Source organism: Pieris rapae, chromosome 12 (assembly GCF_905147795.1).
Source record: "Pieris rapae chromosome 12, ilPieRapa1.1, whole genome shotgun sequence".
In the NCBI taxonomy this organism is placed as follows: domain Eukaryota; kingdom Metazoa; phylum Arthropoda; class Insecta; order Lepidoptera; family Pieridae; genus Pieris; species Pieris rapae.
This window is the reverse complement of record NC_059520.1, coordinates 2,876,074-3,020,252: the sequence shown is the minus strand read 5'-3', so window position 1 is coordinate 3,020,252 and position 144,179 is coordinate 2,876,074. Positions and strand designations below refer to the sequence as shown.

Sequence of the window (144,179 nt, the reverse complement as noted above, 5' to 3'; positions counted from 1 at the left end):
GCCGTTGGTTTTGGCTCAGACAATTGGGTGTCTCTAATAACTTGATAAGCTAGATTGAATCTTTTAATAAGATAAGATAGAGTTGCTTGGCAAACAAAATAAGTCTGATATACCAAATTGCAGTATATATTATATTTCTCTTGCCTTGTTCTATAAAAAAAAACTAAAGAATAGTGTCTCGTGTGATAATTGACACATGAGTCACTATTCTTTAGTTTTTTAATCGGAGTTTTAGCGCTAAGTTCGTACTTAGCGCTAAAACTCCAATTTTAACACTTTTCTTCTATTTATTAATTTAAGTAGTAATTATTATTACTTTATCACAATTCATTTAAAAGTATACAATATTTTTTATCAAAAAGAACTTTATTGAGATAAGTGTTTTATAAAGAGACCAACCTGGCGTGTCTCAAACTTTTACAAAAGATTTTTTGATTGAAATCTTTTCAAAGTTTCTTTTGCTAATTACGAATAAAAGAGATTAAAATGAGGTTATATTTAAATGAATTATATAGAAGCAGTTATAGTTAGTTTATGCTTGATTAAATTACTGACTATTGTAACAACTGCCAGATTCATCTAATATTATTTTTTCAAACAAGGACAACAACCTATATTCATTTATTTTAAATTTATTTGTACAGCTTTATATCTTACTTACGTATACTTTTTTTATTTACACTTACTTAGTATTCTTAAAACATATGAAGTCTTACAAGCCTTCAATAGGGTATAAATGTGTCCTACATACATCTTTTAAATCACAGGCTTTATGAACCGGATAGACCTATTTAATTTTTGAAACTAAGCCGTCCAGTTATCCAATGATATTTTCCATAAGTGTGTATTAAATATTATTAAACAGGCAACTTCAAACATTTGAAAAGAATGGAGCGGTTAAGATCATTACTGATAACATTTAAAAGACAAAAAATCTAGTTAGAATTGGATTGGAGCGCGTCCAATATATGCGTTTCTGGGAACTTGTATGTCCATGATAAAGATGGAAAAATTTAATAATATAAAATGAACCTGGTTGTTCAATAGCTCTCAAGCGTCGATCCAGCTGTCGCCATTTCAAATCTTCAGCACATGCTACAGTAGTCTCAGCCGATTTGCCTCTCTTCGTCAACATTTGGAGCACTTCGCAAGCTGTGAGAGAGCATTGTGCTTCTATCTGTAAAACTGATCATTTTTATTTAATTATGTATCTATAGCTGCACCATCAAACAAACAAAAAATAGGAAAAGGAAAGAATGCATTACCAATGTGTGGCCTCGATAATAATTGGAGCATGCAAAATCATAATGATTATATTTTTTACATTATTTATCGTTATTAGTAATTATCACTATCGAATATAATTCATTAGTTCACACAAAATATTACTAGAGGATTACAAAATAAATTATCTTTCAATTATCAAGCAAAAGAACAAGTGATAAAAAATTGCCTTCCTCTAAACTGATGAGGAAACGAAAAAAATGGGCAATTATAGGCAGTTCTGTTTCTTAACAGATAAATTTATTTTTATTAACATTATAAACTACATATACTAAAAAAATCCCAATTTCTTTAATTTTTTTAAATAAATCTCAATTTCATTTCTAAAATAAAATATTTGGATTATCGTCCTTAGTTCCTATCGCGATTGTGGTATTCCTTTGTTTTGACTTATACCGCCCAATCCCAACTACTTAACTTAGATTTATTTCCACCACACAAATGTACTATATTTAAAATAATATTATATATATATATATATATTTATTTATTTATTGATGCTGACGTAGTATATAAAACAATATAACCAAAATGGAAATGGGCTGGACATACTATAAGAGGAGCAGATAAATGGAGAAAAATTGTAACACTATGGCAACCAAGAGGCCATAAAAGAAACCGAGGTAGGCAATTTTAAACGTAGGCCGACGAAATTGTAGAAATGGCTGGAAAGAACTGGACGAGATTGTTATACAATAAGGAAAAATCGAGGAAAATGGGGGAGGCCTTTGTCCGTGGGCACACAGAATCAGTTATCCTAGATTAACAAAAACAATAGCTATAATGTATGTTTTGTATTCTGATATAAGACTATAAAAAATAAATATTTATTGTAATTGAACCGATACATATAAAATACGTTACATATAACTCCTTTTAAGATATACAACGTCGTAGAATATTTGTGGCGCCATACCAGTGTTTCTTAAAAGCCGCTTGCATTATTCACAGACATGGTTTAGTTCTTTTAAATTATCTCATTGTTCTCACGGCGTCGAGAACTTGATACCATTAACGTGACAATGACGCATGCTTAGATGAGCATCAAATATTTCTTTTTTAAAGAATTATTAATTAAACCTTATAATAATAATAATAAAGCCTTTATTGTTGTAAAAAGTTCTACACAGAGTAGTTTCGTGTGCCTAAAATTAATTTACTTATGACTACTATCTAAAAAACATTTTGACTATTAACTAGAGCTTAACTAATATACTAAGAGTTTTAATATCTATTGATTATTATCGGCAAACTGTAGTTCGGTTACAACTTGTCTTCCGATAATTAAACCTTATTTTTTTTTAATATACGCTGACCGACGCTCAGCACACTGATTTTATTTATATTTTACATTTAGGTACAAAAACAGAAAAAAGATTGATTACATACAAACAGTTATTACACACTACACTACATTTGAAAATCTGGTATCCAATTATATCTGTACACAGCATTTTACACTAAATATCAACCAATCAACATACACAGATTAAACTGAATTACAAAAAAATATATATAAATATATTAATAAATTTTTTTTATAGAACAGGGGGCAAACGGGCAGGAGGCTCACCTGATGCTAAGTGATACCGCCGCCCATGGACACTCGTAATGCCAGAGGGCTCGCGAGTGCGTTGCCGGCCTTTTAAGAATTGGTACGCTCTTTTCTTGAAGGACCCTAAGTCGAATTGGTTCAAATTAGTATTTAAGGTTGCAAGTATTCACATGACATACATTGGTAAAAGAACAAAAATACGTCATTTTTATTGTGACAAACACGTCATATAGACAAACAGGACATACACGAAGCTATATTACAAATTATAAACAAAACGATTACGAAAACGAAAACCTTCAGAATTAAAAAAAAACCCTGTTTTGTGATTAATTGTTCCTTTTAATAGGTGAGCCTCCTGTGCCTGACTCTCAGTAGACTAGTTTTGACTACGGCATGCCAATTTCCTCACTTTGCTTTTCTTCCCTGTAGGAGTAGCAAGTGATAAGCGCAAATAGACAGAAACTGCATTAGTGTGCGCTGAATGTCGAATCTACGACCTTACATATCAGAGTCGTATGCTTTTATGGTAGATTAAAATGATTTTCTTTAATATACTTTAAGTCTAGTTGTGAAGCTGTATCAGCTGCTTCCGATTTTCCAATTTTCATACATGCTGACCAACTTCATTATTTTAGCAGAATTGAAATTCAAAATTTCTACGTACGCCGTTGATAAGGCAAAAATTACTTTCGTCTAGTGAATTTAGTCGAATTACCTAGTTTCATTTAAATATCGAACAAGTGGAAATAAAATATTAAAGATCTTAGCATAAGCGGAAAGCGATATTGTGTTTAACTTGGTACATATTAAACCCGTATCTTAAAATTTAAATAAATATTAATAAAAAATTTAAGTTCAGTAACAAATTAGCTGAACAACTGTGTTTTATAATGTCAAGTTAATCTGACGACAAATGACGCTAAATTAAAAGAAACATTACAATTGAAGGTATAAAAATAGGTACAGAAATACATAATTTAATAAATAGTGTACATATACAAAACAAAATTGCAAATACTTTCATTCTAACAATGTGTAACGCTGCAAGTTTCGGTGATACTATAAAATTTTATCTTACTAAGAATACCAAAGTAATTTAGAATTTTTACTGCATATTACAAATTCAGTATAGAATTGTTTAACCCAGTGTTTCCCGACGTGGGGCCCACGCCCCACACGGGGCAATTTGATTGTTAGAAGCCCCGTCCTAACAATTATAATTTCAATTCAAACAAAATTTGGAAGTTTGAATATCAGGTTTTCATAGTGTTTTGAAAAATTACGTATTTCGTTCGTCCTAGAACCCATCGTTTAAGTTTCTTTTATCATTAACTCTTTAAACATTAAAAAATATATATTACAAAGGTGCCATAACAATTTGAAAACCTTTAACAGAATTTGGAAATTGACAGACATTTGTTATTTTATTACAAAACAAATACTTATAATGTATATATTAATTAATGCCAAATTTAAAATTAGACTAATTAAATTAGTGTACTCTTTGTACTTACGCTAAAAGCTATTTCACATTTAAACCTTTCTTAAAGAGTAAAGGTACTCAAGAGATAGTCTAGAGCCAAAACTAATTTAAATTAATAAGAAAATGATCCAGCTATTTGGTCTTAATTAAAAGACTCGTACCTGTCTTCTGAAGTGCTCTAAAAAAGTGATTTTGCTTTGCATATTCTAATTTCAGATTTGTTTTTATCAAGCATTTTATTTATTTTAATACATTTTCAGTTTATTATTAAAGTCGTTTAAAAGAAGTGGTAAATTGGTTTAAAAATTTGATAAACTTGATTTGTGACGGTAACTTGGTCTATACCCTAGTGTTAATCTAGTTATTAAATATATTTGATATAGACACCCAGGGTTATAACATCGTATACTAAAAATATTAAATTATTTCGATACTATTATTCTTTAACTCACTTCAACGTAGAAATGGAAGTTGGGAGTCAGTTAAGCAGTGGTTTTATCGAAGCTTTTTTTTTTAAATAGAACTGGGTGCAAACGGGCAGCAGGCTCACCTGATGTTTAGTGATAATCCCAGTGACAAGCCCATGGACACTCTCAATGCGAGTGCGTTGCTGGCCTTTTAAGAATTGGTACGTTCTTTTCTTGAATTCAATAAAAGAAATAGCCTTGAAGTTTTCTCACTACGCAAGGAAGCGACCTTATGTCAAAATCAATCATTGATTGAGTGAATGAGAGTGAATAATTTGATACGTCGATCATTCAGATTGGTCCAAGGATGGCGGAGCTATGTCTGAACAAAATTACGTAAAAAATGGTCGGTCAATCACTTGTCCAATCACCATTTTCTGTGAATATATATATTCCTATACATGCCCAATTAAATTAAAAACAAACAGGTTCTCTCATCTTTTGGCAAAACCGCAACTATGAAATTGTTTCTTCAGTAGAAAGACTGCAGCATGAAATTCATGAAATGAAATTCTCATTTGGCAGACTATTCTCAGAATATTATAAAAACTTTAAAGAGGATAAATTTGATGCAATAATTTATATGTTGCTTTTAAAATGGCGTATATGTAAGCAACAATCGATTTTAAATTATTGTGCTCATACTACAATAATAATTATGACCAATCTGGGATTTGATTGCTTGCCTCCAAAGTTTGAGGTAAATTTATATCTAATGTATAAAAAGGTATAAAAACAGTATTTTGAAGATATATTTCTTATAGCGCGTTAGGGAAAATGATGAGAGTAATATTTATGCCGTCACAAAAAACCGACACCCTAAAGTGAGCAATAGTCAACATTAAAATTTTTCTATTGTAACTTTTTTATAAACAGTAGAATGAGGCTGATGAATAAAAATTTTGAAAAAAAATTTATCTGGCTACACCAGCTAAGTATAAGTTCTAACGCGTGTACATAAATACACACACGTTTTTAATTTTCTCTGTTTGTTGTAATGTTTTCTATGGGTTTATAAGAAAATTGTTCTAGGGTGCAAGGTATCAAAGTTAGCCCCTTGGTGTTTTGAGTAGTATTCCTTTATTTATAATATTTAAGCTATAAAAAAAATGATATCAGCCTAAATGTAGTTGTGACAAAATGAAACCTCTACAAATCTTGTCTGAGTTAGCAAAATACCTTCGGCTGTCAATACCGATTTATTAGGATCCTTTTGATAAAATAGGGTTCAATGTTTGAACACTACACTGTCAAACATAAAATCAAGGAGTTGACGATCATAACTTTTCTATTTCCAAAACTTTATATACACGAACAAATTACCACAAATATTTATATGGATTGCTCTTGTAAATCATCTATGAAATTACATCTAATAGTAGATAACTTAATGGTACGATAGTTATTATTTAACGATTGATATAAGGACAGTGATCAATTGGAATTTAAAGTATTTTATCTTGACTAAATATTACGTTACCTTCCTAATAAGCGATTCTGTCTGCGTTCTAACTATTTCGTGAACTTCGTGTAATTTTCAAATCGACTTCGTAGTGAATTTGAAATTTTGTGTTTATTTAAACATAGTTCCTCCGTCCCGAGATCTTGATCGAGATGTCAATTGATTCGGGTTAATAAATATTATTTTACTATGTTTGGTGTATTTTGAGATTATTTCAAATGAATTAATTGATTGTAGTATCCTTGCATTACAGTCTGTTTGTGAATTATAAGGTTAAAATTATAATAATGATAATGAATTAGTTTATTAGAAAAGATTGGTTTAAAATGTCAACACGTTATCTGGAAAAAATCGTAATATTTTATTTTATCATTATGACATATTTAGTTCCTATCACAATCTGTTCTTTTCTGCATAATATTACTTTTACAAAATAATGTCGATGTTTCACATCTGCCAGGCGTCCCGTAACAGCTCATATTTTTTTCTTTCTTTATTTCATAATATATTGTACATATCCGAAAAGTGAGGTTTTATTAAATTAACCTTTAAATATAATATAAATATTTATAATACAAAAATTACATATTTAACCGTAAATAATTAATAAAAAATGTACCTTTTATTATTAATTGTATCACAATGGTGTAGTGGAGATTCATATCCGGTGGCCCTCAATGTCAACAGGCACCAGTTCTTCTGACCATTGGTTACTAAGGCCGGCTAAAGTTAGACGATTTGTTTAACCGAATGAGGCTGGCATTATGCTATACGGTGTCATTTGGAAACTTTTATTTTCATTTGCGAAATCTAAATTTCATACCTTCTCACAGGATGACAAATCTAATAGAAATTAAATGGAAACGAGAAATTTCTGAGGTAACGGAAATGGTGTACTTATTTGAACTTTCAGTTCTTTCTTTAAAATAATAGGTATTAATTGTAATTTGTTTAAAGTTTCATTTCAGTTTGTCTATTAAAGTACTTATATTTCCTGTTTCAAATAGTTAGTTTCCTTGATATAATATAATATCCTCTACAATATATTAATTAATCAAAGTTTTTTGTTTTTGCTTTGCTATTTTGGTACTGGATTTGTCTACGTGTTTTTATAATATGAATGTGTGTTAGATTTAAGATTACTAATAAATAAACTACTCGGAAGAACGAACATTATATCGAAAATGTGTAGTATCTAAAGAAAATTCTCTATCTCGCATCTAGTTTATTTGAATTGCTAAAAAACAAAACTGTGGTATGGATTAGCGATAATTAGAGATTTTGTAACAATACAAGAAATACTAAAAAAATGATCATGAAACAGAAATCTGAGGCCAAGACCTAAAGAGGTGGTAGCGCCACGGATTTATTTATTTTACAAGAAATACTATGTCTGGTGGTATACGTGTTAAATGAGTCACAGAAGTATATTCAGATGCATTACTTTCAATTGTTTACATTTCCTGGGCCATAGATTTCTGTATTTATTTCGTGATAATTTTGTTCTAATAGGCAAGAAGGTTAGCAAGTAGGTGCCTGATACCGTCGACTTTTTGGGTCTAAGACGTATTCAGTCTCCGTACGACTGAGTATTAAAAATATATTACATACATTCACAATTAATAAAATAATAAACTTACAAAATATTTGACTGCGTGACTAAAAAGATTTTATACATATATACGTAAGAATATAGGCCAGCGGTTTTAGAAAAATCGCCAACTATGAAGGAAAAATATTTGCTAAAAAGTCACAAAGACGACGCCAAATGGGATGGGAGGACACAATAAACAACCTTAAAATGTATATTTTTATATGGGTATAATTGAGGAAGTATGAAAAGAATCCGTTTTTAATAACGCCAGAATTCTCGACGCATTTCCTTTTGAAATTAATTTCTAAAGCAAAGATCAATGTTAATAGAAATATTCAATTTAATATATGGGTATCTCAACACTCTTTGTTGCAACAAAGCAAAGTTAGATCTTTCAATGTATAAGGGATTAATTTGTATAATTTAATACCGTATATAAATAAAATTATAAAGACTGCATTGAAATAATGCATTGAATTCATTATTACTTTTTTTTATATGTGCTGTGGTGATGGGTGGGGCACATTAGAAGAGTAACAGAAAATTGAAAAGGAAGATAATTTATAACGTGTAACAGGCCAAGTTTTTTTTTATAGAACAGGGGGCAAACAGGTAGGAGGCTCACCTTATGTTTAGTGATACCACCGCCCATGGACACTCTCAATGCCAGAGGGCTCATCAAATTGGTACGCTCTTTATAAGATAGAAATAAATATTAAATGTAAATTATAAAAATAATAATAAAAAGTCTTTATTATTTTTATGGAGCAAACAAATAGATTGCCTGTTTCTTTTTGAGTTTGTATGAAGCGTTCTACGATTTTATTACAATTGTATAATTATCCAGTTAACTGAATTACTTGTGTCCGCTCATCGAGGTTCCGACTTTAATTATACCTGGCTATTTCAAATTATTTGACACTCATCAATACATAGCCTTTAGAGTTGAAGGTCCATTAGTCCTTGTTCTAAAATTAAATGAATTACGTACGTTACGTAATTATGTACGTTTATTTTGTAATATAAGATCATCATGGTATCACTTATCCACGTCATTAAATTCAAGCCTGTTGGCATCCCTACTCATCGGCAAAGAAGACAGAGGGTGTTGGCCGAGAGAAGAAGCTCGGTACTCTTTCAAAAAAAGGCGTCATCAAACAATACTACAATTTTTAAAACAAATATAGCAAATTCATTAGAAGTAGCCTAACAAGTTCATATTCGCAGCATCATTGGTATTCAAGATCAAGAAGCAATTATGCAAATGAGATTTTACATTTTGAAAATTATTATTTCAGATACAAACTCAAATTAATGGGCTACATAATATATCGCTGCGTGTTTCACAAATTATACTAATTTTAAATTTAGTATAAATTTATTCTAATAACATAAACAAAATTCAATTCGATTAAAACAAACAGGTAGCCATCAAGGACCAAATCAAGAAAGTTTAAACTTCTAATTGAACCTATCGTAAAGTCATAGAATATTTAATGATATTCGTCATTAATCAACTCTTGAGTACAGAAACTGAACAGTCAAAGCCAGTAGAATGCCTTCAACAATTTCCAAGTAGCAATTAGATTCAGGCTTTTAATTATTTATTTAATTTAACAACAAAGTAGAAGGCAATTGTATAATTCTCTGAAATACTATATTATTAAAAGACTGTTTAAACTGAATCCATTTTGACTGTCAAAGGCTTTTAATAATTGGCTCCAGACAATTAAGTGAATCACATATTATGTTATCAATCTTCAAGATATACGGACCCTAATCAATACGAAGTGGCAATTTGGTAGATGGGAGGACGATTTCGAGTTGTTTAAGGATTTAGTAAGCACAGGAAAGATGGAAGTAGCGGGTGACACATCAAAGGGCTGAGAGCTGGAAACAGAGTTTGGTGCCAAAGTAAGTTTTGTTAACAGATTTTTCTTAGTTTTATACGATTATCTATCGTCCGAATGCCCCGAGAGTACAGCCAAACGTAGTTAACTGATGAGTACATTGCATTCATTTAACATTTTTTTCATAGCAATTAACATTTGATTATTTCGCATATATTCTATTGTTGTATGCGAATGGTGGATATAGAGTAAAAATAAAATCCTCTATTACTTACAGCACCCCGATGATCCAGGAACTATACAGTGTGGTTGTATTTTTATTAAAACAGGGATTTGTTTAATTTGTATGTCTCCTACATTCGAGTATGTTGTTTATTACGCCCTGTATTATTTAATCGGCTTAAATATGGCTGTTAAGTATATGATAGCTATGAATGATGTTACAATCTCCTCCACTAGGCTAGTTTGTAGATGTACAATTGTAGATATAGTAAAAGGTCACGCCTTTAAAAATTTCAGTCGGGACTTGAAATTGTGACAAATAAATGCGATTTCTCAAAATTACACAGTATAGTTTATATATTTTTGTAAAGATAAAAAAATCCTTCAATTTTGGTGAAATAAATATGTTTAATGACTTTTATCAATTTATGTTCGAAAAAATTTAGGGTAAATAGGCTTTACACATAATATATTTTTTTAAACTAAGCGATGCTGAAAACGTGTGCCAATAACCTATGGGTTTGCCAGCAATAAGCTGACTGGCTCCCGGTCTATTTATTCATTTTGATATGACCGATCGTAAAAATTGAAATTACTCATAAAATATTGACTAAAATTGCAGTTAATCTAAAATAAATCTAAAATAAATAAAAGTCTAATATTGATTTATTATCCACAACAAAACCACAAAGGCACTTGCTTTCTCACTGTCAATCTAACAACAGACCATTGACCGGGCACAAAGCCGAGCAATACATCAGTTTGATGACACTTGAAACAAATATACGGTTTTGGTAAATGTACGTGCGGTTTTCTCACGTTCAATATCCTTTAGCTATGGTATGGTTGTGACACAAGTGCGATGTTCTCGCTATATCATAATTCTAAGACACCATTGAGATGGACTGACAAGGACATCTTTATGTGTACTAGGTACGGTGAAGGTTCAAACATTAAAGTATTGAGGTCATTCACCCTCGCCTGATATTTGAATAGTGTCTGCTTGAGTTCGTAATCTACCCTTATCTATATCCTAAATATCAATAGGAATTGTGACTAGTTTTCATATCAATCTTGCAAACTCTAACAAACAAAATATCTTTATTCATATAGGTAAACAAGTACACTTATAAACGTCAAAAAATTAAATAAATTGTGAATGTACATTTACTGCCAGTTCTCAAATCAAGAGCGTAGAACGGAAGAGAAGAACTGGCGGAATTGTTGGTGAAGTGATATTTTCAATGCAAAGGGCTCAAATTCACCAGCGGTTAGTACTGAGAGAAAAGGGATAATAATAACTAGGTAAACATAGTATGCCACGCAATCCCTTACTGCTAAGTTACTAATTAGTTTAGTGCCAATATTAAAGTTAGACTGTTAAGATATTGCGCAGTTCCGGTTTGTTCGACATAATAGCACAGGTGAATTTTGTTGCAACTGTTTAGAACTAAAGAAAAATATATATTTCTAAGAGCTAGAACTAAATGTAGTTAATTTTTAGGTATTATATGTAAAACTGCACTCTCTCAGGGACCAAATTTGTTTTTATTTTCTATTTATTGATTTTTAAATAAATAAATACTTTGTTAAATTAAGATTTCATTATAGTTAAATTAAAATAAATTATTATATGTAAAAGATTCGTTATCTTTTATTTCCAAAAACTGACTAATTACCTATGGTGCATACATTTTTCTCGTATTGTTTCTATATAATATGGACTCAGCTAATACTGTATTTTAATCAAACGTAATTGATAGAATTTATTTAAAATAAGAATAATTTTCAAAGCTTCCTATAGTAACATGAGTGGGAGTTGAACAATTGCAAATTATTAGTCACTATTTACCAAAATTTTCGTGTTTTGAATTATGCCATTACTAAAGGTATATTCAGTAGGTACTTTTTCCATTTAATACCAGTGATACGTAGCTACTGCAATATGTATTATTCCGATTACAACCTTTTTGGAAATACAAAGTTTGGTAGAAGATAAGTTATATACTAATATGGCCTGCTGAAATATTTGCTTCATGTAAGTAACCAGCATCATTTTGTAAGAAATCTGAAGGATGCGCCGGTCCTTTGTAAATAATCGTATTGATAACGTCAATTCTCAATGGTACCTAGTGTCCTAAAACATAAGGAATTACCTGTATGTTATGTATAACACTAAAATGTCTAATTATAAATAACTAAAATAAAAATAGATACCTCTAATCATACAGCACTAGACAATAACTGAATCATCTATTTTTAATAATATCACTATTGTATTAATGATATCAATTATCGTAAGGTTAATTCTACGAACAGCCTTTATTAGGAATGGTCCATTACTCCATTCAATTTTAACACAAGGCTGAAGTATGAACAGCCATAGAATATTAATGATTGGTGGCAACTGTATCAGATATCAATATGAAAATTCAATTTTCCTACGTCATAATTGCTGCAAATAAGTTCATTATCAGTGGCAGTTAGCTCAAGTTAATCAAATATGCGTGCACCGGTTTTGTTGTCAAAGATTCAAGGGTAGATCGTGGAACGGCGCATTCATTTACCGCCCACCGGCGCAGATGTACGTGTATGCTACGCTGAAACTTTTCCAAGTTTTCCACTGAACGCGCGAAGCTTGAAGCCGTGTAACGATAATTCGATTTTTAAATTATTCCAGTGAGTGACATGTGTGATTTCAAAAATGGAATAACAAGTGTGGTGTTGTGAAAATTTCAGTATGCAAGGTTAAAAATAATGTGCTATGTCAACTTTGGGTGCGTGATAATCGTTTCGCAAATAAGCCATAAGACAGCCGTCGTGCTGTTTGCTTCTTGTATGCCGTTTGTGTTAGCACAGAAGGCCTGATAAAGAACAAAGATTAATCTTATCTGCCGCGTTCAGGAGTTAAACAAAAATGGACACAAGGTATGTTTTCTTTCTTATTTTTGTTAGCGTATTTAAGTTCTTGCACTTTAGTTTACAATTACGGAACCAACCGAAATCTAATTGGTAATCAAACAGTACATACATCTACCAATTTGCATACGTACATAATTTAACGTTAAATTGAATTTACTAAACTACATTATACGGCTGTAGTCACAATCATCTGCACCACAAAATTTTCTTTATTTGTAAAATAATATAAATCTAAAAAAATTGTTGAAAATTCATTTCATGAAGGACAGAAAAGTATACGTTTTCAAAATTTTAAGATTGAAAAGAAATCGATATTTTATTGCTGTTAATAACGATTTTTATTAACTATTATTATTATAAATGACTGTAAGTGGGACAGTTAATGTTAATATTTACACATTTATATTTGATATCGTCTCTTGTTAACGTGACTTTAGAAAAAATAACAATAAATGTTGACTTACTAAATATATTGTTTTAACGATAAAGTCTGGGTTACATGAAAACGATTCAAACAAAACTAGAACGAGTTCAGAAATGTAGTAAAAGTGTTAGATAATAAAAAATATATTTGCAATAATTGTTATTACGTGTATAATAAAAATTAAGTTTTAAAAGTCCGTGCCAGTATAAATGAACATAGGAATTAGTTTATACGAATAGGATGTTTGAGGCTTATTTTTGTATTATAATGAGCCAATTCACCCTCAGATTCATGGGTTATGTGTACATGTCCAATAGAATATTTGATGATATAAATGACGCGAAAAATAAGTAACATTATTTAAAATTCGAAAGGTTAACGGCAGCTTAATGAAACTCCTAGCCGGTAGTTGTCATTAAATAAATATTATTAATGGCAAACATGAAAGTATTTTGTCTCTAGTGAAATACAATACTCAAAAACACTTACTAGAGAAAATATTGAACGCGTTACGTTGTGTTACGTTCCCTTTTATTTAGCCGATGTTCGATATGTTTTCACCCATATGCTTTCTATTAAGCGATGACATGATGTGCTTCTTCTGATGTTATCGAATCCGGTTTGTCGTCTAATGCTTATTGAATAATTAACATTACTTAAATTACCAATATATAAGTACCAATTCTTAAAAGGCCGGCAACGCGAGCCCTCTGGCTTTGAGAGTGTCCATGGGCGGCGGTATCACTTCATCACACATCACACACATTTCACAACATCAGGTGAGCCTCCTGCCCATTTGCCCCCTGTTCTTTAAAAAAAATGAGTATGAAAACTTTACCGATTTCATAAAATAGATTACTAGCGAATTGCTTCATACGTTATAAGAGACAAAACCGCGTGATAAGCTTAATTAACGATTGTAGTAGGGAGAATATTTTGAGAGCATTGCCTTGCGTTTGTTTATATTAAAATACTATTCTGAATCAGTATATTTATATTGGTGTTTTATTGGTGTATTAAATTATTCATTCCAATAAACGCCTCTGTTTTTAAACATGTTATGATTCTTGGTATCAAACATAAAAACTACACAAGGTAGCTCCGCCTTTTTGAAATTTGTATGATAATTAGATTATCACGGAGATAAAAACGTTCGGGATAATTTATGATTTTTTTTATATACGTCTGTAGTGTATAACGAAAAACACTTTTTAACGGATTATAGTTATGTATTATTGTATTTAAACTTATAATTATTTGTACATAATTTTAAATTTAAACCGACGTTTCGCGTTCTTTACAGCGTGCGTGGTCACGGTGACTGAAGACAAAGGTGTTAAATGTCAAAAAGTATTACAGCTGCAGAAAATGTTATGTTATCTGTATTTATTTCCCCGGAGTTGGTATCGACTAAAAGATGTAGGTAAGATGTAGGTATTATGTACAAATAATTATAAGTTTAAATACAATAATACATAACTATAATCCGTTAAAAAGTGTTTTTCTTTAAATGTGTAAAAGTTATGTTAATTAAGACAATACTACGTCTGTAGTGTCCAAGAATTTGCTAAATACTACGAATGTCGTCCATGATGGTCTCAATATATTCCACAACTCAACTTCCGGTCCAAATTGAGGCTGTATTTTGTTGATTAGATTGTATATTCAATTTAGATTTTGTTAATACGCATTCTTGCCTTTTTATTATTAAAGCTATTTCAAGTAATTTAAGAATTTGTGTTTTATATTCTTGTACATTAAGGAACTCGCAGCTCCTGTGGGTTTTCTTGTTTGATTCTTCTTTGATTAAATAATTGTATCTTTACATCTTAATATATATATTTCTAGTGTGCGTGTGTATGTGACTGAACTCCTCCTAAACGACTGGACCGATTTAGACGAAATTTTTTGTGTGTGTTCAAGGGGATCTGAGAATGGTTTAGATTCACAATTTTGTCCGCTGGACAATGTTTTTTTAATTAATTTTCAATTTATTAGTTGTTGTTGATTTTGGAATGTTTTACATTGGATCCGACAGACGGCGCTACCTACCATCGCAGTGTCAAATTTTAAGTAATATTCGAATTTTAATTTTAGTCTGTCCCGAAATTTAAAAAAAGTTTTGTTATCATTGTGTTATATCGTGTGTGACCATGTGCTGGATCGTTAGATATTGTCATAACATTTGAATAATAATTTTCATCAAAATGGCTTATTAAAAATTGAAATTTTGAAATTAAAGACGTGTAGACAGGACAACGTCTGTCGGATCCGCTAGTAATCTCGTATAGTTCCGTGTTGTGTCCACGAGAATGTAAGTGCGTGTTTTTATTTCACCATGCCTTCTGCTGATAGACGACAAAGCTATTTTCTTAATTTTACTATCATTAATTAACTATTACTGACTTAAGATGTCATTTGGAGCATGGTGTAATCGTTGCAGCTCCTTACAAACAGTGTATAAATGAAAAAACTTGGCAGTTAAAAGAATGGCGGAAAGTTTATTACCAGTTCTTCTCTTCCGTTCTACGCCCTTGAACTTGTAGTAAATGTAAAAATAGAAGCGTTTAATATGTTTTCTTTTTTGACGTTCACAAGTGTATATAGTGTTAGCATATATAAATTAATAATTGTGATTTTACTTAATTTATAAGAAATTACAGTTAGCACAGCACTATTTTGTAGTTTACATAAGATTTCAAACTTTTAAAACACATATATATGAATATAAATCAAATGAAGTAATGTTTATATCCTTTCAACTCCAGGTTACTGGATCTAAATAAATAAGGATGATAGATAACAAAAAAATAAATGAGTAATTCTTATAAAAATCCGGTGCAAAAATACCAATTATAATAGACTGTAATCAGAACATCAAACGCTATCTGTTAATTTTACGTCTCATTTGCCGAGCAAGTTCGGCAAACATTTCTCGAAACGTATGTTAAATTATGTAATGTACCTTTCATTATTAAAGTTTATTAAAACATGTTTTTTTATAATATGGGTAAAATGTCAATTTCAAAAAGTTTGTATAACAAAGTAGTTTTTATTACTATTTCTTACTGGGAAGCGCTCAGTTTGTACCTATAGTATATACTCCATAGCTTGTACTGACTGCAAGCGATAGGCGCCATCATTCAATTTATTATGTTGCATTAATTATTAGCATCATTACTGATTTAAGATATTAGAAACATTTGTATTTGAAGCAGGACATAACTATTATCATTAGTAGTATGATCCCATTATTTCCATGTTGATGATAGCTCAGCTGTCCTCTCCATGGGTCAGCTAATCTGCAGTGTTCGTACTTTTATTTCTGTATCTGTGGCATAACTATTTTCTTTAATATTTATTACATTTACCACAAACGATAACAAATGTTTAAAATTTACTAAAAAATTTGAACACATCTCTTGAAATTGTTTTCTTATATAGCAATACAAACGCATAATCCTTTGCACATTTCCTATTGTTTAGATTTATGTCATGTGAACATCATTATGTATTTGATTTCTCTATTTGCAAACATCTGTATTCAATAGTAGGATTCGTAGTAAGTAGTAAAAAAGTAGTTTCTTCACTATTTGTATGTAAATTAATAAAGGAGCAAATATATTTCTGCTTGTATGTTATAATTGTAGTCTTTTTGCTTAAGATTGTGCTTTCCATCTGGAATCTTTCAATTTCACTTCGAATCGATTAATAACGAAGATTAGAATAATTCAATCTATTTACTATTTTTGTGCCCAACGGGAAATTCAAATAAAATATTATGTTCATTTGAAACCTTTTAATATTACGAATACAATATTTTGAACAAAAAGGAAATCAACGTCAACTTGAAACTTAGAATAAAATATAGAAAATTTGCTTTACAAGTACTTTTGTATAAGGTAGAAAAAATATGAGAACGTAGCTGTTCTTGTTCTCAAAATCTCACACTAAACATACATACAATACTATACTATCATCACAGGTGTTAGGAACGATTACTTTAACACAGCGCAAGCTGTAAGCTCCAAGATACGTGGGCACAAGTTAATTGGATTACGGTCTGTGAGATTATGTCATTGTCACCTTACAGGAGATATATCATTTGAAATCGGGGAACCATTTGAGGAGAAAATATGATGATTGTTCAAATTAATTGGATAAGTTTCATTTAATATTATATAATTCCCAGGAGGATTATAGGAGGATATTATAGGATTCTTCTTATACTAGGAGTATTAGAAGAAAAAGTATTCAAAATTGTTCCATACAAATACGAATTATCTGCGCAATTCACCAATGTTTCGGGTTTTAGCCAACTATAATACAAATAAATAAATATATTCTGAGAGGCGAGAAGACATTGAATTTATTTAGCAGTTGTAATAATTTATTGAGTATAAAATTGTCGGTTGTTAATGTTTAATGCTAGTTTTTTTATCTATTACTATCTATTATTAGTACTTATGTTTTCTGTTATATATATATATATATATATAATATTTTATTTAATCTATTTTGGCTTTGATTATTGTTTTCTTTTATAATATTGATATGTGTAGCTGTGAGAATACTTATAAATAAATAAACGTTGGCAAAAGATGGCACCACCTGTATTAAACAGTTTAGTAGTGAACTCCTTGTTCAATTTTAGGAATGTCCATTTGTTATTGTAAATATTGGTTTCGTAACAAATCTGATATAGTTTTATACAAATAAGGGATTACCTACACCCACTTACATCCAAAATATTTCGTACATCCAAGTCGAATGATAGACTGTTAAATGATAATCATTTAAAAAATATCCTTATATCATTGACCTCGTACTAGAATATGAATTATGCTACAATGTTTGAATACACAAATCCAGGGAGAATTACATAATCCAAACAAATCTAGATGTTTCATGCTTTGAGCATATTATAGCATATTCAGCAGGCTACACTGCAGAATATGGTATTCTTATTTTACTTAAAATCTTTAATTTACTTAATATATCATTAATACATACATAAAACCAATACATAGAAATCGTCGATTTTATCTTTATGTTCGTGATTATTTAGAAAAAGTCACCAAGATAGCAGGTAGCCAGCACTCGTAGCGGCCTTGAATTTTAAGTATATTTTGTGTAAAATTTTGCAAAATTAAAAATAGATTTAATAACGTGAAACGCCAACAAGGTCAAGTGAAAACTTAAAGTGATGTCCAGTGCTTCAAGTCAAATTCGCTCAATAATAGAGTTAGTCTGTTTCAAGCTAAACAGACTAAGGGCCTGTTTCACAATGTCCGGATAAGTTCCAAATAAGCTATTTATTACTTATTATATCCTACATAAATAGTATTTTTGCGTTTCACGACTGTCAGATAGCGCTATTTGTCATGAAATGCCAAGTATCTTATTTGGAACTTTTATCTTTCGAATAATTTATGTGTTGCATAGCTATTTGGCACTTTATCCATACATTATGAAACCGGCCCTTACTCTATTATTGAGCGAATTTGAACATTATAAAATGAAATAAAATAAAAATAAAATATGTTTATTATGGAAAATAATATCCTTTGGCGTTGCGTAGAGATCTGGGTTCACTCTGCATCTTCTACCGCATTTACCATGGAGAGTGTTCAGAGAAGTTGTTCGGATTAATACCTGCAGCTAAGCTTCATCATCGGACGTCGAGGCAGAATACGAAATTCACCTCGATGTCCGCCGTTCCACAACTGCGCGTTTTTCGTTTTTAACGCGTTTTCAAGGCAGTTTTTGCCGCGCACCACCACCTTGTGGAGTATTTCCGATCCAATTCGACTTAGGGTCCTTCAAGAAAAGGGCGTACACATTCTTAAAAGGCCGGCAACGCACTCGCGAGCCCTCTAGCATCGAGAGTGTCCATGGGCGGTGGTATCACTTAACATCAGGTGAAGGCTCACCTGCCCGTTTTCCCCCTGTTCTAAAAACCAAAACCAAAACAAAACTAAGCCTAGTGCTAGCCTAGCTTAGTCCTCCAGGCAAGAGAAAACAGCACCACAAGACAGCAAGTACATGAAACGAAATGAAATAAATTACTATGGCATATTTTTTTACTAATTTGTCTTAGACAGTCGAATGAAATTTTTAAATCACATTTTAAACCTATGCAATGAAATTCCTACACTTCAAGAAGTAATTTATTACATTGTCTGTGGCAATACTTAATCTTCGTCGTAACCAAGCTGAAAGAAGTTTTGTCTGTTTTTTAATTAAATAACTGGTTAATGTTATCAATTTTTTTACAAAAAGTTTTTTTCATAGAACAGGGGGCTTACCAATTCTTAAAAGGCCGGCAACGCACTCGCGAACTCTTTTTGGTATCATTTAACATCCATAAAGGAACACAGGGCATATGATGGTAATGATACTGACTCGCGAGAGGGTTGCCGGTCTATTAAGAATTGGCACGGTCTTATCGTCAGGGACCCTAAGTCGAATTGGTTCGGAAATACTTTAGTGGGTAGCAGTAACTTTGGTGGTGATACCCGGAAAAAAGATCTTTAAAATCGCTCAGCTGAATAAAATAAGTCTTAATTAGACATGCTGTGTTTGAGCGCGCATCAATTGGTTGAATATTACACTCAATGGACAACAGGCAATTCGCGTGGGGTGATATGGTAGAATGGTTATTAAAAGATAAATGTATGTGAAAAATAGGTGTGCTTTCTGACATTATTAATAGTTCCCCAAAAAAAATAATTGATACGTTTTAATACTTGAATAATAGTTTGCTTGAATCGGTGGTGTATTTTTGATATAATCGTTCCATCTAATTATGTTTCTATTCCGTATATTTTGTCGCTCTCAGTAATTAAATACAAAAGACGCAGTCAAATGTAAACGACTGCAAATCTCACTGTATTCAGCTCACAAAATTTCCAATTTTTGATTTTTGTTTTACGGTCACATAATAAGAACGTTTACCACTTCATTATATCCTTGTAAGTTCAGGTGCACCTACTTTGCATACCACCCTTTGTTTTGCCCTAGTTAACTACGTTCCCTTATTCACAAAGTTAGAAATACATACACGTGTCTAGAGTCTATCTATCTATCTAGATAGATATACTTGCCGTAGTCTGAATGTCCGTAGTTTGAAAGTAATTAGCTTTATATAAAAAAAATACATATATACATAAATTTTTCTTCGGTTTTTTGTAGTTGGTTTCGCTTATGTAATGTTTTGTAAGTATTTATATATATCTTATATCTTTAAACGAGCAATCCTTGTATATATATTTGGAATCTTGGAATCGGCGATACGATTATAATGAAAGTTAGTATACGGGGCGTTTCGAGGGCGATAAATCGATCTAGCTAGGAATAATTTCTAGAAAATGTCATTTTATTATGTATTTTTATATGAAACTAATTGCAATCATGATTTTTTTCTTTAAATAGTTACCAGTTCATATTTTTTTATTATTCTGTCGGTATGATCGAAAAATATTATTCATATTTTCATCATTTTATTAGCATGTAATTCGTACTTAAATATAATTTCCAAAAACACAGTTTATAAAAAAAAATTAACCGAGCATTGTTCCAGGTACTAGATATATTAAAATATTAGATGTGATTATTTTAATTTAAATCCCGCAAGCTACAACAATATACAATTTACAATAACTTTACTTAATTGGATAACGTCGATAAATGCCGTCACAAGGGAATGATTATTATTATCATTTTGGAGGAGGAATCGTAATTCCTCCAAACTAAAGAAAGGATTTTCGTGAAATCTAACCACTGCCAGGAAGGCGCGTAGGCCGGTGGAGTGGCAAGTTGTATGTCACCCACCGTAATAACTTTGTTAGCGTTTCAGCGTATATTGTAGTGATTGATAGGCATAGATTCGCGACATCATAATTATTAATAATTTTTCGACACTTTTCCAACGCCAATTCCAACCAATAATAATAATAATTAATAATATTCATTTAGGTAACTTAATGAATGTCAAAAAAAAAATACATTAAATGCTTCTAATTTTACATTTACTGCCAGTTCTTAGTAAATGTATTGGTTCAAGGAAATGACGGCTTAAATGAGAACTTCCATAATATTCAATGTCTACGCAATAAAATTCGTGATCTATAAAATTATACGCCTGTCACATGACTATGTTTAGTATATATTAGTATGACTTTTAAATTAAGGTTGAAGTTATGTTTATCATAGAATTTTCCGTATTTGTACTATAATTATCTCTATAAACAAGCTAGTAAATAGTGATGAAATTTGGTTTCATTAACATATTCTTAATAATTTTGAGGTTCTATATCATTTATGCGTGATTCGCAACCATGATATCGTGCATTTGAAACCCTTTTTATATTATATAAGTTTCCCATTAACCCGACTCTTGTGGTGCGGGACCTTATTTTACATATATATACATACATATATTAGGAATATATATATATACTAGCTGCCCCGCAAACGTCGTTTTGCCATGTATATCATTTATAATTAAAAAATATGGGTCAATCGTAGAGGGGTGAAAATTAGGGGTTATATTTATTTACTAATGCTGTATCATAAAAAAACCTAGGGGGATGAAAAATAGATGTCCTATAATATTATATAGTTTTGCCTATAACATAGCCTGTTATTTCAGATAAAATTAAACACATTTATATTTCTATCATCTCTTTCTCTTTTGCGTTTATTATAGTTCGGGTATCAGTTTAGTTACTTAATTTACTTAAGTTTGTTTATTTTTATGGCAACATCTTACCATAGTTGTTCATCTTTAATTTTTTATCTATTAATTAATTCCTATTAATAAAATCTACAACGTTAAACGCTTACAGTGTAATAATTTTACGGGTAAAATTAATTATAGTTTTTTACAAATTGAAAAAAGATAAAGTCAGTTCGTCGGATTCGTGTTCTTTTAAAGTCGTCATATGATCGTTCAGTCACAAAGGAATTGGTGTGATTTAAATTTAATTGTTATCAGTTACTTGCTTAATCATATGAATAATATAAAATATACGTTAGTTAAAATTTGTAAAAGGATTTATAGTATTATAATAAAAACTGTACTTTTATTAAAACTATTGAATAGCCTTTTCCGGCAGAATAGCTCACATACTTTGACGTGGGCGTGAAAGCTGTTTATTTTTATCCCTGGAAACGTTTTATCACAATACTAGCCATTGACAGCTTTGTTGGCGTATAAGTGATGGTCTTAAGAATTAATGATTTATTTACTGTACAAAACCTTTTAATACAGTCCTTACTTCAATGACTTTTCATAAAGGCTTCCCTTGTGGGGTGTGTATATTCAAAATACGATGATGCGTGCCTTGGTGATTTAATATTCAATTGTGTAAAACATGTTTTAGTCGGATGAAGTGGCTTATGATGTAGGTGATAAAAAAAGATATCTGATCAATATTTATAATACTTTAAAAACTTTTATTAGATTATAGATATTTAACATTCGAAAGTGTCACTACTATACAATACTTACAGGCTCTATTAAAGGGGAACAGTGTTGGCCTAGTGGCTTCATCGTGCGACTCTCATACCTGAGGTCGTAGGTTCGATCCCCGGCTGTGCATCAATGTAGTTTCTTTCTATCTGCGTATTTAACATTTGCTCGAACGGTGAAGGAAAACATCGTGAGGACACCGACATGTCTTCGACCCAAAAAGTCGACGACGAATGTCAGGCACTGGAAGCTGATCACCTACTCGCCTATTAGATTTAAAAATGATCATGAATCAGATTCAGAAATCTGAGGCCAAGACCTGAAGAGGTTGTAGCGCCACTGATTTATTTTTATTAAGGGGGAGACACTCTGTTCTTATCCATTATTTGACTTAAACTCTGCACTTAAGACTAACGAGCACTCACATTAATATCTTAATTCGAATAGTTTTGTCCTTATCTATCTCACTGGGCCCGTAATGTGAAGTTGAATAGCTTCGACATTCCCGTGTTGAAGGAGCCTTTGTTCGTGGGTTCCAGCAATCTTTTAGATTCTGGAGACCACGTCTACATTATAGTCCATATGCAGGTTGTCGTCGCGACTGGTATAAATCATCCATCTAATTTATTAAAATACTATAAAACTACGTTAAGAATATTAATTTCCACATATTTTTAATTTTTTACTCATTTGGAACTTGATTTTCATATTTAATTTTAAGAGAGAATTTTATTTATTTGAAAGGAAAATTAATAGGATTTTCTTGCACCTTACTTTTGAGTTTCATTTAATTAAACAACCAAAAGGGCGGGAGGCTCATCGGATAGCTATGATACCCCTTCAGTGATACCCAGCAACACACATGATTGAAGGCTTTCTAATGCGTTGCCGGCCATTTAATTACGCTCTTTTCTTGAAGGAACCTTAGTGTAATTGGTTCATAATTCTTTTTCAATGGTCAGCATGTTCTTACTCTCTTTTAGAATGCTATCACTCCGCAGTTTCACATACAATCGTCAACGATTAATTATCGTAACGTATAAGATAATCTTACGATTATATAAAATTAAAAAAGGCTCTGAGTGTATACTCAGTGTATTTAAACAGTTTAATATACTTAAAATCAAATATGCACCAATATTATAACACCTCTGAAAAAGACATTTTTACTTAAAATATTACATATAACTGATTGAACTGTATTGATAGTCCAGTAGGCAAGTCATTTTAAACTTCACAAAATAGATTTACCACAAAAACCATTGTTCATGTTGTTCCGTAGTTTTAATTTGATTGCACTACAAGTGATGGAAACTGGAATAGATAATGGCATGGATAGGTAATGGCAGGTTGGTACTTAAATAAAAGTACCTGATTGAACGGGTACTTATTTTTTTTTAAATTGAAAATTATATTTAGGTACGAATTAAATACTTATAAAATGATAAAATATGACAAATTTTTTTCGATGTTACCGACAGAATAAAATGATTTTTTTTAGAAAAGATTCCTAGCTAGATCTATTTATCGCCCCTGAAACCCCCCGTATACTAAATTTCATGAAAATCGTTAGAGTCTATTCCTAGATTCCAATTATATAATATATATTATACAAGAATTGCTCGTTTAAATATATTAGATATATATTAGTATCGCAACTCAAATTTAGATCACCGTATTCAAAACAACCCTAGGTTCGATTTTGGGCAAAGTTCGTTACTTACTTGCTCAAATCAGTTAATCATATATGTCTTTTCAATTCTTAATCAAAGATTTACTGTAATCCAATAATATAAAAGATCTGAATGAATGTGAAGTAGAAAATGGAAAGAGTACAAATATCTTTTGTTCTAAGAAAAGCTGAGAATGGCTTATTTTTTCGTAGCGACGAAGCTTAGTTCAAATGCGCTACGCATGACTTGTCTTACTAAAACTCAACCGGCTAGCGATGTTCTTGTTTCACGAATAGCGATATATTTCAGAAATATTTTTAAATTTTTCTCTGTTTTAATTATTATTGTAACATAACTTCAGTATAGTTAATATTGTAACACGCGATTTTCCCAGGCAGTTAACTTATAAAGAAAACCCTTTTTTATGAGTTAACTGCCTGAAAACTTTTGATAAATTTATAATTATGTTAAATAATTATAAGTTTGCAATAATACATAGCTTCAATCCGGTAAGAAGAGTTTTTTTAAATGTGTAAAAACAATGTTAATAAAAGGCAATACTGAGTTAACTTATATTTTCTAAGCTTTTTAAGTTGAACAATCGTGCAAGCGTAATTTTTTTACCACAGCCTTACCCTAACCTAAGGTCCTATCCAGAGGAATTGCTGTGGCAGTGTATCGGCTTAGACTGTGGGGCGCAGTGGAGAGTTTGAGCACTCAGGCGCGCCGGCGCCTAATAAAAATTAGTAACGTAAAATATTAAATTAATGTAATATGAAATGTATTGCTTGGCTTGCGATAAAATATATCGAGTAAATTTAAAAAAACATGTTCTATTTTCGTCATAAAATGAATTCAAAGTGTCAAAAATTGGCTATGTTTGGATTTTTTTCTATCGAGCGAAGTTATTTAAATTGTGTATCGATCAAAATGGATACATAAACTACTCAACACCACCATATATTTTTTCCGTTCGCCCTACATAAAAAACGATGACAAAAAATGGAAAGAAACAATCTAGTTTTCTGGAGTTTGACGATCAGATGGGTCCTTAAGCTAGGCTAGGTTTGATCACAAATTCAATTCTACAAAACACTCTATAAAAATATCTGGCAAAAGAAATAATTTAACATTTCTCTCAGTCTGAAAAGTATAAAAAAACGATATGTTAAGGGACCAAGACATCTGTCTGCACCATGTGTTGGTTTTGTCTTATTTTCGTCGGGAATATGAAACAATTTATAAACTTCTTACAGAAACTCGTTTCTTTTTGACGTTATCAAAGATATTTGTGTACTTGACCATCATTATTCACTATATTTTATTTTGTTTTATCTGATATCACGTCAGGTACTTATCAGACTTATCTTGGTTCTGTTAAAATATTTATATTTTCTATTATACAGATAAACTGGACAGCGGTTATAAAATGTAGGTTAGTAATCAGCAAACTTATTTTTATAGGAAAAGTGACTGAATAGCGTTGGCGAGTATTTAGATATTAGACCAAAAGTTTGACAAAAAAAATTAAATATAAAACTTATTATTATGATATTATATGACTTTATGAATATTAATATGACAATGCATGCCTATTTTTATCATTTATACTACAGTACTCCTCTTCTACCCGTTTTTTTTCATCAAGATGAATGACTGAATGTTTAATAAATCACTGGCGCTACCTTTTTAGGTCTAGAACTCAGATCTCTGTGTCTGTTTCATAATCATTTATCAACCTTAGAGTGAAGTAGGTGATCACCTCCTTCCTGACACATGCAGGCGATTTTTTTGGGTCGTAGGCAAGCCGGTTTTCTTAAGTTTTCTTTGACCGTTCGAAGGAAATTTAAATGCGCAACTGCAAAGAAAGTTGGTGCACAAATCGAACCTACGAATTCAAGGTTGCACGATAAAGCCACTAGGCCAACACTGCTCAATGATTTAAAGCAAATAAATTATTATGTATACAACAGGGGTTCCATGACACGAACTTGTGGAACCTCATGTGAGTTCGTAACAAACTATCAATGTTAAGTACAGACCAATAGTAAACTTTTCCAATGCAATATTATGGCAAAATTATTGATCTCGTAAATAGAAGTGTAGGTATGATTCCGCTCTATCCCAACGTTGTTTGCTCACGATACCAATGTGTACGAACAATGACGCAAGTTCAGGGGAATTATTTTCAACATTACATAACAATAATAGTACTATAAAAACGTTTGTTTTAGACAACAATTTGTAGCAAAAGCATTGGTATGAACAAAGAATATTTATGCCTGGATCTTTTTAGGAATTTAGTTCGTTGATGTTTGTTTATTAAGGTGTTAACAAATTGATCGAAGAAAATCTTAGAAGTATGTTATAGAATTTCCCGTGTCATAATTTGTTTAAACTTTTTGTATAAAATTGATAGTTAACCTAATTTACAGAGAAGTAGTCAGTAAAGATTTAACAAATATTATAAAAAAATGAATAGAAGTTTAATTAAAACAGTCAAAAGCGCATTTAAATATAAACGCGTTGAAAGCCTTCAAATTTTAATGAAAATCTATGCAAGGTTGTTTTATCTTTATTTGTTTCTGAAACTAAAACTTACCCTAGATTTAATCTAAGGTCAAAATGTGTTTTTATCTGAACTTAAAATTACACCAGTCATAAACAAAGTTAACTGCGTCAGGCTTTGTCGCAGTTATATTTGGAATTGGCAGTTGGTGCCTATTGTGTGATTTGTGACAGATTATCGTTGTAATATTATAATATGGTTACGTTTCATTACAAGATCAAATTTTTTATAAGTTTTTTTCCTACTTCTTTTCTCCAAAAGAAGAATTTATTTTCTCCTTGCTTATTGTTTAGGATTTTTAATAATACTCAAATATATTTTGCCATTCATTTTTATTTATATAGATATATATTACAGGTATCGCATCTGCAAAGCTATATAAACAGAATATTTTTATATACAAATTATGACATTTCTCGTGTGAATGGTTTATAGAATATTAATTAAGTAATAGATTGCTTCATTTATATAAACAAGGGAATTTACAATTAAGTTCAATAGAGTACATTGTTTTTTTTTTCATTGTTTTGAATTAATTAGTTCTCTTTATAGAGACAATATTAACGCCATAAATAATAAACGCATAACTTTCTTCTATATTTTGTAAAGTAGATTGATGGTTGGTGGAAATAATGATGGAAAATCATAACATTGAAAAGTCAAGGGAACTTCAACGTTCCTCATTAAAGCCGTCAACTGGAATCATTAAACCTTGCATGAAACGTGAAAGACGTTTTTGAAATAGTAAATAAGTATTTATATACCGACCAAAATTAAAAATTTAAGAATATTTTAAATTTTAATTATTTAAAGAAGTCTAAAATAAGATACTTAATCTTACATAATACGAGTTGTCAGACGATTATATCGAGAAGGGATTCATTGAGAGATTTATCTAAATTAATATTTTAATGAAATTATATTTCTTTTATTGATTATAGGCCATCTTTTAATCGACACAGTTCTCATTAAGATTACAACATTCACTTACACGGGATAATATACTAATACCATATTACTCATTTACCTAATTTTATATTACAATAGTAAAAAAACAAGGGACAACAAAAGACGTATTAGATAAAATACAGAAAATAAAATTGTTTTTAGAGTACCTAACACAACACGAAAGTAAGGAAAGGACAAAATAATAAATACCAGTAATTTAACAAATAACACATAAATCAATAATTTATTGTCACAGATAAAGAACGCCAAACGTCTCTTACTTACTCTTACTCATACTGTGTTGGTACTTGTGATCGCCGCAGCGGGACCATTCAATAGTTGAAACGTCAGCATACTCTTTCCATAATATTTTGTTATTTAGAGTCGGTAAGATTTTTGTAGAGAGACGACTTTTGACAACCTTTCTTTTTCGTAGAAAAACAACTACGGCTCGTTAATGAAACCAAGCGTTAACTGACATACCTAAAATCACAACTTTTACCAAATAAAATTTATTTTATATATCGCGCTACTGTGATGCCACTGTCATTAAATGCTTATAATATTTTATTTATGTGTTATTGTCTTAGACTGGATACATATTATATAAATTGATATTTTACGTATCACACAAAATTACTAAACTAAAACCACTTATAGGCAGATTTAGGTGAATATCAAAGTTACGCAATGTGTACGTCATTTAGTCGAGCCACATTCCTACTAAATGTAATAAAATAATGGGTACAGCAAGCAACAACAAAATTCCAAACATACGAACACTACAAAATAAATAAATAAAAGCACTATTTATACAAAAAAAAATTGACACAGAACTACTTAAATCTACATATAAATAATTTAAAAAAATTAAATAACTCTCCATGGTAGCTTATCACTTAAAAAATTAAGCCTCGTACAAATTATTTCAAAATGTCTATTAAGTATGAGGGTGTCAATATTTATCAATTACCATCTAAAATTCGTAATATTAGCGCGTTTAACAATTCAAAATACTATTAAATATAAAATAACATAGGGACGGCTGATGGCAAGGTTTATTTCGTTCATATATATGTATATATATAGTTTACATGTAAAAAAATATTTTTTTTTAATGAAAAAATGCAGTTCTTTAAACACTATACATCCCACAGCTTATAAATTAATAACGTCAAAGTCAAATCAGTTCAAAAGAGTTAATACTAGTTCAGTGGATTTGGCAATATTGCTGGATTTATAATTAACCGATTATTCAATGGTGACCCACTGGTTTGGTGATTCACTCCTCCACGGTTCGGTTTGCTTTATTTTAGTTCATCTGGTAGGATTTATCTGCCTTAAAATGATGACAAAAATGTTTTTTTTTATTGAAATATTAAGCTATTGCATAGATTTTATCGCAGGCATTGAATGTGGCGACCGAATCAAAAAATTCCGTAACGAAAATAACCTAACACACTATGACGCAATAAAGGAGCGCCCAATATGCATTAGAGCAGGATAGAACGCATACTGCGTCTCACATCTCTCTGACGAGATCGGTAACGTTAACGTAACGTAATCGCGGCCGGTACGCGCTAGACACAAGACAGACTATATAGGCTTGTTCGTCTGAGTCTGGTAGATTGAATTAATGTCAAAGAAAAAAAAATACTGCATAAATAAAAAATAAATGAACAATTACAATTGCATAGTTAGATAAAAAATGCTATGCAATAGCTTTATCGCGGCAGTCCCCGAGTGCCACACGTTTTTTTAGAGCTTTATGACACTATACGCGAGAAAAAATAAAGAAACACATGAAAAGGAAACAAAGGGATAAGCTAGTTAAAAACATAATATTTACATAAATAGACAAAAATGTTTCTGCCAAATTAGCTACTGACAGTTTAATACAACCTAACCAATTTAAATAGTAATAAAAAAAAACTATTCTGACTCAATATACGTCGGAAAGTAATTGCTTCTATAAAAATTAGATGTAACTGAAGCGGAAAAATGTTCGTGTTCATTTCTCGTTTACGAGATCTTCCTTAGATTGTGTGAAAATTGCTTTGATCAATAGAGGAAATATCAACCTCTGTTCAATTAAAGAGGCTTCTCTGATTTCAATATTTAATTTTCTTGGAATTTGATTGTCACTTTTTGATAGCTATATTCAGAAAGGATCATGATGTCTCCTAGATTCTGGGCGGGATCATGTTTCTTTGACCTTTTGAAATCATGTAAAACTTTATGATTTATTTTAGATTGTATTTAAACCTCTCTCCTTTTCTCTTTATTCACAAATCAGTTCTCAAACATCACACATCTTAAAATGAGGACAGGAAAAATGATGCGTTAAATTGCAATCATAATGATACGGTTCACAATCTATCGATAGTTTACAATCTTACGGTGACATATATATACATATATATATATATATATATATATATATTGTGTGAAAGTGACATGGGAAGTGATGAAGGAGCAGCGCTAACTATAAACTAATCATGCAACTTCCTCACAAGATTCAATATATATGTGTAGCCAGAAATCTCAAATCGTTTGGATCATTTGGTCAAAACTTATTTGGATTTATGCTTGATTATTTATTGATTGAAGATTAGGTCCAAACTAAAACGGTTATAGCGTCACTGGTAAATTTTATTTTTCTTATAAATACATACCTTTACCTATACCTTTCTTTTGAATCATTATTATATAATATTTGTTGCTCTATTGCGCACACTTTACACATAATAAATATTTGCCCTTAACAATTTCGCATTGGTGATTGGGATTTATAGTTATGAAGAATATGTGTGTGTATGTTTAAAACATGAAATTTGTTAAATTATAGCCTTGAGCTTTACCGTGTGACGGAATTCGGTTTAAAAGTGAAATATGATTCTGACTTTGAACATTAAATCAATGAAAATCCTCACGAATTTCACCTGAAAGTGTCCAGGGTACCTTAATAAATCTCCATAATGGCCGTATTTATAAAGCGCGATAAAGAAGAGTATTCTCGTGTGACAATTATATTAGACTTGGATTATTATCTGATATAGATTTTTTTTAATAGGACAGGGGGCTACGGACAGGAGGCTCACCTGATGTTAAGTGATACCGCCGCCCATGGACACTCTCAATGCCAGAGGGCTCGCGAGTGCGTTGCCGGCCTTTTAAGAATTAATAGTTTAAGCCATTTGATTAATAAACTATACCAGATAGAATAACAATAATTTTGTTAAAATAATTGTTTTGTGAGACATTAATTCTGTGGCATCCCAATAACATTACCGTGATTAGCAATTTGTATATTGTAATGTAAATTTTTGTGTCAAATGTCATCGATTCTTGTACTTGAAACATGCCGGTTTCCTCACGATACTTTCATTCGCGAGTGCGCAAAAACCGTAAGATTGACATATACTACAAAACGTCATTTGGTGCACAGTCAATGGATCGTTTGTTTGTTAGCATTGCAAAGGGCCCTAAAAAACTCGGCCTTTTAAAAAAATGAAATGTCTAAATTTAAGATTTTTCTAAAATTCGGTTAATAAGTAAGTAATAAGTAATTTACTACTGAATGTTTAAATTAAGAGCTTATGAAGAGAACTCAATTTAATCTGCAAGCATTTCATTTTTGTACAAGAAAACTTGACCCATGCTCAAATGCATGCTTATATTTGTTAGGTTACTTTACAAAATATTTAATAAACAAGTTGTTTAATGTTTATAACGTTTTAGTGAAACTGCTTCTAACGTTTTATTATATGCCAACTTTTAAATATATTTTTTTTTCCTTTTTTTCCTTTAAAATTTTAACTTTATTTTGTTAGTATTTTGTATTATGTTTTTATAATTTTCAGTGAAATTTATGTTTACTGTAATTGTCATAAACTTAAGATCAAATAGATTGTAACTTATACGACATAAGATGTTTTATATTATATGGTGTGGTGTACTTTAATCATATTTATATACAGATTTTGAAATTAATCAAGTCACGCATCTGTTTACACGTCTTATGATAATTCAGTGGAACATTAATATTCAAAGGATGGAACTGATTTGTTCTTTATTCAAAGTATATTTGTGTAAAATGTAGACATTTCTTAAGGATTCATTTCAAAAGAACGTATTTTACGCTACAGTCTAGCATTCAATCTAGTCTTTAAAATTACTGGTTATTTGAATATAGAAGCTGTCTTTGAGTACTCAACATAAAGAAATAAAGAACTTGTCTTTGATGATATTAGTTTGTAAATTTATCCATGTAAGGCGAAGTTTTACATACAAAACTTAAACCTTTAAAATGATCATAACATTCACAAATTATAACAAATTCTAAGCACAGTTCAAGTTTCTAATTAAATTTCGAGAATTTAGTGCACGGTTTTGGCTTTACTTGTTATATTTTGACGTTGTGGTATATAAATATTAGTGAAAGACTTAATTGGTCATCAGACTTAAGTTTTCCTGCAAAGCTATAGTTATATTCCTACTAGGGTTGGAGTTCTGCATTTACAGCAGCTACAACCTCTTTAGGTCCTGGCCTCAGATTTCTGAATCTGTTCCATGATCATTTTTAAATCTAATAGGCAATTTGGTGATCAGCCTCCAGTGCCTGACACTTCGTCGACTAATTGGGTCTAAGACATGTCGGTTTCCTCACGATGTTTTCCTTCACAGTTCGAGAAAATGTTAAATGCGCACATAGAAAGAGTCCATTGGTGCACAGCCCGTGATCGAACCTACGACCTCAGGTATGAGAGTCGCACGCTGAAGCCACTAGGCCAACACTGCTCTATGAAATAATAAAATTCTGTTAATTTTTTTGCGCCTTCATTTAAATATAAATGTAGCAATTGAGCAATTACATTCACAAAACGCTTGAAAAGTCAAAGTCAAAGCGTGTAAGTGGAATGCGATTCCCAAAAAAACGATGTTAAATTATTATATGTTATATTTATTTATTTTATAATTCTTTATTACTCAAAATGTCATATGGAACATTGTGTAATGGTTGCAGCTCCTTACAACCGTTGTGTAAAAGAAAAAACTATTATTATATATAGGCGAGTAAAAAGAGTGGTCGAGAGTTTATTGCCAGTTCTTCTCTTCCGTTCTACGCCCTTGATTTGATAACTGGCAGTAAATGTATATTTCTTTTTTTGACGTTCATAAGTGTAAATTATGTTACCTACTTGAATAAATGATTTTTGAATTTGAATGATTTCCCCGTATAAGCAATAAAATAGACGCAGAAACGTTAACTATACGCGGCACCTGTGCGGTTCAGTTCTATTTCCTCAACGTAAAAGAAAAGAATCTTAATTTAAAGACAACACGATTGTACGTTTCGTTTGATTCTGATTGGTCAACAGCATCTATAGTCCACGTTGACTCGAAAAGTATTCATTATTACGTCCGTTTGACCAGCTATAATTGAATGCAATGTCTCTGGGATCCGGACGACCTTTTTCCTGTCGATTCTTTGACATTTAGATAAAGCATTTTAAGGGTATAACTTTCAATTGCATTAATGGACAAAAATGTAACAATAAGTATACCAATTCGACTTAGGGTTAGAAAAGTATAAATATTCTTAATAGGCCGTCCACGAACTCGCAAACATGGGCTTTGAGAGTGCCCATGGGTGGCAGTATCACTTAACATCAGGTGAGCTTCCTGCTCGTTTGCCCCCTGTTCTATAAAAAAAACCATTTGGATTTCAATCATTTTTCGACAAAAATTTCAGTTATTCGATTGTTTTTTACTGGCTGACTACAGATTCATTTATCTTCACCGTAATTCTTATAAGTTTTAGAATAAATAGATTGTAACATAAACGACAGTTTTATATATAGTGTGCACAGGCACATGTACAGCACAGGCCAGTACTGGGAAATTGCAGCTGAGAATTGTACACTGCGAATGAGAGACTTTCTTGGGAAAAAATGGTGTTGAACTCCTTATAAATACAATCACTAAGATTTTTCTATTGTGTATCAACGGTAGTAACCTACCGGTAATTAAAGTAGTAAAGAATGGAGTTTGCCTCATAATCCTTTTATCTATTTAGAGGAGACGGATGCCGGCTAGCAGCACTGCCACTCATAAGCCCGCTAGAGACAAAGCGGCTTCTAAGTCTAAACAGAATTGATCTAAAGATAATGATTGATACATTTACGGGCCTCTGTCTCCTCAATACACTAGAATTGGTCCTTGGCGCGACAGACAGTATCTTGTGCAGAGGCTGTTTCAGCGCAGTCTAAGTCACGTAGTCCTTAAATGCATGGCTGTGGCTTGCCAATGAACATATATCCTTGGAGCAGTTGGGTCGCTCTGTGAAGCCTGCAAAGTGACCAGTAAACTTCTGTGCTTCTGAAAGGAGCTAGACTGGCGTAATTAGCCGGACGAAATGGGTGATTACGTGCGGAAACTAAGCCCATACTACTCACCAGTCCAGACCTTTTTGCAATTCAATGTTTATATGTTTGTTTCAGTACGCCTGGCTCAGCTCAAGATGATGATGCGGACTGGGCCCATAACGTTTCATTAGAAGAATATTTAAGTAATAATTCCTCACAAGATGTTTTTGGTAAGTGTAATATATTAATCTGACAATTCTATTTGGTGGGTATGTTTGTAAAAAAAAATATAAGTTCTTTTATCAATGCTTCTTCCTAAATCACATTATTTAGTAAGTAAATGTATGAATCGTATAGCTATATTAAAAGCATAACACTAACTTTAAGTTTTTTTTATACAAAACCAATCATGCTTAAATCAAATAACAATATGCCTGAAAATTAGAGCGAAGAATCAAATTCAATGAAATATAATGAGTTTTCGACGACTATTCTAAGTTATAATTGGAGATCTTTAAAACAAAGGCAAGCTGTGAATTCGTGTGCCTTATTTCAATAGGAAAATGGTTCGCCGTTTCGAATACTTTGCGAATCTGCGTTAGCAATTAAATGAATTAAAATGGTGCTTATTTTATAAAACTGGCTTCATACGGCCTTTAGTAGAATCAAAGACAATGAGGATATAATTAAAAGATATAAAGTTAATATTAGATATAAAATTGATCGAATCTTCAGTTTTGACAGTGTGTTCCAAGTTCAAATCAGTTTAGTGAAGTAAGTAATATTATATGCGAAGTGACTATACAGATATTTCCGACGACTTGTATATATTTTTGTCACGTTTTTTGCGTCCTGAAACTTTTAGCAAAGTGTGCAGTCTTCTAATAAATTCATTGAATTGCTCCCCGTTACTTAATTCCGTAGCCACTGTTATAGCTGGATATTTTCCACAGCTGGCTGCCGGTCTAGAAGACTTTATGATGTAGAGAAATGTGGAAGCAGCTAACCCCTTAATTGCCTCCTTAGACAATTTTCTTAGTAGTATATTAAAGTTTAAATATATTTTCCTCTGTTACTGTGTCTTTCAATTATTGGTACAATAATCATATTCTAATATAAGCATATTATATATTTAAGTGAGGGTAATGATAAACCTTTCTTAACCCATGTGAAAGTTAGAAAACAACCGCCGCGACTTAATGTAGCTGAAAATATTTCAGCTACATTAAGTCTAAGTTTGAATCAATTTACTAAAGCTTCAAGGAGAATTTTTCGAAGTTACTTACTTTTTCTTTTATACTTATCCAATAGAATTTGAATAAACCAGTTCCAAGTTCCACTGAATTTATCTAATAAAGGATTGATCACCGAATTATGGAAATTCTTAGATGACTGATTCAATGTGTTTTAATGAGAGTTGTGTAAAAAATAAAATTTTTAAGATTAATTGTTCTTTTTTTATGGAATCAATCTGTTAAAACCTACTAAATTGATTCAATCATTTAAAATCGCCATCAGATATCTATCTGACCTCTCTAGATAGGTCATACAAATACCATGTTGAGTTAAATTAATAGGTAATATATAATGAGACTGCAAATTCTCTGTCTACTATTAGGTACATATAACATTAGTGTATAGTCTGAATCTTCTGAATAGCTATACGATAAGCAAGTACATTAAAATAAAAGAAACATATGGCACTCGGGGACTGCCGCGATAAAGCTATTGCATGCATTTTTTATCAACCTATGCAATTATAATTGTTTATTAATTTTTTCTTTATGCAGTATTTTTTTTCTTTGATATTGATTCAATCTACCAGACTCAGACTAACAAGCCTATATAGGTCTGTCTCGTGTCTAAAAAGTATCACCACTGTGCCGGTCGGAGTGGGGGTGTTAGGTTTTTTTCGTGACGGAATTTCTAGATTCGGTCCCCACGCTCAAGGCCCGCGATAAAATCTATGCAATAGCTTAAAATACTTCAACGTTTAATTTATTTGTTTCAGACACCTTGTACGACGTTCCAACGGAAATGATAGTATTATTATCGTTTCTGTACGGCTCAATATCGGTATTGGCTGTGATAGGAAACTTTCTGGTGATGTGGGTGGTCGCAACATCGCGTCGAATGCAAAGTGTAACTAACTGTTACATTGCTAATTTGGCGCTGGCTGACATAGTAATAGGATTATTTGCAATACCATTCCAAGTGAGTGTATTATTAATAATTGTGTTATATATTAATAGTTGTGTATTATAATAAATATCTTTTATATTTTAACAAATTCCCCGACTATGTTGTTTTCGGAGTTATTAAATAACTAACGTTTATGTACAACTGAAGTAAATGGTAACGGTAACCTACTTCTCTTTATAAGATCGTCTGTGTTACTTTTATTCTCATAGCTTGTTTAGTTTAGTTTCTTGGACTATTGGACAGTCGGTTTCTCTAACTGTAGAGCTACAAAGACAGACAGCACTTTATCTAACCCTAAACCTTTAAAGATACGAAAAGAATCTACCGTGATCTGTCAGCATCTGGGTAATCACTCCCGTTGGGTTTATATTATTATTGAAAAGGCCGTAACAACATAATGAATTACATAAATAAATAGGAAGGAATAACTTTGTTATTGCAGATGTTTAGCCGTTGCCATATCTGTGTTTAAGTGAGTGTATTTAGATTTATTAGCCGCGTCCACACAGAGCGAGCAGCTTCGCGAGGCATTTACCGCGCGAAGCATCTCGGTTAGTGTGCGCTGTGACGAAAAGAGTACCTAGTTGAATAATATGGGTCATCATAGTAAGAAAAATGGGAGTACGTCTTTAAAAAAAAAATTTAAAAATTATGATTATTACTATTATTTTTACTTTTCGATAAAAGTCTATGAATTTAACAAAATGAAAAAGATTTCTGTTTATCATGAATGAAAAAGATTTATGTTGTTTCACATACAATTTTTATAAGAGCTTTTATTTAATAGGTTATCAACCTAATTTAAAAATCGAGTTTTATAAAACAAAATTTTTCAGTTATTACCTACATTTCACGGAATATGAAAGTCTATTAATCGGATTACAAAACCGTTTCTAAAGGCAATTCTTAGCAAATTAGATTTTACACCTTAATTATCCGTTTCTCATTGTCAATGTCGATCAAAAAATCTTAGAATTATAAAGCTCTAGGTTTTCTTGAAGCTAAAAATCACTTTAAAACTGCTTAAAAATTTAATGATATACTTGACTTGCTAATGTCCCATCAAAATTTGATGCACTGAATTACATTATCTACATGCTTTAGAGCGTTCAACCCTTCTCATGAGATTTCTGTTTCATTTGTGTTTTGGGAAGTAATCGACGGCCCGCATTTTTGTTTGCGAACTAGTGAACCGTGAAATCAACTCCTGGTGAAAGACTTACCTGAAGGATAATACCACCAATTGTTTAAAACAAGAGCACGCTCCCCAAGGGCCGGCAACGCACCCACTTAATTGGGCTTGGCCCGTTTGCCTCTTTCCTATATTTTTTTAATTTATAAATTTATATCATAGGTCGATTCGAGGCAGCGATATTGTAAGCACGTCTATACAAATCACTACAATGACGTCATAATCTGATTGACGTTATCAAAGTTATTCCGACCCCTAATGTTGAACTAGAGACTGGGCCTTCAGGCCAGTCAGGGTTTAAACTGATCGATGATGCTACCCCTAGGTCAGAGTAGGAACAGCACCAACTATTTCATCAGGCTTTCTGTCCTCAAAACAACTTCATATTTTCCCTAATACGACCTTGACCTGAAAAGACGAGAATACAATTGATTTTTTATGGATTTATTTAAAATAATAATAATTTCTTTCAGTTTCAAGCGGCACTCCTTCAGCGATGGCTGCTACCTCATTTCATGTGTGCATTTTGCCCGTTCGTGCAAGCTCTGAGTGTAAATGTTAGTGTGTTTACATTAACCGCGATTGCCGTAGACAGGCACCGTGCTATCATAACACCTCTCAGGTAAATCATTATAAGTCAATCTTAAGTATAAGTATATGCTACAGTCTTACTTAGCCGATCAATTAACAGCCCAGCCTTTTAACTAAAGGCCGCTGTTTAACTAGCGGCCTGAAAGATATTCCGTCGTACCGTTTGTAACAACATTTAATTAGCTGGCCGGCTAATGCTTAGGCCAGTCGATAGATTTATTATATTTGTCATAAAAAATACAGATGAAGCATATGGCATAAAAAATATTTATTTTAAAATAAATTGCTTGAGTAAAATTCAAGTTATTACTGTCACTACACTATACACATATAGCTTAAACTATATGACGTCGGCAAACCTTTGTAAATACTGTATATATGTGTATATATATTATACATCATAAGTCAGTATACGTAATAACAATCCGATTTCACCTTATCAGATGGCATTTAATAGATACAGTCATAAACAGTTTATGGAGATATTACCAATAATTTGATAGCCTCATGTTTATTAATGATGACAATTCAATCCACAGACCATGTCATTTTTTTCGAAGATTAATATAATACATGTTATAGTTACTTGTCACATGACAAATTGTGAGAGTCATTCCCATACAAATTCGTATAGTAGGTCACGCCTGTAATAAAGTGATATTTCTCAAGCCTTTTAAGAAAAATTATTAAAGTGCTCTGTGTCATCTTTCACCTGTCAATGACCCGAAATCAATTTTCAATTCTTAAGTGCATTATTAATTATGTTTATTATTAAATACAATACAGTAATAACTGCGCGGTTTCAGTAAAATTAATTCCGTAAGAAAACACTATTGAATTTTCTTGTTAATAGTGTTTCGTTGTTTTGTAGGTGACTCGATACATTAAAAAATAGCACAAAAATACTTTCAAAGCAACATAATATTATCGATCGGAAACGATCTTGTATCTGTCGTAGGTAAATCAGTTTATTTCTCACCTAGGCTCGCTCGTATTGAGCTCTACCGACGTAGGTTTCATAACTAAGGCGAAATTAAAAAAAAACCCCAACGAGATTAGAATGCAAACATCACTTATGAATCGTTAAATCACTAAAGCGCCATTTACACGAGTTTCTTGCCTGTAGGATACAATTATATCGACGCAATAAATAAGTTGCATGGTCTAAACTAAACGTAACATTCTTGATCAATGGGAAAAGTTTCTTTTCAAAAATATTCTTGATGTAAACAACACGTACAACAATTTCTTATGGAATTCTCGTACGCAATTATCTCTTCATCTCCAAACATTGTCTTTTATTTTGTTTGTTATTTTCTTCGATATGAAATACGTGCAATTCTTGAACGCGCTTTCGTTCAAGAATTAGTATACGCACGTACTAGCCCGTGTTTAGACAAGTCAAAACTTGTGCAATTATTTCCGTGTCAAAACTTGAATACAATAACTATCTTTCGCTGACATATGTCAAATTTGATTAATGTTTTCCCTCGCTTTGCGCTAGAGAAATAACAAAGAAAAAATTAAGAGAGACGAAACTAAAGTATCCTCTAGTTAAATAGACCCAAATCCTACTCGTAAGTCGTAGGTTCGATACCAGGCTTAAAAGCGCACGTAAATTATATACATTTATACATTTGACATTCGCTCAAACGGTGGAGGAAAACATCGTGAGGATACCGGTTTGCAGTAGACGCAGTGTGTCAGGCACAGAAGGCTAATCAGCAAAAAAGATACAGAAATCTGAGGCCCGGTCCCCAAAAAGGTGGTAGCGCCACATATTTTATTATTTATTTAAATAAAATAATTTATATATATTCATCTATTTACATTGCAAAACTGCACACATTTCCTTAAATTATAAAATATCTACATGGGTTAACATTCCAAAAAGATCTTCATTAATAAATTAAATCGATTTATTTATTTATACATTCGGTTAGAAAATATTTATCAGTATGAACTTACTTCAGGCACGTAGCCTAAGTAAGCTAAAATGTTAGGTCGTAGACGGTTAAAAGAAGTTCTATATAACTCCAAAGACTTAAGTGGTTTTTGGTATCAAAGGAATTTCATATACTTTTAAGTTTGTTACATCAATAAATATGACTAATTAGAGTATCTTACTATTAATTATTCTTGGTGAATTTAAAACTAAAAGCCATACCAATGAATTAGACGTAGAATTCTTCTGAAAAGAGCGTACCAATTCCTAAAAGGCCGGCAATGTATTGGCGAGACTTCTTGCTATTTACATTTGGTTTAACGAGTTTAAGCAAGGAATTTAAATAAGGAAGCAATCTCAATGATGATCCGCGTGAGGTATGTCATCTATCAGTGACTACTTATTTATTTATTTATTTAGTACTCCTACAGCTAACATAAATTATATAAAATTACAAACAAATATACTGAGAATATAGCCAAAGATGGAATATATAGATGATACATACATTTAACAGCAAAAATATTTAAAAAAATATTTAATACATTTGACTAAATGTGATTTAATTTATTCAACTAAGCCTAAATTAGTTGTGTTGTGTGCAGTGTGATGATGTAAAAGTGTGTGTACGTGATGGTGTGTATGTGGGGTGTGCTCGTGATGTGTGTGATTTTGCGCTATGGATATTCTTAATACATTTTTTAACAACATTCCGCGATAACCTAAACAAGTCATCTACTGAAAATAACATCACTGTTGTGCGACGCATCACAGAGACGCATCATCGCTTTATACGTGATGGATTTTAAAAAGAAACTGTGTATGGACTGATGTCGCCAAATGTTAGATAAGTTCAACGGCGGTAACTCAAGGAGCGCGGCCACACGATGCGGTAACGCAATTTATTCCAATGCGCAATTATTTCGAGCTATACTAGTCTATACGAGTCATGACTGCCACTTTCATTTATTTTAAAGAACAAAAGATAAAATTTGAGGTATTCAATTACGGTAGGTTGTAGTTAAAATGGACATTCATAGACACAGTTTCTTTGGCTTTAGGGCGTGATAAAACATTAAAAGGAATTCAAGGCAATATATCAGAGACTCTCGTAAATATCCGGGTTTTAAATTAAAAGACTGTCTGTCAGTGCTAACGACCGAAGTACCTACTCGGTAATAACGAGTTTATTGATTACTGTCTGGAAATAGTTTTTAAATTTTGGAAATCAATACCTACATTACTGAGAAAAAAATTGTATTGTGTGAGATACAATTTTTAAAATTGGTCGATTATTCGTTACAATTTTTTTGGGAGGCAAACAGGTGGGAATGACATCTGATGTCAAGTTATACCGCCGCCCATGGACACTCACATTGTCAGAGGGCTCGCAAGTGCGTTGCTTTTCAAGAAGTGGTGCGCTCTCTTCTTGAAGAACCCTAAGTCGAATTGGTTCGGAAATACTTCAGTGGACAGCTGGTTCCACATAGTGGTGGTGCGCAGCAAAAACTGCCTTAGAAAACGCTCAGTTGTGGAACGACGGACGTCGAGGTGATACGAATGGTATAAAAAAAATTAAGACTGGCTGAAATCAGCACTAGAGTCTCAATGTCTATAGATTCGAAGTGAACATTTGGCGCGAACTTTCACAACCGCATGTCAAATATAATATGTTCGTGACTTACGTAACCTTACGTCTCGATTCTAGTGAGTTCCAATTTCAAAAAAACATAACAATGGTAGCCAATTCCCATAGATAAGATTAAGTCGGAATTCCACTTCTATTATAATCCCAAACGAAGTAATTTTTATAAATTTTCTTGAGTCGACCATTAGTTTCCTCTATTTATGCGATACTCTTTACCTGCGTACATATATTGCGATGTCCTTCAAGTGTAAAGAGGTTTTACCTTTTTACGAATCCATAAACTGAAATATCCTTCATATAAATCCATCGTAGCAATATCGTGAGTGCCATAAATAACCGGAGCTAAAAATGTATGATTTTTCTTTTAAGATCCATATAAGGGATAATCAACGAAGCAGAAACAAAAATGTTTCCCATAGCAACTTGTTACTGTATAAATCGCGGATGTTTACAATGGACGTATTATTGTCTCTTTTGTTCATAATTTTAAGAGTTAGGTGACTTAAAACCAACAGTTAGTAAGTAATTTTAATTGTTAAAGACAGCATTGTTAAGTTGCCAACTTAATCCGAGGTTTTGCTGGTATTTTTTAACATAATGAAAAAATTTGTAGTATTTTTTTTCGGTATTTTAAACATTTATGTTTGCCAAAATTATTATATATTTTAGAAAAATAGCGTGTAACATATTATGTATGATGTAGTAAACTTTAGTAATAATAAAGTCATATTACTATTATAATTTATTTAATATATCTATTTGTAATATAAATATATTAAAACTATTAATATAGCCTGTATGGAAGTTTCCGCTTAAATACCACAAAACTTTTCACATGTTATTGTGAAATACTGCGACCGAATCGAATTAATGAATTTACAATTCAATAAAACACAAAAAAATCATTTACGAATTTTAAAAATGGAATATTTGTTGAAATTTTTATTGTTACGTCGTTTCCGCTAACATAATCTATAGTTTATTTATTAAATTGGCTAGTGCATATTTTTCAATTTCGAACTCATGATAAAACAAAAGAACAAAGCCGGTTTGTGCATAATTCAAATTTAGAACACGAAATCACGAAAAATATAAAAACAAAAGAAGTTTAAATTTTTTATTGCGCTATCATTTCGTTTTTCTTTGTTCCACGCATATTAATAACGTTTTAATTTTATTGACTAATTTTGACGACATATTTAGAACTTTAATAAAGATAAGACTAAAAAGCAAATTACTTAAGGAAACGTATTTATTACTCCTATTATTAAGATTGTTTTGTTTAGTGCTCATACATCGAAGCGAGTGGCCAAAGTGATAATAGTACTAATATGGATATTGGCCTTATCTCTCGCGACACCAATGGCCATGTCCTGGGAGGTCGTCATGGAACAAGAGCAGGATCCAGGTAAAATAATACTTTTATTATTATTATCTAACACTCGTATTTGATAATCAATATAAACCAAATTAAACCGTACAAATAATATTAAAATACACAGGTCTATGTTCAAAACATATCAAATAGCTTTTTAATTATTTGAAAAATCTTAAGATAGGATATTGGCATCGTTGAACTGTATTTTCATACAAAGGTGTGAGATTGTTACGTCCACTGATTCAATGAAGGCACATTAGGGCCAACTTTTTTCACATGTTTATTTTTTTATTTATTGATACTTCCTTACATTATAAGAAAACAACCAATATAAAAATTATAAGGGATGCAACGGGTGGCCTTATCGCTAACAAGCGATGTCTTCCAGGCAACCTTAGTAAGAAAAAGCTAAAAGATAAATAATAAGGGTTAAGTGCAATAATAACATATAGTATTTATTTCGTTACGTAACAGCTAATATAAACTATATAAAAAAACAACTATACTATAATAATATATGTTACAAATTAATATGGAATAAATATATACAAAAATGATAAAGGGAAAAAAATAAATAAAATATATGTAGGTAATACAAAATTCGTCTGTGTTACGTGAGAGTGTATGTGAGGTATGCTCATACTCATACTAATAAAAAAAACAAAAACAATTTAAATATTCCAACTAAATATTTCAAGTCATTAGTATGAAAGCTACATCTAAGTTTAATTTATGCTAATTATGAAGTGCAGTGTTAATGGCTGTGCTTACAAATATTCAATTCAAATATTAACGTGTTGAATCATATATAGACAAACAATGTTTATATTAAAAACCACTCCGACTCTTTCTCACTTGACGTACAATACAAACGTAAACAAACAAGGCATAACTATAAGCAGCTGCCCAACGAAAATTACTTCGTCGGGATCCTAAATTAGACCCTTCGAGTTATACATGAGCAACAAATTATCACATATGTTTATTAAAATGACCTCTTTAATTGCAGTATCAAAAATGGTTTATAACAAGCCCTTCTGCACGGCAAGTGAATTCGGATCAAATTCACTCGCGATTTATCGACTTTTGCTGTACATTTTTCAAGTAAGTCGATGCTTATACAAAAATTCATTTACGTCAACATAATTGAAATTAAATTTGTGGAACAACTTCATATTGTGATATAGAATAATACTAACAATTTATTTATACGTTCTACATGAGAACAGCATACGAAACATTACTAACTGCAATCATAATTTAAAAAACAGGTAACAAAAAATGTATCACTATAGATATTAGATGAAATCCTTCATGAAAAGAGCGTACCCATTCTTAAAAAGCCGGCAACGCACTCGCGATCCCACAGGCTTTGAGAGTGTCCATGGGTGTCGATCACTTAACATCAGATGAGCGGTTTGCCTCTTGTTCTATAAAAAAACAAAATAATAATGTTGGTCGATAAAAATCAATCGATTGCAGTTTTTTTTTCTTTTTATTTCTCCAGTAAAAAAATCAGTTTGTTTGAGAAAAAAATATTATTATTAACAAATGTTTTGTTAAATTTAACTACATTTATTGTTGATCTTGGATGTATTTCGCCTATTAAACTTCGTTTACAACATGACGATGTATCTGACTTTTAACAACTACTTCTTGCATTTTGCCAGTTAGTAATAGATATTTATTTTGCAGTATGTCATACCACTATGCGTCATAACTTTCGCATATGTCCACATGGCTATGAAACTGTGGGGTGCAAGAGCCCCCGGTAACGCTCAAGAAACGAGAGATGCTAATCATATGAAGAATAAGAAAAGGGTGCGTATTTTTATAAGCATCTGCTAAATATCACCGATAGTACTGATTATTTTATGAAATGGTTGATTTGTCTTATCAGTTTATGAAATTTATATAAATCTGACAGTAGAAATTAAATTTTTAATTACAATTATTTATTAATATTATAAAACAGTTCATTGTATATTTGAACAGTATCAAATAATGTACATCTCGTTTCAAACTGTAAGTACTTGCACTAAAAATAGAGTTTCAGAATTATTCAACAAGTGAGAATTACTATACCTTATAAAGTTAATCTGCGCAACGTATACATACTTAAGTTTACCCTTCCAATTAAAATAATTTATTAACTTTAAAGCTAAATAATAATATAATTCAATAGTAAATCCCGACGATTACCATTAATGAGTATAATTGGACACATTTTTTATCAATTTTTAAATTCACACAGTCCTAGGCTGTCAACAAAACAACCGATCGTTCTACATTGTTAGTTTACTAAACGAACTGAAACTCGCCTCTCCGTCAAACTAAAACTAATACATGAAAAATGCATTTAAATTTACTACGCATAAAAAGTCGAGTAATAATTAAAACTTATGTGTAGTGATTACAGCGTAAGTTAGGATTAAAATTACTTAAATAATTGCTATTATTATTTAATTTAACATTAAATAGTCTGACTCACTTTGATTATTACATATACAATATATATATCCAAATTGCGGCATATAATAAGTCTTTGGTTATTGACACGGCAATCTATTCAAGCGTTTACAAGCAAGTCATTATTCAAGGCGAACTGTGGATTTTGTTTATATGTACTTATAAAGCTAAAAATAATAATAACAAATTAAACTCAAAAATTTTATATGTAAATTAACGTGTGACAAATATACAACAAATTTGGTGGCACAACAATTCAAACTTTGTTACTAAACAAGAGGCTTGAAGTTATCGTATTTGTAATTTGTTTATTTGAAATATTGTAGGGCTTACACCAGTCATTTCAAATTTTAAATTAATATTATCGATACTTTCGGCTTTGTTAAACACCGTTATTAATTTTGATAAAATAACTTATCAAACCATTCTATTACAACAGATCGTTCACTTAATTGTCAATTCATGCAAATGTGAAGTGAATTCTCAGTTCTTTTTGGACTTTTCTGTTCGGTTAATCTCTCGAGAGCGTAAATGAAATTGGAAAACTTTTAAAGACGATTTCGCCACACCAATTATTAAATGGACTGGAAAAAGCAACTTCGCACAACAATAACTTATGATTTTTCATTTCATTCGTTAAGTAGTGCACAGATCTGTGTTTAATATTCACGCTAATGACATGCGAATGCCCGAATTGGTTTGAGATTTAATACAAGGAAGGATCAGAAACAAGAAAACATATTTTTTACTACACACAAATAACACGAATACAGAAAATATTCCAGAAAAATTGAAAGTTTTCTTTGTTACAGGTAATTAAAATGCTTGTATTGGTGGTAGCTTTGTTTGCAATCTGTTGGCTGCCTTTACAAAGCTATTTATTGCTGCAGACGTTATTTCCATCTATCAACGAGTACGTATCGAATTGTAAAACATTTTTCCTATAGTATATGAATATCTCGTATGAGCAGAAAAATGATTGAAATCCAAATGGTTTTTGTCTTATAGAATAGAAGGCAAACGGGCAGGAAGCTCACTTGATGTTAAGTGATACTGCTGCCCATGGACAATCTCAATGCTAGCGAGTGCGTTGCCAGCCTTTTAAGAATTGTTTCGGAAATACTTCGGTGGGCCGCTGAGAAGATAAAGCTAAAAGCCTAATAGTGTAAAATATATGAAGATCTCGTATTAGCAGAGAAATTATTGAAATATAAATGATCGCTAAAATCTACTATACAAACTGTTTAATTATTTGAATATAAAGAAGATTTTTTATTTCACCATTGGTACAAAAATGGTACAATTATAATTTCATGAAGTTAAGCATCAAGATTTTTTATCTATGATGTACCAGTGTTGTCACGCGACCTCAAATCCCACGCTTTCCGCTTACTCCAGCTTCATCAACATTTGTAATTGAAAAAAAAAATCCAATGAAATTGTAAACCTGAATAATTTGTTATTCGTGTCAAAGGTCACAGAATATTAATGAAACTAAGTAATTTTCTATTTCCCTCAACAAACACCGGAGGCGTTATTAACAAAGTAACACTGACTTCAAAGTTGTTTAAGCAGAATTGAGTCTTCCCAAAAGTTTTATGATTGAAAAAAGTTTCCTCTTGTCCCTAAAACCTCTTTACTGTATGTACAGAATTATAGTATTATTTCAGCTTTACTGTGATTTATCCCCCCTTCCTCTTGTCATCAAAAGCAAGCAAAGCTTTCAAAAATAATAGTACATAAACGTAAGAATTATTTGTAGGAATCCTCGAAAATGTCGTTTTATTGCATGGACAATATATGGTAATAAACATGTGTAAAAAAAGTAAATAATTACTGTTGACGTAATCATCTCAAAACAAAATCCAACCCCCACTCCCTCTATATATCCCTCTATATTACGCAATACTTGAATAATAAATATGAAAATTGAAATTAAATTTGGATATTTATTATATGGCTGATGATGAAGAGTGGTGATGAAGGTAGCAATACTAACTTGTTCACTAATATATAGAAGTGATCTCTGTAATATGATGGGGATGGAAATTACTTGCAATGAATGGTGTACCTTCAATAGTGTTCTTAAATAGTGTACCTTCTGGTCTACAGTCGCCTGGTAGAAGCATAAATTGAAACTTTATCAGGACCCCGCGCCTGCAGTATCAGCGATACTGATTCCAACGATTTTGTTAGATTTTTTTTAAATTCCAAATTTTACTAATTCCTTTTTTTTTCAGATATAAATACATTAACGTGCTCTTCTTCTGTTTCGATTGGTTGGCGATGAGTAACTCCTGTTACAATCCATTTATCTATGCTATTTATAATGTAAGTATTAATATTTGTTAACAAAACAACACATTACAAGTTAAAGTTCCGTATAAAAATGTGTGTTTACAGATGTTTTTGATAATATGAAGAATCAAACTATATATTTATTATTTATCGAAAGCTTAAATTAAAGTTAGTAAATTATAGATTATGGTACATAACCAAGGACGAAGTTCACGAACACCTAAAAAGGAGAACAATGAAAGAGGAAATCCGGAGACTGGCAGCTAAATACAAAGAGTGGTTAAGCTGACATCCGAACGAACTTGCTTGCCAATTCACCATTAGACAGTATGTGGGTCGACTAAAACGTCACCATATTCTAGAGCTAGAAGACCGGTAGTAGCTCTAGGCATAAGATGAGCAGATGCTTCCAATGGGAAGTCACTCTACATGACAGCAGCTAATAAATTCGCTCATACCCTTAGGGCTGATTGCAAATTACCGCAGAGGAAAAATTAAAGATTACATTTAGTATTCAAAATTTTGGTTATATTTTTTAATATACCGCAAAATTTATCCTGATTGAATTTACGAGGGCCCTTGATAATTTAAATCTGATCGACTTACCGTATCTGTACGTCCAGGCACTTTGGCCCGAAATGAAATTAATGACGGGTAAAGATAATCGCGACCCAGTAATGAGATGTTTTATGACACTTGGTAACAAGAGATAGGTATTTATTTGCTTCGTTCGCTTAAAATATATTTAGTATGAAAAAATTCCTAATGACTACTGTGGTGTGGTACTTGATTGAGAACACTTTACTGAGAATACTTTGTGCCTAACAAGGATCACTTGATAGTGTCTGATGCTGCTTACGCCATAGCGTCTGTACTCTTAGTCGCATTAGTCAAAGACAACATCGTGAAGAAGCCGTTCCCGATTCTTAGGTTATAAAACAACAATTATAAGCAACACATAAACTAAAGCTATCAAATATGTGTTCAGTCGTGGAACCATCGAATATATCAAAGATACACCTCTTCCGTATCCAGATATACATTGGGATGAGATTGAATATAATATTCTAAGCAAACAAAACAATTCGTTTGCAACAATATTTGTTGTATAAACATGCGAATAGGTAGCGAGTGTTCGATTTGAGCATTTCCCGTAGACCTGCTGAAATTGGCCGAGATATAAATTTATATTATCAAAATGCACGTGGCATTTTTATCCGATTCAATACTAAAATAATAAAATGGAAGACCTGGATAATTCCTACAGCAGTTCTCGTCTCTAGCCGTACTAGTTAGACAGCTTGTTCTGCTTAACGACTTTTGAAGCACTAGTTACATTAGTTTAAAACTATTACATACAGAATCCAGACTAATGCTAGCGGCCTAGTTAACCTCGTTCTCAGTGGAAGGCGAAATCAATTATTTTAAGACTTCTTTCTTAGTGGAAGGCAAAAACTATTATCATTTCAAACTCCATTTTGCCGGTCGACTATTTCTCGCTCAACACTTACGCAGTGGACGGAGGGTGATCGAATTACTTTTGTATGTCAAATTCAATTCGTTTTTTGATTAAAGCTCTTCTCATTAAGGCCTTGATGTTCAGATTTTTGTGTTTTCCCTTATCACCTGGCGTTAAAGGTTGATAAGCCCTTTTTACACAGGCTTTCTGCATATTTAGACAATATGTATTAAAGGTTCATATTAAAGTTTTGATACAGAAACCCTCATGACCATGTTTGACCCAATACTATAAATATATATAAAAATTTTATTTGCCAAGAAACTTATACGTAAGTTGAAAGACAGTGCCAGCTCTTTATAAAATAAAAACAGTTAAATAGGTTATAAATAAATTATAACGTCATAACGAATCTAAATGCGGTAGTTAAGTTTTACACCGAAATCGTGGTAATAGGTAAATTTGGCAACAATTCAATTACGTTATTATAATATTAAATAGGTATAATAACGATGTGGTAGTATCTCGCTGGCCGTGATGGCTGTAAAACTCCCTAAACATTGTAATATATATTATATATATCAAGGTTTAGGGAGTTAAATCAGAGTCAAATAAAAAACGAGAAAAACTATGTATTACATTTTGTACATCAAAATAAATAAGTTCCAATATCTATTGTGTAACTGATATTGTTGTGTAATCTATATAATCAATAATTCTGTCAGTCTATTTACATAAGTTCAAAAAGCTATTTCTTTTATCAATAATCTACATATTATATTCTATGGCCATGATTTTATTATCTTGTTTCAGGAAAAGTTCAAAAAGGAGTTCAAGCAGCGGTTTACGTTCGGTCAGAAGCGGAATCGATTTAATAATGATAGCTATGATGTAGGTTACACCCACACAACTTTACATAATTTATCTTTTGTCAGAGAACCGTTTTTCCTAGACTACCGTACCAAAATTAAACATAGTTCCTAAATTATATAACTAAAAGTGTCTCATAGGTAATCAAATATCTATAGTTCTCGAAAAGAAACAAAAAGTTGATGTCTGTTAGAAATTTTTATTTTGATAAAGACGGACTACAAAAAATTGTTTTTGTAGGACAGTCATAATAATAATAATAATATAAGCCTTTATTCAGACAGAAATTTTACAGAAATTTTAATCTTAAACTGTTGTCTCTAGTGAGTCGGAGACACCGACAACCCATCAATTTGTCCAACTTTGGCAAAGGCCTCCTCCATTTCATTCCACTCTGCTCTGTTCCGAGCTTCCCTAGTCCACATTTTCCCAGTTAGGGTTTTAATTTCGTCTTCCCACTTTCGAAACTGTCTACTCCGATTTCTTCTCTTATTTCTTGTGTACCAATATATGATCTTTTTGTTTTACTTTTCTATAACTCTTATTATATGATCACTTATTGTACAGTATTATGTACCTAAACAAAAAACAAAAATGGAAACAGAAGGCTCCATATATCAACTTTTCACAATCACTTTTTGTTTCAATTTTAAATATTTTATTTTTTAGGACGGCCAATCCTACAGAACACGCGTCTTATCAATTCGCTCAACCAACGAAAGAAGTGTTTATTTAACACGAAAGCCCGTCAACGCTCCTGATTCCATAAAAGTCCTTCGCAATTCTTGTCACTGTTCAAGAAATGGAAAAGAAAATATAGAAAACCATTATCGTTTAAAAGCCGACTTTGATACCTACAGAAATGGAAATCAGTTCGCACGAGAACCGAGAAAAAGTACAAAGCGTATTTCGAATGAGGACGACTTTCCTACAGGTGATGAAAGAGTGAGTGAATTGTACATATTCCCGAATAGCAATATCGTTGAATTTACTGACAATCTATGTGATAATAAAGTGTAAATATTAATAATAGATGTTAGAATTTAATATAAAATATTTTATCTGTGACTGGATTTTTATTTGATCCACTTGAATATGTATGAAGTTTTGAACTGGAAAATTAATACTGGGTGAAAAGTTTCCCAGCTTCGCACGTGTAAAAAATAAATAGTGTTTAGGTTCGTTCTTAATTTGGAGAAAAATACTAACAATTCTTTTGTATTATTTGTAGTATATTCTCTTGACTTTACATAACATTTCAATTATATTATTAACCCGTATAGCCATATATCCAAATCGCTGTTTTACATGTTGTTTAATAATCATTAAATCAATAGGTTGTCTACGCGCAAGTAAGTGAAAGGCAAATCTTTAAAAATATAATAATACAGTCCTCTCAACCCTAAATGAATTGGAATCCTTGGCCTGAAATTGCACCCGTCTCTTTGATAATTTATTCAAAGTAGTATATACTCATATGTTTGAGATTTGTCCTTGATTTTTGGATTTAAGATATGACGGTTTTCCTACGTTACATTTCATTCATCGAGTATAAGAGTGAAGATAGAAAAAGACACGAAGAAAAGTTGTACACAGCTGGGATCGTACCTACAACCTTAGAACTTAAAATTGCCTGCTAAAACCACTGAACCATACTGCCCTAACAAAATCTGCCAGAGACAAATACTTAAGCAAATAGTACTTATTTCGTTTATAAATAAGGGGCTTTGGTTCTACGTTGCAAACAAAGCTGATTAAGCTTTAAACACTAGTTTGAACTTCAATTTACTATAGTCCATAATCCTTTTAAAAATTAGCTCTAAATAGTGCTTCGTGTATTAAACCTTATTAGTATTGAGATTAGTACATGAAATTTTAGTTCAAAATCAGGGCTTATTACTACTACTACAAGTAGTCGACTACAAACTGGGTTCATTTTCCCTTGAAATAATAAATCTGACTGCACAAAAGTCTGGCTCAATCAATGCTTATTACTAACATGCCATACAGCTTTGTATGATTGAAGTAATTACTGATACCTACTTGCCTATAAGGCTTGCCTTAAATATTTTATTCACGCTTATTTGTTTTCAAAATTTAAATTCATACAGATACCGATAGTAAGGTTTGTGAATAAGGCGGCTCGGATTTTCATGATTCAATGATTTAATTGGGAACAATTTCAAAGCTCTACATTTATTAGGCAAATATGTATAACAATTTATATGTAGCATTCACATGAAAATGTTTCAAAATTTGGGTTTATATTGTGGTTCTAAATCTTCCGTTTAGTATCCATTTGTGCCGCAATAATCACAAATCCAACATTCTAAATAGGAAAGACGTAAAACTTTATTGTACGCCTTGTATATCAACAATTAATATGGAAGCTCAATGGTCGCGCTGGTCGTATCCACATGTTTTAGGGACGACACCGCTTTTTATATACATATATCTATTGATTGGTTAGCCAATCACCCACCACGGCACTCGCAGATATACTAAGGCCCGCACGGTATATTACGTTTAAATCGTGTTCGTTTGATATCACCCGTGCGGTAACCTAACTAACCTCGGTGCGGCTTTGTATACCGGTGGGGTTTGACTTCGTACTCGTTTGTCAAGACGGCTCGACGTAACGCTGGTACCGCCTCGACCCACGCACCCCTGCTAGTGCGTAATTGTAGATGTTGTCTTGAAATGAAACTGCGGCTTGTTCTTGTTTCTTGCTTCGCCGATTATTCGTGGATCACAGCTCGTTGTCACGGGATAAAGGAAAGAGCCCGAGTCTCTACGCGCGTCTGCACCGTGTCAAGTCTGAACCGAGACTGCCCGTGTGCACCGTGTCAAGTCTGAACCGCGACTGCGCGTGTGCACCATGTCATGTCTGAACCGCGACTGCGCGTGTGCACCGTGTCAAGTCTGAACCGCGACTGCCCCGAGACTCGCCCGCGCCGAGCTTAAGTACTACGCAAGTATACCGCGACGAGAGCTACGCTTACATACATTTGCGCCGGTATACCGCGTCGAGAGCTGTGACCCTTTTATTCGGCGAAGTATTCTATTTATTTATTTAATATATTTACATTCATAACTGAACCATATTTCTCACTTAAATCTGTATACATATTTTGTCTAACTTATAACTCTTAACACTCGCACTTAATTTCTATTTATAGAGTTACAATTTTCAAACCTAACTTATAATATATTTATATTTCTATTTATGAGTCGCCAACATTCTCCCCCTCGTGCGTAGCACCGTCGTTCCTGCACGGCGACTCCGCAGGCACCAAGATCAGGATCCTCGACGATGGTCTTCGTAACACTCCCCCTTTGGTTGCGACGTCCACGATTCTGGTTATTCCGTCGGGCCCGGGGTATGTAGTTTCGATGTTTCCCCTCGGCCAAGTGCATCGTGGTAGCGTGCGTTTTACGATAAAAACCACGTCGCCTGGTTGCAGCTGCTCGCCTTTCTGTAGTTTATTCGTTTTCCTGGGCAGTAGTTTGGGCAAGTACTCCCGTAGCGATCTCTTCCGAAAGTGATCAGAGAGTCGTTGGACGGACTTCAAATCTTTTCTGCCCACCAGCTTTGCATCAGGAAAATGTAGTATGCGCGCAGCTCCACTGGATCGTCCAATGAGAATGTAGTTTGGTTTTAGCGTCTCCTTTTTCGAATTGTCAGCTAGGTTCGTGATTGGTCTAGAATTGTCTATGTGTTCTGTCCCCAACAAGGTTGCCTGCAGTTCAAGTCTCGGCGTAGATATTGATTTCCGAGACTTTGCTCTCGACTTGGCACCAACGAGGTTTACTAAGTATTTTCCATTAACTCCAGTTGCGGCTGCATACATTGTCTCACTCGCGTCTGCGACAGTATGCAGCTCCCCCTCAGTGCAGAATAGTGACATACATCGCGGCAGCCGATTGTCTTTTATTCTACCGATATGCTCTAAATAGCTTTTCCGAGCTTCGGTGTCGTCTTCAACGATCACTCTTTTGTTCGACGTCCATCCTCGTAACTCAAAGTGCGCTTTCATGTGGATCAAGTTCACTGGCTGTATAGCTCGTTGGTAATCGTCGACACAGTAAAAACTTTGCAAATAGTTATCCATATAGCGATATTGCTCTATTGCTTGTGCTGCTTCTGGATATTTATGTACGAAGGCAATCGTGGCACAAGGTGACGCAGCTCCTAAAATCACTGATAACATTCTGTTATCCTTCACTAGCGCTTTCTTGTCTTTTTGCCAAAGGACTGTTTCTGTCTTCTTCACATATTTTCACTTGCAGAAACATTTCTTTTTTATCGGCCGCTATCGATACGAGTCCTTGACGTACTCGCAGTAACACTCCTAATATTGACTGTAGACCGGTCCTGAAGTCCGGTCCGGACGGCAGAATGTCGTTGAGGCTCACTCTGTTGTGATTGGCTGCACCGTCGAAGACAATTCTTAGCTTTTTCTTCACTGGGAAGTGAGGCAGGTACCACTTTTTGTTCGATGTGCAGTCGGCTGTTACTTCTTCAGCGTAGTTGCTTTTCAACAGATCTATTTGCGTGCTATATTCATTTTTAAACTTAGCGTCCTTACGCAGCTTTTTTTCTATTCCTTTAAATCTGTTGAGAGCTGCTGTGTAATTGTTTGGAAGTTGTACGTCTTTCCTTTTCCACAATAGTCCGACGTCGTATCTGTCATCTTCCAATTGTTGACTATTTCTTTTCAATATCTCTAGTGCTTGCTGTTCTATATTCATTGACGGCTTCTTCGGCTGAACTCCTAAAGACTCAATATTAAAGTGTTCTCTCACTGGCTGATTTATTTTGTCTTCGACGACTCTTGCATGTGCATATGTGTTTACATAATTGATCGGAGACACACCGTTGCTATCGTAGCCATGGATAACCCACCCTAACTTTGTTCTTGATGCCACCGGCTGCCCTGGCTTTCCACGTCGTATTTGTAATGAGACAATATGTTCCCAATTGTCTTGGCCAATGAGCAGCTTCGGCGCCTCAGCTTCGTAACACGCGTCCTGCAGTAAACCCCGCAAGTGATGACACTTCTTAAGTCGGGTTTTATCGATGAGTTGTGGGGTTGATTTCAGCTCTTTGATAGTCCTTGCCCGCTTAAGTATGCTCTTCTCGCATTGTCTTAAAAAAAAAAAAAAAAAAAAGGATTTTATTGAATCACAAACATTAACATACATGTAAAATTGAGGTAGCCCCAGTAAGTTAAATAATACTTGTGATGGAGCAACCTCGCAACTTCCCTTAAATTATAGATTACAATGTTTGGACCAAAACAACTGAAATATGACTTGACAAACTTAGTTACAAAATATATTATTTTTCTATTTATTTATTTTTGAATTAAAAACTAACTAAATTAAACAAATAATAACGCACGGTCTTTGCGTGCGTGCGTGTGAGTGCGTGCATGTGTGTTTGTGTGTGTGTGTGTGTGTGTGTGTGTTTGTGTGTTTGTGTGTGCGTGTGTGTGTGTGTGTGTGTGTGTGTGCGTGCGTGTGTGTGTGTTTGTGTGTGTGTGTGTGTGTGTGTGTGTTTATCTGATTCTCGTCAAAATTAATTCTGTTTCTTCATATGTGATAGTTTTCAACCACCCAGTTACGGTATTCTTACAATTATATAATAACATCGGATATATATTTAATTTCTGATTCAGTTTATTATAGATGTAGGCAGCCTGTGTAGTATATTGACGTTGAGCAAAAACTGTGTGCACGCGTGGGGCGTATGCTACAATATCTTTACGTCTCTTCTTTAGTTTACCTGGACTAAATGGTAGTGTTTTGTGCATACGTAGGGTGATATGCAAAATGTATAATTTTCTAACGCTCAATAAGCCACTATTTCTGTAAAGGTCATCGGTAGAGTATCTATATGGTTTGTAGTTCATTACTTTAATAAGGGCCCTTTGAGATCTCTCTAAATCTAAAAACTTAGTTTTAGTTGCTCCTCCCCATACGGGAATGCAGTATATTATAATAGATTGAGCCAGGGCTAGATAAACTTTATTAAGCAATGACGCGGGCATGACGTAGCGTAAGTTTTTAAATATCCAAATAAGTTTTCTAACCCGGGCCATAATTGTTTCGATGTGTAAGTGCCATGATAACCTTTGGTCCACTGTAACTCCAAGATATTTGGTAGAGTTGACACGTTCTATGGTCTGACAGCTACAATTCTGGGCAATCGGATCACCACACCTATGAATCCTAACTCCAAAGTCGTAACCCGGCTGAGATCTTTGATTCGCAGTAAAACATATAAAATTTGTTTTATTAACATTAAGTGAAAGTAAGTTGGTATTAAGCCAGCCAGCTACTTCAGCCAGACCTAGTTCAGCTGCGGATTTCACAGCCATCCAAGTCGCTCCCGTGTACACAATCGCGGTATCATCCGCGTATGAGTAGATCCGTCCGCCATTGCTCCGAATATTACAAAGGTCATTTATATATATCAGGAACAATGTCGGGCCAAGCACGCTTCCCTGCGGGACGCCATATTCCACGGTTTCTTCTTCACTTATCAAATTATTAATTTTAACTTGTTGTTTTCGACCTTGTAGATAACTTCTAAAAAGGGAGAGAGCTGTATCACGAATTCCTATGGCTTCCAGCCTGCGCAGAAGAATGGGAACGGAAACGGTATCAAATGCCTTTTTAAGGTCCAAGAATATTGTTACGCATTTAATACCTCTGTCTACATTATCAATTATGTCATTAGTAAGTGCAGTCACGGCATCTTGTGTAGACAGGCCCTTCCTAAATCCGTATTGTGTGTTGGATAAAATTTTGAATTTATTTAAGTAATTGACCAGTCTATTGTTCAGTAACTTTTCTAATATTTTAGAGATACATGGCAGTACGGATATAGGACGGTAGTTATTGACGTCGTTCAGGTCCCCACTCTTATGCACAGGCGTAATCAACGATCTCTTAAATACGGCTGGAAATATTCCTGTTTTGAAGCAGGAATTAGCCAGCTGGCTAATGAGCGGGACAATAAAGTCTCTGGACATTTTCAAAAACTTTGTGGGTATACCATCCCAACCAGGTGCGCTCCCAGAATCGAGACCCATGAGTATAGCATCCACCTCACGAGGACTAGTCTCAAGAAGAACAAACGAAGACACCCGAGAACAAATGTCTGTAGTTGTTGGGTTACCGAAGTTAAGTAAAATGTCCTCAGCTAAAGTTGACCCTATTTTAACAAAGAATTGGTTGATACGGTTTAGTGAGTCAAGCGGATTCGGAGTAATATTCAGTAGACATGTATTTGAGGATTTGGGGGTTTTAAATTGAGTTACTTCATTAATTTTTATCCAAAGCTGTTTAGGATTTTTAACTGAGTTAGCTATTTGAGTTTTATGAAATTGTCGTTTAAGTTTTTTAATTAAGTTTGAACAGAAGTTACGAAAGCGTCTAAATGTTATTTTTAAGATTACGTTAAAAGGATTTTTCTTTAGTTTAAGTTGCATTTTATTGCGAAGTTTAATACAGCGTAGGGCTCCTAGTGATATCCAAGGTTTAAGAATTCGCTTGCTATTAGAGATTGTCTTAGTTTTAGTGTTACAAAGTAATATGGTTTTTATTTATCCCTTTCACTTTGATATCCACAATCATTGAGTCGTGATTTTTCATTTGCCCGCCGCCGATAGTTTCTATATTTAAGGTTTCGCGAGGACCCTTAATGCCGATGCTAGCAGCCACATTTTCGTCGAGCAGTGTCACCGTTGAGCCTTCATCTAGCAGCGCCAGTACTTTTTTGCTCCCAGTCGGTCCGTAGATCTCCACCTTAAGCATCTTTAAAATAGCTTTCGGAGTACTAATTGTATGGACCGTCACTGTCTTGGTCGCTGCCTCTTCATGACATTGTTCGCTCTCCGATGTCACATGTAATAAGCTGTGATGCCATCTTCGACACAACTTGCACGGTGGTCTTCGGCATGTTTCTTTCCGATGCTTTCCAACGAGGCACTTGAAGCAAACCTTAAGCCTCTTAACCGTTTCCCATCTATCGTTGACTGCCGCATTTAGAAATCTTTGGCAGTCTTTGAGCTTATGGTTGCATTCACAAACTGGGCACTTGATTTCTTCTGGTCTACTCTTTTCAGCAATATTAAAAGTAGCCTGTTTCACCGGTCTTCTTATCGTTGTGGTCGGTTGTACACTTTTGCTGTCTTCGAGTACCGCGAATGCGCCGCATTTATCCGCTTCTAAATTGAGGAAGTCGCTTATTGTTTGAATATCTGAGAACGATTCCTCTTCCCTCGCAGCCGTGTAGTCGTACCATCTGAACCTCAGAATCGCAGGCATCTTCTCTATGATAATTTTCACAATTTCCGGTGAGTAGAGATATTGCGGTCTCTTCAATCCTTTTATGGCGGCTACACTGTTGTTTATTTGGCTTGCGAAAACGCATATGTCGTTGGGATTTTCCGTTGTTCTGTGAAGCGCTTTTAATTTCTCAAGTTCGGCTAACACCAATGCGTCGGGTCTACCAAATCTTCGGCGTAAAGCGTTAATAACTTCTTGTGGCTTCGCTTCTGAGTACAAGAGGCTCTTAATACTCTCTCTCGCCGTGCCTTTAATTGCTTTACGTAGTCGCGCCATGTTCTGAATGTCCGAGAACATGGGAGATGTATCTTCGTATACGACCCTGAACGCTGTCCATTCGGAGCTGTCCCCTTCAAATATTGGCAGCTCTTGAATGTATTTCGGTTGCGGCATTACATGTCTCGTCATGACTTCCTTTATTGCGTCGGCTATTGCTCGAATGTCGCTCTTTGTTTCTATTTCTTCTGGCTTTTGTTCCGATGAGCGCATCCAGTTTGCTACCTTTTCTTCATGGTCATCGTTGACGTCTTCTATGACGGAGTCTTCCTCTTCCGTTTCCGCTTCTAATCGTAATCTGGCCAGGTGTGCTGCAGCCTGCGCTTCCCGCAGCTCGCAGCGAGCCACCTCTTCTCTGGCCTCGGCTAGTCTTCTTGAGCTGGCTTTTGATACGGTTCTCGATGCGGCCCGCCGGGTATAACCCGCTGGTATCAGAGTCAATGCTTGCTCTGATTGGCTGGCTGCGCTCGTCGACGTAGACTGCTCGATCGTTTTCTCTTCGCCTGTGGTCCGGACTTCGGACGTAGTGGCGGAGGTAACAGTCAACGTCGATTCCCCTCGCTGCATCCCGTTCTGTGATCTTGTGACTGGCATTTCCTTCTCGCAATATTCACTTCTTGGTGACAACCGTTGCAGGATCCGGCTCGAAGGACCACTATTGGTTGGTTAGCCAATCACCCACCACGGCACTCGCAGATATACTAAGGCCCGCACGGTATATTACGTTTAAATCGTGTTCGTTTGATATCACCCGTGCGGTAACCTAACTAACCTCGGTGCGGCTTTGTATACCGGTGGCGTTTGACTTCGTACTCGTTTGTCAAGACGGCTCGACGTAACGCTGGTACCGCCTCGACCCACGCACCCCTGCTAGTGCGTAATTGTAGATGTTGTCTTGAAATGAAACTGCGGCTTGTTCTTGTTTCTTGCTTCGCCGATTATTCGTGGATCACAGCTCGTTGTCACGGGATAAAGGAAAGAGCCCGAGTCTCTACGCGCGTCTGCACCGTGTCAAGTCTGAACCGAGACTGCCCGTGTGCACCGTGTCAAGTCTGAACCGCGACTGCGCGTGTGCACCGTGTCATGTCTGAACCGCGACTGCGCGTGTGCACCGTGTCAAGTCTGAACCGCGACTGCCTCGAGACTCGCCCGCGCCGAGCTTAAGTACTACGCAAGTATACCGCGACGAGAGCTACGCTTACATACATTTGCGCCGGTATACCGCGTCGAGAGCTGTGACCCTTTTATTCGGCGAAGTATTCTATTTATTTATTTAATATATTTACATTCATAACTGAACCATATTTCTCACTTAAATCTGTATACATATTTTGTCTAACTTATAACTCTTAACACTCGCACTTAATTTCTATTTATAGAGTTACAATTTTCAAACCTAACTTATAATATATTTATATTTCTATTTATGAGTCGCCAACAATATCGTATATCGTTGTTTATCTATGCAATCTGTTTTGGCTTTCTGTATTGTCTTACTGTTTTCTCTTATAATAAGTATAAGCTGTTAGATTACTTATAATTAAATAAATAAATATATTTTGGTATGTCTGTTAATTTTGGCATGTGTTTGTCCTAATTTTGTGGTCCAAATAAAAAAACGGTGGCTTGGCGTCTCAAAAAATGTCTTGGCTTTCTAAACGAGAATCTTCCAGCATCCCTTTTCCTCCACCACCTCCCACCATATGTTGGCCTTCAGCTGAAGTAGGTCCTTTCGATCCAGGGAACCTGATAACGCCCGTGACATCTCACGGGTGTAGTAAGTTAGGCAGTCCTTTTTTTGACATTCATAAGTGCTTTAAATAAATATTATATATATGAAAATTGGACTTTTGGCATACTAGTTACAATATATAAATGGCCTTACATCTGAGAGCAGTTTCTTTATCGTAAGTATTGATACCTGCAATCTTGGGATTGCAGGACAGAAACTCAAAATTATACTACCCACAAACTTGGTTATATACACCAAGTATGTTCCACTTACTGCGTGTATGAGAATTACTTTCATATCTGATTTGTCAGCTCAATAGAAGGTACCTCAAGCAGTGTAGTAACCTACAGCCAGCTTTGCGTCTATAAAAGATTAAAAGATTCCGCTTTGGTGATTGCATATGTATGAAAATCATCATTACGAGTATAGCGAGTCCATAATGAGTACGTTCCGCTTGCAGTAGAAGGCTAGCATAAGACCAAGTCAGTATGTGTAAGGTTAAGGTAACGCAGTACCGTACGAAATAAGTTAAGAATAAAAAAAACTACAGCCAAAATTGTTAGGTAATATTAAAATAATATCTTTAGGCAAAATTGTCTGCCATTCGAGAAGAGGAAACAAAATTTCGGCTACTCGTAGCTACGATAAAAACATAAACTTTTGTTTTCGCAACTTTTCAATGGGACATCAAACTTGCAAATGCTCGTAAAACGAAACGTAGAAAATAAAAATGTGAATAAATACCCCATCATAACAAACAGAGTGATTCGAAAATATTTATACACCGCTCCCGTAAAAACATGGGATTGAAACTTTATTGTTTCTCGCGAAGTCTATCAATGTGGTTTAAAAATTACGAATAATTGGGAGAGATATTTTCACAATCTTGTTTGTTAGCAGCTTCTTATTGGGATTAGAAATTTGATATTTTATCAGTTATAAGAGCGCGGCCATGAGATGCGGTGCGGCCCCGAGTGTGGCGGCGCTCTAACCTATTATTAACTCAAAAAACTTATATGTATTAAGAAAATGTTAACACTACTGTTATTACTGTTAACGATACTTTCCATTGCTCGAGCTTTATTTTATTTAACATACCACACACATAGTCTTTTCATACCCATCTTCTGCCTATTATTATCTGATATACTTAATATCAATTTAAATTTAAATATTTTATTCACAATAAACAATACAACATCAATGCTATATAGAATTGAGTTTTGTAACAACTCCAATTCGCTCTCCTATTACTGAGGATTAAGCTTTTGTTTCTAAAGGTTCAATGGGTAATCTAAAAACAATTATAATTTATTATTAGTAATGGTATTGTGCTAAGTCTTTTGAAAACAAAATTCTCGGCGCCTCCTGCAGCGCCAAGAGGTTTAGGTAATGTTTCGGACGGTCTTTAATGAAGATTCGTTATTTTCTTTTTATGGTTGAACCAGTCAGATATTAATTTACACACTATTCAGTTGATCGTGTTGTCAGCGTTTAGCTCGTATATTCTGCCTTTGTTTTCCCAGAAGACTTAAAATAAAAGGATCACGTCATTTATATAACCTAGGGTGGGAACAAATAATTAAATGAGATTATATCAAGCCAAGCTTCTAAAACTCCGTCGGTAATAATCGTCCAATAAAATGAATTAAATAATACCTACAACAATTTGACATGTATATCAAAAGCTTCAATCGTTTTAGCATTATCTAGGTCGTTCTATACATATTCGTAAAATATCAATAGTTTGGTTATATCTTTGTTTTTAAATGTAACGGGAAAAAGCCTCACAAGATGTTAAATGATACCCATAGACACTCAGATTGTCAGAGGGCTCACGCCTTTAAAGAAGAGATAAGCTCATTTCTTGGCAATACATCGATAGTTTTTTTTGTATTTTTTTATATTTATTTTTGTATATTATTAGTTAATAGATATTAGTTTTTTTTTGTTTATTTTGTGGCCGTTTCTTTAGTTTTTCTGATATAGATTCTTGATATAGCTTAAGTTCTAATGTAATTGATGTGTATGTGTTATGTTTGTTAAATTTGTGATGTCATATTTCCTTGTATTTTTTTAGGCATACACATTGTTTTAGAATGTATAAATAAATAAATAAAAGTCAGCTGGTAACGATAGCTAGAGAAATCAAAGAAGATACATCACATTTGCTATTAGTTGCATTTTTGACGATCCGCGACATGAATTTTCATATGTACGCCGCAAGCTCGCACCGCTTTCTTTAAAATTGACTTTTTCTGTTTCTTATTAACAATTATAAATATGGTGTAGGTGAACCTTCAAATTTTTAGTTCTATTCTTCTTGCGTGAAGTGTTAAATTAAAAGTAGAAATCCAGCAAAAAGAGGAAGCCACGAGGTCGCAGGAACTGTGCCGATATCCATTCTTTCTTTGCTGACTATATCATTTTCCAAATATAAAGCAACCATAATATTAAATAAATACAATCCACAAATTAACAACTAGGTACTTCAATAAGTATAATATACTCAGCAACCCGGGCCACCATAAAATTTAGTGGTAGTTTCACGTTTAATTGAAATACAGTTTTTTTTAATAAAAGTACTAAATCAGTTTAGCAACAAAAAGCTTTATCTGTTCAATCAAAACGTACAAAACAATCACACAGTATTGTACTGAACGACAATTTTCCATTTCATTCATCGAAAATGCAGGTCCGTAGCAAGATTGAAATCACTCTATACGGGTCAGCATTTGCTGCGGGCCGTCGGTCCTCCAAATAGCCCCGTTTATCTTCCGATACTTGTCTCGGAATGCGAACTGAACAGCTTCGATTTGCAACGCCTGGAAAGTTATTTGAAAATTCATACAAGCCACTCGACAATTTCAATTTTATACGGGACTATAATTTGTGGTATTCAAACTATTGGGGCATACTTTCCAGAGACATGTTTTATAATGATGATGGAAATCAAAGCCGAAACAGTTTCACAAACGTATTTATATTGGTAAGCCAATTTTACATTGTTATCAATGATTATAATAATATAATATCCAATTTAGCAGCAAATAGTTTCCAATCGCTACAAAAGTTGCCCATGCCTGCGATATACGTCTGTCAACTTCAGCTTGACTTTCGCTGATACATGGCATTTGACATATTACAAGAGCATTTAGATGCCAACAACGCTCGTATGTTAAAAACGTATTAGAAACTTAGCGATTATCTCTAAGTTTAATGCTACCCTAAATCTCAATCAATCTTATTGATTGATGAATAGACCAGTACTTCAGATAAAATGGTGTAATGATAATGATAAAATGACGATGAAAATAGATAAAAAAAAATAAATGGGACAAAAGTAATAGATGCCGTACATTATGTTTTGAGATCTGAAGTGGCTATGGGTGGGGCATATAGTTAGATGCACAAATAAAAGGTGGTCTTAAAAGGGAACTTAATGCAAAGGACGTTGGTCCTCTTGAGTAATTAGAAGAAAGCTCTAAAAAAGTTAGAAGAAATAGAACCGGTAGCATGAAGAGCGAATGGAGAAAGAAAGCCATGGACAAAGACCGTTGTAGGAGACCTTTACCTGTGAAGGGGTTCCAATCAACGGTACTGAAGGTGGTGTGGAAGGATATAGGATACATAGGATGTAATGTACAAAAAAGAGGTTGGCTCCCAATGGATAAAGAGATGCCAATGCAGGGGGTAGTGAAATAACATTGAGGAGACCTACATATCGTTTCTTAACTAGAGGCATCAAAGGAAACTGACAAAGAAATGTTTCCTATTTAATGATTCCTTTTTCCTTTTACAACTTTTGGCTATCCTTAATAAAGAAGCCATTCACTTTGTAGCTTATTCTTAGAACTAAAGTCGTCTTTTACTTTCTCTATACAAATAATTTTTTCAGCATATTATATTTTTTTATAAATTTTATTTATACTTAGCTAACGACTAAAGTGTAACAAAATGCCACTTCTAGGTTTCCAATTGATCTATAGTTTACTTAAATATTAACTCAGTAGTTTTAACTATTAGTAAACTAATAATAAAATTTAAATATCTATAAGTTCTTTAAAAATATACTTAGGTACATAAAACTCTAACCAAATACCACGTGTATTATCCAATACGCTGACATATGGCTTTATATACATTTTTGAAAAGTGGCCGGTTCTGTATAACTAGTGCAGAGTAGAAAACAGATTATCTCAAACAAGTCATAATAATAACGAGTGGTTTTAAATACTATGATTTAGATCTCCTGTGATTTATCATTATTCTGTTCTTGTAAATTTATATTTTTATATGCTTTCATTGACTCGTTTTTACATAAATTTACAACCATGATAAAGGAATATCGATCCAAGTACCATAATTTACGTAAGCTATGAATTGCGTAATAGAAAAAATTACCAGCTGTAAAATCCCTCATGTTCGGCATTCCATTCTTCCCAGTAAGCCGTCTTGCGTTGTCAGCGCCATTGTTGGCATCATATTCGTTTATGTGAGCTCCGTGACGACGAGCCAACTTGTCAATCGCCCTTTCGATAACCCTGTAGGAACCCATTTTCCTTATTTTTTTCGTAATCCAGATTTTGAGCTGTAGCTCACATACATTAAAAAATATAGCCATATATGGAATACATAATATATACCAACAAAAGGTTCAACAATTTAACAATTTTTTGACTGTGTTGTGTGTTGTGTAAAAGTGAGGGTAAGAACGTGAAGGTGTTTGCTCATGATGCAGGTGATTTTACGCAATGGATGGCTTAATTTACGCACTGAAGGCTTCAATTTTGGTCGTTATATCTACTGGATATTTTAATAGCAGTAAATAATTAATACTGCAAGGAATTTAGGTTAAAAAAGTCCACCGAGAGATTTCTATCACAGTTTTATTGTAAATCCGAATATCTTTACCATTAAACGATAATAAACGAGCATAAAAATTGAATTAAATTAAATATAACTGTTAATTTTAGTACTGTTACATTATTAGTATATAGGTATACATTAAACAAACTACTACTGCATTTAATTCCTATGACCCACGGCAGTGTGCTAACTAGATGATACTAAGATTTCTTTTAGCTGAGATCAAGGGATTTACGCTTTAATCTGGTCGACTTTGAGCTTTGAGTCGACCCTTTTTTCATTTATTATTCGTATTTCTTACGACTGGTTTTCTAAACACAGAACACACAAACGGTTTTATCACTAAAGATTTCTTTGATTATAATACTGAAGAATTTCAACTTCGTTCGTTCGTAAATAAAAATGAGAGATATCAAAAACAATTTTAAAAAATCCCTTTTCCCATTCGGTTCGTTTCAAATGTGTAATGTGTGTGTGAGGTGGAGGTTATTGACCTTGGCTCAGCATTATGCTGAGATTCTACCAGAGATGCCAGTCGCAAAAAAAGGAATGTAATAAATGCTTAGTAGAATAAACGTTATATATGGGCGGCGGTATCACTTAACATCAGGTGAGCCTCCTGCCCGTTTGCCCCCTGTTCTATAAAAAAAAGTGAAAATAAAAAGTTAAAAATGAGAATTATTTTAGTTAGGTGGATATTTTTTTTCGTCATATTATTTCGCATCTAGATATCATTGGTATTGTTTAGACTTTGTAATGCCTGGCCTAGCCTACTTCGAGTAACGTCAAGTAATTTTCAATTTGCTACCGTGTGCTTCTTTTGTTGTTGTCTAAAATTGTTTATAACCTGAAAACGTTTTTAACTAACAAAATAGAGTAAATGTTTCAATATAATATATTCATAATTAATTAAGGTCTTTACTGAGACTTACTTTTCAACAAATTAAATCTGCTATAATTAAACGAGGTGTTCTCATTCTGAAAACGTTTCAAGTTCTCTGAATTGGAAAGCAATCTGAGCGTCTTCTATAGTATTTAAATATTTTTATATAGCACAGAAAACCGCGACACCAATTGAATCGCAACGGTTTGTGCTCTATAAAATTTTGAAGGAGTTGTGAGCATTAACAAAAATTATAGATATAAACAGTAACACATCTTTGCGAAATTGCCCAATATTTAATGTGTGATGAATTTCCTTTTCGAAAGAAATATATATGACGTAAGCTAGATACATAAGTTACTAAGAGAAAAGTTCAAGACAACGAGTTTTTGCATTAAATAGAACTAAAAAATAAAATATCAAACGATCTATGTATTGATTGGGTAAACTTGTATTAAAGGGTTCGATTCTTCGATGGGCAGAGGTTGGATTTTTCTTTCATTTATTATTTTTTGTGTGGTTATGTGTGTGTGTGTTGGTAATCAATATGTTAATAATGTACGATTACATTAACAATTCATCCTTTCGGAAGCACAAGGATCGTCTTGCGAAAGTAAGAAAACACTTGACTTTTGAATTCTAAATATCATACCTAGGTAATATAATCTCCACACCCTATTTATAAATGTCTTATCATTTAATACATAGAATTCTCATGGTAATACAAAGATCAGCAATTGATGAGATTGACTTTTTTTATTATTTGTGAAATAAAATCTTGTTGTGTTATTGATTAAACCATAAAGTTTTATGTTATCTATGAACTACATAATTATAATTACATAAAAGTCCTTACAATATTCCATCTTCTTCTCTCATATCCTTTGAAGAGAAGTAAACAAAAGTGCCGTTTCCAGGCCAGTCTTCTATTGGTTGTGGTTCAAATGTCGCAACGGTGCCGTATTCTTCAGCCAGCCTAGCGAGGATGTATCGTGCCATCCAGAGGTCGTCGGCTGCCCGTATTCCAGGACTCGGACCCACCTAGCATAGAAGATATATAGATATACAGATAACAATATTAATAATAAAAGTGTATATTAATATAAAATCTGCATTTATTTTATAATGTATACATATAAACCCTCCAAAATGAGGTCAGTTTCTACTATTGTTACTACTGCTAGAATAATACTGAAGAATAAACCATTTAAACAAACTTTGAATCGAGAGACATTTATGACTGACATTTCAGCTTAAATCTGTAACTAGCAGGTGACAAATGTTATACTCGAAAGATCGAACATCGTTATACACGTGTATAAAAAGTCTAATATTGTCTTTGATGTGATATTTCATAGAAATATTTTACGCAGACGTCGGAGATTAACAATTTGTTTCGAATGTTCATTAGTTCTACCTATATACTGATTTTTGATACCTATTGCTTAACACTTACTATAGATACTATTGGGGTCAATATAAAATTTATATCTCAATATATTATAATTACACTTCACGCCGTTTGTCCGCTATGGACTCCCTAAACTACTTAACCGATTTGAATCAAATTCCGTGTGCAGTTTGATATAACTTAAAAGATAGTACTGTACGTATGTTTGTCTGCAAAGTCCTCATAAACTTTTTGTATGCGTTTGGGTCCCTGGATGGTATAGATTCACAAATCAGCACGGCAGATGGTGATCCTAATGGTAAAATATCATGCAAGAAATATCTGTCGATCCGCTAGATATACATTACACGCCTATGTCGCTTAGGCACGTTCGAATCTCGGCTGTGCATCAATAGGCTATAGATGTGCGCAATTAAAAGTTGCTCTTAAAAGTAAGAGATACAAAGAAACTATTCAAACTAAGTCCATAGCTTAGCTTAGCCACTGCATATCAATAAAACTTCAAACTTCACAAATTTTACTTAAAAAAATATAAGACAGCACAGCTCAAAATGAACGCAAAAGCTTGCACTCTTTGAAATGTAAATAAAAAGCTAATTTTTTCACACTGAAAAAAATACCTAAACGGCTATCCAATATCGATAACGATTGTACACAGAGCAGTTTATTTAACGATGCTTAGCTTGTAGCTTTTATCGTTACAGTCGTATTTGTAAATCTACTAAGACTTTAGTATTTACAATTTTTTTTCAAATGGGTTAAATTAGGAGAAAGTATTGAGTAGCAACTTATAACTGAGTATGTATATGTTAATAAATATCCAGTGGCTCTTTGGCCTTTAACTACTGATGCATCTGTTTCTTTATAGGCAGTCTTATTAGTAATTGATTAAATTAAATTAAAATGGGTAAAAAATATCTTCTAGATAAGACATTCATGATATTTAAAAATCTTCCTTTAAGTAATTTAATAAACGACTCAGTACTGTAAAAAAAAAACATAAAAGGTGATTCATTAAAAGGAAAACATCAAAGCATCGGAGCAAAAACTGGACGAAGAATGTAGTTCCAAGAAGCAATCATAACAATGGGAGATTAGAATTATTGTAACTAATCCAAATGTTATTAATACTACATTAGACGTTATACAATATTTTGTTTGTCTGACGTATAATGTCGGAGCAATTTCAACTGTTAATGAAGCGAGATGTATAATTTTCGACAGAATACACACCAAAATAATTCGTCGTAATTCCTCATTTGTACCTGAGAAATTCCATTCACTCACGTACTCACCTGTACCGCTCAGAAATATTATTGTCTGTTATAGCAACAGCCTTCTAAATATTATTCACATTGGTTCCTTTCAGTTTAATTTTTACCATGGGCTTGTAGTCTAATACTAAATGTATATAAACAGTATTACAATTTTAAATTGTACACAAAGATACACGGAGTTCATCGAATCAAAATAATAAATCATGCTTCTAATCACCTGGAAGTTCCACTGCGATGGCGTAGTGCCAGGATTTATACCGTTCAGATGTATTCCAGCGTAAAGGCAACATCTGGTCAAATAAAAAACTTTATTAGTATTCATATACTTTACTCAGGTGCTCTTAAGATCTATTATTATCAGCCAAATTTAGGTTAACAAAAGCAATAAAATAAATCTAGACTTATATGTAAATCTTAACATACAAAAATTAACATACATAATAGTTCGTTGTATTAATATTGGTATACCTCGAATTCTATAAACTTTCAAATCGTGAAATTTTTGACATAAGGTATATAAGATAACTTCCAAAGGTTGAAGAATCTGGCTGAAATTAACACAGAGAATATTATGGCAAGAATATAATGTTTTTATGTTTAATATTTTTGACATGCATCCCGTTGCAAGCTGGGGTTGTATTATTCCATTTTGCAACCGATTAGCGGTTTAGTGAGAAACATAACAATATTTTTTTATGTTTAAAAGCTGCAATTCTTAATTCCTTCATGAGTATCTTAGTCGATATTCGATTATCGATAATTAATCGAGTATTACAATACGTATCGAGTATTTTTTCGCAATTCTTTCAGCCAAAACTTTTCCATTTACACAGTTGGAGATAAAAAAAATTAAGAAAACAAAGCCAAAAGAGGATAAACAGTAACATTTTCTTGTGGTCAAGTTACGAAAACTCTAAACAAGAAATAAGACGTGAAATGAAATATTGCTTTAAATTACCAACTTAACGTTCGTTTTTGCAATTTCCAACAGAAGTTGCTGCCTTGCTTGATAAATAGGCAATAAAAGAAAAACCACTTTTATTATCTCCAAACGAAATTACTTCCTTTAGAATTTTAACAAAGCTGTTTGAATGTTTTATCGTAATAAGCTTTGTTATAAGGCAATTTCTATTTGCTGATATTTATAGGCAAGTGGATCAGCTGGTTGTTATCAAGTTCTCATCAAATAGGAATTGAACGCATTCAGTCGATATAGCGAATCCAATTTGACAACTAGACTACAAAGACCAACTATATAAAAGGCGTAGGAGAAGCCAGCCCGCAACAGCTGTAGGTGTAGTGCGAACTCAGTTTCTTAGACGAACATTTGGTCCGTTGCGCGTTAAGCCCTGGCTAACTAATGGGCTTTACGGAACGACCTAACTGCTCCAAGGATTTATGCTCTTTGCAAGCCTTAGCCAGGCAATGCACTCCAGGGTTTCATAGCTATTTAATAAGCATTCGCCTGATCCAGGATCCATACCATATATAAAAAGGTATATGGTATGGTCCCGTATATTTTATAGGATTATTTTCTATATTAAAAATCTATTGCATCTATCAAAAGCACACCTGTAAAAAGCTTCCATTAGATCTCTAGCGACGATTTTATTAGCTCCAATCGCACAATAGTATGGCCCAGGAGGAGCTGGGAATCCACCAGGAGGCCAGCCCAGAGGTCTCGAGTCAGTGGTGGTCAAAAAGAACTCCTGGTTGAAGCCAAACCAGGGCTCTTCCACGTCAGCTTTTTCAGTCAGAATAACACAGCCTTTGCGGTAATTTGTTGCTGGAAGGTAACATACATATGAACATATAATAATCAGTAACACTGCAACCTTCCTTAGATCTGGGTGACACAGTTATATAAATAACTAGCTGAACTGGCAAACGTCGTTTTGCCATGGTCATCATTTATGGTTATTGTGCCTCACTCGACATAGATAGGTATAGTGTGTCGCAGACTTTTTTGTAGATATTTATAAGATCTACAATTGCTTAGAACGTTTTATGGTTCTATCTTTAATAGTTTTGGCAGGGTACGCAAAATAAGTAACTTTTTTGATTGATTTTTTTACACCTTGTGTCCGAAAAACCCTAATATCTTACGGGTTCCGTATTAGGGTTTTTCATTTTTTGTTCAAAATTAATTATATAGCCTATGTTACTCGTGGATAATGAAGCTTTCAAATGGTAAAGGAATTTTTAAAATCGGTCCAGTAGTTTATGAGCATTCATTACAATCAAACAAACAAAGTTTTCCTCTTTATAATATTAGTGTAGACATATAAGTACATGTTTCACGATAATTTTTCAATCAAATGCAAGGCAAGTAGGTGATCAGAGTCCTGTGTCTGACACTTGACACGCCGTCAACTTTATGGTTCTAGGGCATGTCCGGTATGTCGAGGACAACGATATGTATTCATTTACGTACACATATTCTACATAAACCTAGGGTTCCGTATACATCCCATAAATAAAAATGTCCTTACTATATTATGTAACAAACAATTATTTTATTTATATAATAAAAAAAATGTTCCAGACACTTTATTATTTTATTATTTATTTGCTACATATTTCATAAAATACTATGCTAGCGTTATTATTAGAAGACTTTCCTCCTTTCCTGAAAACCCTCAAAGCTCCATTTATCTTAATTAAACCCGAACCCGATCTAAACTAAATAAAAATCTCCGACCGCCGGAAAATAAATTAATAATGAACGAGTCCTAAGACGTATTTTAACTAATCCACTCTCGACTCTGATTTATTAACAACGTTAGACAAATAGAAAATAAATTTAACATTGATCAGGAAATCGACTTGCTTTTGTACACAGTTGATTGCTTTAATGAGTATTTTATACTTATTTGATTCCAAATTTGAATTTACCTAGGTAACACTAAAAATGTTTGGAAAATGAAAAACGGCTTAATATAGAAAGTTGCCAATACTTTTATTAATACGAAATAATCTCATTTTTATTCCCAAGAACTAAAGATAAAATTCAAGTTCACTTTACGAGCCCAAAAAATGCCAAAGAAGGAAGAATGGGCCCACTGCTCTCTCAGTGGTTCCATCGAATGCGTCGATATGTAGAGAGAAACGGAGATTTCTTCGATAAACAAAAGTATTGGCAACTTTCTATATTAAGCCGTTTTTCATTTTCTAAACATTGCAAACTGGTGATAAATGTAAATTAAGAATCATTTTAACATCTCTATTGACCTTCATAATTGTATTCGGCTACCTTAATGAATAAAGTTATTTTGAGTTTTGAGTAAATTCTTAATAATTATTATTCTTAATGAAATATAACACGCACAAATCAACTTGGCACCTTATTTGGCGATAATGGCAATGGCATCTAAGTGCCTAGTTAACTTCTAATTATTACATAACATCCCCTTATCTTATCACAGCGTATATATAAGTCAGACACATAGGCGAAAGTACTCTTAAGTAAATTAAGATTGATTTAATTTATATTAACAATATAACCGTCAATATCAGTCTCTGTCATTTAATAGCGATATAAGTACTTTAATAATCTTTGAATAAGATAAAGCAACGTCTGTTAAGTAATTTATTGGACAACTAGAAAATGTTAGCTGATACCAGCACCACTGCTCCGACATATATAAATTCTACTGTACGTGTGTAAATCACTGAACTCCTCTTAATCGGCTGAAACGGTTTGAATGTTTTTTGCATTTTGATGGCGCCCTTAATGGTTTAGATTCACAGAACACCCCAGCAGATGACGCTGCAGTCGGTAGTTTTATACTTTAATACAAGTATTCTAATCGCTTGAAATATCATGCAGGAGGAGAACGTCTGCCAGATCCGCTTGTTGTACTATAAATTTCATTGGCGATAGAAAACTAGATACTATATTATACTACTGTACTATATAGCCGTATACTATACCTTTCAGACTATCTTGGAAAATGGATCTTTAAAAAATCTCATTAAGTCTATTTTAAAACGTTACACATGTTCTTAACAGCTTAACTCTAAGTCAGATAGATAATGCTATTAATCCCCGGTAACCAATGACAATGAAAATTAATTATTCGCAGCAAACGCCGGAAGGACAAAAGACGTGATCAACATCCCACGTTGAGGGAGCCTAGTAATGGGAAATCAATGGGTTATTTCAGTGATTCACCCCTGTATACTCACTAGATAAATAAAAACACATTCTATAATTCATAAATCTAAATTAGTTTTTAATTTAATGTATTGGTTCAAATTAAGTTTAATAAGAAATAAACAAATCTAATAAAATATCTTATCAATACCAGGTTTTTTAAAGTGCCAGTGTTTGGCCTTTTTCTTTTCTTTTATTAAATTGATTGCCTCTAGCGTTGGACAAAAGAGATTTCAATTAATATATAAATATATGTATGTAATGTTTAAAGACATCTTTGAAATAAGGTTGTTCATACTAAAAATTAAAATATTTTTTGGCAATAAACATTCAAATAACAACTCATGCAAATACATTGTTTTGACAACTATAATTATAATAACATTAATCTTTTTATTTTTAATTAAATAATACTAGTGAAGAAATAAAGACTTCCTCCATTTTTATTTTTATTTTATACATCTTCGCTAATATTTTCCAATCTTCCCCTGGTTTCTTGAAGGTGTTCTCTACTTTTGCCAATGGACTTTCTGACCCATCTGTCATCATAAACGCAGGCAGTATGACCAACCCACTTTCATATATTTTTTTCTGTTATTTTATAATGCTTCGTATCAGACTGTTTTTCTCTTTGTATTTAGTTTTAAGCTGAAGAATAAATCGCTCCATAGCACTTTAGTAACTTTATAAGCGACATTTAAATATATTTTCATATATAACACGGTATATTAGACATATTTTTATCACTCTATTTAAATTTTATGACTTATTATTTTTCCGACATATGAATTGGCAAACGAACACTACAGGGTTTTTAAAAGGTTTCAAGTTTCTTAGATCAAGTTTTTCCTCGTCTTAAATGAAAACAAATTTATTTAGCTTATTTTTTTATAAAACACTTATTAATCCAACGAATTTCAAACAAATCGTTGTTAAAAATCTATACTAAATCTTATTAAGTGAAAAACTTTGATTGACCTTGCTAATGTAAGAAAATGTTGATTCCTGTATGTATCTATCACTGGTGAGACCTGCAGCTGCGTGTAGTCTTATCTAATATATAAAATTCTTGTGTCACGGGGTTAGTAACCGAACTCCTCCGAAACGGCTCGACCGATTCTCATGATATTTTGTATGCGTATTGATTGGGTAGGTCTGAGAATCGAACAACATCTATTTTTCATCCCCCTAAATGTTAAGTGTGGTCCACCCCTAAATTTTTTTATTTATTTTTTAGACAAAATTTTTCGTTTTTATTTTTTTACGATACACCATACAAAAATACATGCAACTCTCAATTTTCACCCTTCTACAATCATCCCTTATTTTTTTGTTAATTATAAACTTTAATTTTTTGGCACAACATGACAAAACAACGTTTGCCGGGTCAGCTAGTTTCTATATAAAATACTCACAAGTAGGTTGATAATTATGTTGATAAGTATCAGCTAAGACCAGTATATGACTTCCCCGTCGAAAGGGGTCGTGATAAATAACTTCTGGAAAGATAAACGTATCGGAATTGTCAGCGCTAGCCTGCGCAGTGTTGCTTCCATCAAAGTACCAAATGGGCAAATCTGAAATAAGTTTTATAATTGAAATCATACTAACAATATTTTAATGATATATATTTAGCACCAGCTCCTATCCAAGTGGCAAAGGACTGACAACTCTTCTCCATTCGCTTATTAAAAATAAAATTAAAACGGGAAAAATAAATGAATCAAGCTAGCTGTAAAAAATTGTTTTCCTAACCAAAGAGACATTTGAAGGCAAAGTGGCAATAACGATTGACGGTATCAGTTGTTTTTAGTCTATAAACGTATAACGGTTTCACAATGTATGGATAAAGTAGCAAATAGCTATGCAACACATAAATTATTCGAAAGATAAAAGTTCCAAATAAGATACTTCACATTTCATGACGTATAGCGCTATTTGACAGTCGTGAAACGCAAAAATACTGTTTATCCTACAAATAAGTAACAAATAGCTTATTTGGAACTTATCAGGACATTGTGAAACAGGCCCTAAAAATGTAATAAATGTATCTACGTTCCTGTGCGTACGTGCTGGATTTGGCAGAAAGAGTCGGCGCGTTATTTCGACCCTCAATCAAACACTAAATCCACAATACAATGAATCACTTATTAATTTATCTGTTAAATTGTGTGTAAACTGCAATAAGTATTTTAGTGATCACAGACTTGTAAAATCATATAATTTCTTTTACTTTTTAAATATATATTTAAGGTTAATTTTCAAACAATCGAAACTTTAATCCTCTATATACATAGAAAATTATCTCCAATAATCATCGTAGTACTCAGGGATATCGTACTTTACTATTGATATTGGTCTAAGAGCCCGTGGGAGGTCGTCCTTCACCGATCTGATAACCAGATGGGACGTATTTTTTATTAAATATTTTGTATAAACAAATAAGCCTATGATTGCTTGCCTATCGAAAAGTGGTACTGGCTATTTTTAATTTAATTAACTTTTATCGATTTTTTTTCATCACCTTCATCCTTTTGATAACCAAATGAAATTTATTTGACTGATAGTTTTTGATACACAGAATATGCCTAGATAAGTTAGCAGATCGATGGAGTCACCTATTTTGACTTACCTGTTTACACCTGTTTGCCAGGTAGTTCTACACTGAAATGAGTAGGCAAGCATACCTAGGCATATTCTGTGTATCAAAAACTATCAGTCAAATAAATTTCATTTGGTTATAAAAAAATACGTCTCATCTGGTTATCAGATCGGTGAAGGACGACCTCCCACGAGCTCTCCTACTATATTGTAATGTAACATCAAACGAAGATTATGTAAATGTAAATTTGTTTTGTGTAAGTCAGAAATGGATTTCTGTCTTATGTCAAGAGCGGTGCCAACAAATGAATGAGTTATTTCTCACAATTGAAAAAATTTAATTATTAATATAAACAAATATTCGTTTTAGTACGTATTTATTTATTTTTACTAACACTTCGTTACATTACAATATTGGGCGGCCTTATCGCTTTCGAGAGATCTCTTCCAGACAACCACTGTGAGTAAAGAAAACAAATGTATTAAATTACACAAGGTAGGCAAGAAGTGTAATACTAATTAAAATACATATTACATAAAGTTTTTAAGAAGAAACTAAACAGGAAAAAAACTACACAAAACACTAATACTGCATGGGTACCTGAAAATCGAAAAGTAAAAAGTGCAAATGTATCACGAAAATCTCATTCAAGATAATTATTTCATGTACATTATTATTATACTCGTATGTTGTATTTATATTTTAATTAATATATTAATATAAGCCCTCCTACAACTCTCAACGCTAAGATGCCAAGTAGGTGTACTGTATGTAACTGTCCAATGATTTAAAGTAACTTAGGGCCTGTTTCACAATGTTAACGGATAAGTTCCAAGTAAGCTATTTATTATTGACTGTCAGATAGCGCGATTCATCATGAAAGGTGAAGTTTCTTATTCGGAAGATAAAAATTTATGTGTTGCATAGCTATTTGGTACTTTATCCATACATTGTGAAACACACCCTTAATATTTTAAGAAAAGTTTTGATTGGTAACTAGTATTTCATACACGTGAGAGACAGCTTTTTTGTGTTCCATAAAAGAGCACTCAACTTCCCTACGTAAATCAAACGCGTGCAAAATGTTTGCAGTGTGTTTGTACAGTTAAGAGGCTTTGATCCTCACGTACTTCCTATATCGGAGTTTCCGATTAAATAAATCCGTGTGTAGGGCTTTTCCACTTTAATTAGCTGTTACAAAATAGCTAATGAAGCGTCAATTAACTTCATTCAGATACGTGAGGGAACAATTGACTTAATATGAGAAATTTCTTGCAACTAATTACATGTAACTACAAGAAAATGTTGCGTAAAATAAAGTCAAGAAATATTCCTATTTTATAACTGTAAAATATTCAGAAATTATTGAAAAAAACGAAACCGAATATAAAGTTGGTAAAATACGAAAAAGTAAGTACCTATAATATGTTCTATTTGTCGTGCCAAATTCAAAGAAAGAGGCCAAATCATTCAATCTTCCTCAATCTCCAAAAGGGTTTTACGTTCGTGAAGGCACAATTTACTTTCACGAACTCGTCGTCGCCATTACGAAATGAAGATTGTATTAATTTCACACAATATTATTAAGATAGAAATACATTTTATTTTGAATTTAACGAAAAATTAAAATTAAATATTAAAATAATATATTGACGGTTGCATTTTTCAATTGTATTAGAATAAAAAAATACAATTTTAAAATCTATTTAAAAAAATAGTGGCCCTACAACCTCTTTAGGTCTTGGCCTCTGAATCTGTTTCATAATCATTTTTTTTAAACCTAATAGGCAAGTAGGTGATCAGCCTCCAGTGCCTGACACACACTTCGTCGACTTTTTGGGCCTAAGGCATGTCGGTTTCCTTCACCGTTCGAGCAAATGTTAAATACGCACATAGAAAAAAAAATCCATTGGTGCACAGCCGGGATCGAACCTACGACCTCAGGTATGAGAGTCGCACGCTAGGTCAACGCTGCTCTTTAAAATCTATTAGCTACTATAAAACTTGTGAGTTTTATAGAACTTATTGTGTTATCTATTACTACGGTCAGTCCTTTTCCTTGTTCACAGGCCTATATGTTTTTCATATGACCTTTAGGCCTTTCTTGTCTTTACGGGCCCAGTCACGGGCATTTTTCTATCACGATCCCAATAATTAGTTTTATTAATATGTTACGCGATACCCAAAGTCTATCACACAACGCTGTTGTTGAGAGAACAACATCGAACTTGCAAAAACTTCGGGCTCGGTATCGCTGCTGCTAATGAAAGTTAGTTAATGGGCGCTGGTCTGATAAAAGAACATATTTAAAACAACATAACTACATTTCAACAGTGCATTAGTATGCGTTGCTTTTATTTCAAAGTGTCAGAATGACAAGAATAAATTCAACAGCTATTTCAAGTTTACGTTTAATAATAATTTAAGTTAAGATTGTATTGTTGTTTTAAGACACATCAAAACGTGCGAAGTACGCTCGTCCGTGATTTACACTTGAGAACAAAGAAAAACTAAAATAAACTTGCATGTCTTGAAAAGTGAAACTACGCCATAAATTATTATGCTTGCGAATTATAAGCTAGGATTACATTATAAGCTGGTTCCGCTCAAAAAAATGTCTAATTAATGCAGGATTTTCAATAAAGAAACAATGATTATCATGTATTTACAAGTAAACAAGAAATCTTAATTATAATACATGAAAAATGCTAATATATTTTATTTAGTTTATAATTATCTAAATTGGCGTTTATTTTAAAACTAATTGCCTTTGTTATTCATGAATATGGCATGTTGCTTAAGGACGATAAGAATTATTAATATTAAAAATAATCTTACTTAAAAGACGTAATCAGATTATATAAATGAAAATTAATACGATATAACGGTGAACTTAATGTAACTTATTAATAAAATTAAGTCCACCGTTGATTTGCAAACATAAAAGTTTCTTTAGTGCCCTTTCAGAGGATAAATAGATAAATAAGGGCGCTTCATAGGTTTTGCAGACAGGATCTGCCGGGGATCGCCGCGGCCCATTCTTTTTTTATAGAACGGGGGCAAATGGGCAGGAGGCTCATCTGATGCCAAGCTATACCGCCGCCCATGAATCAATGCCAGAGGGCTTGCGAGTGCGTTACCGGCTTTTTAAGAATTGGTACGCGCTTTTCTTGAAGGATCCTAATTTAATGTTAAAAATGTTACGTCTGTCAGTGTGTCTGTCTGAATTGGTTCTTTAAAGGTATTAACGTATACTTAAACACACCTTGTTAAACACACAAATTCTAATTAATGCTTACACCTGCTATTTAAATAGCACAGGGATATGAAATATAAATTACCCTTATTTGTCTTCGGCACGAAGTCAAACGTCCTGTCTTTAGACCTAAGATTTATTCCTGTGCCATCCACCCACACATAAGCCGCCAGAATGTCATCACAAGGTACTTCTAAGTCCTCATATTTGCGCATAGCAGCCTTGTTCAACGCAATCGGTACCGAATTCATCTTCAATAAAGTTTATCTGAAAAAGATACAATCTGTATACCTTATACCGTATAGTCATCTTTTTTATTTTCTTTTATTTTTTTTATTTCTTTAAGCAAGAAATAAAGAAACAAAGATAATTCAATAAAGATTAAATCAAAAAGCAGGAGATTTTAGTCAAAAACGGAATATGTAGTAATTGTAAGGAATTTCTTGAGTCATAACCGCGACGTGTAATCTAAGATATATAATATCTATATACATAAATATATGCATAGTTACTTTGCTATCGAATTTAGTATTAAGTACAAGCTGGAAGCTCTGACACAGGTTTATTACTTAAAAGATTTCTCAAATATTACACATTTTAAGGCACTTATCAGCAAATACATTTTAATATGTCTAGCGGAGGGCGTGTTCAATCTTGGAGTCATAACAGGGATGATTATTGTTAGTTTTCACTTTTGTTACTTATAATATAATTATGTGTGAAGGATTGCGTAGGGTAAATTTAATAACAGTTATTGTCTTAAAATAAAATAAATCGAAAGTCCAAAAAACAGATTAAAGAGAAAAATGCGTCGACTACCGAAAGCTCGTCTCAATTGCACTGGCGTGGACAAAAGAGTCAAATAGCATTCAGTGTTCTTTAAAACTACATACACTCTGCCTTTGAAGCATTCTTTTATCCCATAACTTTAAATCACTCAGAATTGTTCACGAAATTGTAAATAAATTCCCAGCTTTCTATAGAATACAAGGGTTTAGTCCTTACTTCACACAAATATGAATTAATGTTTAACTATATATTAAGATTAACTATAACTATATATATATATATATATTCTACATTTCATACATTTCTACATATATATCACTTTGAAATAGTTCTGGTCTTTGGGTGACACGATCAAAGACGATAAGAGAAAAGATGCCAGAGTGTAAAAATCGCCTACTATAGGGCTATATAAAGATTGGAGCACGTATTTTTATACACTTATTAGAACATATTTCAATACCAGCATAAAATATATGTAATATACATATTTTCATATCAAAACGGCTTTCTCATAATAATAGTAAAAGTCCAATATTGTCGAAATGTTGATTCCTTATATCCGTACATATTAAATAAAACTTGAACAGTAAATAGAAAGTCTTTATAATATCCAGTCGGCTGTAAATAAATCGAAAATCCGATAAAGCTTTTATTGCTTTTACGTGGGATTTCGTATTCTTGTTCAATTGAACTTTGATGTACATACTATTGGTTTCTCGTCTTTCTATATAAGAAACGTTATATATAATGTAGTGATAGGATAAGACAAAAGGAATGACAAAAATGGAAAAAGAAGGGAAGACAGAACGTGGAAGGGGAACGAGTACTAGGCACAATAACGAGAAAGCACGACTTGATTTTTTTGATATAAGGAAGGAAATTTTAGAGTTATTTTTCTTCTGCTTCTATCGATATGGTAACACAACAAATAAATCACTAGTATTGACTGGTTTGAACTAATTTGACTTTAATGTTATTAAAGTGACTATAGCAGATGGCAATGGCTTTGCCGATGAGTAGGGATGCCTACAGATTCAAATTTAATGACTTGGAATAAGTGATACCTGTACCCTTATATTCCATAATATTTTATTTTATTTTTTATTTAGATGATAACCGAAAAAGAATGAACACTGTTGCTCCTATGACCATTTCAATAATATAACTACAATGAGATAGTATTATATTACTATATTATCAAGTTGTAGTATAGTAATAGGTTTTACCTGCCTCAAAATAATACAGTTCGTACGCTATATTACTCTTATTTTAAAGGACTGGCAGTAACAATATATATTAAACTTTTTTAATTAATACTTTAATCTGCGCTCGTACTCTACAGAGTTACAATTCATAACAAACTAAAAAATAAGTTAACAATTAGAAACATTCAGTATTGCCAGCCAGCCTGTGGTTTGTAATATAATTGAAAACGACGCCGATATGTGTCGAGTCAGCCAATGCCAATTAGTTAGCCAATAGGCGGGTCCACACAGTGCGAGTAGCCTCGCGAGGTAACTGCCGCGCGAGGAAACTTATCGCGAGGCGGCCTCGCCAAAAAGCCGACACTCGCAGCGGCAGCTCGCGCGCTTGCCTCGGCCGAAGCACGTCCGCACTAACCGAGCCGATCTGCTTTGCCTCGCGCGGCAAATGCGAGGCTGCTCTCATATTATTCGCATAATAATTATTTAAAAAAACAATAAGGAATTAAAAAAAAGCATTAACCGCTGCCGTGGCTATCCAGAGAAAACTTGCTTCTTAACTAAAATTATGATTTAATGATATTTTATATTGACAGATGTGACTCCAATTCAGTCATTTCTGGATTAATATTGCAGAGACAATTTTTATAGTCAACATTACTTCTGGTGAAAGCTAAGCCCTCTATATCCATAAACGCTGACCCAGCCGCTCACGTCAGCTACTATTTTACGATATCGAAAAGCACTAAACAATATTGGAGTTATGAAGTTCATTTCTGTGATTGAACCACTCCTAGGGCACGACCCAACTAGGTTAATTTGTTTCACAACGTATTGTATAACCTATATATTGTACGATTTCTTTGATATATAATCGTTACAAGCCTAAGCCTACCTAGGCTTTTCTGTGTACTTTTTATTGGTCATTTAGGTATCGAATCTAATAGCGAAAAGCTAAATAAAGTTCCGTGTGATAGGTATTTTCAAGCTCAGAGAATGAAAATTAACTAATTGTTTTTTTTCACTGAACAAGGTGCAAACGGGCAAGAGATGAAGTGATGTTAAGTAATACCGCCGCCCATGGAAATTCTTAATGCTAGAGGGCTCGCGAGTGCGTTGCCGACCTTTAAAGAAGCTCTTTCCTTGATGTCGCAATAATTATATATAAAGCGCCATTTATACGAGGCAAGTTTCTTGCCTGAATACAATTATACACAATAAATGAGTTGCATGGTCTAAACAAAACGCAATATTCTTGTGCGATGGGAAAAGTTTACTTTCAAAAGTATTCTTGATGTAAACAGCACGTACAATAATTTCATACGGAATTCTCGTACGCAATTATCTCTTCATTTGCAAACATGATTTCTTATTTTGTTTGTTATTTCCTTCGGTGGGAAACCGTGAACTTTAAATTCCTGTAAAAATGCTTTCCGTGCATCATAATTCTTATGGAATTCCGAAAATGAGAATTTTCAACACTTATGATTGCCATAAATCTCAATGAACTTTTTTATATCAGCAGAGCTGAATTTAAACACCTTTTTACTCATAATATTACCTATAAAAAATTATCCAACGCAAATATGTGCAATAATTGAACGAAAGCGACAGTAAATTGTATACGCACTTACAAACCCGTGTTTAGACAAGTCAAAAAACATGATGTTGATGTAAACAGAAGACATGTACAATTATTTCCGTGTCAAAACTTGAATACAATAATTGCATTCAAGTTTTCAAGTGAAAACAGTTACATACAATTGTTGAATGTCAATTATTGCGCTTCATTTCTTGCATTCAATTATTGCTTTGGCATTTACAAGAATATGGCATCGTGTAAATGAGCCTTTACTCACTTGACTAATAAACAATTTTTCTTTTTTTAATTCAAGCAAATTGTTTTCATATTATTAGATATAACTTACCTTAAAATAATACATGAAATTCTGCACACTGTAATTTAACTTTATAATAAAACTAATGTATCATTTAAAAAAATTACATAACTGTCATTTTGGTATAATTGACAATAGACGAATTTTCTTTTATAACATGCCAGTGTTTTGGGAAATTCAATTGAAAGTAAACAAAGAAATTCAGATTATACAACTTCTTTTGGGACCTTTTTGAGAACCCTTCGTAAGAAAGTTCCGAGAATGTTGTTTATTAACATAAATAGGTAATGATACCTTTGAATGTATTTTTGTGGTTTCTGTAATATTCTTGATTCGTAGAAGTTTTAATGTTTTTTATGTTATAATAATGTAACCAGTCCCCGTTCCTACTATTGATTTAAAAACAGTAAGATTGTTTTTAACCGATTCCAAAATAAGGAGGAGGTTACTCAATTCGACCGTGTTTTATGTGTTTGTGAAGGACTTTGTTCTAGTTTTTTATTGGAAAGGAGATTGGGACGACCAATACCATAATATAATGGCATTCTAAAGAAATTAGGAGGAAGCTGCAATATTATGGTAAATTATACTTTTTTTGTATCCTGTTTGAAGTCGATGTTTTGGTTAAAAATTATTGAAACACAATTATACTAAGACATTATATATTTATATGCATCGTAACTATACTAATATTTATATACTTATCACGTTTATACAAATTCAAGTATCCAACAAATATTTTACATAACACAGTTTAAAAAGACAAGTCTGTATTCATAATATTCTGCGAATCAGCGTTTAAATGACATCGCTTGCAGCATTCGTTTCAAAATGTCTGCTATGGAAATTGGCATATTTATATATAACTTTACGTAATCTTTTGTATTGAATATTTATGAAATTCTAGTTATGTATTTCATACGAATCTTCTCTTTATTTATATTATCCGAAATACATTCCATATCAAATGTGCAAAGTAAAGACAACAATATTACAAGGAATATAACGAATATAAATCAAACACCTAATACGACGCCAAGAATAGTTTCATCAAAGCGACGGCTAGATAGAGTGACTCAGAAACGATACGAAATTATCAATGTTTTATGGAGGAAAACGAAGATCTTTGAAGACGTCGACATTCCTATTGAAAATAGCACAAAACGGTCTAAAAAAGAAAAAACACTTTCACAAATTGTTACCAACACTCCTTTAAGAAGGACAACTACTGGTACTCCTAGTTACATAGAGTTCTACTATTCAGATCTAAATGATGAGAGGATTAAAAGAAGAAATTTAGATACAAAAATTAAAAAGGATAACATTAATATAGAGACTCGTTCCGTTTTAAATTCACCAGTGTTTTTGTTTCACGTGCAGTATGAAACGTGTACATCCACAAAAAATACTAAGCATAGATCTGAAAAAGCTCCTCTGAGAAACAATTTGAAACGGAGTCAATTTCTAGATTCACTAAAGGTATCAATGAAGAAATTTGACGATGAAACCTGCCCCGTAACAACGAAAGCCTCCGAAATAGTAAACCGTACTAAAAATATTGATATTTTAAAACATTCTCCATTGTCCACGGCATATGATAAAATAAAATTTTTCGAATTATATGACAGCGACACTCCAACGCCCAAAAGCGAAATGTTCCTACCAAATATTGATGACGATGAGAAAATATTGTTAGAAGATATACATTTTAATATAAAACATCAAAACAAAACGAGATATGTAAAAAAGCATATTGATACGCCGAAGCCAACTGGAAGTGATAGTGAGAATGATTCTCCAGAAATTGTTATAACAAACATTCCGACACAACGTGTTAATACAACAAAGGATTTCCACAGTCGGTCGGCGCATTGGTCTGAATTTCCGTTCATTGCTCTCTATGTGTATGAACCCACTCAGGTAAATACTCGTCATTCATCAAAATCATTTAGGATTGTTATTGATTGCTAGGATGACACAGAAATGCTTTAGTTATTTATATCGATTAACAATCTAGCTGCCCCCGCAAACTTCGTTTCTCCTTAATGTGATTTCACTTAGCTTAGCCTTACCTTTTTAGAACATATCAACATGGAACATTTTACAATGCTACTACAGAGACTGTTCGGTTTTCGGAATGATAAATTTTTGAAGTGAAACTTTTTTAGGCGCATGAGGGTAACATTTAGGGTTTTCTGTGAATTTTACTCTATACAAAGTCATAAGTTTTTAATTAATAAATAAAAAATAGGTGTTGATTGACGAGTGAAAAAATTAAGGGTTCTATGTTTTTGCATGCTGTATCATAAAAAAATAAAATAAAAGAAATTTTCTTAAAGAATAAAAATTTAGTCGTTAAAATTAGACCCTTAATATTTGGAGAGATGAAAATTAGATGACGTCCGATTCGCAGACCTACCCGACATGCACCCAAAATTTTACGAAAATCGGTCGAGCAATTTCGGAGGAGTTTGATTAGTGGAAAAATACCTTGACATAAGAATTTTATCTTGATACATATTCATGGGCAGGTCCAATGACATGTTCTGCCATAATCTATATCTCTCTATTAAAATCCTTTTAACTCCTGGTGCAAAAAAAACATAACAAAAAAAATTGAACCTTTAAGCAATAACACGCAATAAGCCGCCGCTTTTATAGCTATCTTTATTCTCAGCTTACTGCAGCGCATAAAATACGAATAAACACATATAAATTATATTAGATAAAAATAATTACTTAGAAAACAGGCTCTTTTAATGTTTGCTATAAATGTTTTAAACTAAAAATAGTTCTAAACAGCGCTTTGCTATAAAAATCGAACGCCTGACTCAGTCGTCCGTTGAGAATTAATCGGGCATTTCGTAGTAGAGTTGCATTGCTTAAATATTTATTTTTGTACCATTAAACAAAATAGTTTAATAGACATCTCTGAGGGTATATTTAGTCTAATGTTATTTAGTTTATTGTATATGCCGTCAACTTGCTTAAGTCTTGGATCAAACAAGTCACGCCGCTATAAACTAAGAAAATCCTATATGTACGTAACTCCGTACAACTATACGAGCGGGCTACAGTCGCAAGAACGTTTATTTACTTTTCAGTTTCTGAATATTTAAAGTAAAGTATTTTAATTATTTAAATTCTAGGTTTATAAGTGCAATGGAATACTGATAAATTTTATGTGGGTCAAATAGAGTAGAATAGTGAGAACATGGGCTCTCTTGCAAAATATCCACAAAATGGCGGCGTTTCCCTCTCCACCAAGTGTCACTGTTCTAGCTTAATCTTGTAATGATTCATTGATCCTATTGTATATATATATATTATTTATTTAGTCTACAATATCATACATATTACGAAATCTACTGATTACCTATGCTATAAGATCTTCTATCTAATACGTATGACAATTTATGTAAACATATGTAAGTTTTGCAAAAAATGGAGATTAAAAAATACAATTAAAAACAAACACAAGATAAGACAAACATACAATAAAATTACCAAGTATGATTATATACAATCTTTATATAATAATTCTTGGTAATTTTAATTTATTTTATTGTGTGTTAATTATTGAAAATAGAATCTATCCTTCGATACTAAAATAATCTCAGTTTGTAATTTTTCCCTTTTTTCAATAAAAAATAATGAATAAGCTGATTCCTGCATTGCCTTATTGAGAAGTTATGCAACTACAATCAACAACACTAACACAGTAAACTCTTTTTCGCACACACCCGAAAGCGTAAATTTACACTAGTAGCTATTATCTCTGAGATATAAATTCAAATATTATTTTAGGTTCGTTGTGATGCGGCGGCATTAAGCCCACATTGGCTGTTGGCATCTGGTTCTTGTTTATTTAGACATTACAAGAGCTATTCGGTGAATGGCCAGTCTGCATATGTAGCTTATTGCACGGATAATTGGAGGAACTCTGAACGAATATCCTATGTAAGGCGAAGCTTCGTTCATCCTCGCTTCTACTTGAAGGATACAAGGCGATATCTATATAATATTGGTAATTTTTTATTTGTAGCATATCTTAAATAGCTAATGTGTGTTATTTTCTTATCTCTATCGTGTCAATTTCAAATGAAACTTTGTATATTTGTGAATCAATCATTCATCAAAAATTGTAAGTGAAGGAAATTTTTTTATTAGCGATTATATCATTAGGGGTTCAGTTCACACTTAGCTCAATAGCTTGCGGCCAGCGAGATGGATACATTATTATGAAATCGCCTTGAACCACGCGCACCTGGCCACACGCGGCCAGCGCCCTGTCGAATAGCGGCGTCCTACGAGCTTGAAGCGACGCATTTTCGGCCCGTTGGTGGTCGCTGGCCATTGCGGGCACTGAGATCAAATTGAATCGCAGATAAAACGCACTAGCCGTGGCGTCCGTGACGTATTTTACTAACAGGAATTCAAACGGAGATTTCCTCATCCACAAATAATGAATGAACTTGACATCATATTGCTTAAGGTCGTTGAAATATGTATGATGCCTTTATAATATCGTTTTTGGCCGCGCGGCCAGGCCGCTAGTGCGCTATTACCCTTAATGTTTAATTATTAAAATACAAATTAGTTCATAAGAATGCAAATTAACCTATTTGTAGCACGTGTATGTTATGACGAAAACATACACATAATATATCAATAAATATATATTCTCGTTTAACATTACTTAAGCGCTCAGTCATTGACAGTTGCCACAAAAGATAATAGATACGTTTTGTTGCCGTATTAGGCGACTTAAACATGTTGACGAACCGTATTAAGCATTAGGAAACGTATAAAAACATGTCTCAAGTTGCAAATATTAGCGTATAATGCGAGAATTCTTATAAAGCGGGTTCTACTGTACTATTATTTTAATACCATTATGTTCATTTTGTCTTAGAAAATAATGTATACTAGATCAAAACCAGGACCAGTACAACCTGTTAGTAGCATATTAATGAAACATTTAACGGATTGTTAAATATGTCACGAAAAAAAATAGCACGAGAGGAAACGCGGGTAGCGCCGGGCAACTCAACTCGCCCACAAATGACGACATTACCAGAGAATTGTCGCCCGGGCCCAGTTAATAATGACCCTTTTTAAGAAAGGGGAGATTTCGACATTCCCTGCTGCTTAGCCACTCGGTCACATATCTCCCTGATTGCATGCCTGATAGGATACAGGGCGTTTTATAAAAAAAAATTACATTTTACTATTACAGGTGTTATTGAAGTTGTGAATTCAATGTCTGAAACATGTAATGGATGGGCACCGGTGTCACTGATGTCTCATCAAATGGCCCACACCCAAGGGATTAGAGGAGTGGCTGTAGGATGGAGTCTGGACAGGTGACAACTTATATTATTTATAGACAGGGCACGAAAAAACGGTTTTCCGTGTTTGTGTATTTTTTATTATGAGCCTTCTTCAACACGTATTCTTCGAAATAATTTCCTTTGCAGGCAAGCAAAAAGGAAGGTAATAAATTATTAATAAAACCCATTATAATACATCAACACTTATTTAAGTTACATAATAAAACTTAATTTAATACATCATATGACAGTTTTAGGTAATCAGCATGTCCTGTGACACACAGGCCTCTTCCAGCTTAAGCTTAATTAATTTCTGATGTTAACTCTTCTTGTCCAAGTGATGTCTCCTATTCTCTTATCTCTTTCTCTGTCTGCCTCTTTTACTTTTCCATCGCGTGGTTGCCATTCTGTAATTATGTTTGTCCATTTCAACCTGCTATCTCTCGTCATGGGCACGGTCCAGCGTCATTTCAATTGTATTATTCTCTTTATAATGTCCACCATGACCAAAGTGGTCTTATCTCTTCTACTCTTTTTCGATGTCTCAGTGTTACACCCACCATGCATCTTTCTATTCTTCTTTGGCTTCTTCTCAACTTTAGAAGATGATTTTGAGTTAATGCAAGTATATAGTTTCTTTTTTTAAATTAACATTGTTTATAGAAATATAACATCTGTGCGATAATTGAAAAATAAATATATTTCATATTATTTAATTTAAATAAGGAATTTAAATATGGTACATTTTCAAAATTTCAAACAAATAACATTATCACTATTTTTTATGCATACATCACTATATTTTGATATAGATTATAGAAATGGTGTAGCCATTTCAGCCAGATGACAGTTTAATATCAATTGTCAAAGTGTTATCTGACTGAAATGTGCTACTAATGTGCGTCAAAACAATTACCATTCATCATTAAAGTTATCTAAATGTGTTGCGTACGTTTGAACTTTGATATACTGTAATAACCGAAATAGATTATCGCCAGATAGTCTGAAACATTCTGGTAATGAAATAATATGGACAAAAATATAATTAATTTAGCTCTTATTTAATACTTGGAAAACAACAAGGGTGTAGAGAGTGTGTGAGAGAGAGGGCCTCCACAAGCGAGACAGAAATCTGACGTTATTGACAATAATATTCTATTAGGAAGGAAATTTAATGCTCCGATAATCTATAACGCTGGAATGATTTGTTTTTTATAGGTATATTGTATAAACTTAATGTTACCGATTTTCATATATATTATAGGTATAAATAAACAAAAACTTTATTTATTTCTTTAAAACTATTGGAAGTATTTATGTTTTTATTTTAAAATTGAAATTGTTCTCTCAATATTTTTTAGTTTCAATTACTTTTCCTAAAGAGCTTTGAAAATGATCAGTGAATCAGATACAGTAATGTATTCCATGCCGTACACTGAGAATTTGTAACCGCAACCGATAACCTCTCTTAGCTTTTTTGAAGTATTTTAAAAAGCTTATGTCGACAGGCACGGCAAGCGCGCTGGCCTCTCTTCATCAATCCATTAGTAACAAAAATCCATAGATTTAATAATAATCACAGTATTTATTAAATAATACCCACATACGAAACTTGTAAGTTTAATTTTGATTGGACGGACATATAATCATGACGTATTTTATCGACTTTTAAACAATAATATTAAAAAACTTTAGTTTTACCTTCTCAACCTTTTAAATCTAACTAGCGATGACAATACTACATGAATCGTATTTTGCAATTTAACTATTATACTTTATTTTAGAGGTACGACGTTTTTGACAATACTCAAGAAGACATAGATTTGGCGTAGCAAGGACTGATAAACATAATATGCCTGTTTCAGATATCCCAACAACCTATCTAATAACTTGTCACTAGTGGTCCACGAAAGCCTTATTTATTCAGAAATATGTCCAGGATTTACCGAGTTAGTATACTTTTTCATCGTACCTTTTAAAGCACTGACTCAGTCACCCTTAGGCGTTTGGGAGGTATAAGTTTTTAAATTTTTTTTATAAAATCGCTGCAAGATGTTTGAATCTGGTAATCATGTAAAAACGTCGTCTTTATTGGCTGGCAAGATTATTTATTTATTTAGTACTCCTACAGCTAACACAAATTATACATAATGACTTAGAAATACACTGAGAATATAGCCAAATATGGAATACATGATATATTTAACAATAAAAAGATTAAAAAAGGGAACAAACAAACAAAAATTATTTAATACATTATAATAATTGTGATTTAATTTAATTTATTTAAGTAAGCTTAAATTAGTTGTGTTGTGTGATGATGTAAAAGTGTGGGTATGTACGTGATGGTGTGTATGTGGTGTGTGCTCATGATGTGTGAGATTTTGCGCTGTGGATATTCCTAATAATTTTTTTAACCACATTCCGCGATAACCCAAACATCAAAAGAAATGATTAAAGTCCGAATATTTAGTAATAATTAGTCTTGTTATATGTTTCTTTATCACAATCACAGAACTCATAAACATCGGTAGAGGTTTATTTATTTTATACATAGTTTCTACATAGTAGTGTGATGGAAACATAAACTACAGACTTCCAAACGTCCACCGATGTCGAAAAAATGTTTATCGAAATATTGTTTCATAATATGAAGACAGATTGACTGAAATGTTTCTCGATATTTCTAGAAGTTATAGATGTTATAAACCAGCTAAAATGTGATTTATTACCGTTTCAAGACAGGCTCTATCACATATCAGAAAATTTTAATTTACATTATGTTACAGTCGTTTTCAGGAGGCTGACACACTTTTAACTCATAGCTTAGAATATTAATTAAATTGCTGTCATACAAATATTTACAAAATCAGCTTACCGCAAACTTAAAATATTTCAATTTCGTACTGTATAAAAATTGGATTGATTTTCCGTGACCCTATAATAACCATTTCCAAGGAATATCATTTGAGGGGACCAAACTAGATTGGACTTGAATAAATCAAATATTAGATAAAATACATTCGGTTTGACGAAACGCGTGCCTTTTCCCGTATACCACCGTAACTTACATCACGCTTGTGTCATGTATTTTTTTTGTAATCTCTCTCTCTTTATAAAACTCAACTTTGACTTGTTTTGCAGCTAGCTATTCTTTTGACACATTTAATTGTAATTGGATATTGAGTATGATAATATAAATGAGCATTGGCTACCATTTTTGTCTGTACATTACTTCGTTTAATTAAAAACAATATTACTTAAAATTTATAAAAAAAAATTATATGTACGCAAATCAATTACATGCGGACTTTTTATACTCCAGAATCGAGAAATGGGGCCTGCTAGCTATGTACTTACTTTGCAATAATAATAAAACAGAACTAATTCATCAGAAATATTTAATCGATACAGTATCCCCTTACCATACTTACGATACCTATAATTTTTTTTTTCCTTTTCCCTGTCACTAAGAACGTGGTTTATATGCCTTTATTGAATCTAGTGTTTGTGGTGTTTGACAATGAGATAGTATTCTCTGATGTGCTACAGTAATCCTTTAATAGGCAGAATACCCAGAGCAATTTTTAAGGTACTTAAAATAGGCTTCAACGGAACCAGTCTTTACGTATATTACTATTATTTGAGAATATTGCTTTTAGTCTACGCCAGTTCAAATAACATTCTGTTACGAATATAAATACGAATTAATTATGTACCAAATTTATTAAACTTGTGATTTCAGCTGCTTTGTAGACGTTTTTATTTTATTAGAGTCTTATTATTTTCACATAAAAATCTATATAAGTGAAATGTGTAAGGGTTTTTCAATTATACTTTTAATGTGTGGTTAGTCACAGATTGCAATTTTAGGATGCGGTGTAGATTAAAATGTAATAATTAAATACACAAATAAAATACTATTAGAATTAGTGCCGGCAACACTCGCGAGCCCTCTGGCACTGAGTGTCCATGGGGGGGGGGGGTATCACTTAACATCAGGTGAGCCTCCTGCCCGTTTGCCTCCTATTCTATAAAAAAAAGTAGTTGTTAAATTTTTATATTTTAATTAGTTATAATATTATTATATAGTTATATATTATAATATTATGACTGAATATTTTACAAATATAATGTTTATTGATTTTCATTTGAATGTTGAAATTGATTAGTGGTTTGAGAGTCTTGCCAGTATAGATGGATGTGTCTTTTTATAATGACACGCATTTTTATAATATCCTGGTAGATAGTTTCACAATAGTAATCATTACGTTAATGAAAACTAAAAATATTGCAGGACAACTAATGTTTTGTTGTCTAAGTGTGCATATGTCTGACTTCAGACATTGAAAAATTGTGTTATTAATAAATATGATTCCTTTCTTTACTTTTATTAATATTTATGAGATATAGTTGTATGTACTAAGGTTGTAAGTTACTTCATAATAAGTCAACAGATTTTTTATTTATAAAATTTTGTTGAGATACTTAATACACTATTTACAATTACAATATAAAATTACATAATTTGTTGTGAAGGTCTATTTCTAAATTTGATCACTTTTTAAGTCGCGTTGGTTTTATAATATGTACTAGTTTATTCACTTGCAAATTGTTTACTCATGTTTTATTTATTAATTACACTCTAATTACATCTCGTGACAGTTTGCACGTGCTGTAAACTATTTATAGCAATTAAAGGTAAAGTATTTGTTATAACCTGATTACTCAATGGTCCGATACAAATTGTTCCTTTATCTTTGTCTTTTGTTTAATGTTTGAGTCAAGGATATATCGAAGCGGGGTCAAAAATATGTATCAAAATGTCACATAAGGTAAATTTATTGAACACTTCAGTAAATTATTTAAGACTTAAATTACATATTAAGCTATTGAAATGTTTAATGATGTCTCAGGGAAGAGACAATTTATATGAAGTTCTCAAGTTTTTGAGAGGTGTCAAGGGACACCCGGATGAAACGAAGTTAAAGTATTAAAATTTTTAGGGACCAGGTATTTAAAAGAGGAAGAAGGATGATGTCGTTATGCTACGCAGGGGTTAAATCGTAAAATAACCTAAATATAAATTTAGTGGCACAATTAATAAGCATATTTCGTAGTTCAGATGTTTTAATTTACTATCATTTGGTTCATGTCCTTGTGTTAGATGCTCTCGTTGTGATATTACTAAGTTTTGAATTCGCAGAATTTCATGACATTTTCCTGAAACATTATGTTTTTATTTATTATAATGAATATTTTTTAAAGATTGTTGTCGTTTGTGGAGTTGATGACGTAACTGTATTTTGCAAGGAAGCTAGGGACCCCGCAATTTTTGAACAGGGATTCTGGTGTACGTTTCATCTTTCGTAACAAAAACAAGACTAATTTAGTTAGGGAAATCCAAAAATAATTTTCATTTTTTTCCTACGAAAAAAAAGCCAACATCACGAGGTGTTCCCAGGCGGTCACCCATCCAAGTACTGACCTCGCCCGACGTTGCTTAACTTCGGTGATCGGACGAGAACCGGTGTATTCAACGTGGTATGGACGTTGGCGAACGGTGAATCAAAATTATAAAATAGAACAACTATAACAAAGTGTCGTTACAACTTTTGATCTTAATTTTGTCCGTCTAGTCCCCTTTCGCACGGTGCGAGAATCTTCGTTCAAAAAATCAGTAGAAATGAAATCAATAAAATTGTATTTTAATCATAATAATTTATCTATATCACTACATAGTATAAAATAAAGTCGCTTTCTCTGTCCCTATGTCCCTTTGTATGCTTAAATGTTTGAAACTACGCAACGGATTTTGATGCGGTTTTTTTAATAGATAGAGTTCAAGTTAGAATTCAAGAGGAAGGTTTATATGTAATAACATCCATTAAATAGTGGAGAAGTACTGTTATTTTTGAGGTTTCTAATGTGATGTCGTAAATAATTTAATTTTTTCCGCTTACATTGCAAACGGAGGCTGAACCCTACGAGTTTTATCAAAATAATGTACTAAGTATTGTACACATTGAAAAGGTCTACAGAAAAGTCCGTGATGGTATATGTCTATCACACATTTTAATATCCAACGTTCACAGATTTTCAGTAGTGTATTTAGTATCAGCATTGCACCCGTGTGAAGCCGGGGCGGGTCGCTAGTTAAGAATAAAATACAATTATCAATATCGTACAAAGTTATACAGTCGGTAAAGTTCGCATATTCTGCCACAAATAACGATGTGCAAATTAATATTTAAATGTAGAATTTTATTAATCTTCAAATAAAAAATTGTCAATTTCTACATTATTTTATCACTTAACATCAAAATATTAATTATACATTAACGTTAACAACAAACATAATGATTATTTCAGAAAATCGCACAAAAAGCCCAACGTGTATTGCCTGTCACTATCAACATCCGATAAAATTGAGAATCCTATGAACGGAATGCTATTGATTGGTGGGAAACTGATTGCTCTGTACTCACAGGTAAGACACGTTTGCTCTTCAGAATTATCAAGATTGCTCTACCTTGCTATCTAATTAATTCTTCGCAAAGAGAAGAAGGAGTGAAATAATATGTTATAGTAGATCGAAAGTTTAAAGTAAGCAGATTTGCTGCAATTTATCCTCCCCCCGCTTCCTCTTATCAAAAGTAAGTAAAGCTCTCAAAATAATAGTACATAAACGCATTAACTTTTTCTAGGAATCCTGGAAAACGTATTTCGTTTTTAAGCATAGACAACGTGTAATAAAGTAAATAATTACTGTTGCAGTAGTCACTTAATAAGAAAATCAAAGACGCCCTCCCCATCTACCCTATAGTGCTTGTGTAATACTTGAACGGCCCGCTAGTTAACAAAGTTTGAGTGAGCAAAATACAGAAGTGCTGTCTCTAAAATATGTTTAAAGTACTAGCACAACCCAGGTCTTCATATAAGTCCGATAAAATTGTTGCTTGCTGTAATAAATAGAAGCGAAAGCGAAACGGAGCCACTAGATTTATGTAGATGTAAATAACGATTTTTCTTTTCCAAAGGATGAGCTAAGTCCCTCGGGAGAGCAATCAGCGCTGTACACTGGCGTCTGGCGTCACATTCCTTGGTTACTCGATATTGCAAGGGAACCAGACGATTTTATGCCTGCATAGCATAATAAATTATTTCACCGATTTATTGTTTTTATTCATTAAATAATATTAATTGTGAGATTGTGTTTCCAATGGTACTTTAGCTAAGTTTTGAATGTTTGGCTGTTGCGTGCGATCACCTGAGGTCGTAGGTTCGATCGCCGGCTGTGCAGCAATAGACTTGCGCATTTAACATTCGCTCTAATGGTGAAGGAAACGATTGTGAGGAAACCCACTTGCTTTAGTATCAAAAAGGCGACGGCGTATATCAGGCACAGGACTGGCCTATACTCCGGTTTTTGATTCCGTAGAATTCATATTTTGACATATCACACTAGGCGGACGTCGAGGTGATACGGGTGGAATTCCGATGATGAAACTCAGCTGCAGGTACGAACAACTTCTCTGAACACTCTCCATGGTAAATGCGGTAGAAGTTACGGAGTGACCCCACATCATCGTCATAACGCAACGCCAAATCATCAAGCCGCTCGGGGAGAGAGTGGTCGTCGACGATTCGAACCGCTTTTCGTTGAATACGGTCAAGAGGAAGGAGCTGGTACTGAGAAGCCCCCGCCCAGACGTGAGAATGTGTTTTTTTTTTTGAATGGAATCTCGCTGTTGGCCTTAAGGGCCTTTACAGCTCAGCACGGGCTTTTTGGCGAGCTTAGCTCAGCCTGACACCATGTGGGGCCGAATTTGCGCTTTATATAGTTGCAAGCGGTGGCCCGGAGTGAAGTACTGTCTCCCAGCAAGTATGCACGTTCCGTTTCGTATTTACAATGTCTACCTTGGTGTAATACAATGATTTTAGTGTAGTCTATTAAGTCTTTTTTGTATTGTTTTAATCGCCTTTTTGTGATCTATTCTTAAATGTTATAGTTAGTATACTGGCAACGATGTAAATGAAAATTCAGTGATGCGAGTGATTGTATTTACGATGATCTTTTGACAATACATAAAATCACTGTTGCGGAAATCGCCCGACCCTTATACCCGGTATAGCGGTAGCGTTAATTTAAATTTTTAACATCCTACTTTTTGTAGCAATTATATTAAGGGATTCTTGTTATATACGTAGTAAACAAAGATCACAGGATCTGCTACGCAAGTTCTTACAAGAAAAAGTTTTATATTAATACCCCTTATCAATGATCATTACTTACTGAATTGAACTGACTGAATTGAAATTGTAGCAATCCAAATTGTAGCTAAAATTAAAATCTACGTAAAATGCATGCACAAAGTAAAAATACGTTGAAAAAGTAATATACTACAATACGGTACGATGGACATAATATTGTCGTGGAATAGTCAGGAGTCAAACCCCTTATCCGTAGGACCCGATTTTTCTCGTGCTTTTTACAACTTTTGACTATACCATTCCTTCATATAACACTTAGAAGTAGATACAGCTGTAGTAGCTGAAGTATTGCCTGAATAGGCAAAAATATACCACAAAGAACGATTCGGTGATCATGGATACACAATTTGTTTTAACAATATTTATTAAGTCCTAAGTAAATACCTCGCCTTTGTTATACTCAATAAGACAAAAAATGCCTCAGAATATCTTCGGTTGTAGGGAAAAGGGAATTTAACAAATGAGCATCGGGAAAGATTTATTAATGAAAAATGATTAAATATATTAAATATTAAGAAAACTCACTTCGAATTTGTTGAAATTTTTTACTATGATGCATACTTCAATTAAACAAACAGAGATAGTTCCTTCATTCGTTTGGGTAATAAAATATATCATATGCCATAATATCCCTTGGATGCAAGCAGTTTTATAAATCTATAGACGAATAAGGAAGAAATGAGGACATGTAAATTTAAGGATAAAAAATACTAGAAAATTTTAAGTTTTTAAGGAAAACACAACAATATTTTGTATTTATTTATTCATCACCTAACTCTTATCACTAAAACTAAATAGAAAGTGAATTAAATAAGTGAACACACAGCATTTTGTCAGTAATATTAGGTACTACCTGTTATACTTTGTTCATTATGTTGGAATGTACCTTAAATAAATTATACATACAATCAAACAACGTATTATAGATATATTTCTGCTTGAATTTTTGATAATATTTCTTCCAAATAGATTGTCTACCGTGCTGGATACATGGTCTTAATTTCACAGGCTCAACAGGGATTCGAATTTCTAATATTTCTGGGCTAAGTTTAGTAGACATTACGTAAGTTGGGACAATTTTTACAAAACTTCTATTCATATAGTATCTTGAAGTGATAGTTAAGATTTTACGTATTTAGCCACCAAACCATATCTAAATGGTTTCGTCGAATTAATATCGTATATTTTATTGCGTTCATAAATTAGTATCTTAAATTACATATAATAGAGAGACGCTTAGTGGAAAAAGCCTACGAGATAAATCTTTACGTGGGCAGCGTAGACAAGGACGTCTACGAAATAGAAACAAAACCAATTCGTAATATATATGAGAATATAACAAACAGATTTTGTATGCTTATATTTACAAGTTTATATAATAAATTTACTGAGGAATTGAACTAATAACTCCGGTACTGAATCAATATTGAATTTTGTGATCTCAAGTTTGCGATATTGAACAATCGTAATCATTCGAATCGAAACTTTTTAAGATGATCATTTGTTAATGCTACTATAGCATAATGTGTGCAAATTATTATATAATCGACTTAGGGTCCTTCAAGAAAAGAGCGTACCAATTCTTAAAAGGCTGGCAACGCACTCGCGAGCCCTCTGGCATTGAGAGTGTCCATGGGCGGCGGTATCACTTAACATCGGGTGAGCCTCCTGCCCATTTGCCCCCTGTTCTATAAAAAAAAATTGCTCTGTCTATTAGTAGCACCAACTTGACACATTGTTAATTATTAGAAAATTAAGACTTGGGTAAAAGAGTACTGGCGTAACGTTAGTAACAATTAAAATGCAATTTAGAAAGAAAAAATACGACTAAAATACTAATAAAGCTATTACAGCCTAACGAGAGGTACAATAGGCAATTTAGTGATAAAACCAAAAATTTTTACCGATAAATCTAACTAATGGTATAGTCGAATTTGTACATACAATATTGTATAATCTTAAAACAGCGTTCGAATTCTGTAAACAAATCCTGTCCTGTCAAAGACTACTGAGTGTGAGAGTGGGTTCTTCTTTACTCTATTACTGTATTCTAGTTTACAAATTATATGGAAAAAAATTATTCTGTTGTTATAGTCAGGCAGATTTTGACTTTTAATTATCTGTAACTCAATTCAATCGTCAAAGTAATTCTTGCTCATGACAGCTCGCATCCAAGGTACGTAATTGGCAGTTCTTGTGTAGATTCCGTATTTCCCGCGTTTGCCACAGCCATCACCAAAGCTCGTTATACCCTGTAATGATAATGGCAAAATGTAGTTTTTAATTTATCTGTCAAATTTGTACACACTTTTTATTTCAAATCGCAATCAAAACTCAGAAGTTTCAAAAGAAAAACATTTTAATAATCTTCATTAATAAGACTTCATTTAAGTCTCGTCTCGAATACAGCTTCTAAGGCATTAGATTTTAAAAATATTAAGGGCCTGTTTCAAAATGTATGGATAAAGTACCAAATAGCTATGCAACTCATAAATTATTCTAAAGATAAAAGTTCCAAATAAGATACTTCGAGTTTCATGACGAAATGCTGTTTATCCTACCAATAAGTAATAAATAGCTTATTTGGAACTTATCCGGACATTGTGAAACAGACTCTAAAGAAAATAATATTATATATTCACGTTTTCAGTCTCTTAGAGCTGTAACATCACCTGCATGAATTAATTTAAATATTAATATGAGTTGCGGCGGTTGTTGAAATTTTAATTTTGTACCTATCTTTTGCAAGTTATCAAAGAGGTTTTCATACAGAAAGAAATTGTTTTTTTACCTGTAAGTAATACCGCATAGATCTATCCCTACATAGCAATGGACCGCCAGAATCGCCTGCGCAGGAGTCGCGACGACCGCGTCCAGCACATACCATGTTATCAGTTATGGCGTATTGCCAATACGAACGACGACACACACCCTGCTGTATTGTTGATACCTTAAAACAAAGGTAAACAATGAATAGCTGATTAATTAAATAAATGTTAAAAGGCTATTTGCACAATCCTAAAATATAATTCTTAAAAAAATATTTAAAAAACTCAGGTATCTTTTACTAATAATGGCTTTGTTTGTTCCTTCATATTAAATATATATTTTAATCTACCAATAAATCAATCTTACAACTGTGTTTTGTAAAACTGTGCTTTATGTTTCTGTTTCAATGTGTATTCCGTTTTGGCTTTTTGTGTATAATGTAATTGTTTGGATATTGTTTAGGCATTAGCTGTAGGAATACTTAAATAATTAAAATAAAAAAATAAACAAATTAAAAATATTTTTGTAAAAGTAATAAAACGTAAAACTAATTTGTCAGTACTACAGTTAAAATACATTTGTTTCGCATTTCATTTAATAGCTGTTAAAAGTTTTGTTTCATATTACACATTTTTCTATAGCTACATCAACTCCGAAGTTTAATGGTTATTGGAAAATTTTTAACGTGACATCCTACGAACTCCTACTGTAACATACGTCGTTCCAGTCTTCACATATCAGACAGACTAATAGTGTATTTCGTGCCCCATACATAAAAGATACAATACTGTTTATAATGTCATGTGATTGTACCTATTATTATTTTATTTCTGTTAAATCAAGTTATATTTTCTCTTACAGTAATAAAAAGTTAATGAAATAATCAATCAAAAAATCAAAATTCTTTATTCAGTTTAGATGCGTCTTAGGGCATGCTTATGAATGTCAAAAACAATGACAAAATTTAGCGAAAGAGCAAAACTACGCCATCCGTTCGAAAAACTACCAGGAGGCCTTGTTCTGAGAAGAACGGGCAAGAAATTATATAAGGGCCCTTTCTTCTAATATATATAGTCTTGCCCTATTGAGAGAGAATGAGAAATGGAGATCGAAAAAAAATACACGATATTGGTTAACGTATTCGTTTAGTAGACTACATGTTAGAATTTTAGATGTCAATTCTGTCGCATAACGACTTGTGCAGTAAACGTAGATTTTTTATTTATTTATATTATCAGTATCAGTGTGTAAACAGTGTGAATATAGATATTCAAAAACATGGAGTGATCATATACTGGTACATGACCATCTATTGGGATCTGAGTTATGATTAATTTCACAAAGTTACACTTTTTTATTATATGTGATGTGTGTGTTTATACTCAATCAGAGTATAAACGGGACAATGCATTTATTTAACTAATAAAGGTTTATAATACGTCTACGAATAAGATATTGCATGCCCTGGCTAATATAGGCTGAGTAAGAAATGCTGCCAAGTAGGTCATATATCTGATGATGTCAGAAATAAAATATCACTGCGTGACTAACAGGCATAGATCGGATGGGTAGAAGAAGTACGTTAATTCATTATGACAATTATTCAGGAATTATATAATTATACATAAGTGATATTATATAAGTGATACGGACATTCAAGTAACTTATATCTTTCATTATAATATTTTATATATCAGGATTAATTCAATAAACTTAAATTTAAAAAAATCTGTTCTTTTTAGGTATATTCCTGTGTCGAGGGTACTTGATTTTTTTAAGCAATTACATCGAGGTTCCTAGTTAATTTCTGCGTGCCGTGATTTACACAATTGTGATATGATGCACATGATTTACATATAAGTTGCAATTGGTATTAAAAACTTGGCGATTGAAAAGAGTGGCGGAAAGTTTCTTGCCAGTTCTTTTTACCCGCTCTACACCCTTGACTTGCGAACTGGTAGTAAATGTAAATTTATAATTAATTTAATTTGATTTTTTTTGACGTTCATAAGTGTACTCGTTAATCTATATAAATAAAGATATATTTAGTTTCTGTTTGAAACACTTTTATCATTTTAATTCCGCAAATATTACTTAAAATCCAAAATACCGTTGGGTTCGTCCCAACGGTATTTTGGATTTTTCCCAAAGTAGTACATCATCGCAAGTTTTTTCCAGGTATATTTTAACATTATGACGGTTTTAATATGTTTTTTAATTATTATGCAATTAAGGTCCTTTATATGATAATGATATAAATCCTAATACCACACAAACCCCTGTGTAATACAACATCAAATTCAGAGTTTACTAGAAATAGGGCAGGTCAAAAGCATGCATAATACACCAGCGTGTTAGATGAATTATGAGAGCTCTGTGGTATTTACCTGATTTGGAAAACAGACGAGACATATAAATAAATAAATAAGAAAATCGCAACTGATAATCCTGCCTTTCTATTTACGTATAAGGTGGAGATTTCTATTTCTTCGGGCGTTCAGTTACCATTTTCGAATATTTATCGAATACAATTCTTAAAAGGCTGGCAATGAACTCAAGAGCCCTTTGGCATTGAGAGTGTCCATGAGCGGCGGAATCACGTAACATCAGGTGAGCCTCCTGCCCGTTTGCCCCCTGTTCTATAAAAAATAATACAATTCTGTATCGAAATTCCTCGCTAGAACCACTTATAGTTTACACTTCAGAAATCTTTACATTTTATCAACGAGATGAGTATCACTCAACAGATTTATAGATATGACATGTTTTAAAGCGATTTTTATTAAGGTTAAGTGTATTTTCTTAATTTAAATATAAAAATTTATGTAGCGTCTTTGGATGGTTTAAAAGACAACATATTGTTCAGTATTGGAAATCTCAGGTTTTCTATGTTTTTATGCCAGAAACAGCAAACGGGCAGGAGGTTCGCATGTGTTTCCGGCCTTTTAAGAATAGGCTTTTTCTTTAAGAACCCTAAGTAGACTATTATAAAGATAAATAGTTGGTTTATTTATATTAATGCTGTTACAAATTTAATAACTATTTTGTGTTAGACAGTTTACTTATAGAACATTGATGGGTGAAACAGTGGTGATATCTAGTAGGTTAAACAATTTTTGCGTCTGCAGATAAACTAATCAGAGCTTAGAAACTGAGCAGTGGTGTAGTGGCTTCAGCATGCAACTTTCATCCCTGAGGTCGTAGGTTCAAACCCTGACTGCGCCAATGGACTTTCTTTATGTGCGCATTTAACATCGTGAGGAAACAGACCTTAGACCCAAAAAATCGACAGCGTGTGTCAGGCACCGGAGGATGATCACCTACTTGCATATTGATTGAAAAAATATCATACAACAGATTCAGAAATCAGAAATATATAGATAATCATAAAAATATAATTTAATTCCTCTTTCAGGTAAAAAACCTTCATTGAATTACAAATATTGGTTTATATTAATTATTCAACTTGTGACAAAATAATATTTTCCGAATTTTAACGAGTCGGCAAATAAATCAGTACCTTGGCATAACAAATCGAATTAACGAAAAATTCGCAATTTTAACGCGTAAACTGCATACAAATTGCATTCAATATTAACGGAAATATTTATTTTTTACTGGATTTGCCTGTGATTTCGTGAATTTTGGAAGATTTTTGAGAGCTCTTCGTTAGATGTTCATTTTTTATGGCACTAGAAGGCCAACGCACAAAAACGGTCGTCGTCGCAGTCCATGATTGCCCATTTTATAAGGTGCGTTGCCGCCTTTAAAGGACGAAGTATCTATATCTCGTATATGTTCTGTAGTCTGCAGTCATACAGATGCCTGCAGAGTACAGAACAACTACGAGTAATTACATGATATTTTACAATACAGTGTTATTTAATTTTAGAGTAATTTAAATTAAAGTAAAATGACTTAATAGAATATGATAAATAGCGTATATCTTACGTAACTATCGACTGATATAATTAATAAGATCTCGAGACCAATTACGCAACTTGAACACCGAGTGTCTAAATGCAGTTTCTATTCCCCAATTCTCAAAGACATGTCACCGATGTGTCCTATAGTAAGAGATATACATATATAACATAGATATATAAGATAGTGCAGATATTTGTCCCAAATCAAATACGGAATACGGCAGTATTCCTATGTATTCTTTACATCTTACAGTTCTTAAATTTGTTTAATACTTAAATCCACGAATTATACATACACATGAGATAAATTCTCTCTATTCGATTCTCGGTGTATAATAATAAACGCCTGCTTTGTTACAACAATAACTAAGTATATTTCCAACACTTCTTATCCTTAAACAACCACACAGCTTACAATTTAACGTCCGTCTTCGTCAAGCGGATCGGTCCGAATAACCTCACTTATTTTAGATCGTATCAAGACTACTCTTCATTATGTTTGTCACTGTCGGTATCGAGTCAATCAACTAACTTACATCGAGTAAAACATATTAAACAAATACAATCATCAAATAATCTATACTGTAAATTATAAATATTAATTATAAACATAATAAAATTGTAAAGTAATAACATATCATCATAAATTCGTTACATCGTGAATCAAGTACAATCATCAAAATAAAGTAGCTTGTAAATTGAATATAAATATTATTTAAAAATAAACGTGATTTAAATAATAAATTTGTAAAATAATAACAAGTAATCTTAAATTCATTACATTCGGCCGTCCGACTACGTGCGATCTCCTGACGCACGGTATATAATCATGGTAAGGTTTTATAAATTCAAATAAGTACACTAACAAAATATTTTAGTTGCATGTGACCTAATTGTAACCTATCTATACATTTGGTTTTTATCAATTATTCATTACATTCATATAATCATGGTAAGCTTTTATAAATTCAAATAAGTACACTAACAAAATATTTTAGTTTCATGTGACCTAATTGTAACGTATCTATACATTTGGTTTTTATCAATTATTCATTACACACACATAAATAATAACAAGCCAAAAAAAACAGGGACTAAATGGTACGTAATTCACGTTGTTAAGCAAACAAATTACTAGTAAAAACTAAAATTGGAAGTGAAAATTGTGGCTTGTAGTTTATACTATTAAAACAATATATAAGGTGTATTTCAATAAATAAATATGATTAAACCATAAAAATTTAACGAAATAACCATTAAATGTATCGTAAAATTCTTAAAGGCCGCTTATTAAGAATGTGAAGGAAATATAAATTATTATTATTTATTAAAGAAAATCTTTGTTCGTTCGACATCATCGCAGTGTCAGGTGTCTTTCTTTCATTCGTGGTGTTTTTTAAATCAGCTACAAATGCTGTTTAAATTATTATTGTATTTAGTTTTTTTTTTAATTGGAACCTATATTTACTGACGTGACAACGTTTAATAAATCGTTGAATGCCGGCTGCACGCACGAAAAAGCATGACTTAATGTCCCGTTACGCTCATTGTCACGATACGTTCATTGTACGCTTGCGCCGCATCTATCACTTTCCCACTCGACGACTTAAGAATGCAATCATTTCATCAATTTTTTCAACGTTGTCACGTTAAACTATCGTCCGCAAACCGACTTTACAGACACCTTTTTTTATATTTGCTCATTCTAAGTAAAGGCAGGTTGAATAATTTAAACTTGCTTAGTCTGTGACATATTACCTGTGCTTCATGTAAAATCCTAGTCCCGTGTACATCCGAAGGTCGTTTTTTACCCCAGCCTAAAATTACACATGTCGTATGAGGCGCCAAGAGTTGATGAGGGTTTGGTAAACACGCGATACCATGACCTAGATCTTGTCTTGCAGGTGCTGGTAATCTGAAAAAAATGAATTATTTTTATAAGATTTCGTTGCTAATTAAATATTGTATTATTTAGGTTTTAGTCACATACTGGTTTATCTAAAATAAATCCTAAACTCTAGCTGGTGAAATACATATACTAAATATACTAGTGAAACTACTATATTTGATGTGATTTAAAATTTTTACTTTACATCACTTTAAAAAGCTCAATATAACATTAAAAGGGTATTCAAAAGATATACTTAGCAGCTTATTTAATATCTAATATCAGAAGTCAAGTTATTGTTAGTATCGGAAGTCATCTCGTTAATCCTTTAATAAAAATGTGTTTAATAATTTTCAGACTACATTTAAGATTATAGATTTTATATGATAGACTATATTTTATGTTTATATTATTATTGAACACAGAAATACTAAAAATATAAAATCAATTATTATATCAACAGCAAATATTAATTTACTTATGTTTATACACGCATACACTAATTATCCTAAACCTACATAAGCGAAGCCTAAACTTACAAACTACATTTGTAAATAATACCTCTCTGAGGCCGTTTTGATCTCGTAATGCCCACTGGGTCCTTACTAACGAGTCAAAGAAACGTTTTCTTTTATATTTCAGTTCTTCAATCGCAAATTGGGCAGAATATTCTCGTGGGTAAAATAAAACATAGTATTTTAAACCCGTAGATTTTTTATCAAATACAATAATATATATTAATAATCCAGTGGCCCTAAAAACCTGTATGTTGGCTTCACAAAGCATCCATTTAGCATAGATTAGCTTTCTGTGTTTGATTTTTAAATTACAATGTTTAAGATTTGGGAATATAATAATAATAATATTTATTTATTTCTCACAAAAACTTACAAAACTTCATAACATGATATGTTACAGTAAAGTATCTAAAGAATTGTCATTCTTCTTTGGAGTAATTGGTATTGTTTATGTGAGACTGATGCCTGTTAAAGGTTGTGCACCTGTGTTACAGGTCATCAGGCCTCCACCACTTCGGATCGACAAAATGATAATAAGTAAAGAATAGACAATTATGGTTACAGTATGTATGTTAACAAAATAAGAAATATATACGTTTTTCTACAATAGTATAAAACATAAGGAATATATATGTAACAATGTTACGAGTGCATGAGTGAGTGTGTGGGTGAGTGGTTGAAAAGTGTAATCAACTATATGTTAGGTCTCAGTAGCAACTCCAACTCTCTATAAACTGTGTTCGAAAGCCAATCCTTTAACAGTGTTTTTTTTAATTGTGGTCGGTCAGCGGGTAGATGTTAGGCAGCCTATTTAATTTATTTTAGATGTAGTCTGCCTGTATATTGCGTCTAGCGAAGTCATTTCTCACTGTCTAACCGACGACCACATTATTTTTTTTTATAAAAGCAGCTTACTTACAACGGGGAAAATCTACGTGCCTTAAAAATTGTGTGAATCGGTTCTTGGATTTTGACATGAAAGTCTCTCGCGATGTTTTATTTCCCTGTAAAGTTGATTGCGTACATTAAATGGAACATCCCAAAAATATAATATTTGCGCACAGCCAATATTCAAACTCACGACAGACTTCAAAGTCGTTCAAGCTAAGGTCGTCGCTAATATGAAATGACAGTAAATATTAATCGCAAAGTAATTATCAACGCAACATTTCCTATTTACGATGGTAATACTTTACAACCTACCACAGATCTGAGTTTGTTTTGGACCATTTCCTAATAGGCAATTAAGTGATCGCTTTTTGGATCTAACACGTGCCGGCATCCTCACAATGTTTTACTTCACGACATATGTGAGTTAAATGTCCACATAGGCAGAAAGTCCATACGTGCACAGACGGGGATCAAACCTGCGACCTCTGGGATGAGGGTCGCACGCTGAAGTCACTAAAACTGCTTCAGTATGTTGGCGTTACGTAAAATAAAAAATACGTTTATTTTGGAACATAAGATCATCAAGGTATCACTTATTCCACGTCATTAAATTCCAACCTGTAGGCATCCCTACTTATCGGCAAAGAAGACAGAGGGTGTAGGCCGAGAGAAGAAAAAGCCGGCAAAAAGTCTCGGTACTCTTTTAAAAAAGCAAATCATCAAACAATACTACAATATTTAAAACAAATATAGCAAATGAATTATCACTGCAATTTCCAAATGTTCTAGTTATACTAATTTAAAGTATTGATAAGCAACCATAAATAAAACATTAATTATTCAGTCGTCGTAGTAATTAAACAAATTGTGAAATCTGTTAAACCTACGCCACAGTTAGTGTATACCGCTACGAACTTTAATTAGTTGGTGCAAATGTTCGGATTAAGCACGAAATTCTCGCTATAAACTTACATGTACTGGACGTTCTGTTTGTTTCCGTATTATCCAAGCAAGGCTTTTTAGTAATGCTAACTAAGATTCTTATATTTATTGAGACTGTCCGCCCAGGAGAGACATACGTTTGTAACACTGAAAATGTTTAGAACTGGCCAGTTAGAAACATTGCTAATGAAAACTTTTTTTGAAGTTCAATTTTAGAACTCTTTGGTAACCTGATAATATTGCATTCATTTGTTTTTTTTAAATTAAAACAAAAAAACAATTAAAAAAAAACAAACAAACAAAACAAACGGAAAGTTCGGGAGGAGGCCCTTACAAAGGTGTCCTTTTTAAACAACACAAAGAAACAGAAATAACGATAACGCCCAAAGACTAAGAATATAATAATAAAACTAACACTATATGTATTATATAACATAACGTCCCTGTTAAAAGCCTTGTAACATTTATTATCGTAGTCAAGTTTTATCCATAGTAGTTGTGGATTCAAGCTCGCTTTGTAAACAACGTTAGTTTTATTATAGAGAAAATGAGCGATTACCGATATATGTTACATTATTAAATGCCATAGCGACCCCAAAGCCGAAATAACGTGGCTGTGAAGGAACTACCAGTCCCTGAATATTAGGAATTCTGATGTGTCTCGAGCATTTTAGCCTTGCTTCTTCAAAGCCTCGGCTCAAACATTTAATTATAAAGCATGAAAATATAATTAAAAAAATATTTAGAACGTTTATTGTTACTTACATAAATGTTGAAACTACTAATAGCAATTAAATGTCGATCGCTAATGCAAAATTTTAATTTGAGCGTAGAATTGTTAAACTGATTTTCTTTTAAACACGTTTTATCGGTATACGAACGGAGACACGATAAATACAAATATTAAATTTTTGTTAACAATACGATTTTTTCTCGGAAAGCCTGCGAGGGCTTCATCTACACATGAAAGTACATAGGATTCTGCATTGATATTTCAATTTGTCTTCAATTAAAGAAATAAAAAGAGAATTTTTATAATATGTTATCGTCATGATATACGTATAAAATCGAGATCTATCCAATCACAATATGATAACAAAAGTTCTCATTGATATCTGTCATATAATTGTGTGTATATAACTGTCGTATAATTTTTTTGTCGAATTTCATATTTTACAGCCTGTTGTGTTTTCATGTTTTATACAGCCTGTGTTCTTAGTGATTCTCCTAAGAAAAATACATCAGATTTGCTACCACACCTTCGAATATATTCATCAACAGGTCTACCTCCTAGGTTCGCGCCTTCTGGAAACGGCGGACTGAGTGTTTCAGCTCAGAAGGGCGTGATTTGCTGCAGTTTCTTAGTAGTAGTAGTAGTAGGAAGGTATTTACAAAAACACATTATTGGATTTACATTCCCTAATTACCTCAAATTCTGATAAACACAAGGACACAGAATGCAGATGGGTAAAACAAATCACTTCAAACATAGAACTCGGCCGATATTGTTATCTCACAAGGTGGTAATAAATATGCGGCTTATACGGAAGCTATTACAATACTTTAGGCAATTTATTTCGCACGTTTGCCAAATCTACCTTATAGGCCAAAAGCGATCGTGAGGAAGGCTTGATAAAGTTGAATATTTTTCCAATTATTTATCCTGTGGGCGTTTAGAAAATCTAAAACTCTTATAATTTTCGTAATTCAATTACGACTAATCACAGTAACGCGTATTTTATTAAAAAGACTATAGGGTACAAATTTAGAGAATACCAAATGTTAATCACAATTTTTTATGAACGATTTAGTATGTAAAATTTCTATCTTGTCATTTAGTTTTAATTATAAAAAATCGACTTTTTTAATTTAAATACTGGTGTAAAACAAACTTGATTTGTTATATTTTATTTGTCCTAACAACATTGTACATAACTATGTTAACGCAACTATCAAATATAACACCAATTTTGTTCTAAACTCTAAGCTTAAAAGATTCTGGAGCATCGCATACTGTAGAATCCTCGCAACTTATCAAACACATCTGTGACCTCTTGTTATGATCACTACATAACACCATGGGAACAAGCCGCAATAAAGTGACTTGTCGTTGACGATTAGAAACTCTATATACATATATAAATGTGGCTTGTAGATGAAACAAATATGTTTCATAATATTAAACAACGAATGGAGTTTCTTATGTCTCATACATAAGTAAAAGTCAATATCTATTGGTAGTTTTAATTCAATAAACCCTGGAGAGTTCTTTGCCTAATTCTAAGTTCGAATATTTGCGCAGAAGATCGAACAAATTCGCTTGGGATCTCTAGTATAGGAATTTTCCCTTTAGACATAAACCTGACGAAGGTTATATTAGTTTATAGAGGCAATAAATTTCACTCACTAGGGAAATAATGGAATACTTAGATTTTATTATTCACAAAAACTTGCCACCATTTTGGGCGATGCTGGGTTGAATTAAATCTTAGAAAAATGATCACAATTATGACCATAATCAAATTTGACGATGAAAAATATAAAGAGTAACGTTCTAGGTGTTAGAAAAGATAAAATTCTTTATTTGTGAGTTGACTAATAGTACAAATAAAGTTTAAAGTGTTTTCAAAGAAATTAATATACGTACGAAAAATTTTAATACATGTTCAATGTCTCAGCCGTATTTGTAACAAAAAATAATGTTTCCTATCGCGTAGTTCCTAAACTCAGTCAGACATGCCTAAAAACTCGGCTGAGTTATATTTTCTACATCATTTTCAGAATCAAAGTAACTTACTATCGTTAAGTTTGTAAAACTAACTGTCTTAGCGAGTACCTTGGATCAACATGTTAACTGAATAAAATTAAATGGAAAAATATACATAATATAACATAATATGGTACTAACGTCAAATATTTTAAGCGTTTATGGCCTGGTACGCATACTGCTGTGGGCAGCTGGTTCCACAAAAAGGTGGTGCGCGGCATAAACTGCCTCGAAAAACGCGCATTTGTGGAACGGCGGACGTCGAGGTGAATTTCATATTCTGCCTCAACGTCCGACGATGAAACCCAGCTGTAGGTATTAATCCGAACAACTCCTCTGAACACTTTTAATAACAGAGACATATACAGTGGCCTGAATATTAATCTAGGTCTGTGCTAAATTTCTAATATCTAGATCTGTCTCCAGAGATATTATGGGTTAACTCAGCTGACAACTTTTCCCATAAGGATAGGCACTATCATGATTGCTTTTGCTTATGCAAGATTAAATTGAAGTTTATATGTCAGGTATAACATAAGGTATATTCGTTTTACAGGCGCAACAATGTATGCAGTTCGGAATCTTATCCTTTGAATCACTCCGAAACGTCTGAGAACGTCTTAACCCTGTCTAACACAGACTACTTTGCTAACCTAACCTAACCGGTGTACCGATACCTCGATAAATAATTTACCAAAACAAACTGAGGGTAGGCTTCTGGTTGAATTTTTATCTACCCGCTTAACTTAAAAATAGCCGACCATGATTTATGGTATACTCCAAGCTGATTTTTATATTGGAAAAAGATTAGGCCAAAAAGTTCTAACATCCTTCTAAACACTGTATGCTGTAATTATTTCTCAATTAAATAATTTTTCAAAGGCGTTTCTGCAGGTTTGCATTAATTAAACGTTATTATATTTGACATTAATAACTTCAAAGGGAACATATCTGTGGTTGTGTCACTTTATAATTTATCGTTGATGGCGTATGGCATTTTGTCAATATAATATTACAATGAAATTCTAAAATTACTGTTAGTGGTTATGGGTAATTAATTCGGTGCGGTCGCACCGACGCTACGCGCCAAATTATTTTGCTCTGCGCACATTTCATTCTCTCAAGTATAGTGAAGTTAGCAACATGTTAAAACTGCATGTCTTCGGCCAAGATAATGTAAAACAGATTGAGACACACGGCAGAGTATCAGATTATCGAAGTCTACATGGTCGTAATCAGAAATATTGCCGCCTATCCTAGATATAGTCTGCCTGTCAGTCATTGTCTGAACGTAATAGCTATCGTGTTCTTCTAACAAAAAGCAATGTTAGTAAACTTTTGTAATACCTAGTCTTACCGCAACATAGCAACGTCGTTGACAACTGTGTCTGGGTCGTACTGGGGATGAATGACCGCTTCAGTGACTCTCATTTCCACTTCACCATAACCGCGTATCTGTAGATCATGTTCGCCCAATCGCACATAGAGACGTTTTCGTATACAATGTGCCGCGGTGACCACCCATCGCAAGGATACCAGTGTACCGCCGCAGAATGCTTCCTGGAAGAAAAGTTTGACGTTCTCAAGTGTTACATGCTAGCTAAGCTAGGTAGCTGCCTCTCCTACGATCTTAGTTATTATATTTACGTAGACATACCAACGCTCTGTCTTAGTTATTATAATGACGTAGACATACCATTACTACTAACAAAACTATTATTTTATGAACTATATATTATACTATTATATTAAAACTATCGTTTCAAAACTTTTACTAATTGTAATTATATTCATATACCTAGAGTTGCCTGATACCTAGAGTTATACATAGTCAAATATTTATATATTCGTGTGGATAATAAATTACGTAAAAAATTTTTCAAATTTGTCCAATACAAACTCATCAACAGTATTAAACGTCTACTATCTCTGGACTTACGTCCCACATAATCTGCCGGCTATAGCATAACAGGTTTAGCATAATCTTGTATTTATTCTAGTCTTACGCATTTATCCATTAACAAGACAGTACATGTACATAAATACTAGACATCTCTTACACAAACTCAAAAATACACACTGTTTTAAGATCTCATATTTTTTTATATTCTTTTTTCACTTGTGTTTTGTTTGAAAGTTTGTTTACACTATCTTGATGTTGATTTTCGGTTGTAAAAGAATCATTAGCGATTTTTTTTATTTCTCGTATAGTGTGACGTAAGAATAGCGTTTGATTAATTATCTCGACATAATTTTGTTTTTTTTTTCGAAACAGTATAATCACTTCAAATAATCACCTTGTATCGGTTAAGAACAGCGACTTGCCAAATCCATTTTCCAGGTGGCGCTGGCCTACCACCAATAATCCTAATCATATCTTGCATACGAGCCCTTAGTCTACTCGTCGAAGATCCTCGGTATCGTCCAAGCCTTCCACAGGTCATAGACCGTGAAAATGATCTGGAATCTTCTTCATGGATTGCTGGGGCTGGTGTTGGTAGAGATTCTACCTGGTAATCTGAAAAATACGTAATATGATAAATATAGTGTATAGTAGAATGCTAAGCTAAAACGTTAAGACGGCTGGAACAGTTAGAGTATTTTTATTTTATTTATTCCTTGAACTCAGATGAAGGTTTTTATGGAGAGGACAATTAAAAATTTGCACGGAAGAAAATAAAACCTAATTTTTATTTCAGACAACTGAACAGTCTCTATGTATCAGGGTAGAATAGAGAAATGTTCCATATTTTAAAATGTATCTACTTAAAACAACCGCTATTAAAAACACATAAATAGGCAAAACGAAGTTCGCGGGGGCAGCATGTTTATATTAAAAATTCTGTTCAGGTGTATTTCTTTCTCTTTTATATACTTTCACTCATTTCTTGCGATATGGCGAAATCAAATATGACATTATACTTTCTTGCAATTCCTAAGTTTTACTCAATAATTCGATGTTACATATACCCCCTATTGCCACTGGATCTACAAATTTACAAGTTAAACTTTGAGTTTGTGCCAGTAAATTGCATGAGGGAATACCTTGATACATTAATCGTTACTTGAGTATATTTAAGTGTATTAAGCATCTTAAGATACCTTTAAAAGCCTTCGCCAGCCAGTCAATGAATAGACTGATCGAGAATTCTCTATTTAGGTTGGAGAAGCACACACATAATTATGTACATATTTCCTACACAGGATTTTTAGATCAACAATGGTCACAACTCAAAGAAATGTAACCGCGATCCCCACCTCTGTTGCAGTTCAGAAAGCAAGACTTTTGTACATTCTTTTGGTTTGTTCTGTAATTTTGATTGCTACCCCATGTGAGTCACTCACTATTATCCTTATGAAGTGTAGTCTATTCCCTGTGTAGTAATTAATTTCCAAAGAGGTTTCACTTCTGATATTTGTACTTTGTACGCACGTGCTTTTTTTATAGAACAGACAAGAGACTCATCTGGTGTTAAGTGGTACCGTCGCCCATGGACATTCTTAATGCCAGAGGGTTCACGAGTGCGTTGTCAGCCTTTTAAGAACAGGTATGCTCTTTTCTTGAAGGACCCTAATTGGTTCGGAAACACTTAAATATGTGACTTTCCAACTTTACAACAAAACTTTCCACTAGTTCTCTACCCGCTGTGGTTACCCAACCAGACAATATCATAATAGATAGATAATAATTCTTCTGATTAGAGACCCAAGATTTTAATTGTAGCCCCATTGTAATTAGACGAAAAAGTCGAAGCTAAAAATAACTTAAAACGTTTTCTTATAAAAATTATGTTGTTTAAGTTTGCAAAGTTAAATCGGGTAAGTAAAATTCTTAATGAATTTGTACCTCCCGAAATCCTTCCCGATCGTTCATTAAGCAGAAAGTTGGATTTTAATCTCTGTGATTTTATTTGGTTACATAAAGTTTATTCTAAGAATTTGAACTTTATTAACGTTCAGACGCGTTTAACATAGATGCTGCATACTAGGGCTTATAAAAATACTTCGTAAGTTTATTATTTGTAGAGTCATCAAATATATTTTAAGAATTGGGCAACTTGAACTGGAATTTATAGGTCAACATTAAACGAGGAAATGCTGCCAGCGTTAAAGGTACACAGCCTCCAGGGGCGAAACTTTCTTTTAATTTTCTTCTAATTAAATTTTAATTATTTTGTAAAAATTGTATATATTTGCTATGATAATTTGAATTATATTTGATATAAAACAATGAAAGGTGGCTCATTTGGGGTACTTATTAAACACGGTAACATTAAGATCTATATACTTTTTTATTGATTGGAAATATAATTTACAGTCAAGCGGTTACTTGTAATAGTGACGTGGGGAGTATGAGCGTCCATGAGGTGCAATGTAGAGTAGAGTAGTCTTACCAACCAATACTCATCAGCTCGCTATAGACGGAGTTCGCGTTCTGTTAACCCGTACCTCCGTTCAGAGTGTTTACTGCGCTACTGTGAGCCCAACTTCCGAGATGCCCAATCCAAAAAGTACAAACCCTGAGACTTTAGGGGAAAAAACTTGACTAATATTTTTTTTATAAGAATTCTGGGCAATGTCATTTCCTACACCCTCTGTCCTATTTGCCGATGAGTAGGGATGCCTACAGGTTCGAATTTAATGACGTGGAATAAGTGATACCTTGATTTATCTGATGATGATCTTATGTTCCAAACTATTATTTTTTTATCGCTAGTACGTGTCCTATTGTTGTAATTTAATTCATTTTTTAAATATTTAATTAATTTCTGTGGCCTGATAAAATGAATACCTTGATCTTTTCGCCTGTGCATCTTCGCTCGTATCCAGAGGTGGCAGTAGCTTCCCTCCAAATAACAATATGCAGACTGTTTTATTACTTTTCGTCCACAGATTGTCCATTTTTGGCAGTGCCTGTAAAATACAACTAATATAGAAAATGTTGTATAACTCTTGGACATTAGAAACTACATAGTTATTAGTAAGTGTAGCTGAGTTAATAAGTCTAACTCGGGCAGTATTTATATAGTTCTCTTAACTTTAGTCCAATTCAATATGTTTGTTAGTTATTAGTTTGTATAAATGAAATTAGTCAATTAATTAGCTTTTTTTTTCTTCCTTCCTATCTTCCTTTTGAGTGCTGTGCTATATACGAGTAAGAAAAATTAAGTAATTAAATAAATAAATATATTTAAATTATTAAGTTTTAAGGTTAGTTATTACGTATATTAGAATTAACTACAATTATATTTTTAACTTGTTTGTTAATTGATCATACAAGTAATTACGACTTCTATACACAGCAGAACTATTGACAGAAACAAGATGTCTAAGTTGGAGTATCTAGAATATACTATACAAATTTATTCTTACCTCTTCCTTACAGTCGTGCACTTTTTGGAGCAGGTGCTCCAGCTGGTCCAGGGTGAAAACCCCATAAACCTCTTTTGGACATCTCCGTTGTCTAATTGCTTTAATCCCACCTAAAATTAATAGATATTTCTATAATAATCTTCTCCCTTTGTCAGATGCATCAATAAATAATATGAACATGTAATCGAAAATTAGGTGTTGGTGTGCGCCGCATCGTAAAAATTCACTCTCATTATTTTTCTCCATCGCGCGAGAAGAAGTACAACTTCAAAAAAACTTCTCGACTTTAGCCACTGGGGCCTTTTGTCAGACTGGTCGAGAATATATATTATATATAACTAATATTGTAACTAAGGTATGAATAACATCTACTGATTCTTTTGCCTTGAAAGGTATTTTTATCATATTATGATTTGTTATCTACTAGACTTACCACTTTAATTTTCATACGTCCTTCCTCACTATCTTCCCGTCCTCGCGACTCACGCGCCGCGCAACTGTAAACACGGTTTGTTTCCGTACATGAATATCAACAAACTAATTCTAACGTTTCCTTGCTCATAAGTATCGCGATACAGCGAAGAAATGCTGCCAGCCAAATATGCCGGACCGAACTTCTTAAAATTATTCAAGCATTATTTTATTGATTTCATTACAAACAATATTGAAGTGGTATTTCTAAAAATGTGGGTTTAATTATGTTAGATTGCAAAATAGATTCGCTAGATAACAGTGCATTAAAACATTATATTACAATTCTTTATTTGTTTAGCTATTATTCATAGAGTTCAGATTGAGGCATCCCTAGTAAGTCAAAGACCTGTGATAGGGAAGATTAAGCACAGTGAAACCCGTAGAGTTCTCATGTGTAATTAACACTTGAGCGATTGGTGAAGGTAATAGTTTCCTAACTATTACCTTCACTCGTCATAGTAATTATATGGGCGTATGTCAATCGCCATTTCGCACTTGTCCAGTGTGATGAAATATGTCATTGAACATATCTTAGAAGAGTGAAAATTAACATGTTGATGCTGATGTACCTACACATTATTTTAACAACAAGAATGGCCATTATCTTACTTTTACTTACTCCCCCTTTATTATCCTATTACAACGCAATAACGCTAACATTGAGAACAGTAATTACAATATTGTTACTGTTTAAAAAATTTCATATCAAGTGTCAGCTGTCAACTTAACATGTGTCTATGATTTTGATTATTAGTCTTTGCAAATTAATTTTTCTTTTTTTTAATTACCACAGACGATAAAAACGTGTTATGCGAAATATGCATTTTTTAGAGTTTAATAAGCAATTAAATAGTCTATTAAGAAGAAGAAATAAAGTCTATAACTTTATTTCTTTGATTTCATTACGGTCAATCCACTTACATCTAATACCTACCGAGCAACTTCAATTCTGAAAGAATCGCCGCAAATGTTTCTACGTAAGCAGTGTCGCCGCCTAGTTTTACGACCGGCTTGGCATGCACTCCACCTTCCCAATTCCGAGTAAATTGGTGTCTTCTCATCACCTAAAAGAGGATTAAAGCAATAAAGCTAGCAAGCTTCTAATTCGTTACATTTTTGGCTTACACTCCAAATAGTTTGCCCGATTAATGATCCTATAAATTCTATTATTTAACTTACATTTATTCGTAAGATAAATTTTGTAGCTAGTATCTGTGTCCAGGGTTGAACTGTTATACTAATACTTACAATGATTCTAGGTGTCCGTATAAACTACGCCCCGTAATTATAGTGAAAGACGTAAATAAAAATCATGTTTGCTTATATTATACCTATGTGTAATTATTATTATTATTATTTATATTATGATCTCTACTTTCTACGGTCCTGCCATCCTCATCCTCACTTCATCCACTTTCATAACATTCGCTATGCATGCTCATCGGCTTTGGGTACTTTGAACATTTTTATATGGACGGTAAGGCCTAGCCAACTAGATTGCACCATCCACTTTTGCCTTGTATATTCTTATTAACTGCTCTTCCTCCATGTCACTTTTACATGGCCAAATCACCAAAACCCTTTCGTATCCTTTCGCTATTCTCTCTTTAAACCCATAGATAAAAAAGAATCAGTGGCTCTACAACCTTTTCTTAATCTGTTTCATGATCACTTTTAAATATAATAGGCAAGTAGGTGATCAGCCTCCTGAGCCTGACACATGTCGTCGACTTTTTGGGTCTAAGACATGTCGGTTTCCTCACGATGTTTTCTTTCACCATTCGAGCAAATGTTAAATGCGCACATAGAAAGAAAGTCCAATGGTGCACAGCCAGGGATCGAACCTACGACCTCAGGTATGAGAATCGCATGGTAAAGCCACTAGGCCAACACTGCTAAACCCATAGATAGGTATATTATATATAAATAAATACTTAAAAACAGTACAGTGACTGTACTAATCAATTTAATATGGCTCACAATACTCACCGTTATCAAAATCTTTCCGCACGTGATCTTCAATAGCAACACCAGACAATACATCGCTATCGAGCTGAAAGAGACGCGAATAAATAATAAAATACAATAAATCTGGGTCAAATCTTTACCCATTGTCAAATTTACCCAATATTGAAATGCATTTCTATGCAATGGCTGCACAATTACAGTATAAATTTCCGTTTGAAATTGATTTCCGATAGTTGCCAAAGAAAAAATATAGCCATCGTATATAGCTATCCCAAAAGATGATTTAACGAATAATTAATATATATTAGAAACATATATAATAACACTTATATGCTAAATATGCAATGTCAATCTCTCGTTCAAATACAACTTAACAAACGCATAATTGATACATTCGGAAATGGGCTGATCATTTAAAAGCAATGTTAAACGAATTTCAAATAGGATTTTTCTAGTAAAATTTATAATTTGAAGTGTTACAGTGATATTTTTATTACTTTTTGTAAAATTCATGTTTATTGTAATTGTCATGTATTTATATAATAATAATAATAATATAATATATAATAGGTTGTAACGTATACTGTAAAAATGTGTGATATACGATACACACACTTAAAAAAACAAATGTATTGTAAATAAATCCTTTTGCTAATTAATTATTTTTTTCAATTTATGTGATCAACAATAATTGTAAATTTTTCGGTTTTTCTGCTAGATCTTTTCCGACCATTTGTGCAAATGGAAGGTAGAATAAAAAGTATATTTTTGCCAGTATTAACTCATCAATAATTGATACTTATAAAGATATACAAGAAGCTTTACAAACAGCGGTTATATACATCCTCTAAGAGGCTTTTAATAGAAAATAAAGTGCGTAAAATACAAAATAATATTACGTATGAAATTGATAAATTAAACAATACTTACATTATGACTTAGGAACATTTCTAAATCTATAATAAATAAAATTAATGATATATGGCACAGCCGCGTCATTTTTCCTCCTACGCTAATGTAGTACCGGAAATCGGCATCTGAAAAGTTTTAAATTCATTGAAACCAAGAAATACAAATTACAATAAATGGTATTCCAATTTACAATTATTTTGTCGCAAAACAGGCAAATGCTGCTAACGTAAAGTTACACTGCCACAGAGACCAAACATTTTAAATTGTGTTGAAATTTTTATTTATACATTTATTATTATTATTACTGCGTTGAAATACAAAAAATAATAATAACTTAATAGTACAAATACCAAACATCGCAAATAATTTTCTACTTTTCGATTGCGATTCATTTTAGCTCAGTTATACAATTGATTTATTGAAATAGTAAAGTGCTCAATAGGATTACACAGGACAGGAAAAAATGTTGTCGAAAAGTACACAGATTTATTCATATAGGTATACTTACCTATATAATCATACTAAGTACGATTATGAACGTCTATGGAGGAGATGTTAAATTGATTCTAAATTTACTACCAGGTCGCAAGTCAAGTGCGTAGAGTGGGCAAGAAGAACTGCAAGAAACTCTCCGCCACTCTAACTCTATTAGGCTTGTGGTACTTTTAAGGTCTTTAAGGTTTTATAGGTCATGGCAGGTAAACCCATAAAATATATCGTAAATACTTTTTATTTTTAACAATATATTATTTACACAATCATGCACTTTAGCAAATTTATATTAAGACAATACAATTTGTTTTTAAAACATGAAACCCACAGAAAAATTAGAACATATAAATAAGATGTTTAAATTAGTTATTTTAACCTAGCAACATATTATCTGACAGCGTCACACTAAACAATAAGAAAATGTCAGTTCAATTAAGACATTACATTCTCTCAAACAGTCATAAACCCGTGGCAAAAATAGTTAAACAAACAGTGGATACAAGACAAAGCAATAACTCTTAGTGCAGACACTTGCGCCTTTTATGTATATAAGGATTGTCAAACAAAACAATGGTACACCCATTATGGTATATAGGTCAAGATAATAGACAAAACTCACCATAGGTGGCTATGAATGACAGCCATTGTAGACAGATCTTCGAACCTGAAAACAAAACGCATTAGGATTTTGTCGACTTTATCGTTACCCAACGAGTGTCTAGTATCGACTCGGGTTTTCGTTATAGTTTCGTGTATTTTGTATCGCAATTTCGGATAGCGTTTGTGACGAAAAGGGCTAAAAATACCACTGAACGTTAGTTCGTCTATAGTCTATGTTAAAAGACTATCAATTTGAACGGGAAATTCGCTACACAATTTTGAACACCTTTGTCCAGTGAATAAATTCGGCGATTTTTTAATCACTTTGGAGTGTGTTTGTGCGATACTAAGATCTTTTTTAAAATATTGAACGCTAATTTACATTATCTTTTTCTATATAATGTATGTATTTAGTACCTCAACGTTAAACCCCTAAAAAAATATCTACATAACTGCAATCGTGGTGTCAAAATAGAAATTGTAAAACCCATACTACACACTGTACTTAAGAGTTGAGAGCAAAACTTTCGAGTTTTATTTTCTTTTAAAGAAGTTATAATGTGATTTGGTTTTTGTCCTGAAGTTTGAAAGTCGCTATCTTGGGAGAGCAAATCTTCTTTTCAAACTTAATTATTTATATTTGTGATAAGTACTTTTTAAACCCTTATCTATTATGTAACTTTCATTTTAAGAATTGTCAATGTCTAGTGCCAATCAGAAGCCAAAGCCTATAATTCCTTTAATCTTTTACACTTAACGCTTTTATTACTTTACACACGAGAATTTTTGCATTGCAATGCAGTTTTTGGGCAAGTTCTTTTTTCTTTCTATTGCAAGTTCTAGAACATATTTGTCCTATAGGCTTCAAGCCTGTCACAAACATAGCCAATAATTGTACGCGACAATTAAGTCAAATTGAAAGGCTATTCAATATGATTATCATTCTTAAACTATTTTTTTTTATAGAAAAGCTGGCAAACGGGAGGAAGGCTCATCTGATGTTAGGTATACCGCCGCCCATGGGCAGCGCCAGAGAGCTCGCGAGTGCATTGCCTTTTAAGAATTGGTACGCTGTTTTCTTGAAGTCGAATTGGTTCTTAAATTCATTAGTGGGCAGCTGGATCCATATAGTGATGGTGTGCGCTTAAAAAAACGCTCTGTTGTATAACGACGAAGGTCGAGGTGATACGGGTGGAATTTCATATTCTGCCTTTGTCAAAGTATCTCTACATTGTCATCAAATGTAACCTTTTCCTAAATATATTATACCAAGCCTTGTAAGCAAGGTCATATAAAAATGTGTTAAAAATTAATATTCAAAAGTGGAGTAGATGAAAACTTTAATATAGGTTATTAAACTTTCTTAAGGAAAACCGAGTTTACAAAGACCTCGCTGTGGATAGGACGTAGTTGCTTGAGACCTACAATAAACTATAATTTAAGACCTCCTTTCTGCGTTTATTGAATTTTTTATGAAAAGCCTTAAAAAGTTTTTTAATTTCGGTATGCCCGTCAAAAGTTAAGCATTTAAAATAGTTGACTTTATGAATTTTAACGCATTTAAACAGTTTTAATTACTTTATACGAGAGCCTTGAGATAATTGAATATTTATGAAAGAATACTAAGTAGGTTCTAATTTAAAAAAAAAACTTTTTCCATATTTGGTTATTAGACGACCTTGTCGTTCTTTGGTATTTTTTACCCCTACATTATCATAATTATCATATAATATTAAAATTCTTTTATTTTTTATTAATTTTTAAAACCGACCACGCCATTTCTCATGAAAACATTTTTGAATTCCAATTTTAGAGTTATTTTTTTCATTTCATTCATTTCAAGAACTGAAGATAAAATTCGAGGTACCTATTCCCTTTACGACCCTGATGAAAGCGTACGAAAACGAGATCCCTTAGAACCCATTGCTTTTCCGAGTGGTAAAAAGTGGTCTGGTGTAAAAAGTAACGGAGATTACTTCGAAAAAACAATAAAAGTATTAGCAACTCTCTATATTAATCCGTTTTTTGATAACATTTTCAGGGTTATCTAGGTATACGTAACTCTGAGTCGTTAGTGAATTCTTAGCCTAAATATACAATACATTACGTAAGAAGTTTATTATAAGTTTTATTTTAATACTAGGCACTTGCCAGACTTCAACAATCAAACAAACGTCTGTCTAACGCGCAGTAAAAGTTTTCCAATGACTAAGCCGATCGAACCGTATACCAAACGAAAATAAACAATGGATTTTAATTCGAGTCTTTCTTCTTTTTTTAGATCAGTTGTTTTATGTAATATCACGAGAGTTCATGGTTAAACCGTGGCCACGAATTTCCCATTTTCGTTTTTATTTTATCGCCAAAAAAATAATGTATGCCTTTACTGCTGTCACACACCATCACACACCAAATTATTTCCAAACTATTTCAACTTAGGGTCCTTGAAGAAAGAAACGTACCAATTTTTAAAAGACCGCCAATGTAATTGCGAACCTTCTGGCAATGTGTGTCCATGTCCATGGGCAGCAGTATCAGTTAACATCAGATGCAAGGTAAGCGTTCCCTGTTATATAAAAAGAAACCATTCATGAAGGATTTTTAACTTTTGCTTTATTGCCTGTTTAAGATCCAGAGAGTTATAAGTTGCTGGCTTTGACTACTATACTTAATTTGAAATATTAGTACTAGCAAATTGCATATACAATTATACAACATTTCTTCCCCACATTTAAAAAAATCCAAAGTTATGACGATAATAAGGCAATTACTTTTCATCTAATGAAAATTATTTACGTACATTAATAAATAGTTGTAACTAATGTATGAAGTTTTTTGAGAAATAAATAAAGATTATTATTATTATTATCTTTTTTCCTCTCAGAGAGGAATGGCGGGATTTGGAGGAGGCCTTTGCCAAAAAAGGGCACAAAATGGAAATTTGTTTAAATGTATATAAAATATATAATGTAAAATGCATCTGAATAAAGGCTATTATTATTATTATCTAACACTCCTTATATCCCACATTACGCACATTTATTTGTGTAGCTTGCCGGAAACCATTGCATGTCCCAAACAAAAATTTATCGTTACGGAACGTTAGCTTCAACCATAAATCTTTCTATCACCGCCCAACCCTGCACTAGACCTTGCCGTCTCGTCAGATGTCGTCAATCTTTGCATAAATACTCAAATTAATATAATTGCTCTTAAACGTTAACTATAGTTTATGGCCGCTATGATGTCAACTATTGAATAATAGATTTGATTCGAACCATATTCGCGATACCATTTTGATATCATGACCAATGACCATTAATAGACAACAAGCGTTTTGTTCCTTCAATCTTCGGTGATAAAACCTTCACAGAGAAACCTTCTTGCTCATTCAAACCTTTAGGAACCCTTGAGAATGGCTGGCTTATTGTAATTAATATGTGTTATTAAAATTTCAGGGAAGGTTTAAACGATGGGAAACATAAATAATGAAAAAACGCAATTGAATTTTTCAATAAAACTGCTCCCAACTGGGAAATATGTAAGAAAGAAATAAAAATTTTCACTTGGTTGCCAGCCTTCAGAAACTGGTGTTCTATAGCTGTATACGAAGTATAAGGTCCGATCGCTTTGGTTTCAAAAATTGTCATAAAAAATTCACAGTCATGTTTTAAATAAGAAGAAACATGTTATGGTTGTCTAGCAACTGTTATTGCCGCATAAGCATTAAGAAAAATGTGCTGTCAAAAATATATTTGAATCACAAATAAATTATTATTATTGTTGTTTATTCATTTGTGATAAATCTGTGTTTCTTGGGTTTCATTTGAAACAAATCAATGATATGATACTTTCTCTCTATGGTATCTTTATTTCTATAATTTTTTTGGCCAAAAGTCTGACCACGTCGAATAAAGATATATTTTCAATAGATAACAATTTACATTAATATTACATTTATATGTATTATTTATTACCGAATTAATTACATATAAAGTAAAAATTTGAAACACTTGACTTGTCAAATAAAATAGCGCTGAAAATATTGTCGTTAACAAATGTTATAGTTACAAAAAAGTACGAATAAATTTAATACAAATAATAAAACGGTTTAATATTGAACTGAATTTACAAAGACAATGGTAAAAAGAGATCTTTAATACTCAGAACTACGAGTATTCGTAGTTATGAAACATTCACTAAGCTGTCTGAAGACTGACCGCAACTTTTTGAGTGAAACTGAGGTTTTTTTATTCACACCTATTTCATACCTTTGCTAACATCTGAAGATGTGAGGACTCCAAATAAATTGGCAATTTCATTTCATCATATTATATATTATAGTTCTTTGTCAATTTACATATATTTGGGAGAATTAAATACACGAATCAATATCTATATAAAACTCTCGTTATATGTAAGCAATAATGCGAAATCTTCCATATTAAACGTATTTACGTGAATAAAACTGAGTTGATGTTTAATTTGTAACGACTTTGTACCACGTCTTTTTTAAGTATCTAAAAAAGTTTTTAGCATGTAATTATTAAACTCAAATACCCAGGTCAAATTTAAAATTCACTTAAATATTTTAAATAAATTCACACAGAGATATGTAGCGGTCAATTTATTTATTGAATTTTATTAATTTAATTTTGAATCCCATATACATCAGCGTGATTGTGCGTAAGTTTGAGGCAATCCAGATGATGTCAGTCACAAGAAAAACTATTTGCAGTGCTTCGTTGTGGTTTCCTTCAAAGTGTTATTTATAAATTAATCTTGACTGATAAGATCTGTTCTATACTATCAATACTGAAAATTATAGATCTATTTTTGGTTAAACTAATCTTAAGACTAAAAATGTAGTATTATACACACACTATTAGTATTAGTTTTTAGTATTTACAATATTTTTAACCTGCATAGTTATAACAATAATTAAAAATTGATAAATAAAAAATTGTTCCCTGTGATAGTGTACTGCCAGTGGTGACTGGTCGTAATTGAATTCGTGTAATCTGTTTCTACTATGTATTTGCGTGTTGTTCCCACGAGTATGTAAGTGCATGCTCCTATTTCACCATGCCTCCTGCTGATAGAGGACAAATCTTTGTTTTTAATTTATTTTATTATTCTTTATTACTCAAGATGACATATGAACATCAATCATACATTTATGCGCCTATTAAAACGCCATGCGTCGGAATTTTCAAGTTTACAAAGAAAAAAATCGTCCGTCATAGAATATATGAGGTCGTGTTTCGCACATTCAGTAATTAGGTCAATTACATTAACGTTTACAGTTTGCAATCTTCACTAATCACTTTAATTACAATCCGCAAATCATTTTAACTAGATTAAGAAAATCTAGTTTATGTTTGAATTCCATTGAATACTCGACGCATACACATTTGTGAGTCATGTTTTGTGACATGTCGACAATTTTTTTGCCACTAATTTAAAAGCGGGAAAAAAGCTAAACTAAATCCCTTAAAAAAATTGACTCATAAATTAATAAATGATTCTATAATAATATTTCTTATCTTTGTCTTTACCAGGAGAATTAAATGTATTAAAGGAAAGTTAATGAATTTATATGAAGGGGTCATTAGTCTTATTTTCGAGAGTCGAAGACAACTCAATTATCAGATTGTTTCACGGACGGAAGAGCTGAATGAAAAAAAAAATGAATGATTCAAATCCTGAAATAAACTGTGTGTACTTAAATATAAAATAATTATATTTAAATAATGTATTGCGTAAAATGTCAGTAACCTTGTGGTTATAAATAGGGTCACAAAACAATAGTTTATGAATAAACTCAAGTTCAATTTTCGTTATTTTTATATAAGATAATAGCGATTAAATGTAAGAAAATATATTTTTACACGGACTAAAGAGATATCATAAATATTTGAAATTGCGTAGAAACACATCGCGAGAGTTTATTTTTAATATTATTTATTTTCAAATTCTGTTTGCCTATAAGAAGAGTATATTTTTTAAACCTCTGTCTAAAGCGGATAAAATAAAATTAGCCAAATTTAAACAACCAAAAATTAGTATATTTAATACTTCATTTAAATATTTAAAAAAACACGTGTTAGAAGTTTCTTCGGTGTACAAGATAAAAATGTTTTTAAAAATTTTCTATTTCGCCTTATACATACATAGTTTATCTATATATATAAAAATCAATTGCTGTTCGTTAGTCTCGCTAAAACTCGAGAACGGCTGAACGGATTTATCTTATCTTGGTCTTGAATTATTCGTGGAGGTCTAGGGAAGGTTTAAAAGGTGAGAAAAATTCGAATAATTGCCGGGAAAATCCTCAAAACAGCATTTTTCTATTTCCCATACAAACGTTTTCTAAATAAAATGGAGAGTCAATTTGTAATTTATTACCGCTGCATAAAGTTCAAATTCGCGTGCGCGTTGGAGGACCTAATATCACGTTCTGAAACTCAACAAAAGTGAAAGTGAATCGCGAACGCGACAAAATTGCATAGTCTCAAAATACATAGTACATAAATAAACACAATTTTAGCTAACTTCAGTTGTTACTCTGTCCGATTATTTTTTTATTTTAGCTAACTTAAGTTGTTACTCTGTCCGATTATTTTTTTAATAAGACTATATAGAAATCGAAAGATAAATCAATAATAATAAAGACAAATTAAATTATGGTTTCCTTCAAATCAGTCGACACCGTAATGAACCAGGATGACGTAATCAACTATCCCACTGAGTTTTTAAATTCACTGGAATTGCCTGGATTACCACCTCACAATTTGCAGTTAAAAGTAGGATCAGTTGTCATCATGCTGCGTAACATTAATCAACCTCGACTATGCAATGGAACAAGACTGGCTGTGAAAAGACTGATGAATAACGTCATTGAGGCGACAATCATAAAAGGAAAATACAAAGGAGAGGATGTCTTGATTCCGCGGATACCGATGATTCCAACGGACTTACCATTCGATTTTAAACGCTTACAATTTCCAGTACGTCTGGCCTTTGCGATGACCATAAATAAATCGCAAGGACATTCTTTAGAAGTTTGTGGAATCAACTTGGAGTTTCCCTGTTTCGCGCATGGACAATTATACGTCGCGTGTTCGCGCGTCGGAAAACCGTCTTCTTTGTTTATTTACGCACCACAAAACAAAACAAAAAATATAGTTTATGAGAAAGCTTTAAATTAATTAACAGACTGTATTTTCACAGTGTGTGTCTGTGTATATCAAATTTAAACCTTATAAATAGCCAGTATTTCAGGAAAACTCTGATTTCTAAGTAAGCAACATGATGCATCGAAAATAATAATAAAACTTCATGCTTTATTCAATAAATGCTTTTTCATTAATAATTATTTTGTTTGTTTTAAAATCATTTTATACAAAAGATTAGGTCTTTTATTTATCGATGAGGCAGTACGAAGTCTGCCGGGTCAGCTAGTTTAAATATATAAAAAAAATCTACATAATTAAAGAAATTGACATTTTTTATTAAAAAAGTTTAACTGTTAACTTGAGGGTGTCGGTTTTTTGTGACGGTGTGTGCGCACATCTTAAAAAAATACTATCATCATTTTTCCCTAATGCGCCAAAAGAAGTATAACTTCAAAAATACCTTAAAACATTCTAGCTATTGCCTGTAATTATGGAACATCTTGAATTCCGGGCTAAACAAGGAAGACGGAATTTTAGTGAGCTTTTTATAGCCTTCCCCCTCATTCTTTACCTTTATTAAAATTAAGAAATTGATCTACTAATTTAAATACTAAATGAAGGTTAAAGTAGGTATAAAATAAAATTGATACTGTCGCAAAATTAATGTATTTTTTTAAGTCGGCCCAAAATTGTATTTTTATTATTTTAAAAATATTCTTAAAACTAAAATAAATATTTATCGCCTGTCGTACGGTACTAGTTTTGAAAGTAAGACCTAAATTCATCAATTTTGGTTGTTTCAATTTAGTAATCCCTAATATAGACTTAATAATGGTTTGCGCAAATATCAATCGATACATAATTCATCGCGAAATCGAAAAATGTGATATTTTTCTCAACACACTCCACACAATTATCTAAAACTTATTTATGGCTTTAAATACTGATATGAAGAAGAACTTGAACACATATGACCCTAATATGTATAAAATCAGACACACAAATCTAGGCAAACGAAAAGCTTGTAACAGCACTTGTTTTTTTTTTTCACCGCAAAATAATTCTGTAGTTATGCGTGCATTGTTTATATTTCATAGGCACTATTTAATGTATGGAGATATTTTAAAATCCGTTAAGTCTTATGAAAATTAAAAGTCGTACAAATTGCCCTCTACGCTCGATCCCAACGTCAACTCTATCACATGTGTTTTAATTAAAAACCTCACAGGACGTGATACTGTTACCACTTCAAAGGAATTAACCACAATTTTTCAGCTTAAAATTATTATTTTATCGTTGGGATGAAACTCGCAAATATTTAACTTAAACATTGGTTTTTGTATTATTAATAATAATACAAAATTATGTACTTACAAATGACAAAAATGTCAAAATTCAAAATTATAAAATTATTTATTCCTATAGGTAACACAACGTCAAAAAAAAGGAAATATGAAATTCTAATGTTACATATACTGCCAATACTCAAAACAAAGGGGAGAAAACCAAAAACTAACAAAAATATTCAGTTCAAATAAACTTTGCTTTAAAATATTAATTTTCACTCTAACAATAGAAATAAAAAATATATGTGTACATAATATCTCATTTCCCTTATATAAATATTTTGATAAGTTAAGATTACTCACTTCAAATAAATCCTAAACAGTCGGAAGTGATGAAAATACTGCCATCCGACGCAGCCCGCTCCGTTCCGTATTCAGATCACACTGCGCACGCGACGCACGAATCTCACGAACATTCTCTATCCATAGAGTATTTTAGTATTTGGAAAAAATCTCACTGTCATAATTGCAAGAATTCTTTAATTAAATGTATCAGGACGGAGTTTTATGCCTGTTATCTAGCATCATATCTATATTTAAATATATTTAAAAAAATATTCGTTCACCAATAAAACATTGTTATCTAATATATTCATTTACTTCCAGTAAACCGCATCTCAGTGCCCAGATAGCGTGGCTAATTGAGGACGTGTTTTCTGAATTTGACTAAACAAAAACTTAACGATCAAATCAATACCGTAGGAGTTAAATGCCTTCGTGTGTGTTATGGTGCGTAAATAAATGACGATCGAAAATGATTTTATAGATGTTAAAATTTATTAAAGCTATGTCTATGACGCAGAAATACTATCATAGCTTGCTATCTTCGTAATTTAAAAAGTGATTCCAATGTTTAATATTGAGGTTTCTTACCACACCTACGACAGTGAGCAGTGTTGGCCTAGTGGCTTCAACATGCAACTCTCACTCCTGAGGTCGTAGGTTCGATCCCCGGCTGTGCACCAATGGACTTTTTTTTTATAGTACAGGGGGCAAACGGGAAGGAGGCTCACCTGATGTTAAGTGATACCGCCGCCCATGGACACTCTCGATGCTGGAGGGCTCGAGAGTGCGTTGCCGGCCTTTCTTTCTATGTGCGCATTTAACATTCGCTCGAAAGGTGAAGGAAAACTTTGTAAGGAAACCGGCTTGTCCCAGACCCGAGAAATCGACGGCGTGTGTCAGGCACTGGAGGCTGATCACCTACTTGCCTATTAGATTGTTTTATGATCTAGTAACATAAACATCTGAAGGCCGGACTTACTAAGGTTGTAACGCCACTATTTTTTTTCTTATCACACATGCGTTATTGAACTATGGAAGCTTCGTCGTCACTTAACGTCATAGTTAATGATAACAAATGTTTATAAACCGGTATTTGTTTTACTTAAAAACAAGTGACGTAAAAATTACACGTATTCATTCATATATCGATCTTATAAAAGGCGAAACACTTATTTGGGTTAATAGTACCAATCTGTTCAGATAGATAAAGTTTATATTTTCAGCAACAAGTGATCCCTTACATTAACTGACCTATTTTAATACTTGCACAATTCTATGATTCATTTGGAATTAGGAAAATACATTCAAAAGCTTTTATTAGCGTATTTTCGATAAATTAAAAATATTTTTTGCAACTTTTTCAACAATGATTATTATATTTAAGTCAATTTACATAAAAATATAATGAATTATATACCTAAACCTCCCTTTGTATATTAATAAAATTTAAATACGCAAGATATTTAGATTATCAATATTAAATATATTTTAGAGAGACTTTCAGATATCATTTTCTCTTAAAATGGCGTAAGTAATATCCCTGTATATATGTATTTATTTGTTTTCAGTCTATACAATTAAACAATGTGCTTTTATTTGGACGGTCATGCACAAAAAGTACATATTGAAAAACATTTAATAATACATTAATCAAGCTATACGTAAATTTACGCGCTCCAGATTAAAATATAATATCCGAGATGAAAAGTTATTTCCTGATCTAAATACTGCCATCGTTATAGATAAACTAATCTTGAAACAAAAATCTGTTTGTTATGACTTGCTGACTATATATGCTATTTTTTCTTTAGATTTTACTTTATATTTTATATTAGTGATTAGTAACGTGTTATTATGAGTTTTTTTTTTCTTAATTATTTTGCATTTTTTGTACTCCACCCTCTGTTGGTGTTTCTTTATCTTTGTTTCTCATTAGAGTTGCCTGGAAGAAATAGCTTGTAAGCGATAAGGCCGCCTGTTGCCTTATAACTTTTGTAACCTGTTATTTTTAATTTTTGTTATGTGTAACGTACATATTTGAATAAGGTAATACTTTATATATAAATAAATAAATATAAATATTGTACAGTATCACGTATTGTAACAGATATAATGTATCAACTCATATAATAAGTTATAGGCATTAACTGAAATGATCCACCCAAAAACAGTTATATACAAATTACATAAACTAACAGACTGGTATAGTCATATACTTTATAAAGTTCTTATATACTTACATTTTTTTAAAGGAGGGGGCACTCTACAAGCAGCGCTGGTAGATTTGTTTTAGAGGTCAGTGTGTGTGAGAAGATATAGGTAGGTGAAAAAAAAAATCATTAAAATATCCTACTACAATATCGTTATTATACATATAATGACTTATATTAATTTGAATTATTCCTACGATTGTATAATCTTAATATATTATATTATATATGTTTAATCTTATATATATATATCAAAGAATATTTTGTGTGAAATAAAAATTCAATTTCGTTTGATTTCGTAATGCTAATGACACTTTCGCGATTAAATGATTTTCAAATTAACACTTGGCGATAAAAATACGGAAAATGATAACAGCCAGTACATTGACCGAGAATATTTACACGTTGAAGTGATGATACAATAATTACTTTTTGATAGAGTTTTAGATATACGCTACTTCTACAGTGTTTTTAAGTCTTTAAGACAGTTCAGAAATTAAAATATAATAACTTGTACGTGGAAACTAGTAAAATAGTTTCATCTGTGAAATCTGAGAATAGTTAAATTACAGTTCAATGATTCCAGCTAACATAATATAACCTCACTGGTGGTTCAGCCTTTGAGGCTTGAACCTTAGATTTTTGTATCTGTTCCGTTATTATTTCTAATAGATGAGATGATCAACTTTCTGTATCTGAAACGCACCGTAGATTTTTTGGGTCTAAGGAATGCGAGTTTCCCGCAATGTTTTCTTAAGTGTTAAATGCCCACATAGAAAGAAAGTCCATTGGTGCAAAGCCGGAGATCGAACCTACGACTCCACGTTTTACCCACTAGGCAACTAATTTTATCTAACGTATAAACATTATAAAAGATCCTTAACTCTAGTAGTACGACTCGTATCATCGCAAATCTTGTATATAGAACCCAACGATCTTTTATTATACACCGTAAGGATATTAAAAGTTCAAGGCCCAACAGAGTACCGTTATACTCATCATGAGCCATTCAGATGCTGCCCGCGGCTGTCAATGCAAATTGTCTTACAAGCTTATTACGCAGTCCATTAGATAAAAATCGTTCTAAGGCTTGTTTTTGACGTACCAGTTTTAACATATTTTATGTAGTGTATATTAGTAGAGGATTTAGTGAATAGAGTAACTTTATAACAGAATCACTTCTAGAGTACGTTGAGAGCTAGACTTTTAGAGATCTCCGGCACAGACTACACCGTTCGTGCTGGGTATACAAACATCCTGACCAAGGCTGTTGAAGTGAGTCACTAGTTTATTCAAGCTGTAGAGATTCGGTCGGTGCCGGGGTCCGCGCAAGGTTTTAATATGACATATTAAGCTATATATTTATTTGGTTTTAGATATATAAGTTGAGGTGCAGATTTTTAAACATAGACAAACTCTCCTCGGTCAGCAAAAGTAAGTAAAGTTCTCAAAAATAATTGTACATAAATGTGTACAAAAGTAATTACCGTAGTAATTACCGTTGACGAAATCACCAAATAAGAAAATCAATGTCCCCCACCCCCTATAGTGCTAACATAATACTAGAACAGTCCCAAAATACTGGTAGACCTGCTTGTAGGTTTATGAATCAGATTCATTGTACTAAAAAATTGCTCATCAAAAGTCACTATAACTAACGATGTATGGTGATTATTATAAGTAGGATGGAAGGAGTTACTATGTAAAAAACCTTATCATGGAAGTTTGTGGATCCGCCTGCCAGTTCGACGTCAAAATAGGAAAAATATGTAGAAACTGATATAATTAGTAACAATTAAGTTCATTGTATATATTATATTATAGCCTAAAGGACTGCTATACGCATATAATGGTTTAGGTAAATTGTATAAAGATTAACACTTTGATATGTTTTGTCCTTTTGCGTAACTTTTTTCTTCTCATCCATCTCCTTGCGAAGGTTGGCGATTATAATTTCGGATGCCGCGCTATTGAACAATCACTTGGTGCTTTGACCAAACCATTGTCTATAGTTTTTTAACCAGGACGTGCGTCTGCGGCCAGGTCTCTTTCTACCTGCCACTTTGCCTTGTATGATTAGTTGAAGGAGCTCGTATTTTTTGGAGTTACGTAAAACGTGTCCAAAATACTCAAGTTTCCTTCTCTTAGCCGTCATAAGCACTTCTTTGTTCTTCTGCATTCTGTCTAGCGCTGTTGTATTTTGTATTCGCGTAACTTTGAAAGTGCCTAAATGAGATGTACAATTGTATATAGTATAAGACCGTATTTACATTCGTAAAAAATCTTGTAAAGGCTTAGTAAATAAATATTTGATGTTCATATTTGTCAAGGTATGCTGAGGTCATGGATGACAAGTGATAACTATACAATATATTAGGTAAGTAACAATAGAAGGTAATTTCGTCTTGACATTTACATAATATACATTTATACTCTCAGAATTTTGTAATCACTCGTAGGAGTTAATAAACACTAATAAGTGTTAAACAGTTTATCTTCTAGTAAAAATTTCTAGTCTTTAAACACCGATATAGATAGCAATGCAGTTTTTTATGCTCCGCACCTTAATATTTCTCCTTTTTTTCAATTCCCTTATTAATTTTGTATTTTGCAGAACCTCTTATTTCACTATTGCAAGTATGATCATTAATATATAAAAAAACAAAGTTCAGTATGACTAAGTTTACCTCCTCTTATGCACCACCTTATTTAACATCCACTTGCAATTCTTCAAATCTAATAATTGTAAATAACACATTGCAAATAAATATAGAGAAACATTTCTCAAGTAATTAACTATTAATAGGAAAATTGAGTTTGTTAAGCTTTCATAGCACAGTAGATTTTAGTTCGAATTTCAAATATCTAGTAATATATTCGCAAAGCTCATTACTGGTTATACAGTGTTTAGCGTAGGCGTCTTCAACTGATCTAAAGTTTGCAACTTGCAACATTCATCACGTCACTTTATTTATTTAACTCTAAAGAGTTCTATTTCTGTTATAAATACTTTATTTAAAAATAGTCGCAGCAACTTTAAAATTTATTTTAAATCAAATGCATGAATCCAAAAGGCATAATTCAAAATGTTGATAGATTATGTTTAATATTGTTCCGTAACAAGCTTTCTGTACCTAAGCCGAAACATTATTCAAGTTAAGTATTCTGTGCTTATACATTGCTAAAACATAACAATAAGGCGATTAATTTTACAGTTCTTAAGAAAATAGTAATTACTTTTTCTATTTGTGACTGTATAAAATTACTTCATGCCAATTAATTAAGACATAGCTATTAACCAATTATTAACTTAAACTATTCCTTCTTTCTCTATGACCGAACCAGCTCTATTTCATCATCAGCTTATAGATGTACCTATTCCTCAACTTCTCTTGTTGTTGTCATACGCTGTCGGTTTTTTTCCTAGACATGATCCATGGTCTTTTAAGTTTGAAGACCATAGTGCACGTTTGTAAGTTCTTAGTTTTGACAGCCACTACAGGGAGTCAAATCAATTTAAGATTGATAATTGTTTGAGATAATTTTTTCTATGCAAACGGATACGTAGAAGATAAAAAAAAAAATAATTTTAATCGGTATAAAGTCTACGGTAAATTAAACGAGACCAAATCAACATAAACAGAGATAAGTTTAATTATCTGTGTGTAGCTTTGAGTAAAGTCATAGTTAAGTTCTGATCGTGACTTCGATACTAAATATATCTAGATTACTCACGGACCTAAGTTTAAAGTTAGACACAGTGTAAATTAGCTGGAACGAAGTTTAGTTTCAAAGTCAGAAGCACCGTAGATTAATGGATGAGTTTAAGCCAGCTACACGGGAGCTTTGGGGTTTTAAAAGATTAAAAATTCTACAATTTTGGTAACTTTCCACATTCCGTCTTTGCGAAAATATGCTGTTTGTTATGAGGATAGAAAACGCCGTAGATTCGTAGGTATTTTAAAATAAAAAAAAAACGAAGAATTTGTTTACACTAAAAAACCGAAATTTACACGCAGAAACACATTAATTACCACACAATATACGGTCCTTTCCAGTACGTTTTCAGCCTCCTCAAAACGAGGGTAATATTATGCAAATTACAATTTTCTAATATGGGATAGAGCCTCTCATGAAACGGTCATAAATCATAATTCAGCTGTGACCTCTAACTTAAATTTTAAAATTCTAGAAACATTTCAGCCAACAGCCAAGTCTTCGTATCACTTTTAATAGTATTCTGTGCAATTCAGTATTCGTATTATATTATAGTATTCTATTAACTTTGAAAAAATCATGTTGTGAAGGAATTTAAAGATATTAATTGCAGGTAAATCGCGTTAACTACGATATACTATTTTTATTTATTTATTTTTATTTTATTCATTTAAGTATAAGAATACCCTACGGGCTCGCGTCATTGGTGCTGTCAAAACTGATAGGAATACCTGTAAAAAGGAGCATTTAGTACGAACAAGGATTTTACTAAGGGTTCTATAAGCTTTCCTTACAACCTAACATGCTTGTGATAACACAAAGGAGTTTTTTTGATTAACTAATACTTCAATATCTAATGTTTCTCGTCTTTGCAAGTAAATCTGTTACAATCTAGAAATCATGTTTTAAAATACGATTTATTATGTCCCACGAAATAGCAAGTGTAGAAATGAACCGTACTCAAACGAATTTCCGATCCTGTCAATTTAACGTCTTTCCAATAGTTAATTTACTTCGCCATCCCAGCCTAATAAAATTTCTTGCAAAAGCTCAGTAATTTTGATAATTTGTAACTAAGTTGTCTAGGTGTGAAATACAAACAAAATATTATTCCAAAGCATTTATTTATGAAAATATTAAAACTTCTCAGTGTCGGTAATCATATCAAGAATATAATACAATAGAATATACACTTCTTTTAATTAAAATTTAATCAGCTAATCTCTTAATGTCCACGTCTAATGCGACTAAAAATATATTCGAAAAGAAAACCGTACTGGTTATGCGAACTATTAAAAAGTATCCCAATAATTATACTTATTTTTCATACTAAGGGACTGGTTAACAATGTCCGGATAAGTTCCAAATAAGGTATTTATTACTAATTGGTAACACAATTGCTGTCTTCCGCGCTGCACCCGTGGGTGGCGCCGGGAGCCCCGTTACGCCCGTGGGCTTGCGGGGGGTATCAGTTTCGCGCCCCGCTCAAGGGCGGGGTGGTCGTTGTGGCGGGCCTGGAGCGGCCCTGGGTCTTTTAGGTGCTATGTAGCGTCTTGGCTGCAATGTTGTTGTGTGTCAGCGGGGGTGGAGAATGCGTAGGTACTTCTTTAGGTATCGGAGTCCTCCTCGCGCACTAGCTCGCGCGGGAAGGATCGGCGGTGGTCGGGAGGCCTGGTGTGGAGCGGGGCGAGATTCTGGAGGTGCTGGAAGCCGGAGGCGTCCGCACGCTCGAACATGCGTCTCGCCAGCGCGCTGATAAAGTCATCCAGGCTCTCCTGTTTGAGGTCACGTTGAATGGTGGAATTCCTTACGTAGCGCGGCGCGTCGACTATACGCCGCAGTGTGGTACTCTGCACGGCCCGCAACCGACGTCAGTGCGTCTCGGCCGCAAGCGCATACCACGCGGGCGCCGCGTACGTAAGGTGCGGTCTGAGGTATTGCTTGTAGAGCGCCAGTTTGCGCTTTATAGGCAGCGACGACTGGAGCACAGGGCGTAGTTTCACGGCAACCGCCTTTGCGCGGCCCGTGGCTGCAGCGATGTGGTGGCGCATTGTGAGGCCTCGGTCCAATGTGACGCCTAGGTAGGTTGCTTTGGGGCGCCACTGGATCTCGACCCCTTGTAGCTGGAGCGGTGGCGGGAGATGTCGCCGGCCAAAGACTATGGCCTGGGTCTTGGCGGCATTTGCGGTCAGGCGCCGCTCAGCCAACCAGGCGGGAAGGGCATCCAGCGACCTCTGCAGCTTGACGCCTGCGTAGCGCGCGTTGAATGCCGTTGCGATGTAGGCGGTGTCGTCCGCAAACAATGACACCGCACACCCCGCAGCGACTGGAACATCATCGGTATAAATAGAGTACAGGCTCGGTGATAAGCAGCTGCCCTGCGGGACCCCCGCGGTGATCGGCCGGCAGCTCGACTTCACCCCCTCGACGGAGACGTGGAACCGCCGGTCGAGAAGGAAGGAGCGGATGATTGCCACCACGCGCCGCGGGATGTCGGAAGCGAGGAGCCTGTGCACAAGTCCCGCGTGCCAGACCCGGTCAAAGGCTTTCTCCATGTCGAGAAATACTGCAGCCGCCGCCTCTTTCTTATTAAGAGCGGCGGTGATGTCGTGCAGCACTCTCGACAGCTGGAGGGTGGTGGAATGTTCACTTCAGAATCCAAACTGTTCGGGCCTCGGAGTAAAGTGTCGCCTGATTGTCGGCAGCAACATGGCCTCGAACAGCTTGGATTGCGTGGCGAGTAATGAGATAGGGCGATAACTCGCCGGGTCGAAGACGCTTTTGCCCTTCTTGGGCAACATGATAACTTTTGCCTCCTTCCAGGCTTCGGGGAAGTGTGCGGTCCGGAGGATCGCATTGAAGAGACGCATAAGCGTCACCACCGCACGGTGGGGCAGGTGACGCAGTGCTGCGTTTGTGATACCGTCAGGGCCGGGGGCCTTCCTGAGCTTGAGCCGCGCTGCTTGTTTCTTGACGGCGCTCGGCGAGAAGAACAGCACCTCTTCGTCTGCCGGTGGAGGGGCGCCCAGCTGCTCGGCGACGGCGGTCTCGACCTCTAGCGCACGGGCTGGGTCCTCCGCAGGGTTAGGGGAGAACTGGTGTTGAAGGTGGTCCGCGAACAGCTCGGCGCGGCCCTCGGCGTCGTAGCGCAGTGTGCCGTCTGGGTGTCGCAAGGGGCGGATGGGGTCGGCTGTGCCACTGAGACGCCTGCAAAGGCGGTGCAGCCGTACCCAATCCGTGCTGGCCTCATCAAGGCCGCGGTCCCACGACTCGGAGGCGTGGTCGTTGAGTGCAGCCTTGACCCGATCGGCAAAGGCGTGCAGTTCTGCACGCATGCGCGGACAGCGGGTCTGTTGCCAGCGTCGACGTAGGGCGCGTTTGCGGCGGATGAGCGCCAGCAAACGGGGCGGCAACTGTTTGTACGTGGCTGGTAGAGGACGCTCGGTGGTAGCTGCGTCCAATGCACTCTGTAACAGTGTGGTAAAGGATGCAGCAAGTTCGTTAATAGCCGCTGGGGTGACGGGTGGGCGCGGCTGGGGTGCGTCATTTAGGGCTCGCTCGAAGACCCTCCAGTCAATGCACTTCCGGCGAAGCGGTGTATGAAGTATCATGTTCGGTGAGGAGTTCACCAGAGTGACAACCACGGGAAGGTGATCGGACCGGAACTCGTCGACGATCACATCCTGCGTCATCTGGCACGTCAGTCCCTGGTGGACCACGATGTCAATGTTGTCCTCTCTGTGGCTGGCTTGATCGGGGTAGTGTGTCGGCACGTCTGGGCCGGACACTGAAAAGTCCAGCGTCTCGGCGTCGTGCAGCAGGCGCCTACCCCTCGGGTTTGAAGTTCTCGAGTTCCACGCCGGGTGCTTCGCGTTCCAATCCCCAGCTATGACGCAGGGATGGGCGGCAGCGAGGAGCTCTTGGAGATCTGTTGTGGTATACCGATTGTTGGGTGGCGCGTAGACCGCGAAGAATCCAGTGGGGCGACCTGCGAGTTGTAGCTCCACGCCGAGGGCATCGCATTCGGTTACCACCACATCTGGCAGCAATCTGTGTGGTATCCGGCGTCTCACCATGACCGCCAAACCACGGTAGGCGTAACCACGGGCGTCGACACGGTGCTGGCGGTAGACTTCGTAACCCGGCATGCGGAGTCTAGCTGTGGCGGCTAGGTGCGTCTCGCTGACCAGGGCGATGTCGATGTCCTGTGAGCTGAGTACATGTTTTAGATATGTGACCTTACCCGCGAGGCCACGCGCATTCCAGTGTAGGAGCCGGAGGCCCCCCATCATCGTCGACTGCGGCCTCGGGTTGGGCCCTTGAAGGCCGATGCCGCTCTCCTGAAGAGCGCGGCTGGGTCGTCCCCGGCTTGTACAGCCTGGAGAATATTGGCGATCGCCGACAGCGCCTCCTCCATTTGTGGCCGGCGCGCGCGGGACCTGGTGCGCGAGCGCGAAGATGGTGCTGTGCGAGGTGGTGCAGTGGCAGCGCGTTCATGAGCTGGTGTAGGTGTAGTAGCTGCGGTGGCGGCGCGGTTGGCGACGTCGGTGGTGACTGCATGGAGCGCGGCAGCGCGGCTTGCCTCCTGAGCGGCAAGCGAGGGTGGAGCACGACCTCGTCTGCGGCCACCACGTCTTGTGCGGTGCCGCACGGTGATGAAGTCGTCCGCTTCGCCTGTAGGGGCGACGCCAGACGTCGAGGGAGCGGCCGCTGATGTCGCACTCGTGGTCTGCTGAGAAGTTTCTTTTTGTGGTTGCTCGTGGCGTTGGCGCAAGGAGCGAGAGGGCGCAGTTCGGGCAAATGTGCCCGCGCGCCGGTTTTGTTCCTCCTCCTTGCGGACCGGGCACGACGAATGGCAGGCGGGGTGTGGGCCCCCGCAGTTGGCGCAAGTCGCCGGCACGTCCCTCGGTCTCGTGCAGTCCGCCGCGCGATGCTCCCCTGCGCAACGAACGCACGCCATTCGTCGATGACAATTAACCGAAGAGTGCCTAAACGATTGGCAACGATGACACTGTGCAGGGCCCTGCTTCCCGCGCCAGGCTTCAATCGTTACCCCTGTCATGTAAAGCAGCTCGGTTATACTGTAAATGGCAGGGGTGATGTCAGGTGTTCGCCGCAGGACGGCGAGAAAAATGCACCCTGGTCGACCTTTTCTGGCACGAATTGGGCGTATGTACTCAGGCTCGTATCCAAGGGCTCGTAGCGCCTGGGCCAGTTCCTCGGGGTCGGTGGTGACTGGTATTCCCCGGATCGCCACCTTGAGGTCCTGCTCCGCTGGAAGAGAGTATGAGAACCAAGAGACCCGGCGGTCCTCCTTCTCCAGGTCTGTGAGGTAGCGCTGGACCACCCGGTACTCGTCAGCTGTTTCGGGAGATATACGGTAGCCCTTACCGTATGCCCTGGTGTTGGCGGAACGTCCAAGCAGTTGGCTGATCCTCCCCAAATGATGTACATAATTGGGGAGGAACTCGATCACAATGGGCGGATATGATGGCTTCTTCGGGGCCACGGGGGCCCTGGGGGGCTGTGCGTGGACCGTAGGTGCGGTCACCATCGCTGCGTATGAGGAGGGCGCCACCAGCGCAGGGGCGGCGTCGTCGTCAGCAGGAGCAACGGGAGCAGCAGGTCCAGGTGAGGCACCGGTGGCACCAGGGGGTGCGTTGGCGTTCCCCGCCCTGCCAGCCAAAGGGGCGGCGGGTGGCGGAACAGTTAAAGGTGGCGGCTGGACTGGAGGTCCCAGGTCAAGGCGGCGACCTGGCGCCAGCCGAGGGTCCCCAGTGGAACCTGGAGTAGCTGCTGTGGGTGCCACAGCACATGGGCGCTTTGCCACAGACTCACCTTCCGAGCCGGGGTCAACGGCTGAAAACGGGCGGCGTACAGGGGTGGCAGGGGTGCGCGCTGGGAAGCGACACTCGTCGCGGATCAGCGCCAACTCCCGCTGCTCGGCTTCGGTGAGCGGCGACTCTAATATGCCGCTGTTGCGTAGAGCTTCTTCACGCGATTTTGCGTACCGGGCCATAGCGCGCAGCATCCCGCGCGACGCGAACGAGCATGCGGCTGACTGAGCCAAAAAGATCAAGTCTGACTCGAATGCCGTCCGCGGCGAAGACGCGGCACTAGTACCCGGGTCGCGATCGAGCATTCGCAACAGTTCGTCAATACCAGAACACTCACTATTTGTTACGGACGCGCGGCGTTGGCACACGGCCCGCGTCTCGGTGACATGCGGCGATGTCTCGGAATGTACAAATGACGTCACAGTAGACACAATTTGTTGCGGGGCCCGCGGGGCGGGCGGGTCGGATTGTATGACGCTATCGGTGGCGCGAGGCGATGACTCAACGCTCAGGAATGCGGTCTCGGCCGGCGTAACGTCGGTGGCACGCCGCGATATCGCCGCTCCGTTTGATGACGTCACGGCCGACGTAGCGACGGAAACTTGCGGGGTGCGGTGAGGGAGGGCTATGCGTACCGTTTTCTTAAGACTCTAACATACGCCGATGACTTTGAGGATTTGACCTCTACTACAAACAATAATTTACTAACGCCATCTAGTCTAACAAAATAGTGAATAGTCTAACAAAACTACGTGAATACGAAACCAATTATTAGCTAAATATAAAAATTTATAAATAAATATTGGTCTAGAAAAAATGGTGGCTGCCAATTATTTAACTAGTACATACATGATTTTTTTACATGTTTAATTCGTTCTGAGGTTAAAACTTTTTCATGTCAGTATTGCTAAAATACCGAAACCGAGTCATCATCATCAGCTGACGATGGACTCTGATGGTTGGTACTGGATCTCGAGGATGGTAAGCAGTAGACATACCGTCATTGAGCTCGTTGTAATCAGCTCAGGGAAACGATACTAGAAATGTGACTATATGAACCTGATGATGGACTCCGAAGGTGAGTAGTGGATCTCGAGGATGGTAAGCAGCAGACATACCGTCATTGAGCTCGTTGTAATCAGCTCAGCGAAACGATACTAGAAATGTGAGTATATGAACCTGATGATGGACTCCGAAGGTGGGTACTCGGTCTCGAGGATGGTAAGCAGTAGACATACCGTCATTGAGCTCGTTGTAATCAGCTCAGCGAGACGATACAAGAAATGTGACTATATGAACCTGATGATGGACTCCGAAGGTGGGTACTGGGTCTCGAGGATTGTAAGCAGTAGACATACCGTCATTGAGCTCCTTGTAATCAGCTCAGCGAGACGATACTAGAAATGTGACTATATGAACCTGATAATGGACTCCGAAGGTGGGTACTGGATCTCGAGGATGGTTAGCAGTAGACATACCGTCATTGAGCTCGTTGTAATCAGCTCAGCGAGACGATACGAGAAATGTGACTATATGAACCTGATAATGGACTCCGAAGGTGGGTACTGGATCTCGAGGATGGTTAGCAGTAGACATACCGTCATTGAGCTCGTTGTAATCAGCTCAGCGAGACGATACTAGAAATGTGACTATATGAAGCTGATGATAGACTCCGAATGTGGGTACTGGGTCTCGAGGATGGTAAGCAGCAGACATACCGTCATTGAGCTCGTTGTAATCAGCTTAGCGAGACGATACTAGAAATGTGTTATATGAACCTGATAATGGACTCCGAAGGTGGGTACTGGATCTCGAGGATGGTAAGCAGTAGACATACCATCATTGAGCTCGTTGTAATCAGCTTAGCGAGACGATACTAGAAATGTGTTATATGAACCTGATAATGGACTCCGAAGGTGGGTACTGGATCTCGAGGATGGTAAGCAGCAGACATACCGTCATTGAGCTCGTTGTAATCAGCTTAGCGAGACGATACTAGAAATGTGTTATATGAACCTGATAATGGACTCCGAAGGTGGGTACTGGATCTCGAGGATGGTAAGCAGTAGACATACCATCATTGAGCTCGTTGTAATCAGCTCAGCGAGACGATACTAGAAATGTGACTATATGAACTTATTAATATTTAATATTAAATAAATATTAGGTAATATTTACTATAATACCACTATATTTCTTTGAGTTTATTGAAAAAATAATCAATTTCAACGATTCGTCTTCCAGTTGAATTTTTAAATATTTTTCTTGGTTCTGAAACCTACGAGTGCAGCATGTTATATGAAGGGCCCGCAGACTAAAGCACATAAGTCATTTTTCCCTATATTTTTTGTTAATCGCCAGGGGCATTATATTGGCTCGACTCATAGCTGGACTAAAACACACATGTCAAATCACTATTATAAGTAGCTAAGTCTCAAATTGTTCCTTATGAACATTTTGATAGCTACCAATTTGTAATCAGGCTAAACAACATAAGTGAACTTATGTGAAAAGGAACAAATACTCCACAGTCGCGTTGTGCCGATAAGGAACGACTTATGTTTTATGGTACCTAATAATTTTCACACCGTTTCTCAAGTGTCTTACTACCCACTTAATATAAATATATCGTCAAAGAATTTTGTTGAACAGCAGTCAACTACGGGTGGTCTACAAGTGGTTACACGATATTTTTTATAACAATCCTGTGGGAAATAACTGTTATTTGGCTTCAGTCTTAACTTTGATTCTATTTAAAACAGTACGTTCATATTGTGTGAAGTGAATTATTGTTAAAAATGAATTTCGGAAGAGGAAAAAAGCTAGTGGAACTGGCGCAGCTGAGAAATGTACAGGATGAAAGTCCCACACAAGGTAAGTGTTTAAGTACAATATGTATAAAGTATAAACTCATGCATATTTTTATAGATAGGTACTCATTAATTGAAATTGATTATGCTTAGTTTGTCTTTTACTTTATTCAAGGTAAAAATCAAGAAGAAAACGAAGGCACCATAAGTGTGGTGATGACTTCTCAAGCAATGGGTTCAACCGATGACCCATACATGGAGCCAGTACCATCCACGTCAAACACATTCAGAGGAGTTGAGATCAGATACGAAGATTCAGATGATTCTATAGCTGACCCCGACTTTGTATTCAACGAACCGGTATCGTCGAAAACAGGAACACATCGAACTGAAAATGTGACAAATGATAGTTCTTCTACTATTTCAGACTTAGAAATTGCAAATGAACCACCAAATGCAAAAAATGATAGGTCTTCTACGACTTCAGACTTAGAAATTACCAATGAACCACCTGCGGTTGCTGGATTAAGCTTGCGTGTGTTGAAACAACAGAAGAAAAAAAAGCGTAATACAGGCCAAAGTTACAAAACATTAAAAGGCAAAGAGATT

General features: G+C 33.8%; 5 protein-coding genes and 1 non-coding gene across 6 annotated transcripts in view; 2 read left to right on the top strand and 4 right to left on the bottom strand.

The window, feature by feature from the left end:
* The window catches only part of LOC110994690 (carboxypeptidase N subunit 2-like), a 14,545-nt gene extending 7,591 nt beyond the window's left edge, over positions 1–6,954 (bottom strand). Inside the window, exons 1-2 of the mRNA XM_022261486.2 lie at positions 6,874–6,954; positions 1,033–1,185 (exon numbers count right to left, since the gene is read on the bottom strand). Of these exons, the coding sequence (XP_022117178.2) occupies positions 1,033–1,185; positions 6,874–6,916 (196 nt within the window). The 5' untranslated portion in view covers positions 6,917–6,954. The remainder of the gene's footprint in view (positions 1–1,032; positions 1,186–6,873) is intronic.
* Positions 6,955–12,470: 5,516 nt separating this feature from the next.
* On the top strand, positions 12,471–51,412 carry LOC110994673 (RYamide receptor). Its single transcript, XM_022261468.2, has 11 exons — positions 12,471–12,848; positions 34,435–34,529; positions 36,311–36,513; positions 38,167–38,315; positions 43,164–43,285; positions 44,265–44,359; positions 44,951–45,076; positions 46,537–46,637; positions 47,965–48,055; positions 50,295–50,372; positions 51,021–51,412. The coding sequence occupies exons 1-11, from the start codon at positions 12,838–12,840 to the stop codon at positions 51,369–51,371; spliced, it is 1,422 nt and encodes a 473-aa protein (XP_022117160.2). The 5' UTR covers positions 12,471–12,837; the 3' UTR covers positions 51,372–51,412.
* Positions 51,413–63,336: 11,924 nt separating this feature from the next.
* On the bottom strand, positions 63,337–83,143 carry LOC110994676 (glutamine synthetase 2 cytoplasmic-like). Its single transcript, XM_022261471.2, has 8 exons — positions 83,091–83,143; positions 79,257–79,438; positions 74,729–74,890; positions 70,730–70,943; positions 69,375–69,447; positions 67,326–67,510; positions 65,122–65,261; positions 63,337–63,542 (listed from the first exon to the last, which is right to left on the bottom strand). The coding sequence occupies exons 2-8, from the start codon at positions 79,420–79,422 to the stop codon at positions 63,394–63,396; spliced, it is 1,089 nt and encodes a 362-aa protein (XP_022117163.1). The 5' UTR covers positions 79,423–79,438; positions 83,091–83,143; the 3' UTR covers positions 63,337–63,393.
* A 773-nt stretch (positions 83,144–83,916) lies between these two features.
* Positions 83,917–95,554, top strand: LOC110994682. Its single transcript, XM_045630493.1, has 5 exons — positions 83,917–84,980; positions 86,868–87,087; positions 88,300–88,426; positions 94,766–94,883; positions 95,434–95,554. The coding sequence occupies exons 1-5, from the start codon at positions 83,970–83,972 to the stop codon at positions 95,542–95,544; spliced, it is 1,587 nt and encodes a 528-aa protein (XP_045486449.1). The 5' UTR covers positions 83,917–83,969; the 3' UTR covers positions 95,545–95,554.
* Positions 93,833–93,951, bottom strand: LOC123689616. Its single transcript, XR_006750556.1, has one exon. It is a non-coding gene; the product is annotated as a 5S ribosomal RNA (ribosomal RNA).
* Positions 95,555–98,287: 2,733 nt separating the features above from the next.
* Positions 98,288–129,109, bottom strand: LOC110994692 (vitamin K-dependent protein C). Its single transcript, XM_022261489.2, has 13 exons — positions 129,015–129,109; positions 120,207–120,251; positions 119,114–119,220; positions 118,205–118,268; positions 117,150–117,279; positions 116,175–116,238; positions 115,742–115,851; positions 115,161–115,282; positions 112,666–112,886; positions 111,726–111,928; positions 105,121–105,277; positions 99,459–99,617; positions 98,288–98,919 (listed from the first exon to the last, which is right to left on the bottom strand). Exons 3-13 carry the CDS (start codon positions 119,180–119,182, stop codon positions 98,800–98,802), a joined length of 1,419 nt encoding a protein of 472 aa, XP_022117181.2. The 5' UTR covers positions 119,183–119,220; positions 120,207–120,251; positions 129,015–129,109; the 3' UTR covers positions 98,288–98,799.
* Between the last annotated feature and the right edge of the window lie 15,070 nt (positions 129,110–144,179).

What these genes read in the sequence shown, in the direction of transcription:
- LOC110994682 (XM_045630493.1), top strand. Translation starts at nt 83,970, where the DNA reads ATGTATTTCATACGAATCTTCTCTTTATTTATATTATCCGAAATACAT. An exon ending in ATGTGTATGAACCCACTCAG is followed by an intron (nt 84,981 to 86,867) that starts GTAAATACTCGT and finishes ATATTATTTTAG; the next exon opens with GTTCGTTGTGATGCGGCGGC. An exon ending in GTAGGATGGAGTCTGGACAG is followed by an intron (nt 88,427 to 94,765) that starts GTGACAACTTAT and finishes TGATTATTTCAG; the next exon opens with AAAATCGCACAAAAAGCCCA.
- LOC110994692 (XM_022261489.2), bottom strand. Translation starts at nt 119,182, where the DNA reads ATGACGCGGCTGTGCCATATATCATTAATTTTATTTATTATAGATTTA. An exon ending in TTCAGAATTGAAGTTGCTCG is followed by an intron (nt 116,239 to 117,149) that starts GTAGGTATTAGA and finishes CCGTGTTTACAG; the next exon opens with TTGCGCGGCGCGTGAGTCGC. An exon ending in TGCACGACTGTAAGGAAGAG is followed by an intron (nt 115,283 to 115,741) that starts GTAAGAATAAAT and finishes TGTATTTTACAG; the next exon opens with GCACTGCCAAAAATGGACAA.
- LOC110994673 (XM_022261468.2), top strand. An exon ending in TTATTTCCATCTATCAACGA is followed by an intron (nt 46,638 to 47,964) that starts GTACGTATCGAA and finishes TTTTTTTTTCAG; the next exon opens with ATATAAATACATTAACGTGC. An exon ending in TTAATAATGATAGCTATGAT is followed by an intron (nt 50,373 to 51,020) that starts GTAGGTTACACC and finishes TTTATTTTTTAG; the next exon opens with GACGGCCAATCCTACAGAAC.
- LOC110994676 (XM_022261471.2), bottom strand. Translation starts at nt 79,422, where the DNA reads ATGAATTCGGTACCGATTGCGTTGAACAAGGCTGCTATGCGCAAATAT. An exon ending in CGTGCCGAAGACAAATAAGG is followed by an intron (nt 74,891 to 79,256) that starts GTAATTTATATT and finishes AACTTATTTCAG; the next exon opens with ATTTGCCCATTTGGTACTTT. An exon ending in CATCGCAGTGGAACTTCCAG is followed by an intron (nt 67,511 to 69,374) that starts GTGATTAGAAGC and finishes CTTCTATGCTAG; the next exon opens with GTGGGTCCGAGTCCTGGAAT.